General features: G+C 42.4%; 2 protein-coding genes across 7 annotated transcripts; both read right to left on the minus strand.

Annotated features, from left to right (window-relative positions):
* Positions 1-5,598: 5,598 nt before the first annotated feature.
* Positions 5,599-39,589, minus strand: AP2M1 (adaptor related protein complex 2 subunit mu 1). Its single transcript, XM_060767360.2, has 11 exons — positions 39,488-39,589; positions 29,765-29,881; positions 20,795-21,060; positions 19,068-19,150; positions 14,609-14,744; positions 14,370-14,511; positions 11,817-11,936; positions 9,315-9,450; positions 9,076-9,173; positions 8,848-8,959; positions 5,599-6,709 (listed from the first exon to the last, which is right to left on the minus strand). The coding sequence occupies exons 2-11, from the start codon at positions 29,836-29,838 to the stop codon at positions 6,575-6,577; spliced, it is 1,302 nt and encodes a 433-aa protein (XP_060623343.1). The 5' UTR covers positions 29,839-29,881; positions 39,488-39,589; the 3' UTR covers positions 5,599-6,574.
* Positions 39,590-43,043: 3,454 nt separating this feature from the next.
* Positions 43,044-119,832, minus strand: DVL3 (dishevelled segment polarity protein 3). Of its 6 annotated transcripts, none has more exons than XM_060767357.2 (17): positions 119,507-119,832; positions 86,270-86,339; positions 79,133-79,254; positions 77,556-77,662; positions 74,838-74,973; positions 69,159-69,252; positions 68,950-69,019; positions 65,777-65,916; positions 62,838-62,914; positions 60,293-60,360; positions 58,811-58,861; positions 58,613-58,690; positions 56,668-56,799; positions 54,003-54,170; positions 51,485-51,697; positions 47,784-48,179; positions 43,044-47,336 (listed from the first exon to the last, which is right to left on the minus strand). In XM_060767357.2, exons 1-17 carry the CDS (start codon positions 119,719-119,721, stop codon positions 47,305-47,307), a joined length of 2,169 nt encoding a protein of 722 aa, XP_060623340.1. In that variant the 5' UTR covers positions 119,722-119,832; the 3' UTR covers positions 43,044-47,304. The 6 variants fall into 6 exon arrangements, with proteins under 6 accessions (XP_060623340.1, XP_060623337.1, XP_060623341.1 ...); XM_060767354.2 differs by having other exon boundaries at positions 58,541-58,690; XM_060767358.2 differs by lacking the exon at positions 58,811-58,861.
* Between the last annotated feature and the right edge of the window lie 11,616 nt (positions 119,833-131,448).

Genomic DNA, 131,448 nt, shown 5'->3' on the forward strand with positions numbered 1-131,448 from the left:
GTTCAGTAGAGGTGAAGCATGGGTCTGCCACAGTATCTGTGGGTTCAGGTGTGGCAAGATTCAAAGCTCTAGAGAGTCTTATGAAGAGGGCAGAAAATTTTTTAAACTCTTCTAAATTTTTTGGGGAAGGGTCAGAGTCTGGGATAGGATCATGGAGAAGCGGGGTGTCATCAGTGGATTCAAGCTCCACTGCTTCAGAGTCATGGTGAACTAGAGTGAGGGGGTCTTGAAAGGGTTGGGGAGGGTCCGGTTCCGTTTGATCTTCTGGAGGATGAGAGAGTGTAGCTGTTGGGGGTGCATGTGGAGGCTGTGGATAACTGAACTGCGGTGGATAATGGGCACTGTAGTCCTTGGGATGGTTAGGGGGGGGTGGATAGTAGAAGGGATATATTGGATAGGGAGGGGGAGGAGGGTAGAGATGGTAAGGGTAGTCCTGGGGACTATAAGGATGGTATTGTTGAGGAGGGTGAGATCTAGCCCTCTTGGGAGGGTGGGGGTTAGGAGAGGGCTGAGGGGAAGGAGAAGGAGAACGCTGGCGGCGGCGTGGGGCTTGCGCCGCAGAGGCTTGTTGTCCCGGGGGAGGAGTTTCCCTCGGAACCGGGGAATCTGGTGGGCTGAGGGAAGGAGGAGGTGAGGCTTGGGAGGGAGGGAGGGGCGGAGGAGAAAGCTCCGCTGTGGGCTGGGCTTGCAACTCGAGCTGAGGAGCCAGGAGCTCCAGGGGGGGAAGATAAGAAGGATCGTCCATGTGGAGCATGGCTGGGAGGGGCTCCTGGAGCTGGAGGACGGAACCGGGGAGATGAGGCATCGGTTCCAGCATAGGAGGACTCAAGGGCTGTTCGCCAGTGAGTTGCCGTCCCTTTTTCTGTTTGGTAGATTTTTCTTTCGTTTTTGCAGCCCTTGAGGCTTGCTTAGAGGGCTTGGATTTCTTTCTAGGCGGCTCCGCGGGGGAAGCGCTTGCCTGGCCCAAGTCCCGCCTGTCCCCAACGCGTGGGGAGGAAGGCTGGGGGGGCTCTTGAACTGGGGAGGAATGGGAGGGGGCGGGAAGAGCCTGGGGAGCCAAGGCACGCTCGTAAAGCAGAGCCTTCAATCTGGCGTCTCTGCCTTTGCGGGCTCTAGTGGTAAAACTCAAACATATCTCGCAAGTCTGGAGATTGTGAGCCTCCCCCAAACAAAGTAAGCATTTAGAATGCTTATCGGCCTCAGGGAGGGTAGCTCCGCAGGCCGAGCAATTTTTGAAATAGGGAGAAGACATCTAGCCTGATTAGAGAGTCGTCAGCCAGTCCGGGTCAGGAATGGAGAAGGTGGAAGCCAGAAAAACAGTCCAAAGGTCGATATAGCCAGTAGATACAGAGAGAACGTTCCGAGATGCTGCCGGATTAGCGCGGAAAAAGGAACTACTCCTCAGCCGCATGCAGCGGCATATATACCGAGGGGGCGGGGAGGGGGGCGGAGCCTCACAAATAATCATTTTTAATTTCATTAAACTTTAGAATGTTCCGGATTTCTGCGCATGCGCAAAGGAAAACCCATAGGTGTGGATTTCGCAGAGGACACGAAGAATAAGGACACTTACCTTTACATCTGGCCTTGACATCGGTTTTTAATTGCGTCGTGTTGTTATTGTTAATGTTATTGCTTGAGTTTTATTTACTGCTGTATTGTTGTTGTCTTGTTTATTGTTGTATTGAGTCTCAGCCTACTGTAAGCCGCACCGAGTCCTTCGGGAGATGGTAGCGGGGTACAAATAAAGGATTATTATTATTATTATTATTATTATTATTACCACCAAACAAGAATCATAGTATCACAGTTGGAAAGTACTGCAAAGGTCTATCTTGTCCAGCCCATGATGTGGGAATCCACAATGAAAGCTCTCCTAAAAGATGGCCAGCCAATCTCTAGGTAGAATCTCTTTTTAAAAGCTTGAATCCATTGACTCATTTCCTTTGTTTGTTGTTCATTTGTTCAGTCGTTTCCGACTCTTTGTGACCTCATGGACCAGCCCACACCAGAGCTCCCTGTCGGCCGTCGAAAAACTATGTCGAAAAATAGAGTGAAGTATGTACTTTCTGAAAATAAATAAATTGTGAAATAAACTTTCGTTGTGTACTTATGTTCCAACAGACCTTACTTTAAAAATTCCCCTCGTATATCCTTCTCTTGATACTCCTCCGCTACTATAAAAGCCTATTTGCACCCCCCCCCCCAATTCCTCACCATGAAAATGCGTCTTCCCCCAAATACCTTCCATCTTGACAAGCTCCACTGCTTGACAACAATGCACATTCCAAGTGTATTCTATGTTCTCAAACCCCACCAGAAAGGCCTGGTTTGTGCAATGGCAGCCTAGAATTGTAAAACTGGAAGAGAATGTGTAATGCTGTATAATGTAACCCCCTGCCACGCAAGAATGCAAAACTGCATTCTTGCGTTTGGAGCAAAATCTCAAGGAAGCAATGATCTCCCACTCCCTGAAAACCTTGCGCTTTGAACACAAGTACCACTGAAGGTTACCACTGAAGACAGGCAACCATTTTCTGAAAACAATCAGAGGCTTACAGTGAACAATGGCACATGGGAAGTTAGCCCTTCCCTTCAGTACTTGTATTGGAAAGATAAGAGTGTTCCTTGCTGGGTACAAAAGTAAAAAGGTCCTGTATATTCTTGCTGGTCATTAGAAACAATGTTTGGCAACTAAGGCCAACTACATGCTTTTTGGCTTGGGCTTTCATTTGTTTGCTGGCAAGGTCTCAACCTGTGCATTGCAACAGGATTCAATTCTTAGTACTGGAAAGCTTCTTTCCCTCATACAAAGTGAAGTTTAAAAACAACTAGCCCAAGACCAGGTTGATCCAAAGCAGTTAAATCTCCTGAGACATCACAGCATGTATGCAACATCTGTTAAGCCCTGTACAAGATTTCAGTCTTGAAGCCTGTAATTCAAGAGTCAACTCTTGAAGAGTCAACTGAAGATTGAAGCTTTAGTTTGCCCATCTGCCAATGTTGGTTTCGAGCTTTTCATAGAATCAGAGTTGGAAGAGACCTCATGGGCCATCCAGTCCAACCCCCTGCCAAGAAGCAGGAATATTGCATTCAAATCACCCTTGACAGATGGCCATCCAGCCTCTGTTTAAAAGCTTCCAAAGAAGGAGCCTTCACCACACTCCGGGGCAGAGAGTTCCACTGCTGAACAGCTCTCACAGTCAGGAAGTTCTTCCTCATGTTCAGATGGAATCTCCTCTCTTGTAGTTTGAAGCCATTGTTCCGCGTCCTAGTCTCCAAGGAAGCAGAAAACTAACTTGCTCCCTCCTTTTGCTTAAAAGCTGTGCAATGATGAACCAAGACTGCTAGAATCAGTGTGTGTTCAGATATCAAGAGAGCTTTCCAGCGAATCCATATAGATGCAGAACACTGAATGCCCCAAGTTACATGTGTCAAACTCATGGTGTGGAGCCCGAATGTGGCTCTCCGTGTGATATTATGTGGCCTTCCAGATGCTGGACTGCAGCTCCTGTATTCATCACTAGCCATACCCTGCCACACGTTGCTGTGGCCCACATGGGGGTTCTGTGTGGGAGGTTTGGCCCAATTCTATCATTGGTGGGGTTCAGAATGCTCTGAATGGCTACTAAGGCCAACTACATGCTTTTTGACTTGGGCTTTCATTTACTATAAATTCCTGCAACTACAACTCCCAAATGTCAAGATTCTATTTTCCTCAAACTCCACCAGTGTTCACATTTGGGCATATTGAGTATTCGTGTAGAGTTTGGTCCACATCCATCATTGTTTGAGTCCACAGTGATCTCTGGATGTAGGTGAACTACAACTCCAAAACCAAAGGACATTGCCCACCAAACCCTTCCAGTATGTTGTTGGTCATGGGAGAACTGTGTGCCAAGTTTGGTTCAATTCCATCGTTGGTGGGGTTCAGAATGCTCTTTGATTGTAGGTGAACTATAAATCCCAGCAACTACAACTCCCAAATGACAAAATCAATTTTTTTGAGTGAAGGACATACATTGGGTTGTTAGGTGTATCGTGTCCAAATTTGGTGCCAATTCATCCAGGGGTTTTTGAGTTCTGTGAATATCACAAACGAACATTACATTTTTATTTATATAGATTACTCATCATGACTAGAGATGATGGGAGTTGGGATACAATAACATCTGGGAGACTGCAGTGTGTTGTTTAGCCAGGAAAGTGGGGTTTGGATTTGGATACAAGCCTTATTTGGCTACAACCTCAGAGCCACAAGTGCTGTCATGTTGCAATTCCCATCATTCCCAGTCCACATGGCGTTAGGAATTGTGGGAGTTGAAGTCCCAAACACCTGGAGAGCTGAAGTTTGTCCATGCCTGCTCAAGAAACAAGGTTTGATATCCAGTATCTTGTTTATCAAACAAGATACTGGATATGAGAAAAGAGATGAAAGCTGAATACTACCTACTGGGTATACTGGACTTCGAAATCGAAAAGAATAAGGACAAGCTCTTCTTCCACGTGCCAATGGTGGCGAGAATTGTTTTAGCCAGGAAATAGAAAAATAAAGAGATACTAACGGTGGAAGAATGGATGCTCAAACTTTTAGACATAATGAACACGGATGTATTAACACAGTGTATGAAAAACAAACAGACGACCGATGTAAATAAAACGGATTGGTCCCCAGTCAAAAAATACTTCAATATCAACCAGACATAGACATGCGAGAGACAAGACCAGAAGACAATACTACCACTAATAATGCTATATGGGGTAAAATCAGTAATTAAGAGCACTAACTCTCCTCGCCCCACTTTTCAACCCCTGCACACTCCCTTCTTTTCCCCTCTTTTTTATTTTTATTAACCATACCCCCCCCTCCCAAAACCTTACCCAACCCACCCCTCTGGGCTCTTTTTTTAAAATTATAAGATATGTCGATGATTGACATCCCCTATCTAAAAACCTTTAATAAAAATCATATTTAAAAAAAAAGAAACATGGTTTGACTTTGGGATCCACGCCACTCTCTGGTTTGCACATGTTAGGCAAGTGGGGTGCTGCATTTTCAGCTTACAGACAAGGTGGCAGAAGTCAAGCAAGGCCTCCTTGCTTTCCATTAAGACCACCACTCACACTCTTGCTGGAACACCTCAGCAAGCGAGAGTCCAAAAGTGACAGGCTCAAACCCAGAACCTCAACCAATGGCTGATACCAAATAAGGGGCTCCCCCCTGGGCACACAGAAAACTGGGCGACTTGGAAGGCGCTGAACAGACTGCGCTCTGGCACCACGAGATGCAGAGCCAACCTTAAGAAATGGGGCCACAAAGTGGAATCCACGACATGCGAGTGTGGAGAAGAGCAAACCACAGACCACATGCTGCAATGTAACCTGAGCCTTGCCACATGCACAACGGAGGACCTTCTTGTGGCAACACCAGAGGCACTCCAAGTGGCCAGCTCCTGGTCAAAGGACATTTAATCAAATACCAAGCTTGCAAACTTTGTGTTTTGTCTGTTTGTTTGTTTTGTTCTGTTAGAAATGTAATACAATTGTCTGGTTGCCCCTGGCACAATAAATGAATAAATAAACCACTCACAAATCAGCTGGTTCTACATATTTTATTGGGTTTAGAACTGGACAAATCACAAGTGTACAAAATGGGAGACCACACTATCAGAAGCAAAAGATTGTGGGCTGCAGCAGCATTTCTATTGATCCAATCAAAAGCTTTTGGTAGAACAAAGCATTAAGTGTGACTGGGCAAAAGAAGAGGTTAAGAGGTGGAGAAAAGAATGCAGGAGAGGAATGATTTACTGGCCAAATGAGACAACAATTCCTGTGCAGTGCACTGACAAGGTCAATTTGCTTTCAAGTGGCTGTCACGTTTGGGTTTTCGTGGTTTGGGGTGGGCTGAAGATGGGAGGAAGGGGTTTTCTCAGTGCTCAAAGGACCATGCCCTCCAAGGCCGTGAAGTGTTGTGCTACCATCCCCGGACCAAGGAGGAGAAGCCAACACTTGGTCTTTTTGGTCACTAACCTTCCCAGAGTAGGGTTCCGTGTTAAGGAGGGGGAGAAAACCAAAGGAAATGGGGCTGTGGGAGAATGGTGAGCCTCACTCTTGCTGCATAGCAACAATCACAACAGCAACAGCATGTACAGGAGCCAGAATTAACTCAAGGTTTGTCCAGCCTATGGTTCTGAGGTCTATTCTACTAGTACATGTGCACAAGAACTTCCAGAAATACTAGGATATGATGCAAGTAGTGACAACAGAAGAGGTGGGGAGGGGGTTATCACAGGGTGGATGTTCCCTAGAATGACCACAAAGGGGAGTTGGTTAGGCGGGCCCTTTTATACCCGGGACAGAAGCAAGAGGCACCTGGCTTCAACTGCAACTCCAATAAGTAACTGAAACCAAAGCAGATGCCAGGGTCCTTTTTTCAGGGAGGAGCTGCAGGAGTCCAGCTTCCAGCCTCTGTACGGAGGAGGGGCCACGAAATGCTCTTCAGCTGTACTTTTGAGACCGAGGGAGGCTGGGAGGAGGAGGAGGTGGAGGGAGCCAACCAACCGGCTGCAGAGGGCTAGCACCTCGTCTCGTAGATCCCGCTCCTGCCAATATACCTCACCCATTTGATCACATCATGGTCACTATAGTTCAGCTTTGGCTCAAAGACTTTCAGGTAGCGAACCTTCAGCCCTGAGGGTGCAAATGGGACCTGCATCAAGAAAGAAGGAAAAAGAGGATGAGGATGGAAATTTTGCAAAGGGTCAATAGAAACAAAAGCTAACTAAAGTCTTCTTGGATAATCCCCTAACACCCAAACACCTCCTAAAGATCTTACTTTTGGGTTGTTGTAGGTTTTTTTGGGCTATACGGCCATGTTCTAGAGGCATTCTCTCCGGATGTTTCACCTGCATCTATGGCAAGCGTCCTGAGAGGTAGTGAGGTGGTGTATCTGTCCGAACGTATCTCCCTCTATGTCCCACCCCGGAATTTGAGATCATCTGGGGGGGCCCTGCTCTCGACCCCACCGCTATCCCAAGTGAGGCTGGTGGGGACGAGGAGCAGGGCCTTCTCAGTGGTGGCCCCTCACCTGTGGAACTCACTCCCAGGGGAAATTAGGGCATCAACATCCCTCCTCTCCTTCAGGAGGAAGGTAAAGACGTGGTTGTGGGACCAGGCCTTCGGGCAATCTGCTAACTAGATAAGGACAACCAGACGAATAGGACTGACAATTGTGGAATTGGAATTTGAACTATGAGATAGCGAACGCTGAACGGTAATAAGGAGTAATTGGTTTGTATGGATTTTTTATTGGTCTTATTGGTTTTATCGCTTTATAGATGTAATGTAGAATTGTGGTTTAATTGCTAATTTATGCTATTTTGTTTTATTACTGTTGTGTGATACGGGCATCGAATTGTGCCTTGTTTTTGTAAGCCGCCCTGAGTCCCCTTCGGGGTGAGAAGGGCAGGGTAGAAGTAAACCAAATAAATAAATAAATAAATAGATGCAGGCAAAACATCAGGAGAGAATGCCTCTAGAACATGGCCATATAGCCCGAAAAAAACCTACAACAACCCAGTGATTCTGGCCATGAAAGCCTTCGACAATATATTGATCTTACTTTTGATAACCTTGGAATCATAGAGTTGGAAGAGACCTCGTGGGCCATCCAGTCCAACCCCCTGCCAAAAAGCAGGAAAACCACATTCAAAGCCCCTCTTCTAGATGGCCATGCAGCTTCTGTTTAAGTTTTATTTATTTCTAAATCTATCGGCTGACTTTGGTTAATTCCAGGGAAGCTTTTACAACTGTTATGGAGAAGCAGATGATGGGGGGAAGGCTCAGAACATTATTTGCAGTTCTGGTGTCCTTCCTAAAATAATTCTGATGAACTTTCCCACAAGAAGATGTGTGAAACAGTTGACCATCATGAAAAGCAAGATTCTCTTAATGCAAATACTTTCGATTTCCAAAGCCTCCTCAATCTCCCTGCTGCCTTAACTCCAGCATTAACTTGAAAATTTATTTATTTTTAATTTATTTATGACATTTATATGCCGCCCTTCTCACCCCGAGGGGGACTCAGAGCGGCTTACAAGTAATATACAACACAATAAATAAAATAAATAGAATATCTTCCTGGACCCCTCCTTACTCTGGTCTCAGAGTAGCAGTTGGTGTTGGGGGAAGGGGCTCCCAACTGATGACACTGAAGACAAGGTGGTGTAATCTTCAGTATACATCAGCACGCCAATGCCTTAAATCAAGAAACAGTTTCCAAAGACCTACAGAGATACTCGCAGAAACACCTCAGCAAGCGAGAGTCCAAAAGTGGCAGGCTGAAACCAGGGACCTCAATCCATGGCTGATATCGAATGAGAAACTCCATCCTAGACACACAGAAGACTAGGCGACCTGGAAGGCACTGAACACCACGAGATGCAGGGCCAACCTTAAGAAATGGGCCCAAAAAGTGGTCCATGACATGCGAATGTAGAGAAGACCAAACCACATACCACCTATTAAAATGCAGTCTGAGCCCTGCCACATGCACAGTGGAGGCTGGAGAGACTTCCAAATAAGAAGCAAGATATGGGGTAGAGCAGGATAGTGAAGGGAGAGAGATGCAAATATGGTAGTAGCAATACAAGCTTCAGACTCATCTCCTGAACTTTTTTTAAAAAAATGCATAAATCAACCTTCTATGCCTTGCCCTTTCATTTCTACAGCAACTGTCTAAATTCATGTCTCCTGCCCTTACTGAAGATAGGACTAGGCAATCCCCTAAATAGCAGTAACTCATTTCCTCAACTAGATATCCAGAGGAGGACAATGTCTGTCTCCTACCTCAAAGTTCATGGAGATCGGTGGCCGAGCCCATTTTTTCTTGTCATTGGTTGGAAGCAGTTCAATTTCAGCGCTGATCTGAGACTCCTTCATTCCAGCCATGCGTTTAATTCTAAGCATCAAGGAGAAAGGGAAATGGTCTCTAAAGCCTGTCACCAGACCCACCAGAAGGAAGGCACAAGACGAGCACTAAGCTGCTGAAGAAATGTGCCAGGCCTTCCCACTTACTTCCAGACAATGGCGTTCTCACTGGCCTTGTATTTCGCCTTCCCTTTCATGCAGATGACTTGCACTCCACTGGTGTTCAGGGGGGTTGGGATTCGCACCTGGAAGAGAAAAGGTCATGGAATCTCATCTGGCTGTTTGTCAGCAAAATGAAGTGCCTACACAGCCAAGAGTTTCTCACACATATTCCTGCAGCCATCCTGCCCACTCTGGAATGTACTCCATGTCTATGCCAGTCTTACCTCTATCTTCTGAGCCAAGAGCGAAGGCTTGAAGTTGGACTTGATCACCACTTTCACCTCCAGCTTGGTGCGGCCCACCTCCCGTACCAGGGGGATCACTCGGAAGGGCAGGATAATGTCCTTAGTGGTTCGGTACCTGAGGGACAGGAATGAATACCTTTTATAAGGATGGAGGGGGAATATACCAGTAGTACAACAGTAAGTAATGGAGGCATCCATTCCAACTGTAATACTGCCTGATTTTTACAGATGCAATGCTATTGAGTGGTACATTTAATGTAGTTTAACAATTTTCTTATGCTTTATGTAGATGATAAGCAGGTGTTTACTCTGTACATTTTAAGCATTCATAATTTGGGACATTACCATTCACATAAATACCAGCTATTTCTATCACAATGTTTTGGTCTTGCACTTACTTGAAAGGATAAAGCTGTGTCTATTTGTAGTCATAACAATAAATATTAATCAATGTTAGACATCCCACATATCAAATTTATTTATTTTATTTATTTATTAACTTTATTTATACCCCGCTAACATCTCCCAAAGGACTTGGTGCGGCTTCCAAGAGGCCAAGACTTGGGTGTGACCCTGGACTCATCGCTGAGCCTGGATCCCCAGGTTTCAGCGGTGACCAGGGGAGCATTTGCACAGCTTCGGCTCGTGCGCCAGCTGCGCCCGTATCTTGGGAAGTCTGACTTGGCCACGGTGGTACACGCTTTGGTCACATCCCGCCTCGACTACTGCAACGCTCTCTACGTGGGGCTGCCCTTGAAGACGGCCCGGAAGCTCCAGCTAGTCCAGCGCGCGGCAGCCATGTTGTTAACCGGAGCGGGACGCAGGGAGCACACAACGCCCTTGCTGTCCCAGCTCCACTGGCTGCCGATCAGCTTCCGGGCCCAATTCAAGGTGCTGGTGCTAACCTACAAAGCCCTAAACGGTTCCGGCCCAAAATACCTTGAGTACCGCATCTCGGCCTACGAGCCCACGAGGACCTTGAGATCATCCGGGGAGGCCCTTCTCTCGGTCCCGCCTGCCTCACGGGCACACTTGGCGGGGACTAGAGAGCGGGCCTTCTCGGTGGTGGCCCCCCGGCTGTGGAACTCCCTCCCTGCTGAAATTAGACAGGCGCCCTCCCTCTTGGCCTTCCGCAAGGGCCTGAAAACCTGGCTCTTCGAAAAGGCCTTCAATTAAGTGCTATGTTTTGGAATGACCACCGGAATGGACTATGACGATGAGATTGATTATGACTCAAACAAGACGAAGCGGATTTTTAGTTTAAGTAGCTGTGTGTTAGTAAGATGTGTGTTATGGCCCTGAAATTACTGTAACTGTTGTCTTTATGTTCTATGTTCTGTACACCGCCACGAGTCGCCTCCGGGCTGAGAGTGGCGGTTAACAAATGCAAATAATAAATAATAAATAAATAAGACCAACACATCAATAAAACAACAGTATAACAAATACAACAATAAATAAACTCATATAGGAAGTGAGATGGATACCATCACGTCAATTATAGGAAGTAAGATGGATACCATCATGTCAAATCAGCTATGTGGGAGGGATAAAATGATTCAATATTCTGAAGCTGTGTTTTGGCCTTAACTTTAAACATTTGCCACTTTGATCACTTCACCTGTCAACATCTTTCAACAGCACGTTGGTTTCCACAACTCCTTACTTTGATTTTGACAAATAACATTCTTCTTATTTTACATTACAAATTGTTCAATGTTTTTTTAGAAATGGAACAGTTCCCTCAAAAAGAACCATTTCTATAGTGTTCAATGATCTGAAAAGACGTTTTGGGAAGATGCATCCACCCACCATCTTCTTGATCATTATATGCATAACTGAGATGGGATTGTTTCGAACATCTGGAGTAAAAACAATGACAATTTGTCTTGCCTACTCCTAAGTGTTCAAGTGAACAGGTACAAAACTCTTTGCATGGCACGGAAAGCCTGTTACCACAGTCAAGAGCTACTGGCATCCAAGTCCCATACAATATAATATAAATGGGTTCCTGAATAACAAGTGTGAAGACTTAACAAATTTCTTTGAGTACATTTTAGTATAAGATGTTCTATATGTATGCAACTGGAGCAAAATATTGATTTATACATTAATTTCAGTCCACCAGAAGAAGGCCTGAAGTAAGGCCGAAACCGGTCGTAGACGGCTGATCTATAAGCTTCTCAACATGAGAAGATACGACATTGATATTATTCTAAAGAGACTGTACCTAAATTTACATAATAGTGTTTGACATCACTATGAAATTGAACAGTACAATATGTCTATATAACTGCTTGTTGAATTTCATTATTGTTTTGATATTATTCTAAAGAGACTGTACCAAAATTTACACTATATTGTTTGACATCACTGTGAAATTGAACAGTACAACATGTCTATATAACTGCTTGTTGAATTCTATTATGGTTTACTCTCTATATAAGTGGTATTTTTGTTGTATGTATCCAAGTCCCATACCTCATTAGTTCGAACTCTCCATCGGGAGGTATGAAGCTAATACTCCGCTCCGAGTCAAACTTGCTGAGCCTCACACACTGATGGAAGGTGCAGTCATCAATAGCAATTGACTGTTTCCCACTATGGAACAAAAACAGAAGGAGAACCATGACCAGGAGTTGATGCCAGGGTGCCCTTGGGAGAAGGGGTGGGCAAGTGCAGCAGTGTTCAGGCTCCCTGTTGCAACAACTAGTCTGCTGACAGCGCTCTGCCATCATAGACCCAGACGTGAAGCAACAGAGGCAGGGAGGGAGAGCAAGCCAGAGACCTGCCACCACTACGGGACTCAATCCATCTCCTCCAGCCCACAAGGCTGCTTGCCCCCCAAGACACAAGAGACAGATGTATTTGCTGTTGTCCACTGGGGAGGACTGCACACAGGCTCACTTCTGTTCTGCCTACAGCAGGACACGATATCCCTGCTCAAGACCTTTCCTTTTCCAAGGGTATTCAGGGAGGGATATAGGGAAACTTTCTGTTCAGAAATGTACGCAACACAAATCAGAGGCACTCTTCAGCTTCTTCCTTCTGCAGTTAGATGTAGCTGCAATGACTTTGAGAAGCAGAAGATATCCCCTTCTCAGAGATGGCAATATTTAGCCCCTGAAATTTATGGGCACTTATTACGCACCCAGTTTGGTCATTTATCTCAGCATTTGCGCTAAATGGCAGGAAGATCCCTCTCCTTGCAAAGAGAAAAGTTCAGAAATAACACAGTATCAGCAACATCTTACTTTTCCTCTTTTGCTAAGGGCATGGCAGCAAGTAAAGGACTCAGACACTGAAGTACAGCAGAGTGGCTGAGTTTTACAGGGCATTGAAGTGAGACCCAAGATACAGAATGAGCAAAAGAAGCAACTTCCTTTGTGCGCATGTTGATCACCCTGTTTCAAGGGGATGCTGGATGGATACTCAGACCTCTACTTCTGGCTGAAAATGAAGGCTTGACTTGGACGGCATGTCTATGAATTTACCCCCCCCCCCAAAGGTGAAGTGAATGGCCAAAATATCCTAATGGCACCAGATCCCAGAAGCTAAGCAGAGCCAGAACTGGTTATGACTTGAATGGGACACTAATGTCTCCCAGATGCTGTAGGCTATATTTCAAAGAAAAGAACTGGTAAAACCAAGTCTGAGTATTCTTTGTCTAAGAAAACTCTGTGGAAGTCATGGGTCATAAGAAATCTGAAGGGACATACACAGCATTTATATTCTACTCTTCTATTTGAAAATTAAGCCATCTCACAAAGGTATTGAAATTGCTGCTTTAGCAAGGGAGCCTAGAGCACAATACAGATCTATCATTTCAAGGGGACAAGAAGGAAAAGTTTCATCAATTAATAACCTGGTCAGTTTGAATGACTGGTGGCTCTGACCCAAGGAAACCTGAGTTCTCATAACAGATTTTGAAGAGAGGCCTCACCACAAGAGACTACTTTTACCCCCTTTTATGTTAGGCTCTCTTATGAGGTTCCTCTTTTGCTTTTGCACCCTGAAAGGAGCAAGGGGTTCCTGTACTATCTCACTACTGAACTAACACAAGAAGCCAACTGCAGCCTTTACGAGATATAGCCATCCCTACAATGAAGCCTGAAGAACCTCACCCAGCTGACTCAGGTCTGCTCCTGTGCTAGCTGGATGGGAATGCAACACTCCAAACAGGTTTCGTTCCCAGGAAAAAGCAAGTGGCAGCTCAGCCTTCAATCACAGGCGTGACCTGTGTGGAAGTGTCTAAAGATGGTGGCACATGCACAAGTCACACCAAGCAAATTAGATGGGGAAGGGGGAAAGAGTGCGTGCATACAGCAGTAAGCAAATTATCTACCTTCCTGTTTCACTGGAGTCAGCAGAACACAAAAGAAAAAAAAAAGAATTCAGTAAAAAAAAGATGGTTAGGAGGGAGTAAGGAGGGCCTTAGAGATACCTACACAAACTCAGGTGATCCGTTTCAAATAGAGCCCCACATACTACTATACTGTGGTTGAATTTGGCACATGAAAGGGGAGTAGACAAATGTTGAATGCAGTACCATTCCCCATCACCCCAATCTCTAGCCCCACAAATGGCTATTATGCAACATATGATTCTCTAACATAGTTTAGGGGCAGGGGAGAGAGGAAGAAATTTAATGGCTCTTTTGCTTTCCAGACTCATGACATAGATGAAGATCTAGAAAAGAATAGCCCATTCACCAATCAAACTAACATGGGAATAACGAACCGAACTACAATGAAGCTTTGTTGGTAACTGGAGTTGAAATAAATGATTTCTACTCTTCATTTCCATCCTTCAGAAACTTTGAGGTGGCGGTAGCAGCAAGGCTAGATAATCAATCTCGCAAGAGAAGAGCTGTCTATCTAAGCAGGATAACAAAACAACATTTCCATAGGAAAGCAAGAGCATCTTCCCATATTTTGTGGAGGAGGCTGGAACAAGGCAGAGATGTTACTGATATTTACATATAATCTTGCCATATCAACTGAAACCTGAAGTCATAGCCCCCCCCCCCCTTACCTTTTCCCTGTTTCATCTGCAGTCCCTTTGCCTTGTTTCTCAATGACAATTTTGTCATTCATGCCAAACTTGCACTCTGGCATCCCACTGAGATAGCTCTTCATCACTACCCTGCCAGAGACATGGGCACTCAATACCTGACCTGGAAGAAAAGAAGAACAAATGGTGTAAGTGGAAGGGAAGGTGTCTTGAATCATCTCTAAATTTAGTGATGTGGGAAGGCACTCTGCCCCGCTTACCTTGTGGTGACATTAGCAAGTTCACACTTTCGAGGACATCCAGGAAGAGTTCATTGCGGCGGTATTTTATGCCTTCACGCCTCCAACCGATCTGACCAGTCACTTGGCTAGTAATCTGAGACTGTTCTTCCTTAGTCTGAATGAGAGGGGGGGTGGTGGTCCATTCTTAGGTCAGGAGCAACTTCACAAACTTTCAAATACCGCTCCCACCAAGTATATGCAACAGTACGCCATTTATGTCACAAATCCCACAGTAGGTAATATATTACCAGTGTGAAGTACATCACCCTCTACTAGTTAGGGTAATTAATTTGTATGACAAAAATACAGAGGGCTTCAGATTTCAACATTTCCAAGCTCACCAGGTTAGGAAACATGTTTGCTATAATTAAATGGAAGTTCTACCCTCCCAAATGCCATGGATGCGGGCATAAACTGGGAGCAGCAGAAAGGAGGGGAAAGATTTGGAGATGTAGTAATGCCAGTACAATGATACTTGCTCCCACCTCCCAATTATTTGTTTCCCACCCACAACAGGTTATGCTATTCATGCACTAGGATAGTCAACTGGGTCCCAATCCAGAACTCTGTACAACATCAGTTTTCTTAAGAGATCACTAAGGGGTACTTGGGAAGCACAGCTTGTTCTCCTACCTGGTGCTATAGGCAGGTCCAGTCACGCGCAGAAAGCAGGAAAAACAGATGTATAGCGGCAAGCGCAGCAAACACACGGGGTTAGGAGGCAAGCAGGTCAGTAGAAGGGGAGGAGGAAGAAAGATGAGCATTAGGCTTGAGACAATCACAGGCACTACAAAGCTTTTCATCTGCTCTACTAACAAGGCTGAAGGAAAGGGTATTTTGCTGAATTCAACAAAAGTAAGACTCATCCGCAAGGAGGGGGAGTAATCTAAGTAGTACTACTAAGGCTCACTAAGCCTGGTAAACTACACCACGGCCTCTGTCTTATGCAAGCTCCTGCCATTTGAAGGAAGCACTTCAAATGGAAGATGAATGTGTTTTGATTACAATTTTATGACACTTAGGACCATGTGAACATTCACACAGGATTTGATTCTATAGCATGGAGGAAGTATGTTAATTCAAACCAGATAAGTTTATTAGTTGATTTGTCAGGCACTAAACTTCCAGTCAAACTTTCTTCTTGCTTTGGCCCACTCAGTAATAATATTGAACGATTATCAGCTTTTCAAATCACAAAGAACTATACAACTAATGTCTGACTACCAGAAGCTTTACTAGGTTACCATTACCTCAAGCCTCTACCCTCAAATGTCACATTTTCTGGAGGAAATCACACAACATGAGGAGGGGAAATCAATCCTCCAGGTTATAGTTCAATCCACTATTTAATATAACAAACATGCATGACGCCATAACTACTCTTTATACTGATTCCCTGCACCTGAGACTCCTTTATGTATCCTGAAGTGGAAGAGTAAAATAAAGGATTCTAGCCAACCATTATTCCAGTTCCTATGGGCAATTATTGTGACTAATTGCAATGTTCTCATACCCTAGGGATTACTCTCCTTCTGAGTCCAAGTTACACTAAAACACAAATAACAAAGCCACAATATTCCAGCTTGCAACAGCTTCTCTATTTGGATTTTTATCTATTTTGCATAGAACAGCACTATATTCATTTTAGTTCTCTTTATTAGATGTTATAAGAAACTAGGCAAAAAGCCAAATAGTCAAGCTTTTCTGAATTCTCCAGAAACACCAGGCCGCTACTATCTCTTGGAGTTCATCATAAATGTTGGGAGTACAGCTCCAAAGCATCTTGATATTAAACATAAAGGAAGGATATGAGATGTTTTAGAACACATTGAGATGTTAGAAATTTGAGTCAGTTACTTTTAAGGCTTGCTGGATCTACAATATCTTGGAGGTCTCCAACTCCGTTCTCCTTCCCCAAGTCTGCCATCTGAGTGACACAACGGACCACACTTTGGTGGAACTCTTGCACTCTGGATCTCTCTCAATTTTAACATGTGTTTTAATAATGGAGGACTAAGAGCATTTTGGTATTGCTTAAGTTTGTGACGTTCCATTTTGTTTGTATAAATATCTTTCTATCTATCTGTTTATTTCAAGCAGTTGAAAGGACTCTGTTGAAGGGTAGCTCTGTATTTCACAGCTGGAAGACAGCATCTTCCACTAGGCTACTGCTAACCCGCACTTAAATAGCAAGTTGTTCAGGCCCTAGCAACTGAATGAAGTTTAAAGGTTTTGCTGCTTAATAAGTGGCCCATGACCCCATGGAGGGAAGAGGAAGGGAAACGAAGTCAGGCCCCTGAGTGTATTACATTTAGAAATGGGAATTAACTCCAATGAAACAAACATTTTTTGTTCCTGAAGCTAGATTCCTCTAGCAATGTATAAATGACTAAAAGGCAATCTAAGCAGGAATGCAGGCTCAAGGAAATCCTTGAATCATTTCTCAAACTCAGCAACTTTAGCCTATTGTAAAGAGACAACACCCTTTTCCTGTTCAGTTACAAAACTGTAGAAAACAGCTATCACATCTGGCCCTATAAACTTCCTCAAAAAATAAACTTCAGTTCTATCGGGAAATGGGGCTGAAGGCCTCAAGACTAGCCCAAAAACATTTGATTGTGGGGAAATTTGTTGGATTCATGGCCTGTTGCATGACTTCTCTGTAAATTAAGCAGAAAGAAAAGTACTGACTGGTGGAAGCGCTGTACAAACTTTTCAGATTATGCCCATTTGTATTTCTTTCAATGGCATCTTGCACAATCAGTCCTACAGACTAGTCAGCAAAGATGCTCATGTAGAGTGATATATAGGCTGTTCTGTGTGGACTAAACAATCAACTCAACAGTCACATTTAGACAACTAAAAATAATATTTATCACCCCCCTAAAACCATGGAACGGAAACCATCAGTAGAAACAGGTTAGTAGCAATTTTTCCCAAATTATCTTCTACCAGAATCAAGTTGTGAAGAAACCTGTGGGTTTAGAAATGCTGATAATTTCAATATAGAACAGAGTGACACCTCTGGCAGGACCACTCAATCTACCCAGATTGAGTCAGCATATGATGAAGCATTCATTTCTCCCATGATCCTATGGTTGCATCTACACTCTCTCCATGTAAGATGATGCTCTGAAGGAAGAACAATTCACACTTGTGAACGATTAATTCAGACAGAGGTGCAAACTCTTGAAAGATGAGACTCTTTCATATGCTAACTTTGCTTCTGACTTAAATGAAAGGATATAATCCTGTAGAAAAGAGTCTAAACTGCACAAGCCTCCTCACAAATGAACAAGCAGCCTTCTATTTGTTGCTTGTCATCCTCTATCCTTAGCTAGCAGACCTACGTGAAAATGCTGGCAGACACATTTGCCTGATACACTAATAATTACTCCAGAACTCCTCTCTTCAGAACACATACTCTATATTGTTATTTCCAGCAGCTTCGGGTGATCTAGGAGCTGCTTCAAACTGCACTGAGAAAAGTACAGTTCCCAAGAGGATTAGTACAAGTTGTGCAGAATTTAAGTCAAGTCACTAAGTTAATTTAGCAGCCCGCAACATCGCTGTGCTCATCATATCTTATCTGTTTCAGATAAGCATGCCACAGCCAATCCCTGGCACGCCACACAAAAATAGCTTTTTGGAAGCACAATCCAGACTGCAATGCTAGACTTCTATTTCAGCTACTGCCAACATTTACCCATTACCAGCCTCAAAACTCTTATTTCCTTTCTATTTATGCTGTATAATGTCCTTCCACTGAAATGTTTCCCCCAAGTTTTCCAATAAGACAGGTCTAGAAGAGAGATGGCACAGTTTTTAGTTAGTGCCTCTGTTTATGTTGTTACAATAGCTAAAACCATTGAGATTTACCTAGAATGCAAAAGCTAACACTTCAACTATACCAGGCTCAAAGGTTGTCTGCCGACAAGCACACAAGCCGGTGATCTGGAACATGGGCAACATGGGCCTGGATGTAAGCATGCCTTTTTGGAACTATGAAAAAGGCAGCTAATATTCAAGCCAAGTGATTACATTGTGTTTTGAGAATCAACCCCAGTCACCTACCCACACAAAATATGTATGAGGAAAATGGAGAGTTTATTGAATTGTGATAATCTGATTATATGTATAGCAAGTGATGGAGTTGGGCTGGGGTACAGCCTCTGGGAGTTGCATGTGCAAGTTTCCTTTATGTACTATGCTATCAAATCAAATCATTTATTTCGGTCATTGAGCAGCACAGGAAATAGAGTCACATTTTCATACAAACTTGGTATGTTTGGTACATTAAAAATATAAATATACTGCTGAATAAATATACTATGTACTATGCTATGTTCTAACTTTTCAATATGAAGTTGTATCAATTAGCATTTCTCCTTAAGATGTTTAGAGCACAGTCAATGCACAAACTTTCCTTTGTCCTTACCTGGCTCTTGATTCCTTGCTGGGTGATGAATGTTTTCAGTGCTCCTGTCTCGGAATTTTGAGGGTAACCAAAGTCCAGGATTTCTACAGAAGGGTAAAAAGTTATCAGGGAAAGATGATCCCAGAATGGCTGGCTCAGGAACAGAAACCAATGTTCACACAACAACCATACCCACAATTTACTCAAAAGGTTCCAAACAATTAATTTTGTCACATTTGAGAGTGATCCCATCAGAGACTATTAGTGTGAAGATACCCTTTAATCAGCAGAAATTATGACAAGGAAAATGTTTAAGAGGATGGAATCCATGCATCCAGGGGAACCTGCTCTGAAGCAGGGCAATCCAACAGCAGCAGAATAATCTATCTTTGCAGCATTTTCTTTAGGTTTTGATTTTCGCATGAGGATGGCATAAAAATCAAAACCTAAAAAAACAACAGCAGAGTAGCAAGTGTCGCAGGGCAGAGAGGCCGATCAGCCAAGCTTGGGGAAAAGAAAACTGCCATTAGATGCCCACTCCAGGAGAGGGGAGAACTAGCCTCTCAGGATCCTGATCCAGACCTGCAACATTAAGACAGTGTGACGCTGCGCTTATGAATATGGTTTTTTTTAGCCTGCAGCAAGATGCAAATCAGTAACTTTCTTCTTCTCCTGAAACAGCTTTCCTTAAGAGCTGAAGGGATGCTTATGAATTCTGACACATTAAGATCGATAATTCCTGGAACCTTATTATAACATGTTCAAAATAACATGTTGGTAAGCAGTGATTAAATCGCAACTAAGATTGAGAACACTTCTAATTATCTAAAAACAGCATTAAGAATTAAAAGAGTGTTTGCACTAGACTAATCTCTTAGTTCACAAGCTTTTAAAAAATAGTAAATAAGAGCAAGGGGGAGGCTAATGTTGGATGGTTTAAAATCAACAGTATGTTCTGGGTCTATTAAGACAGTGTCACTAAAGAAGCTACTGTTAATCAGTAAAGTTACAGTCTAACAGTGGCTTTGAACTGAAACCTGCCCTCAGCATTGGGGCTCTTGTTAGAGCAAATATACTTAGATTGGTGAAAAAAATTCTGGTGCATAAAAGTAACAGGACTGGATAAGCATACTGGAATAAAGTATATATAGAACATCTAATAATAGAAAGATGCATCAGGTGAAAGTAGACTACAAAAAGTGTCTCCTAGTACAACCTTGACAAATTTGTTAATCATTGCCTTAGTGCATACTTCTAGCATTTTGTTCAGAAAGCAGAATTCAATATAACAGGGTTTTTTTTGCCATGGAGGCCCATCATAAAATTAACATTAGATTTTCAGTCTGCAACCCAGTTCTGCACATAATATGACTTACAGAACATTGAAATTTTGGCTGTAAATCTTCACATTTGACAGGCAGACATATGCACCTGTGGGAGATCAACGACAACTCCACACCTTTATTTTTTTGCAGAAGTACAAGAGGAGACTGTAGAGAAGGTTTGTACTTAGCTATTCTCTTCCCTTCACTTTGCTAGCTGCATCAGTTTATTTTAACTCCAGTACAAAATGAAAATAATTGTAAGGGTAACTATGTAGACACTGGAATATTTAAACCAACAGTATGTCCTGTGTCTACTAAGAATGCTTATGCATCTTATCCAGTACAGGAAACCACGTAACGTCATTTACGGACACCTTTTATTAACCAAATTCCCAAAATATAGTCAGAATCACTCATCCTCACCATCCAGAAGCTCGTAGATGAGCACAAAGTTGTTCTTGATGTTCTCTTCACTGATCTTTCCAAAATAGGCAGTCATCACATCACACATCTTGTAGAGGAACTCAAAAACCATGGCAGCGTTGACATTTTGCTTGGTGACAGCAGCCAGCCAGATATTGGAACGTTTGACATGGAAGAAACTGGTTCGGGCAATGTTGGTGACAGGTGAGCGCACCTGTTGCCGCGCATGGATGACATTGACTCGGAAGGCATCCACTGCATTCCGCCTGTAGGATTGACATATGATAGGGTAACAAAACTGAGAGGCCAAAAATACTAAGGAACAGTGAGTTATACACTACACTACCAAGTTGTCTACTGTAGTTCTGTAGAAGAAACAAAAACCTAGTTCACAGGCACTGGAATGTTCATTTCTTCCTTTGAATTGAGAAGATTTGCTCTGAGTCTGATTACATATATAGCCAACAGAATATCCTAAGCTGAGTATTAAACAGAAACTTACATCTACTCTTGCTGTAAACCAAGTTTTTTCCACGGATGGTACCTGTGGCACCTAACAACTCCCATAGTAAAAGGTGTATATTCCAAGCCTTCCCCCTGCCTCCCGGATATCTGAAACCTTGGGTAATAGTGAATCCTATATTTTTACTGTAAGTAGGTCAGGAACATAGCCTAGAATTGCACCTGAGGTCCTAGAGATGGCCACAAACACCTCAGGGGAGGGGAAACAATACTTTTGGAGTGTAGGTAAGTGAAGCTGTGGATATTGAGTATGTAGATAAGGGGGGATCATACTGTACAAGTAGAACAGCACTGCTATATGCAACACTATGATGGAATAGGGGACGGGGATTCAGAAATGGAACCAGGGCAAGGAATCTACTTCTTGAGGAGAACTTTGATCAGAAAGTTGAACGGATTATATCCTAAATGATACCATACATGGGGGTTTGCCCAGGTAATTTATTCGGTCCTTTTCAAGCTAGGATACCTAGTCGGACAAATGTAACTACTTGATTCTGAGAAAGCAGACTTGGAAAACAACAGCAATGTCTTCCATTTGCCATATAATGCTTTCATGTACTGAAATGTGCAATTTCTCGTAATGCATGCAACTGCCAGAGTATACTATTCAACATGTAGCAGCAAATATGACAGAACCAGTGGTAATAAAATACCTTTCATATCTAGAGAGTTTTGCTATGTAATGAATCTCTTAAACTACAATAATCTAAAGACAAAAGGGAAACGCTTAAGGGGTAATACCAGTTTCATTGTGATGACACTAACCTGAAGAAGTAACACAGTAGCTCTACATATTAATTGTTACAGTGCAATGCTGATGGGTTCATCTGTGACATGTATTAGGCTATTTGTATTCTTGTCCCAATGTTGCAGTAATGTTCTCTTTATGGTTAAACTTGACTCGTTACAATAGTTTCCCCATGCTGCAGTGCCCATTATGTCCTGCCATTAATCTCTTACCTATTGCTACAGCAGCCAATGAGATGGGATGAACAGAAATGGCGCCAGCGAAGAAAGGAGGAGTGACAGCAACAAGAGAAAGGTTAGAAAACACACATACACACAAAGCACAATGAATCCAAAATAAAAAGACAGACAACAGACAGCAACTATCGCCCATTAAAAAGATTCAGAGTGGCACTTAAGTACCTAGGCAGTGGCAGCAAAGAAGCTTCTAGAGAAGAGTTAAAGATACAAGGCTTAACAGTATTGATGGAGCAGCCAGGCTTGTCTTCACGGGGCAACTGCGCGGTATGCTTTACCAAAGGTGCCAAAGGAGTCATGGGTTGGATTAGCAATTGGTCAAACATCAAGAGAAGGATAGCTTACCTAAGAGAGGTTTTGCTTTAATTATTTTGAGACCTTATGGCAGAAATTTGAATGTCCTCAACTCATAAAGATACCAAGAAGCAAAAATGTCAAGGATTTTGGATTGTCAGTTTCTACATAAGAGTTTCTAGGAACTAACAATTACTATTCTCTTAGAAAGAAAGCCCATATGTTAAACAGCTTTGAAAAAAATCCCAAGGTATTGAACTGCCAATAAAAGTAATTTCTGTGTCTAAAGAGCGCACATTTTTTCTTGGTTACTGCTGCATGGTTTATGTCAGGGGTCCTCAAACTTTTTAAACAGAGGGCCAGGTCACAATCCATCAAACTGTTGGAGGGCCAGATTATAATTTGAAAAAAAAATGAAAGAATTCCTATGCACACTGCACATATCTGATTTGTAGTGCAAAAAAACACTTTAAAACAATACGATAATTAAAATGAAGAACAATTTTAACAAATATAAACTTATTAGTATTTCAGTGGGAAGTGTGGGCCTGCTTTTGGCTGATGAGATAGGTTTGTTGTTATTGTCGTGTGCTTTCAAGTAATTTCATACTTAAGTTGACCCTGAGTGAGGGCGGGATGAATGACCTTGGAGGGCCGTATCCGGGCCATGGGCCTTAGTTTGAGTACCCCTGGTTTATGTTCTAGAGAATGCTAAATTTAGCAGCTCAGCAGTGGAATGCTACAGTGTTGGAAGTGTTACACCATCTTAAAGCAAGAATATTCATGCCAACCAAAGGTAAAGCAATTCAAATTGGCTTCGACTGACTTGCTTAGTGTCAACCAGCGTCTGCAGTGCATCTCCAGCTCTGACAACAAAAACAACCTGAAGAACACACTGTTCTCTTCCTACAAAGGAATCTGTGGGTTCCACACCTGATGGAAATAAGATTAATGTTTCATTGAAGTCATTAGTAGTCTCATATGGAGATAACAATTTTATTATCTTGTTCCTGAAGGGACCAGGTAATTCAGGATGTGAGTCTAATAGTCTGCAGGTCATTCCTTTCATACCATATGTAGACAACTTGAAGTCTACGTAACTTTATACTTATTCTAGTTTTAAAATGATCAGTTCTGGAAACTTGGAAGTGGTGCTTTGACTGTGCCTAGAGGACTGGTTTGATTGGTCAATGCACTTTCGTCCCATCCACATCCCTGGCATGCTTTTAAGAAATAACTTTGCCTGACAAAGAAACTTAATTTTGAAAGCCTGTTAAGATTTGTACATTTCTGGATAGCTGTCTAAAGCGTACAGCGCAGACTTTGGAATCTGTCTTAGGGTCAACAAAGATACCTCCTCATTTGTATATTTCCCTCCTAGCTTGAATACACAACTAAGCAAACATTTGACAGGATTTTGCAAGTTCAATCAGATGTGGTTGCTTCCCAAATCTAAGTGCTCGTACTGAAACACAATCTACCTTGTCCTTGCCTCCAGGACTCAGTTTAAGTTGCTACATCAATTGTTGGCTCAATCATGAGTAAATAACACCCCCACCTCCCACCCAATCATTATGGCTGCACTGTGTTATTGTAACAGGGAACATTACTGTTTTTAAAGACTGCAAATAGCAGTCTAAGCTATAAATTCACAATTTATTTGATGTTAAACACAGCACCTTTCAATACACAAGAGTAAATTATTGTGTTCATTATTTCTGTAGTTACAAAAGCCAACTAGATGCAGGTCAAGGATGTAGTGGTCTGTGGTATCACTTATTCTTCTTTAAAATGAATTAGGCCCTGATTTGATACACCCTGGAGACTGGCTAGTCCATGCATTCAGTTACAACATTAGTGATGAAGTTGAGTCTAAAGGAGACAACTGGTAACAAAACTGGAAGTCATCCAAAACATAACACAGAGCGAAATGTTTGGAATAAGAGCCTAAAAACTACTGAAAGAGACATAGTCATGAAACAGTAGTAATTATTCTGTGTGTATGTGGATTCAAGTTGGCTGCAGACTTATGGAGACCTCATAAATTTCCTATAGTTTTCTGCATCTGGCCACAAATCTCATGTGGAAACAAATGACTGATGAACGTAACAGATCCTCACAGGAGCCTAAATAGAATTGACACCATTTCCATATCTATCTTTTAATAAAGACAATGGAAGAAATATATAGCCATTATGCTCCATAAATATATTTAAAACCATTCTTTGAAATGCAAACGTGACCACAGAGATCGGCCATGTGCAGGAATTTTATCCGCTTTTGTGAGTCACAGAAGCATATAACATCAATATTCAAAAACCAATATTCAAATTTAGGTACTAAATTTACCTATGAGATTAGGGATTTGAGGCCTACAATTAGTATGGTATAGTAAACTGAGCATTGGTGTTTGAATCTAAAAACCAGAATTGAACCTCAGCACAATCATGGAAACCTTGTAGGTGATTTTGGGCAAGTCACTTTTTTTTAAAGGAAGGCACATGGAAATTCCCTCTGAACAAAGAAAATCCTGTGATAAGTTTGCTTTAAGGTTGTCACAAATCAGAAATGACTTGAAAGCACAGAACAGAAGTTGAAGCATGTACAAGCTGTTATTTCACCTTTTACATAACTTAAAGCGACACAGCTAGTAGCAAGGGATTCCTGCTACTAGCAATGACTTTTTTTGTTATCCTATAGCTGTTTGTAAGAGCAACCCATCATGTTGGCCTGCTAATATACATGTAGAATGAAGCAATTGTGTCCTTTGGCTTGGAATTATGACCAGTGCTACATCAGTGAGACCTGGAATGTCATAAGAGAATTGCTGTTCAAAGTGATATGAGATAGAGACACAGTAATATTTATTTATTTATTTATTTGCAGTATTTATATGCCGTTTTTCTCACCCCTAGGGGGACTCATATAGATGGCAAAATTCAATGCCTTACATTGGACATTGACGCGATTCCTTAGAGAATCCTGCTCTCTGAAAAACACTGAGATTGTGTTGTTACGTTTCCATAATCAGGCCAAAGAAAGTTCTATCTGCTTGGAAGGATTTCATCAACAGCATTGCATTAATATATTAATATATTGCATTAACTCCCTGACCAAACATTGCACTAAATGTCCTTAGAAGCACTTTATTTATGGTTTGTGCAATTGAATCCTCCCTCATTCTTGGATCCTCATCCTGATAATTTACATTGTCCTATCTCCCAGTGTTTTTAAATTTTTAGCCTTGAATGTGGCCCTGCCCAGTGAAATCCTCTGTTTTTAATTGCTTGTTTTATATTGTTTGTGTTGTTTATTTTATTTCTTTGCATTTTATGTATTTTATTTTCGGGTATTGTTATGTTTTTGTATTACAATGTATGTACTGTACTGATGGGTGTGGCCTCGTGTAAGCTGCACTGAGTCCCCCCTGGGGGAGATGGAGCGGGGTATAAATAAAGTATTATTATTATTATTATTATTATTATTATTATTATTATTAACGCTATCATTTAACCCAAGACTAAGCTGGCAATTCTGCTAGGTTTTTACAACAGTAACAGTTTAAGAAATGCAATGCCTAAAGGCAAGGCTTAGTCATCATAGGATGTTCCTGGCATTTAATGATCTAATCAGGGATGCAGCCATCTTCAATTGACTGTATTAGCTCTATAGTGATATATAAGACCCCCTTAAGATTGGAATATATTACAATCCACTTTTCCATAGATGGTTTGGAGGAATAAAATGTTTTTCTATGCCTTCAAGCCAATGCCAATCTGTGGAAATCTATTCACGGGGCATTCTCATCAGAATTTATTCAGAGATTTGCCACTGTCATCGAAGGTTGAGACTGTGATCTACCCATTGACTTTCCATAGATATGCAGAAAATTGAACCCTGATCTCCTAGAATCCTAGTCCAGCATCCAAATCATTAGAAGATGCTGGCTCATGCAACATATACATAACTATAGAAGACAATGCTCAACTCTCAGGGCTGTGTTCAATTTTTACATGCTAGTCTGATATATGCCTACATATAGATATGCTGATCCTTCCCACCCCAACTGTCTGAAATCATGCAGTTCGCAGAGTCTTTGTTTTCTCTCCCCCCACCCCACCCCTCCATTTCAGGCAGACACATGCTTCTCTGTGAAAGCATTAGAAGCTGAGCATAAATGGTATGGGTTCTCAACTCTTATGCAACAAAGCAATTAAAAATAGAAATATCAAGATTGCTGAAAGCTATTTATTTATTCCCCTTCCGCAAAGCACCTCTGAAAAGAGAACTGATGTGTTGTGTAGTGATGGCAGCACAAAACAGCTGAAGAAGTTGTACTGAAACTCTATGCTCATGCAGGCAAGTAGGCATGCTATTGGCAGAAAGACAAAACACTCGTCGTCTTCCAGAATTCAGCTGTGAGCTACCCACAGCCCATATTAGTAAAGGTGGTACATGTCTAGGCACCAAGCAGTAAGTGCCACCTGAATTTCTCTTCTGTGAACTCAGAGGGGTACATACTGCATCCATAAAGAGCCACCAAGGATAAAGTAAATCAGGGAAATTTTCATTTTCCTGATGAAAAACATAACTGGAACCAGCATAAAATATTTTACCAAGTTTACCAACCCATCAAGCCAAAACTCAATTGTGTCACTCCTTTGTGCTCAACAAAATTTGTTAAGGATTCTGATCCTTCTGATCACCTGGAATATTAATTAACTTTCAGCAGTGATGGGGAAAAAGCTATTAATAAACTTGAACTAAATGTTAACTTCCAGCAACCTACTCAAAATGTGCAAAGACAACATTAATTCCTATTTTGAAGACATATTTAGCTTTTAGTTGCCAAGTTCTTATATTTAAAGCAAAGTCTCCAAAGCTATAAAGCAAGATTAGGGTGTTTTCACACAACCCAGTAAAAGGCATAGTAAACAATATATTTCAAAGCTGGACATGCCTCATAAGCTGACTCCAGAAAAGATACCTAAGGCCAAATCAAAGGTTTAGCCTCAAGAAGTTACTTTCATTATGCTTACAGAAGAGATTGGTTATAAACACTTTAAATCCTCCCACAAATCATATAACACTGCCTTTTTCAGGGAATGAAGTGATACTTCCAAGAAATAAGACTTAAATTGAGATTATCGTGCTTATAGATGTTATATTATCTAACAAGATTTACTGGAAAAGGATCTACATGAAGACACGTTAGAAAATGACTGAACAGCAATTTGTTCCTGGATATTTATAAGAAAGCAAGACAAAAATGATCTAAGAAGCTATGTTTTCCTATGTTAGTAGTAGGAAAAATATGTCAACGTTGAAATGATGTGATTGAAAACTCCAGTGTGTGTTGCAATAGTATTTCACAACTTTTAGGAGTCTGACCAGTCACTTAAAGGTTCAAAGCTCATCCACCCTAACATACAGCAGATAAGGCTAAAGGCTAAACACAGAAGAGCCTAAATATGGACCACAAGAAAGACTAATGATGAATCAATGTTTTGCAATTGAGAAACAGGAAACTTAGTTAAATGAACAGAAGACTGCTGTATAGGGAAAAATTTCCTATGTGACATTTGAGTGATAACTCAATTTGTCAAAAGACTAGACAATAAAAGAAGAGAGGAACTGGGCCAGCTGTTCCTCGAAAAAAGAACTGAAGAGCTAGCTAAATATTTGTGATTATACAAGGTTAATTCTTGCAGTTTGCTCATTCATCCAGTCTTCTGGTTAAACAGTTATTCCAAAATATAATGTAAATACCCACTACTGTAGCCATACACATAAATAACTCAACACTCCATATTTTAATACTGCAACAGAAAGGCTTCATGTTGCTTTATCTCATGGTTAGTACATAACTAGGACAGCAGAAACATGGAAGGCACAAGAGGCTTGGCAGGAGGAACAATGAGTATGCTACCACCCTTCAGCAATGAAGACTGATAACAAGGCAAGGGCAACATGCAGCTATGGGCCTGCATATATCCACCAAGTCTATTTTCCCAGTTTTTCATCCTTTCAGTGTTTCCCTTCTTCTGTTTAGATGATGGGCTGCCTCATGTTAAACTTTCAGGAGATGCCATTCACCTTTTAAATAGGCTTCAGGGCTCTCTTGCACAATTTAACATGAAAAATATCTCTTTGCAAGATCAGTAATCAACCTCTGACCATTTTTAATGTTTGACTTCTGAAAAACTGGACCCAGCATCTGCTATATTTCCTTAGCTGCTGCTTACAAGATAACTCATTAGGTATAATCCTGGAATTTTATGATGCAGGTACCAGTTAATCACCTTAAGCTAGAGGAAAGAACACAAGGAATCACTGGTTTCCGAGTCTTTTCCAGAAGTTGCTATTTCTAGGGAATTATAACATTCTCTGCCTCAGAAGATAAGCACTCAAAAATGGGAACAAAAATATTCCTAGATGTCACATTAAAGCCAAATCTGGTGATTATAAAAATACAATTATCCTGTAGATTTATTGAACATCCTGGTTTCTAGAGTAATGCCAAACCTGCAGGTACGTCCCCTTTTCAGTATCAAAGAAATTCCTTCATTTTTCTTTCCTACAATTTTAGATACAACCCAAACAAGCAATATCTGTCTACAGTATTATCCTTTAAGAGAAAAGATAACACCCATCTTAACAATGAAGTCATTAAGACAGATCTGTATTTGTAGACTTAGCTTGCCTTGTATGTGCTATCTTTTCCAGAGCAGACATGAATGTAACACTGCTGTTAACTACACTTAAAATAATTAAACTGCTGCAAAGTCTCAAAATGGGAAACAAAAACTTGAAATGTCAAAGCCCAACCAAGAAACAGAGGGTAGAAGAATTTACTACCATTTGAACTCGAAGTTTTACTATTCGGTTTCTATGCAATTTCATAATCTTTCTGAAGAACTTTCCCAAGTAGAATCCAGACAGCATGTAAGAAAAGCTGATTTCACCAATGCTGCCTTCACAGCCACTGCCAGGGAATGACACAGACAATACATATCAGGAGATGTAGCGGTATAGACACAGCCTGGATGCAATGGCTAGCAAACAGTCTTTACATGCACAAACAATTAAAGCTGCAGCTCACAAATTACAAGACGTAGGGTTTGAGTGCAGAATGAAAGCAGGATGAAGATGTGGTCAATTACTTACCCAATGTCATCTCTGTAGACTCGAGAGATTAAAACCTCTCCCTTGTGGTTATAAATGAATAGGCCTCCAATCATGATGATATCTTACACTTCTTTTTTCATGGTGCTTGGGTCAAATCTACAGGGGAAAAAGGCAATGTCAGGTTTACAAAACATATTCAGGACAACAACAGTTGATCTAGCAAATTCTGTTTAAGGTAATCAAGAATATGGCTGTGTCCATTCATGGCCCACAATACTGGTTTGGAAGCTTCCGTATAGAGCCTTCTGGCACTGCAATATTTTATAAGGTGGTTCAGTAAAGCCTTTTATTATGAGCTCAGGTCAACGATAACATCCGATGGAGGAAGAACATTCCTGGTCTCTACATAACAAGCTCTTTTTTACACAAAAGATTGATTTAGTAGTTACCCATATACAAATACATGGGTGTATGTCAATCCAACTCAGAGTTCACAAAACACAAAATTCTGCAATATGGAATAGTGGTCTATACTTCAATATTTTCTACTATATCAGGTCATCTTTACATCTAGGGGTAGCTAGTAGATGTCTCCCAACTAAGTCTCACTGCTCAGTAGGGAGCGTTTCCGAAATAGGGAATCTTTAAATTTTCTCCCTGAAAACCAGTGAATCTTATAGTATAATCTCCATTTGGACAATGGGCTGAGAAATATGGTGAATACACACAATACTACTTATAACAGAACATTTTTGTATTGTTTTGGCTATGACTATATGGCCCCTACCACTCTCAACAGCTCTAAAAGGGGACAATCAGCTTGTACTTCTAGTTTATCTTAGGAGTAAACACATGAATTAAGACAGTTAAAAAGCAGATAATGAATTTAATGTATGCATTATGAGCTTAATTTAAAAACAAAAGGGAAGAACTCACTTTTCCTCGATATCTTGGAAGTAAACAGATCTTCACCTCTTTACCCCTGCCTGCACAAACCACTGCTTTTTCAGATAAACGCCTACTGATGCCTGTCTCCAGCCAGAGACTTAAATTCAATTAGTGCCCAAACCAAGAGACTCAATGCATTAACTGTTCAATGGTATGTCAGCAACAATGTAAAACCCACTGATTCAACTGGCCTTTTCTAGTTGAAATTTGCATTTGGATTGGGGTCATGCACAGCACAGGGAGAAATAAGTATGCTTTTAGTTAAATATTCAAAGATGATGCACTCTATTTGCAGAAGCAGCACCAGTTTTCAAAAATCCATTCCATCTCTGATCTTGACAAGCAAGAGGAATGCTAACTTTGATTATGAAAAATGAGACTGTGTTATGCTGGTATACAGCAAAAAAAGGTATTAATTGGGGGGGGGGGGGGAGACTAGCAGGAAACAAACTCTTACGGGGAAGTATGGTACTTGATCTACAACCCTTCCCCTTAATTATTCTATGAGAAGGACATGCTGTTGCATGTCCTTCCCAGTACGACTCCCCTATACCCATGGGGCATACATTCCATGAACCTGTATGGATGCCTGAAACCATGGATAATAGCAAACCTTGTATTCTGATAATATCTGGGTCAGAAACGTATCACACAATTGCACTGGAGGAGTTAAGAACCTCATGAACACTTCCAAGGGGGATGGGATGTGGATAAAGTGAAACATGGATATCGAGTCTCTCCAGATAAGGGGGGCATAATTTATTTTTGTTGACCAGTAGAAGTTATTATAGGTTTATGGTACTTGACATAATGTGTGAAGCCATTGGGAAGCACGGTCATACCACTTGGTGTTATGTAATACATTAGGCTACGTAGGCCAATGGATTTTCCTAGAAGAGAAAGTCACTAAGATATAGCACTGAGAAGCTCATTCAATAAGTAAAAATAAATATTAAATACATAAAGGCAACTCAATATACACAATAAGTTTGCGCGGTTCACATCAGAAGACATGTTACATTAGATCAGGCATGGGCAAACTTCAGCCCTCCATGTGTTTTACTCAACTCAGAGAAATTCCAGCCAGCTTACCAGCTGTTAAGAACTGTAGGATTTGAAGTCCAAAACAACTGGAGGGCCGAAGTCTGCCCATGTCTGCATTAGATACATCAGCAGAATGATGCATGAAATCTGCTTGCCAAGATTTGACTCATGCAAGGATGAGTCACATTTCCAAGTAACTGTTCTTATTGTTTGGAAGGAAGCTTTGTTTTAGGAGTTCTCCTCAGAATAATGTGTGGTAATACTGAAGTTTATTTAAGTAAATCAAAATAGAGCCTATAGACTAGGGTAGAGGTGGTCAATTAAACTATAATATCCCCATTTCAATGAGGCTGTGGAAATTTGCAACACTGAATTATGGAATCAGATGCAATTCTGTATGGAAATCTTCCATTACTGAGTCAATTTCTGCTAAAGCAATAGATTTCTACAGCTGGTAGGATACCCTTGCATTTACTATTGTATTTACTTGAATCTAATGCGCTATCCAATATAATGCGAACCTCCATTTTCAAAACCTTGAAACTTAAAGAATTTGCTGGCAAACGTAATGCACAGCTGCAAAAAGTTCACTCTTTGTAATTTGACCAAAAAGGCATGTGTTACAGCTACTGTGTGCTTAGAACGCCTTTGAAAACAACAATATTAGAAGACATAAAATTTCATCATGCATACTCCAGTTTTCTCTAGCAGTGGTTCTCAACCTGTGGGTCCCCAGGTGTTTTGGCCTACAACTCCCAGAAATCCCAACCAGTTTACCAGCTGTTAGGATTTCTGAGAGTTGAAGGCCAAAACATCTGGGGACCCACAGGTTGAGAACCACTGCTCTAGCACTTCTTGGAGCTAAAGTGACTAATTTCTTGGCTCAACAGATTCTACACAAACTAAATACCTGAAATTAGTTCTGAGGTAAAAAAAAATATTATAGTTGTTTACTTAATTTCTACCTTGCCTTTCTCCCCATAGGGACTCAAGGCAGTCATCCAATACATTTTAAAAGACTGATACAATTAAAGTTGCATTTTAAAAATATCCTCCCCAACACCCCCAGCACTGTGCCCCTCATTCTCTATCAAATACCTGCTGGCACCTCAAGGTATTGACCTGCCTGCGGAAGGGGTCATCTTGGTCTCTCCATTTGTAGTGGGAGTTCCAAAGTCTGGGAATAGCCAGCAGAAATGCCCTCTCCCTTGTTCCCACCAAATGCACTTGAGCAGGTAGTGGGACAAAGAGAAGGCCCTCACCAGAGATTCGTAGATTTCTAACACTTCCATAGAGAGAGATATGGTCCTTCAAGCAACTTGGATCTAAGTCATACGGGGCTTTATAAGTCAAAACCAGCACTCTGAATTGTGCCCAGAAACAGGTTAGCAATCAATGGAGCTATTGCAATAAGAGGGTTGTACATTCCCTGTAGCCAGACCCAGTTAATAACCTGGCTGCTGCTCTTTGGACCAAATGAAGTTTTTGAGCACTTCTCAAAGGCAGCCCCACATTGAGCTCATTACAGTAGTCTAGACAGGACCTAACCAAGGCATGCAACACTGTGGCCAGAGCTGACTTTTCCAGGAACAGGTGCAGTTGGCACATTAATGGTGTAAAAGCACTCCTGCCCACTGCTGATACCTGGGACTCTAGGATCAGAGCCAAATCTCTGATGAACCCCAAACTGCAAACCTGTGTTTTCAGGGGGAGTATGAACCGATCTAACACGGGCCAAACATTATTTTCAGATCTCTTTCAACTGACCAAGCACCCTTCCTGGTTTATGATCCCGAGTTTTCTGTTTATACCAGATTATCTGGCAGTGGGGACTCGTATAATCCGGTTTAAAGCAGAAAAACTGGGATCAGCTCCTGGGATACAGGGTCTGTCTGGAAAAGCCCCAAGAGCACCTCTTTCCTGTCTGGATTAAGCTTTAATTTGTTTACCCTCATCCAGTCTATTACAGCTGACAGACACTGGTTTAGCACAGGAATTAGGTGGAAAGTAGTAACAGAGTTAGGTGTCATCTGCATATAGATGACCTCTACCACCGGTTTCAAACCTTTTATCTGAACCTTCATACAATGCTGCAGAAGAGAGGTTGCATACAATATCCTTGCTCATTGCCCATAATTCACCTGAAATATTGCCCTGGATACACAATATTGTTGTTACAGTTAAAGCCACACACATTTTGTTCCCTAGCTCACTAAATGAAACAAACAGAACCAGTATGCATGTCAACCAAATTTAATGGGAATCAAGTAAAGCTCGAGGTTTTGTAGAACACACCGCATGTTCATTCACATTTGTCAGCAAGCCTTCTGTACAGCCCAAGGGTATTTCAAGCCAGTAATTGTTCAATGTGATCAAGCGGGAAGATCAAGCGGTAATTTCAAGCCAGTAATTGTTCAATGTGATCAAGCTGGAAGATCAAGCGGGATTTTACACCTTTCCAGGAAAAACAAATGTCTTTCCTGAAGCTTTGTGACTGTTCCAATATGGGTAAGATAATGGATGATGTCCTCAAATGCAGTGACATGGTCTCAGTATTTACTTCTATATAAAGTATGGTAAAGTCCTAGCAGTTTGAAGTAAAATGTAATGGAAATACTTCTTACATGACTTACGTCAGAAACGGTAATCCAGAGAGGTTCTTTGAAAACATAATTAAGGCTATGAGGGATGTAGTGCAAGGTGAAATCTTTGCTATATTTAGCTTTTCAAAAGGAACAGTCTGAACAATGGTTCATTACTACAGCAGAGTAGCAGAACTGGAGAAGCTAAAGCTAATAACATAGGAATAGCTTTGCAGGCACACACAGCAAAGCTGAACAAGAACAGCCCTGTACAAAGTAACACAAGAGATATGCCGGATATTCAAAGTTGTGGAATTATATTGGGAATAATATCATTCCTGTATCAGCAACAACTATCATTTTATGACATTTACGGAAGTTAACTCATACCTCTTATTTCAACTTCCCTTCCCCATCCAACCTACCAGCAAAGTTATCTGATAATACTATGTAACACGATTGGTATTCCTGGGTTATAAATGTCCTTTTCTAATTGGTTCTATCATAAGAACATGGAAAAGGTTTATTAAACTGCAAAAACTTTGTTTTTGCAGGACATCCTGCAACACATTTTACTATAGTTTTACAATGAATATCTCCTAGAATCTCAACCAATTCAAGAAAGTTTGTGTCAGCCACAAAAACGAAGTTTCTGGAGTATAACAACTACTTTTAAAGTAATTTCGCAAAGTTAAACATGAAATAGCACTTTCAAATCAGGAAGAGATTTTTTTTCAAATTTTGTTACATAGTGCACTTTTTCTGTGTATGGAATCTAATACATGAAATGTAAACTTTGGCATAGGTGTCCTGTCAAGCCAGACATTCCTTCAATGAAAATATAAACTATCTATGTCTTTGGAGCACTTCTGCATATTCTGAATAGAATGCTAGAATCTGTGTTACAAAACTATCAGGAGGAGCTCTGAAGAAAAAGCAAGACACACAAAAATGTATTGATCATGCAATCACTGGTCCTTCAGGGTCTATAGCTTCCAAGGGTTAGGAACATTTAACCCTAACGTAGGAGCACCCAATTACAGGCACCGAATACAGGCACATCCACCTCTAGAGCTATTACTGGAGATCAGTCTTCCACAATCTGAACTAACCAAGTTATCATTAAACTGCTCAGCAAATGTTGCTTGTAACAGAATGAAGAGTAAATTTAAATCTTGCTAATCATGGCCATGAATTTGATAGGTGCCTGCCCTATGTCTCCAGCAAAGGATCACCGCCTTGTCGGGGCGCTGGAGCTTGAGCACCTCAATGATGTCATGAGCGAAACCGTGAAGGGACACCCAAGACGGGACGGTTGTGGCAGAGAGGTCAGACCAAGCGTGATCCCTGGGGAAGGCAATGGCAAACCACTCCAGTATACTTGCCAAGAAAACTAAATGGACCAGTACAAACAGAGATATGTCGGTATGCCATTGGAAGATGGGACTCCCAGGTCGGAAGATGGCCAAAATGCTACTGGGGAGGAGCAGAGGATAAGTTCAACTAGCCCCAGATGTGATGACGCAGCTAGCTCAAAGCCGAAAGGAAGGCTAGCGGCCGACGGTACTGGAGGTGAAAGACGAATCCGATGCTCTAAAGATCAACACACCATAGGAACCTGGAATGTAAGATCTATGAGCCAGGGCAAATTGGATGTTGTTATTGGTGAGATGTCAAGACTAAAGATAGACATTCTGGGGGTCAGCGAACTGAGATGGACTGGAATGGGCCACTTCACATCAGATGACCACCAGATCTACTATTGCGGACAAGAGGAACATCGAAGAAATGGAGTAGCCTTCATAATTAATAAGAAATTCGCTAAAGCAGTGCTTGGATACAACCCAAAAAATGACAGAATGATCTCAATTCGAGTGCAAGGAAAGCCTTTCAACATTACAGTGATCCAAATATACGCCCCAACCACAGCTGCTGAAGAAGCAGAAGTAGATCAGTTCTATGAGGATCTGCAGGACCTACTGGATAATACACCAAAAAGAGACATTATTTTCATTACAGGAGACTGGAATGCCAAGGTGGGAAGTCAAATGACAACAGGGATCACAGGCAAGTATGGTCTGGGAGAACAAAACGAAGCGGGACGCAGGCTGATAGAATTTTGCCAGGAAAACTCGCTGTGTATAACGAATACTCTCTTCCAACAACCTAAAAGGCGGCTTTACACATGGACCTCACCAGACGGTCAACACAGAAATCAGATTGACTACATCCTTTGCAGCCAAAGGTGGCGGACATCCATCCAGTCGGTGAAAACAAGACCTGGGGCTGACTGTAGCTCAGATCACGAACTTCTTATTGCCCAATCTATCTATCTATCTATATATATAATAAAGAAGAGTGTTTGTTTGTATAGGAATTGTGGAGGGCGGTGTATGTGCCAGCGTTCTGATTGGCTGCCGCTGTGGTGCTATTTGCATATGGTCTCTGATTGGCCAGCTTCAATAGGACCCCCTGGTGGAGAAGAGGGTTCATGGCAGAAACGGGGCATGACAGAAGGAAATTTGCATATGCTCTCTGATTGGCCAGCCTCAAATCCAACATTCTGAGATGAGAAAGAGAGGAAAGGAAAGGCCAAAGGGGGCTGGGTCAGAACACTCCCAATACAGACCGAAATAGGCACACAAAGCCCCCATCACCCACTCTACATCCTACTGCAGTTTGGAGGAGGATGAACCATGGATGATGGGACTTGCAGTACCACCACTCACATTCTGAGACCACTGTTAACCTTATCCAATGACTGATCAGGACCAAACTTCGCACAGAGACCTCTCATGACCCACTGTACGTCCTGGTGTGGTTTGGCCGGGGATGGACCATGGATTATGGGACTTGCAGTACCATTGCTCAATTCTTCATACCACTGCAACCCTCATCCAATTACCAATAAATACCAAACTTGGCACACTGAGTCTCCATGGTGCACTCTACATCCAGGTGCAGTTTGAAGGAGGATGCACCATGGGCGATGGGACTTGCAATACCTGCACTCCCTTCCTAAGACCATTATAACTGCCAACAATGATGGATCAGGACCACAATTTACACAGAGAGCCTGCATAACTCACTCTACATCCTGGTGCGGTTTGGAAGAATTTGACAATGGATGATGGGACTTGCAGTCACCTCACTCACTTCCTGAGACCACCGAGACCCTCGCCAATGACTCATCAAGACTAAACTTGGCACATGGAGCTTCAATGACCCACTCTACATCCTGGAGCAGTTTGGAGGACGACAGACCATGGATGATGGGACTTCAAGTACCTCCACTACCCAAGACTGCTGCAAAACTCATCTAATGACCAATCAAGACCAACGTTGGCACACAGAGCCCCCATGACCCACTCTACATCCTGCTGCAGTTTTGGAGAAGGGTGGACCATGGATGATGGAACTTCCAATACCTTCACTCACATTCTGAGACCTCTGCAAACCTCTTCCAATGACGGATCAAGACCAAACTTGGTACATAGACCTCTCATGACCTACTTTACGACCTGGTGTTCTTTGGAAAAATTTGGGGATGGATGATGGGACTTGCAGTACCTTTGCTCACTTCCTGAGACCACTGAGACCCTCGCCAATGACTAATCAAGACTAAATTTGGCACATGGAGCTCCAATGACCCACTCTACATCCTGCTGCAGTTTGGAGGAGGACAGACCATGGATGATGGGACTTCAAGTACCTCCACTCCCTTCCAAAGATTGCTGCAACCCTCTTCTAATGACCAATCAAGACCACACTTGGCACACAGAGCCCCCATGATCCACTCTACATCCTGCTGCAGTTTGAAAGGGGATGGACTTTGGATGATGGGACTTGCAGTACCTTCACTCACTTACTGACACCACTGCCACCCTCATCTAATGACTGATAAAGACCAAACTTGGCACACAGAGCCCCCATGACCCACTCTATATCCTGCTGCTGTTTGTAGGAGGATGGCCCATGGATGATGGGACTTTGAAGTACCTTCACTCACTTCCTGAAAATAATGCTGCCATTATCCAAAGACCAATAAAGACCAAACTTGGCATACAGAACCGCCATTACCCACTTTCTCTAATAACCCGGGCAACGCCGGGTCCCCAAGCTAGTATATATATATAGAGAGAGAGAGAGAGAGTAATATAAATATATAAAATAATACATGAGTTTGTTAATTTGTCCTATGCATTGAGACTTTTAGGGACACCCTTGAAAGTGTGTATGTAAGTGTGTGTGTGTGTGTGTGTATGTCTGTGTGTATATATATATACATATATGTGCTGTAATATAAATATATAAAATAATACATGACTTTGTTAATTTGTACTATGCATTGAGACTTTTAGGGACACCCTTGAAAGTGTGTATGTGTGTGTGTTTGTTTGTGTGTGTATATTTATGTGTGTGTGTGTGTGTGTGTGTGTGTATATATATATATATATACACACACACACACACACACACACACACACACATACACACATTGTAATATAAATATATAAAATAATACATGACTTTGTTAGTTTGTCCTATGCATGGAGACTTTTAGGGACACCCTTGAAAGTGTGTATGTGTGTGTGTGTGTATATATGTATGTATATCTGTGTGTATATACACACATACACACACACTGAAATATAAATATATAAAATAATACACGAGTTTGTTAATTTGTCCTATGCATTGAGACTTTTAGGGACACCCTTGAAAATGTGTATGTGTGTGTGTTTGTGTGTATATTTATGTATGTACACACACACATACACAAACACTGAAATATAAATATATAATAATACATGAGTTTGTTAATTTGTCCTATGCTTTGAGTCTTTTAGGGACACCCTTGAAAGTGTGTGTGTGTGTATGTATGTATGTATGTATATGTGTGTGTATACACACACACACACTGTAATATAAATATATAAAATAATACATGACTTTGTTAATTTGTCCTATGCATTGAGACTTTTAGGGACACCCTTGAAAGTGTGTATGTGTGTGTGTGTGTTTGTGTGTGCATATGTATATGTGTGTGTGTGTTGGGGATGGGCCTCAGTCTGGGCTTGGCCTCAGGAAGAGGCGCTATTCAACAAGCCCTTTGCTCCCCGAGTTGGGGGAGGCCTCTAAAGGCGCAGGAGAAACAGAGAAAGGGTTAGAGTAAGAGAGGGCTCACCTGCTTCGGCCTCCCGCCTCTCCTTCTCCTCCTTCTTCTTCTTCACCAACGGCTAAAATGGCGGCCTCTCCCCCCTCCGCTATAACTGCAGCGGCGCCGCCAGTACGCATGCGCTGCCCGAGAGAGCGAGAGAAGCCTGCGAAAAGGGCAGAGACTTCTTGACCCGGCATGCAACGCGGCAGAGGGAGGAATCACTCGCAAGCTTGAGCTTCGCGCGGTGGCCGACGGGGCGCGTAGTTTTTTTGGTCTTTTGCAGTTCTATCTTATCATAAGGCTCTCCTTTGGCCCAGCTTTTCCCGTTTGAACTGGGAATCCTGGGATGTGTAAACTTGGAGAGAGCAGAGATGTCCCCTTTGGATCCTCAGTGCCTCACACTAAATTGCCATGGGTAGCTTGCAATATAGTTTATACAACTTATAATATAGTACAATATATTATATAATACCAATAGTATTGATATAATGTATTATATATGTATATTGTGGTATAATAATACAGTACAATATAATAATATATAATATAATAATAATATATAATAATATAATAATTGTATATTATATATTACATGTAATATTAGTAATAATATTGCCTTATAGTGCTATAGTACAATATCGTGATATCATATATATATATATATATATATGTATATGTATATGTATATATGGTATAATAATACAGTACAATATAATAATATATGATATAATAATTGTATATTATATATTGCATGTAATATTACTAATAATATTGCTGTATTGTGGTGTAGTACAATATAGTAATTCAATATATATAATATTATATAGTTGTTGTTGTTCATTCATTCAGTCGTCTCCGACTCTTCGTGACCTCATGGACCAGCCCACGCCAGAGCTCCCTGTCAGCCGTCACCACCCCAAGCTCCTTCAAGGTCAGTCCAGTCACTTCAAGGATGCCATCCATCCATCTTGCCCTTGGTCGGCCCCTCTTCCTTTTGCCTTCCACTTTCCCCAGCATAATTGTCTTCTCTAGGCTTTGCTGTCTCCTCATGATGTGGCCAAAGGACTTCCACTTTGTCTCTAGTATCTTTCCCTCCAGTGAGCAGCCGGGCTTTATTTCCTGGAGGATGGACTGGTTGGATCTTCTCGCAGTCCAAGGCACTCTCAGAACTTTCCTCCAACACCACAGCTCAAAAGCATCTCTCTTCCTTCGCTCAGCCTTCTCTAAGGTCCAGCTCTCACATCCGTAGGCGACTACAGGGAATACCATGGCTTTGACTAGGCAATGGATCTTTGTTGCCAGTGTGATGTCTCTACTCTTTACTATTTTATCAAGATTGGACATTGCTCTCCTCCCAAGAAGGAAGCGTCTTCTGATTTCCTGGCCAGTCTGCATCTGCAGTAATCTTTGCCCCTAGAAATACAAAGTCTGTCACGGCCTCCACATTTTATTTTCCAGTTGTCAATCATTCTTGTTGCCATAATCTTGGTTTTTTTATGTTTAGCTGCAACCCGGCTTTTGCGCTTTCTTCTTTCACCTTGATTAGAAGGCTCCTCAGCTCCTCCTCGCTTTCGGCCATCAGAGTGGTGTCATCTGCATATCTGAGGTTGTTAATGTTTCTTCCAGCAATTTTCACCCCAGCTTTGCATTCCTCAAGCCCCACACATCTTCGCATGATGTGTTCTGCATGCAAGTTAAAAAGGTTGGGTGAGAGGATGCAGCCTTGCCGTACGCCTTTCCCAATCTTGAACCAGTCTGTTGTTCCGTGGTCAGTTCTGACTGTTGCTCCTTGGTCCTTGTACAGATTCCTCAGGAGAGAGGGAAGGTGCCTTGGGATGCCCATCCCACCAAGAACTTGCCACAATTTATTATGATCCACACAGTCAAAGGCTTTAGAATAGTCAATGAAGCAGAAATAGATGTTTTTCTGAAACTCCCTGCCTTTCTCCATTCTCCAGCATCCAGATATTGGCAATCTGGTCTCTTGTTCCTCTGCCTTTTCTAAACCCAGCTTGAACATCTGGCAACTCTCGCTCCATGTATTGCTGGAGTCTTCCTTGCAGGATCTTGAGCATTACCTTACTGGCATGAAAAATAAGGGCCACTGTACGGAAGTTTGAGCAGTCTTTCGCATTTCTCTTTTTTGGTATGGGGATATAAATTGCCAACTTTGTTTCTTATCATACCAATTTTTACCTGAAATTTACCTCCAATGTTTCTAATTTTCTGGAAGAGGTTTATATATATAATACATTACTTCAATATTATAGGGAGCATACAACACCCCTATTAAAACAGCCTCATTGGCTGCCAATAAGTTGCCGAGTCAAATTCAAGGTGCAGGTTATGACCTATAAAGCCCTAAACAGTTCGGGCCCCGCCTATCTACGCGATCGCATCTCCCTCTACAAACCAGCGCAAACTCAAAGATCCACAGGGGAGGTCCTTCTCTCGCTCCCACCACCATCATTAACACAGTTGGTGGGGACGAGAGAGAAGGCCTTCTCGGTGGTGGCCCCCCACCTCTGGAACCTCCTCCCCAGAGAAATAAGACAGGCCCCATCCCTCTCCTCTTTTTTTAAGAACTTGAGACTTGGTGGTTTCACCAGGCCTTTGAGAATTACTAGCATGAACTCCAGCCCCTGGCCACTAGCTAGAATATGCCCCTTCTCCTCACCTATTACCCCGGTCAGTTCTCCAATACGCTCAGGAAATGGCTCCACTATTACTGTTGCTGGGACAGGTTATTGCACTTTACCCATTCCCCTGGCCCCCTATATCTTGCACTAGCCTCGCCCGGCTATATGCTTAGGCCCTTTCTGAAATTCCGGCCCAAACAGCTAACCTTGGCATGAAGAATAAGGGGAACTGGTTTTATTGTATACTAGCTGCTCCTGCCACACGTTGCTGTGGCCCAGTCTGTGTATATGTGTTTTTTGTGTGTACATGTGTGTGTATATATTTGTGGTTTTGCCCATGCGTTGTAATATTTTTTATTTATTTATTGGTTTTTTAAGTTTCTTCAGCTGTTTTTCAGTTTTTTTATGAGTAATGGTCACTGGTTTTTAAACTTTAATTACATTTGGCCGCAGATTTTAAATGTGCACTGTACTTTGTTTAATGTGTATGCTATTTGTGTATGAAATTTATTTTAATTGCCTTGTATTGTGTCTGTTATTGCTTGTATTGATGTATTGCGGGCTCGGGCTCATGTAAGCCGCACCGAGTCCCATGGGGAGATGGTAGCAGGGTATAAATAAAGATTATTATTATTATTATTATTATTATTATTATTATTATTATTGGTCTGATAGTTGTATTGTGTCCAAATTTGGTGTCAATTCGTCAAGTGGTTTTTGAGTTATGTTAATCCCACAAACGAACATTACATTTTTATTTATATAGATAGATGTATTGTACTGATAATTTTACACTTATGTTTTGTTTACTCTGTATGTTTGTGTGTTTTTGTGATTGGAAACCGCACTGAATCCCCTAGGAGGGAGAGAGAGTGGTATATAAATAAAGTTTTATTATTATATATTATTATATAACGACTAAAATAAGCCACACCGAGACCACATGGAGTCCAATAAAACTATTTTTATAAATAAAAAAACACATAGGATGGTTTCAATTTATATAAAATTTGGAAGGGGGGAGAATATGTGTGACACAGGAAGATAGCACCAAAGGAGGAGGAAGGAAACGGAAGGAGGAACAGGGCAAAAGTGTAGTAGTACCTGGTCAAGAGAGAGGAGAAAACAATGTCGCATCCAGGAAAACATAACAGGGATGGCTAAAGTGGCAGCAAAACAGCCTCGTCTTTATATAGCAGGCATGAGCAAAGTCCTAGTCCGACATTCAAGCCAATCAAACGTGTTGAGAATTATATCGAGGGAAGATATCTCATTTCCTGCAAGGCTCCTGTTTGTGCTTGTGATTTCCACCTGGCAGCATGAATGCCAGAAAGCAATGTTTCTCCCAATCTGATGCCAGAATGTCTGTTCTATGGCAGGACTACAAGTGACAGAGTGTTCCCATAGAAACTGTTTCATCTTCCAGCAGAGCAGCCTGGACTGATCCATCTTTACATACATTTCCTTCAAGCCCTGAATGGGTTATTCTTTAATCCAGAAAAAACATGAGAAGACAACACTGGGAAAAGGGAGGGAAGCAAAGCAGATGCAAGGAGAAAAGAAATGGGAAGAGAGAGATTATCACCTGCGCCCATCCTGCTCTTTTCTCTGGTGTTCTGGGGCTCAGTCACACCTTGAGGACAGCAAGACTATAAGCTTAGTTCCCAAATATGTGGTTTTAAAAGCCTGCATATGATGGATATTCCAGGCCCCTTCCACACAGCTGTCTAAAATCCACATTGAACCGAATTATATGACAGTGTGGACTCTGATAAACCAGTTCAAAGCAGATATTGTGGATTATCTGCCTTGATATTCTGGATTATTTGGCTGTGTGGAAGGGCCCTCCATCAAAGCCCACTAAGCCTCCTATGGCAACTGGCACATATTTGTCTCTGAAGGTGGGATCAGCCTACTTTCAGGACAAACTTGGTCATACAAGCTCTATCTTAAGTGTATGTATTTCATTTATTATTTTTGTTTGTACCCCTTGTTTTCTCTCTAAAAGGTGAGAGAAGTCGCTCTATAAAGTCTCCCCAGTGATAGGAAAACAAAGTGAAATGATCTAAAATTCCCAAATATGTAAGTAAAAGGCGGAATTACACAAAGCACAGCGTAAGAGGTAAAGGTTTCCCCTGACATTAAGTGTAGTCGTGTCCAACCCTGGAACGAGGTGCTCATCTCCATTTCTAAGCCAAAGAGCTAGCGTTGTCCGTAGACACCGCCTAGGTCATGTGGCCAGCATGACTGCATGGAGTGCCATTACCAATAGGCAGTACCTATTGATCTACTCACATTTGAATGTTTTCGAACTGCTAAATTGGCAGAAGCTGGGCCTGACAGCAGGGGCTTACCCTGTTCTCAGGATTTGAACCGCTGACCTTCCGGTCAGCAAGTTCAGCAGTTTAACCAACTGTATCACCAAAAGGTGAGGCACAAGCATAGCCTACCAAAAGGGAAAAGTCTACCAAAAAGTAAAACAGAGGGCCACCTTCAGTAATCCTCCTCACTAGCAGCAGAGTTGTAATAAGGAAGTTTGGTACTGGAGTGAACTGGACACTATTCTAAATACTGAAAAACCATAGATGTATGCACTCCATGGTTATAATAATGGGATTCTGCAAAGGTAACTCCACTGTTTCATTCCGTAAAGCGTGTAGCTTCCACAGATCAAGACAACTTCCATGTTCTTCCTTGGATGCCTCAATCCATATTGTGCTTGACTATCGTTATGATAAAGTCAAGCGTCATCACTCACACAAAAAGGGCCTGGCATTTGCAGAGACTTCCCTGGGTCAAGAGTTCTGCTTTGTTTTGGTGTCAGGGGTGACCTGAGAAACTGCAAGAGAGTGGATGTTTTTAACTAAGAGATGTAAATAATTTATGTTTTATTGATCTTCTATGGTTTTATGTTATATGTTAATGTTTTAAAATGTTTTATGGTGTTGTTAGGCATTGAATTGTTGCCTTTGTAAACCACCCCAAGGGCTGAGAAGGGCGGTATACAAATATGTATAGTAAATAATAAATAAGTCGCTTCTGGAATATTGTGTCCAATTCTGGGCACCACAATTCAAGAGAGATATTGACAAGCTGGAATGTGTCCAGAGGAGGGCGACTCAAATGATCAAGGGTCTGGAGAACAAGCCCTATGAGGAGCGGCTTGAGGAGCTGGGCATGTTTAGCCTGAAGAAGAGAAGGCTGAGAGGAGATATGATAGCCATGTATAAATATGTGAGAGGAAGCCACAGGGAGGAGGGAGCAAGCTTGTTTTCTGCTTCCTTGGAGACTAGGACGCGGAACAATGGCTTCAAACTACAAGAGAGGAGATTCCATCTGAACATGAGGAAGAACTTCCTGACTGTGAGAGCCGTTCAGCAGTGGAACTCTCTGCCCCGGAGTGTGGTGGAGGCTCCTTCTTTGGAAGCTTTCAAACAGAGGCTGGATAGCCATCTGTCAGGGGTGATTTGAATGCAATATTCCTGCTTCTTGGCAGGGGGTTGGACTGGATGGCCCAGGAGGTCTCTTCCAACTCTTTGATTCTATGATTCTATGGTGAGAAAGAATTGGCTGTCTGCAAGGACATTGCCCAGGGCACGCCTGCATGTTTTACCATCCTATGGAAGGCTTTGCTCATGTCCCCACATGAGAAGCTGGAGCTGACAGACAGGAGCTCACCCTGCTTCCCGGATTCGAACCGCCGACCTTTTGGTCAGCAATCCTGCTGGCACAAGGGTTTAGCCCATTGTGCCACCAGGGGTCAACGGTCGGCACCTCTTTTCCTAAACTTGGATCTGGATCTCACCATTCTGTTCGATTTCTAGTGATACAACTGGCCTGGATACCTAGCATCGGCTCAAGTGTTGTCACTGTGTGAGCAATATCACACCTGAAACAGAGTTATGTGAAAGGAAGGGGTCAATGTTTTTGCAGAAAACTCAACTTACATGCAAATTTTTAGGAAAAACTGGAAAGGAAATAAGTGTTGCAAAACAGGCCAATAAGGAGTTCTTGACTGACTGAAATGCTAGGGTGAAATGCAGTGGAGTCATTTGGAAATTTCCCGGAATTGTCTGTATGTTGTCGAAGGCTACCGGCTGTTAGGAATTGTGGGAGTTGAAGTCCAAAACACCTGGAGGGCCCAAGTTTGCCCATGCCTGATCTAAGTAAATTGCTCTGTTCTAGAACAGCAGCAAAGAAGTGTAGAGGTGTTTAGAGGCCTCAAAATCTCCCTCTCGTTTGCTTTAAGTGTAGTATTTAGAGGTCACAAAAACCTCCCTCTCGTTTGCTTTAATGCACTTTTGGGGGTTATTAAAAAGTAGATGAAAGATCACAGGACACTTAAAAACAACGCCAGAAAGAAAACGAGGAAAGAAGAATTACAAGAAGAAAGTGGGGGGGGGGAGGGGGGACACAGCAAAGCAGTTGTCATAGGTATGCAGAAAGTCCAAGCAAAACAGCAAACGAAATTGGATATGGAAAACACATTTCGCAACTGATAAGCGGCACAAGGCGGCTAAACTAACAAAAGTGTGCACAGATATGATAGGGGGGAAAAAACCTATGACAGGACACCAGAAAGAGGAGGACACTGCAAGAAGACAATTCACTTTGAGCGCTGGCACAGGAAAATCCATTTTGGAGGGGAGAGGCGGGTGCAATTTCCAGAAGGAGGGAATGGCACTTGTACCTTTGGTAGTTTCAGGAACTTGGCGTAACAGAGAATACGATGGACTGGCACTCTCACTACTGGCCTCAGTCAAGACTTTGGGAGGCAGAAAATCATGGAGCAAGCTTCCCCAAAGGGTTTCTGACATTTCCCCAGGAGGCTCTTGTTGCAGTTTGGGAAGTAATTGATCATAGCAAGCTTCCCCGAAGGATTTGTGGCATTTCCCCAGTTTGGGAAGCAATCAGCCTTAGCAAGGGAGGTCTCTACTGCCTGGCCAAGTTGGAGTTTGTATTTCACCTCTGAAACTAGTATGAGTGAAGACACACCAAGCTGGAATTGAGCCCCATTCCCCCTCCCCAAGTTATGGAAAAGTTGAAGGTGTTTTCCACCTGTGGGAAAAGAGCCATCTTCAGCCCCCAGATTGGGCCCAAGGGCCTGCCTCTAGGGTTTTGAGTCTTCCTCTGTTGGATGGGGAGCCGGACCACCACCAGAACCGCCACAACGCGCCACGGCTCTCCCCACCGCGAGTGGCCGGCTCAAAGGAAGTCAAACACCCCGTAATTCTTGGCTGCTCGACAGAAAGGAACACAAAAAGGGGCGAGAAGAAAGAGGGCACGTGTTTAGGGCAGGAGCAGTGAGCCGGCACGGAAAACACAGGTGAGCGAGCGGCGGAGACCCCAGGCAAATGCAGATTAATGGGGTTAGAAAAAGGATTAGGGGACCGGTGCAAGCAAGGGCATTCACTTCGGCAATCAAGTCCGGGTGGGGGGGATTCGGGAGAGGCGGCCAGGTCCACTCGCAGGCAGGGATTAGAATCAAAACATTTTTAGTTCAGTTTATTTTTTGTTTTTTTCCCTTTTCGTAATTATCAAGACCAAATAAAATAATAAAAAAGGACATCCCACACAGGCTGAGGCTGGGCTGTTCCTAGAAGACAAACCGTTGCGGGCAGCAAACATTCAGGGACAGAGGCAGGGAGGGGCGGTGCTTCACATTACATCCACAAAGAACTCACTGGGGTTGCCCATGGCCATTCGGAAGGACTGTCTACTGGCCGTCAGTTCAGGGGGCACGGAGGCCAGGTCTCGGCCAGGGGGGGCCCCCGGGGGTCCCAGGGCGGAGGGCGGCGGAGGAGGCATCAGGAGCATGGGAGGGCTGTAGAGCGGCGGGAGGCCCGGCGGCCCGTAGGACTGCTGGCTGTGGTGGCTCCGGAGGCTGTGGGCCATCGAGTGGTGGCTGCGCTGGCTGGCCGGCACCGAGCGCTCGCTGGCCGCCCGCTCCCGGCGCATGCTGCTGCGACTAGTGTGGTCCGACTCGCTGCCACTGCCGCCTGACTTGGAATCTCCGGCCTTGGGCTCTCGTTCCTTCCTTCTCTCGCTGCCGCTGCGGTTTGAGCCGCTGCTCCGACTTCCTGCAAAGAGAATAAAAATTGGGAAGGGAAAGGGTTAGAGCAGGAATGGGCAAAGTTTGGCTCTCAAGGTGTTTTGGACTTCAACTCCCACAATTTCTAACAACTGAATTCCAACTTTTTCATGAAAACTAAACTTCCGTTCTGTGTCTAATTGTAATTTTGTGTATTTTAATTTTATCGAAATATGTTTTAATATTTATATTCTACTTGTTGCAATCCAGAGCAGAGAACGAGGCCTAAGACAACTATCCACCACACTTGGCTGTGAAAAACAATCCTTTTTTATTGAAGAAAAATGGTTACAAAATAAAGGAAAAATGCAAGTCAAAAGCCACAGCAAAATCAGCAAACATGAATTTAAATGGACAAAGCAAAACCAAAAGCCTCACTGGGAAAATACTGGAATCTGTTAGAAATCCACTAACCGTACTTGATATCCTAGAAATCTTCCCAAACTATGACCAGGGAACCGGGAGAACTGCCAAGGTCTTCATCAATTCTGAAACGATGCCTGAACTGAGGGAATCAGCCTGGCGTATTGCAATTAAAACTCAAGAATCGGTTCCGTGAACCGCCCTTCTGTTTTGAAGCCAATGTTTTTAATTCTTGAATTCGGGAGGATCGACGCAAACTGAGTGTTTTATTTGTCTTCCCAAATTTGGCTCCTTCTGTTGTCATTACAGTTAACAGGTGCAGAAGGGAGGGAAAGTTCAAGGTCTCCCTCTGCAACATTCTCATTAACACTGGTACTTTCATTAGCATCAGGAGGAGCAAACAGAGAATCAGGTTCAAGTTCAAACTCAGGCTGAACCCCAACACTACTGAGGGTTTTAAAATCATTGTGTGCTTTGATTATGTGTTTAAGCAATATTGTAACCCACTCTGGAGCCATGAGGAGAGGCAGGTAAGAAATAAAATTATTACTATTATTAGATGCACAACAGGATAAATACATAGCAAACAAGACCTCTGAGGATGCTTGCCATAGATGCAGGCGAAACGTCAGGAGAGAATGCATGGTTATATGGCCTCTAGACCATGGCCATATAGCCCGAAAAAACCTACAACAACCAAGATCACTATGCTGGCTTTTGTAGTCGATCACACATCGGACACTTCCCAAGTATCTAGAACTGTGTTATGTATCAGCGAATAATGTGTGCAGATCAAAGTAGGGTGGCCTTTTGCAGCTGACAGATGGTAATTTAATCGGTGCTGATTGTTTTTAAGTGCAGGCCAAGGTCTTTAGGCACTGTACCCAGTGTGCCGATCACCACTGGGACCACCTTTACTGGCTTGTGCCAGAGTCTTTGCAGGTCTATCATTATTTATTTATTTGTTTGTTTGTTTGTTTGTTTGTTTGTTTCGGGCTTTTATATCCGTCCTATCTCAACCTCCGCAGAGGGACTCAGGACGGCTTTAAATCCTCATATCTTGTAAGCATTTCCAGTTGCTTCTCATCAATTCTGTTGTCACCTGGGATTGCAACATCGACAATCCATACTTTATTTTTTCCCCCACAATTGTGAGGTCAGGAGTATGTGATCCAAAACTCTGTCAGTCTGAATTCAGAAGTCCCAGAGTAGTTTGACATGTTCATTTTGTGTAACTTTTTCAGGCTTGCAATCCCAACAGTTTTTTGTCACAGGCAGATGGTATTTGTGGCACAAGTTGTTGTTGTTATTATTATTAACTATTGGGAAGCTTTGGGTGATTGCACCAAGTGAACTAAGTGGTGAACAAAGGGGAAAATTGGGAGAGAGACACTGGGGCATTTCAAAAACACTTGAAAGGGGAGTATGACAGAACAGATTGGATGGCATGTCATCTGGAAGAAAACAAATATATCACGTGGGACTGGGCAATCTATGATTTCATTGTTACTACAGAAGAAGACCCGTTCTTTATTTATTTTACTAAGCCTTTCTGGTCCAGAGGCAATAGTTCTCAGGTCGAAACAGCCCCTGGATAAGCCACAAATGACTTATAATACGTGGCTTATCCAAGGGGCTTATAGCAGATTCTAAAATGTGGAGCATCACTTCCTAGGATCTGCTGATGAGAAACCGAAGGATGTTGTCAATTTGGAAAATGTGAATTAGAAGCGTACACAAGATCTTGACTAAGAAGGAGCAACTGCATGGGGGTTTGGGTCTATTTTTTTCTGCATAAGACCTCACAAATGCTGCACCACCACCCCACCCACATACATCAAGCTCCTTACAGATCCATTTTCCTCAGCAAGCCCTCTAAAAATTGCAATGACGTGATATCATTTCACATCCCGTTCCTACTTCGAGAGAGACTAAAGAGGAAAGCAGAGGTCTTTGGGTGACTGGCATAGGAGATTCAGGGATCACAAAAGTGGGATCTGGGAGCCGCATATGGACCATAGGCATACTTTGTTCACAGAATCACAGAATCAAAGAGTTGGAAGAGACCTCATGGGCCATCCAGTCCAACCCCATTCTGCCAAGAAGCAGGAATATTGCATTCAAATCACCCCTGACAGATGGCCATCCAGCCTCTGTTTAAAAGCTTCCAAAGAAGGAGCCTCCACCACACTCCGGGGTAGAGAGTTCCACTGCTGAACGGCTCTCACAGTAAGGAAGTTCTTTCTCATGTTCAGATGGAATCTCCTTTCTTGTCGTTTGAAACCATTGTTTCGCGTCCTAGTCTCCAGGGCAGCAAGCTTGCTCCCTCCTCCCTGTGGCTTCCTCTCACATATTTATACATAGCTATCATGTCTCCTCTCAGCCTTCTCTTCTTCAGGCTAAACATGCCCAGCTCCTTAAGCTGCTCCTCATAGGGCTTGTTCTCCAGACCCTTGATCATCCTAGTAGCCCTCCTCTGGACACATTCCAGCTTGTCAATATCTCTCTTGAATTGTGGTGCCCAGAATTGGACATAATATTCCAGATGTGGTCTAACCAAAGCAGAATAGAGGGGTAGCATGACTTCCCTAGATCTAGACACTATGCTCCTATTTGTGCAGGCCAAAATCCCATTGACTTTTTTTGCCGCCACATCACATTGTTGGCTCATGTTTAACTTGTTGTCCACGAGGACTCCAAGATCGTTTTCACACATACTGCTCTCGAGCCAGGCATTGTCACCACAGATAATCATGCTAACAGAACTCAGCAGGAAAAAAGTACTTAAAAGAAATGTAATCCGTTTCTTCCCAGGTGGAAAGCAAGATCCTTCTTTAGACTAAATGGAAATGTTCAAATTCAATAAACCAAATCAGCTGACACTGGATACAATAGCCCTTATGGTGTGAGAGACAGTTGGTAGACATTTACCTTCGCTGTGCTGGCTGCCTGCACTGCCCCCTCCGTAGCTGTAGCCTGGATCAGGAAACCCAGGATGGGGGTTGTATGGATGGGGTGGAGGGTACTGGTATGGGAAGGCCATGGGCCACGGCGCAGCTCCTGGATGGGGCAGCGGAGCCAATGTGTCTTGATCAGACGCACCGCTGGACCCATCGTGATCGTGCAAGGACAGGCTGGCCATGTCTGCAAAAGGGAAGCACAAGAGAACCAACATTACCCAGAACAGTAACCGTCATACAGTGCCACTAAAAACCATTATAGTCTTTTCCTGTATCTATAAAATAATAATAATAAGCTTTATTTATATCCTGTCACCATCTCCCAAAAGGGACCCGGAGCAGCTTACAAGGCACTAGAAATGCAGTATATAACATAAACGGTGCATGAGTATAAAAATATTACATAAAAGTTATAAAACAACCACTATTAACACATAAAATAAAATAAAAACGAAACACAGACCATCTGTAGTTAAAACTAGCTGCCTTCAATTGACATCTAAAGTGCCAAACTGTCAACCTCATATGGGCCCATTTCAGCCTACTCAAGGCCAAAAGTCTGCTTTAAAATCCATGTTTTTAGGCTGGACCAGAAGGATTCAAGGGTTGGGGCTAATCTAATCTCTTTTGGGAGGGTATTCTAGAGCCACCACCGAGAAGGCCCTCTCTCTTTCCCACCAACCACTCTTGAGATGGTAGTGGAACCGAGAGAAGGGTCTCCCCTGCCGCTCTCAAAACCCGCACCAGTTCATAGAAAGGAACATGGTTTCGAAGATAGGTTGGACCTGAAACATATAGGGCTCTGTAGGTAATAACCTGCACCTTGAGTTGAGCCTGGAAAATTGTCAGAAGCCAGTGGAGCTATTTGAGTAGGGGCATAGTATGTTGCCTATAGTTAGCTCCTGTTAGTAATCTGGCAGCTGATCTTTGTAGTAACTGCAGTTTCTGAACCGATCCAGTCCTGAACACAATTCAAAGCGCTGTTCTTGACCTATAAAACCCAATATGGTTCCAGCCCGGTGTACCTGTCCGAACATATCTCCCTCTATGTTCCACCTCAAAATTTAAGATCTTCTGGGGAGGCCCTGCTCTCAGTCCCGCCTCTGTCGCAAACACACCTGGCAGGGACGAGGGAAAGGGCCTTCTCAGTGGTGGACCCCCGCCTGTGGAATTTACTCCCCTGGGAAATTAGGTCATCTTCATCCCTCCTCTCCTTCAAAAAAAAAGCTGAAAACTTGGATATGGGACCAGGCCTTCGGGTGACTATGCTGACAAGGATAATGACAATGACGAGAAATTGCTATGGCAATGGACTATGGATAAGCTTGATGGAGTCTCCGATCTCAGAATCTCGGCTAGATAAGGCCATATGGCTATTATATTTAAGCATATTTTAATTGAATGGATTTAATGCTTTAATTGTATGCAATTACTGGCTTTATTATGTATTGCTATGTACTCATGTAGGAGCCCCCGATGGCGCAGTGGGTTAAACCCCTGTGCCGGCAGGACTGAAGACCGACAGGTGGCAGGTTCAAATCTGGGTAGAAGCGGATGAGCTCCCTCTATCAGCTCCAGCTCCTCATGCGGTGACATGAGAGAAACCTCCCACAAGGATGATTAAAACATCAAATCATCCGGGCATCCCCTGGGCAACGTCCTTGCAGACGGCCAATTCTCTAACACCAGAGGCGACTTGCAGTTTCTCAAGTCACTCCTGACACGACAAAAGAAATTAGTTGTTGTAGGTTTTTCCGGGCTATATGGCCATGTTCTAGAGGCATTTTCTCCTCTATGAATCACAGCAACTACAACTCTCAAATGACAGCTGTCATTTGGGAGTTGTAGTTGCTGAGATTCATAGAGGAGAAAATGCCTCTAGAACATGGCCATATAGCCCGGAAAAACCTACAACAACCCAGTGAGTCCGGCCATGAAAGCCTTCGACAAGACAAAAGAAATGTAGGCATCGAATCATGCAGGCTGGAAGCCGCCCTGAGTCGTGTCCGTCCCATCCCCCCGGTAGAAATATCTGAAATAAATAAATAAATAAACCGTCTTCAAAGGCAGCCCCAAGTGGGAGGCATTACAGTAGTCCATTCTGGATGTAACTAAGGCATGGACCACCATGGCCAAGTCAGGCTTTTCGAGGTAAAGTCGCAGCTAGTGCACAAGTTTTAACTGTGCGAAGGTCCTCCCAGCCACCACAGACACCATAATTCTTGCTGAACTAATAAAAGCAGGGCAGGGGGTGTGGATGCTTAATTCTTCAATAGTGATTATGAAAGTTAAAACTCCCCAAGGAGAGAGGACTAGGCAGGGAAAGGATGACTTTAGGACTAAGGGATCTATGTGGATTCGCTTTGTGTGCCTCTCTGCTCCCAAACCCCCAAGAAACCAGTTGCCCCATGAGAGACTGCGAGAAGCAGCCTCTTCAGTGTTTTCGGCTCTCCCATTCCCCAACCCCAGAGTCAAAACAGGAGCCGTACTGCCGCAGAGGTCGCCAAAGATGTAATAGCACTGCTCCGAGAAGGTGATCTTGTTGACAGTGTGCCGGATGTAGCCAGCCTTCAGCAGGTTGCTGGCATACTTGCGGGATTCTCGCCGGTCTGTGAAGCCTTCCACGTGGTGGTAGAGCCAATCCACCACGTCAGAGCCTGTCAACAGAGAGAAGCAATGGGGACTCAACAAGGAGACTGAGTGAGGGAAGGAAATAGGAGATGAGAACCTTCTTCAGCTAACCCCCAAGTCACAGAAAACTCAATCTGCATCTCCAGTCTGTTCGGTAGGACTTGTTCCCAGATAACAGTGCACAGCAAAAGGATATTATAAAATTGAATTATTTTTAACACTTGTGAATATCAATATGGATTGGCATTATGGAATATATGAAATCTGCATTAAATATCCTTATTCCTAAATCATTTTTTCTCTATGATAGCTAGGGAACAGAAATATGTCAGGTATGGATGGATGGGTTTATTTATTAAAACATTTCTATTCCTTCCTACAGCCAATCTATATAAATAAAAATGTAATGTTCGTTTGTGGGATTAACAGAACTCAAAAACCACTGGGCGAATTGACACCAAATTTGGACACAAGACACCTAACAACCCAATGTATGTCCTTCACTAAAAAAAAACAAAACTGATTTTGTCATTTGAGAGTTGTAGTTGCTGGGATTTATAGTTCACCTACAATCAAAGAGCATTCTGAACCCCACCAACGATGGAATTGAACCAGTCTTGGCACACAGTTCTCCCATGACCAACAAAAAATACTGGAAGGGTTTGGTGGGCGGTGTCCTTTGGTTTTGGAGTTGTAGTTCACCTACATCCAGAGATCACTGTGGACTCAAACAACGATGGAACTGGACCAAATATTCCATATGCCCAAATATTCCATATGCCCAAATATGAATACAGATGGAGTTTGGGGGAAGTAGACCTTGACATTTGGGAGTTGTAGTTACTGGGATTTATAGTTCACCTACAATCAAAGAGTATTCTGAACCCCACCAACAACAGGATGGGGGCAAACTTCCCACACAGAACCCCCATGAGCAACAGAAAATACTTAAGTCCATCCAGTCCAACTCCCTTCACCAGGACAAGAAAACGTAATCAAAGCCCTCCTGACAGAGAGCCATCCAGCCATAGATATAGAGAGAGATATACGATTCACACACACACAGATATAGTATCGTAGATTTGAAAGAGACCCCTAACGAAGGACAATAATATGTTGCATGTTCCAGAGCAGGCAAACCAGACCATCTCCACATCAACACTGACAAAGGAACAGCAAGAAATACTGTTTACCCAAAAGCAGAAAAACATTACATATATTAGAAACCAACACTTTCTCATTACTTTTCCAGATCACCAGACTGAGCCACAGCAAGGCATGGCAGGGGACGGCTAGTAAATAAATAAATCCAAACCTTTTAAAAAAAGTATTACAATAAAAATAAACTGCATTCTAAAAACACATTGAACTACATAAAGCTTGAAACAAGTTAAAACTGTTGGGATTCAACTCCACACAGTCCAAGTTTCAAGTCCTCTGTCGGTTTGGTGAGTTGAGTGAGTGTTTGTGTTATGGAAACCTTGTTCTTGTTAATAGTGCAACCATATTATTTTACTACAAAGAAAAGCCTCCTATGGAAGAGATAACATTAGTCTGTGTGTTTTCTTTTTACTACTTTTGGCTACTGGTGCTGGGTCACACTGCTGCTAAAAAGTTACTCTGCTATATACTTATGAGGAGGGTCTTTTGTTAGTAAGCCCACTCGCCCAATGTTGCAACTCAGGGTAGTTTTCACCTTGCTCCCAGACACCACCACACCAAAGCTGTAGGTTTTGTAGTTTATTGAGAAAAAGACAAAATCAAAACAAAGTATAAGAAATGCAAAAGTTCCATAGGCAGGACAAAGGCTTAAATGCAAAGACAAAGATCCCAAGATCCAAAGGCAAAAACATGAAGCATAATCTTTTAGCAATGGTCAAACAAGAGTCCATGGAAAACAGTTGAAAACAAGGCCCAAATCCCAAACTCAGGAAGCCAGAAGCGTGCTGCTAAAAGCCAAAGTTAATCCACAGAAGTTTGCATGGGAAGAGCTACGTTGGACTGACAGCCCCTGCTTGTCAGCTACAAGGATAAATACCCTTTGCAGACATGAACGCATTGCGTTGACCTTTGGCACCCTTGGCTTCTCGCTTGCTAGCCAAGCGAGTGCTTCTCCGGAGCCTTAATTGCAGACAATCTTGCCTGCTCATTAATTCATTATCTTCAAGGCTATGTAACCCCTTCTCTTGGTCCAGCTGGACCGGATCATGGTGGAGAGGAAAAGATGTCTCCACCTGGCCGTGTGGGAATTCACTCTCGTTATCAGTCACACTAACATTCCTTTCCCCTGGGAACTGACTTGACTCCTTCAGCAGCCCCACCATCAGCCCTGTCTGAAGCATGTACAGAAATCTGTAACCCATCATCCTCATCCTGTAGGAATTCTGGCTCAGAAGGCCCAAAGAGCTCAGTTTCAGACTCAGAGTCAAGCTGAGTCACAACACTCAACAACTTCATCTGCATAAAGCGTTTTGAATATTCTAATACTCTTGCCTCTAATAATGGTTATAGTAATGCACTTACCAATAAAAGCATTGGGGATGGTGATCTTCAGCCACATACGGTCGCGTACCTCTAAGCCTGACTCAGGCGAGGCCATGGCTTTGACAATGGTGGCCATATCACTGTGGATGGACAGGTGAAAATCATCGAGGCCTGTGGGTTGGACGGAGGGAAGGGAGGCAGAGATGAGAGGGGACGGAAAGGCCGAGGAGAGCACATGGAGGTGCTACACACAGAGGGAATGGGGGCCAGGGACCAATACATCACAGGCACACCTTAGGAGCCATTCGTTTCTACAGTCCCTCTCTGAGCTAGGCAGCAACCAGCCTCAAAAAGCTGCAGCATCTCCTGCTGAGTGAGAAGGTTCAGAGCTCTGATTTGCCTTTTTCCCATGGATTGTCATCAGCTCCAGTCTTACAACAATTTTCACTGATAACTACAATATCTATAGACATCAACCCTACGTATGTTTCTACTTGCCTGGAGAAAATTCCAGGTAGTTAGTCTAGGCCTTTCAATGGCCATCCTGCCAGGCAATACTACAGCATGAGCTATCCACAGACATCTCACTATGTATAGCAGGGGTTCTCAAACTATGGCCCGGGGGCCGGATGCGGCCCTTCAAGGTCATTTACCCGGCCCTCGCTCAGGGTCAACCTAAGTCTGAAATGGCTTGAAAGCACACAACAACAACAACAACAACAACAACAATCCTATCTCATCAGCCAAAAGCAGGCCCACACTTCCCATTGAAATACTAATAAGTTTATATTTGTTAAAATTGTTCAATTTAATTATTGTATTGTTTTTAAGTGGGTTTTTTGTGCTACAAATAAGATATGTGTAGTGTGCATAGGAATTCATTCATTATTTTTTTCAGATTATAATCCGGCCCTCCAACAGTCTGAGGGACTGTGACCTGGCCCTCTGTTTAAAAAGTTTGAGGACCCCTGATGTATAATATCCAGTCAAAATCACACCAGAGGTCACCTCAGGAAGACATCTGCCTCCAGTTCAGTTGGATGTCTGCATTATTTCTTTACTGCAAATTCACATGATTTCCAACTAACACTCTGCCCTTTCTTTATTCCTGAGCTACACTTTGGAAAAGAAATGCACTTTTCTGTGTTGTGTATCACATCTGCATCACATGGAAGGAAATCAGCATGGCATCCAATTCAACACTCTGACCAACCTGTGGGCTGTTCCAGAACTGTTCATCTCCTTCAGTAAGCAATTGTTTTAAATAAGGACTCCCTGTTCTTCAACCCCATAACACCCCATTATTTCAACCCACTTAATGACTGCAATGCTTCTCCAGGTTGGGCAGCACTCTATTCACTTCTGTATTGTGGTGATGACCAACCTGCTGGATGCTCATATAATAATGTGTCCAATTTTCAGGATTCTATTGCTCTTGGAAACCACCTGATTCTCCAACTAATCATGACAACACAACAGGAGTGCTCATTACTCCAGAAAAAGTAACAATCCAATGCTACAAACCAGGCATGGGCAAATTTTGGCCTTCCAGGTGTTTTGGACTTCAACTCCCACAATTCCTAATGGCCTATAGGCTGTTAGGAATTGTGAGAGTTGAAGTCCAAAACACTGGAAGGCCAAAATTTGCCCATGCCTGCTATAAAAAAAACTAGCAAACTACTTCCTATTTAGCCAAGCTTTTTGGGGATTCTTCCATGTCCTGTTTTCTCTTCTAGCTTTCCCTGTATCTCTCTTCTCGTTTTCCATTTTTAGTTTTAGCCAGTACAGAGGTCTGTCTTCCAACCCTCAAATTGGGTTTCTGCCCCTGTGCATGTATTGCTCCTATCAGGCATGGTGCGTGGGCGACTGGAAGCCAGGCAGGGGTGGGGAGCACACAGGCACAGAGACTTACGCTCGGTTTCTGGGATGGAGCTGGTGATGGAGGAGCTGGTGGAAGTGATTGTACTCATGGATGGGCTCATACCGTACGCTGGGTAGGTGCCAGTCATCGCCGCAGTGTGGGAAACCCAGGCAGCTGGGTCAATGGGTCGTATGGGCTCACCTAGAGGGAAGACATGGCGGCGTGTGAGGAAGTCCCCTCCTCGAGAGTGAGGAAGCCCCCCACATCGAAGCCAACGCCTCTGGGCAGCCCTGTCCTCCCCCAGCATCAACCGGGACTCACCCGGATCGGAGCATGGAGAGTCTGGCCCAGCCCAGATCCGCTGGGGAGCAACTGGGGGAGAAAGAAGAGAGGAAGGATCAGCAAGAGGAAGAGAATAGTAGGAGGAGAAGCTGTCCTGGCATGGATGAGAGAGCAAAAAAGCTTCAGCTGGGTCTTGTTCTCATTAGTCATGTGCATTCGGGCCAAAAGGCATACCTTTTTCAGGTCCGTTTTCATCTGACCCTCATTTTGTTTACCAGAAAGTTACCCGAACGGGGAGTGGTGTTTTCTGTTTAATTCGGCAGAGATTCAGCCCATTGGCTACAATGGGAAACTTTAAAAGTTCAATCCTCAGCCATTTTAAGGCCTATCTGCATGAAACCCACCTCAGCTGTAGACCTGTCAAGCTTCAAAACAATTCACAAAATTCTTGATGTTTTAGAATTATTTTAAGTTTTAAACATAACATTTTTTAAAAGTAAGACAAACTCCAAGAGAGGGTTCTGGGAATTGTAGTCGCCAGTTGTGTCCATTCTCAGCCAATCAGAACATGGACACCACCAGGCTTTTTATTGGCTGAAAGACACACAGAGAGAAAAACTTCAACTCCCATCATGCTCCGAGAGGAACTTTCAATGGCCACCCTATGCTAGTGCCACTGGGAAAGCGAGTTCTTTCTGGAGGAGGAGGGAATTTTCGAAGAAAAAAATGGGGGAGTCTTCTTCTGCCGGGGAGAGAAAAAGACACCACAGATCCACCTGCCTCGGGTACTTTGTGGACTTAACTTTTTCCAAAAATATCATCTCTATGAATTTGTTTCACTGGTCTTTTCGTCTCTCTCTTCCCCTTACAGTTTTTGGAAATTACACGAAAATGGCCCTCCGAAAACTACACATTTTTGCATTAACAATGATTTGGGCCCAAGTCTAGTTCCTATATAGCAGTGGTTCTCAGCCTGGGGTCCCCAGATGTTTTGGGCCTAGAACTCCCAGAAATCCCAGCCAGTTTACCAGCTGTTAGGATTTCTGGGAGTTGTAGGCCAAAAACATCTGGGGACCCCAGGTTGAGAACCACTGCTATATAGAAGAGTGGCTTGTCAGTCTGGTGACTTATTGCAAGCAGTGACGTGGAATGAGAGGATTGATTAGACAAGAGGCAGCAGAAAGTGGCAGGGTGAAAAGCCGAAAGAAATAGATGGAAGCGGAGAGGGTCAGAGAAAGAAGGGGTCAGAACTTCTGTGACTGTCTCACCTTTTAAGGAGTAAAGCTTTTCCAGGACTGAACCCCTTCAGGCTGCAGGTGAGGGATTGCACCTAAAAGTCACTCTGCATGTTGAAAGCCTTCTCCTGAACACACTAGTTTCATAGGCACAAGGTATCAATACTCTTCCCTTGTGTAGGAGCATTCCAAACCTAACCCCCACACCTGCATCCTTCTTTGGTACAATCCAGGAAAACGCTGCACACACTGTGCAAAGAAGCCAAGCCAAAGTAAAACCACTTACTCCTAGGCAACGAGAAGCATCCCCTGGGGCTAGGATCCCAACACTTGGCAACTGTCAACGTGATGGGTCTGAAACAGAAACAGAAAGACTCTTGCTGCTACCAGGTCCATTTCATGACACTGCGTTGCATTTAAAAAGTACCAGAGGGAAAAATAACATGGAGAGAATAATAAGAGTTGGGTTCTTACACTACAGAAAAATGGTACAACATATTTCAAGAAACTTTTTTATTCAAAACTAAAAATAACATGCAAATGTGAAATGAGTCCTAGTCCAGTGTTCATATCTGTACACGATATTTGGTCCTTCACAATGTCTTATTTGGGTATAAATAATTATTTAACTGCACTCTGTTTTTCAAAAACTTTTAACCCGCCTTGGAAAACGGCTCGGAAGCTTCAAATAGTCCAATGAGAGGCACCGCCAGGCTAATAACCGGGGCAGCATACAGGGAGCATACAACTCGCATGTTACTGTCAGGTTTTACAATGTATTGTAATGTAATATAGCTGAGTCATGCACTGCTAATAGGCTTCTATTGGAAATGTTGAGTCATGCATTAACTGTATATAGGGAATCATTTGGGGAATGTGTTCTGGCCTAGTCCAGGTGATTGTGAATGATGTAATTCTGGGTCTGAGCTAAGTTAATGAGTTGGGAACCAATCAGAGATTGCTATGTGTAATTGTATAGAATTGTATATAAGGAAGTCATGTAGAGTGTATACTCTCTCCTTGTGCTGTGATGCTGTTTGCCGAAGGCTCTGTGTAATTTATTAAAGGAATCTGTCTGCTTAGACAAGATATAACCGTGTGCTGTGGTAAGTTTGTAATGTCATCTAGACTGGGGGAAAGACAATGGTAAAACTGACAATGGCCAGGCATGTGCTCAAGTGTCTGTAAAAGAGTTCCAGAGTGACTGCAGTTTGTGGGAGCAGTTGACTGAAAATACTGTGCAGGAAGAAGCCACTGGAAAGCGCTGAAGTTGTGCAACTGATCTGCTGCTGAATTGTGAAATTAATCTCAACAGTTACGCCAGCTCCAAGGGCTGCCAGTTTGCTACTGGGCACAATTCAAAGTGCTGGCTTTGGCTTAAAAAGCTCTAAACGGCCCCGGCCCAAATTACCTGTCCGAACGCATCTCTCCCTATGAACCATCGCGGAGATTAAGATCCTCCGGGGAGGCCCTGCTTTCCATCCTGCCATTGTCACAGGCACGATTGGTGGGGACGAGAGACAGGGCCTTCTCGGTGATTGCTCCCCAGCTATGGAACTCCCTTCCTGGTGAGATCAGATCGGCCCTCTCTCTCCTGTCCTTTAGAAGGATGGTAAAAACTTGGCTGTGGGACCAAGCTTTCAGGACAGGGCAATAAAGCAGCAATAGGAAAGATGACCAGGCCAATTAGATTTAATGAGGATGACTAGGATGGTTTTAAATGGTGTATTTTAATATTTTGATAATTTTTTTAATGTTTATATATTATTTGTGGATCTGTGTCCCGGCATTGAATGTTTGCCGTGTATATGCTGTGCTCCACTCTGAGTCCCCTTCGGGGTGAGAAGGACAGAATATAAATGTTTTAAATCTATGTATATAATAAAAGTCAGTGTTTGTACGCGGCGGACAGAAGTGCGGCAAACGGAAGTGCGGCGGATTGGCTGCCACTGTGGTACTATTTGCATATGGTCTCTGATTGGCCAGCCTGAAAGTTCCAAGATTCTGAGGTGACAAGAGAGCAGAGAAAAAGGCCTTAGGCTGTGTCAGAAAATTACCAATACAGACCAAACTTGGCACACAGAGCCCGCAAGACCCACTCTACATCCTGGTGCTGTTTGGAGGAGGATGGACCATGGATGATGGGACTTGCAGTACCTTCACTCACTTACTGAAACCACTGCCACCCTCATCCAATGACTGATAAAGACCAAACTTGGCACACAGAACCCCCATGACCCACTCTATATCCTGCTGCTGTTTGGAGGAGGGTGGACCATGGATGATGGGACTTCAAGTACCTTCACTCACTTCCTGAAAACAATGCAACCGTCATCCAATGACCAATAAAGACCAAACTTGGCATACAGAACCGCCATTACCCACTTTCTCTAATAACCCGAGCAGCACCGGGTCCCCAAACTAGTAAATAAATAAAAAGGAAGGCCACTAAATGAATACATAATCTGTAAGTATGTGTGTTTTTAACTCCAGGGAACCTTTCGTAGTCAACCTGAAACGTTAACTCTATTGTCTGTTCTGTAGTGCAACCAGAAGAAATTATGGCTGGTGCCATTCTCCTTGCCCTTTGCTCTTACCAGAACTATGCAGCATTGGGCTGTTCTTCTAGAATTCTATTTCTGAATCTCTGGTGCTGAAACGCACCATCTGCACTCCAAGCTACTCTCAGAATTCACAAAGGGGAGATGATTTAAATGATGCGGATTTCTATTATCACCAGATGGTCCATAGCATTTGAGCCTGCACAACGAGGTGTCTCAAAAAAGAAGAGACAGCAAAGTACGACATGGGGAAAAAGGAAAATGCCTTACCCAGGCTTGTGTACAATTTCCCTCAGCACTCTCACAGCATCGTCATTGCTCATGTTCTCAAAGTTGATATCGTTCACCTGCAGAGAGATAATATGTGTAAGCTCCACATAAAAGTGTGGTTCACAAAGAAACACTGGAAGCTGCCATTAATTTGTCTATCCAAATAATAGCTATCATGACTGGAAAAGGCTCTCTGAGACTTCACAAAGAAGTCATCTGCAGCCTTATTGATCCAGGAGATGCAAGAAAATGAGCTTGACAGCAGTGGATGCAAATGATGCGCTCTAACATTCAGCTATAGCAGTGGTTCCCAAAATTTGGGCCTCCGGGTGTTTTGGACTTCAGCTCCCACAATTCCTAACAGCTGGTAAGATGGCTGGGATGTCTGGGAGTTGAAGTCCAAAACACCTGGAGGCCCAAAGGTTGGGAACCACTGAGCAACAGCCTCTCTCTTCAAGCAGCACTCTTTCTTGATGCTTATCATTAGATAAATTACAAGCTTCTGGACTCTTTACAAAATAAAAATTCAGAAGTTTTCATTGGGACAAAGACAATACAACTTAAGCATCTCTTGTCTGGATTACCAAGATACTCCAAAACCCAAAAATTGTCCATGTGAGTGGCTTCGATAGCAAAACAGTTGCTTTTTTACGCTTCATATAGTGTATATAGACTTTATTTTTTTCACAAAAGTATTGACAATATTGTGTATAAAATTATCTTCAGATTATGTGTATAAAGTGTATGTGAAACCTAGCTGATTTTTGTGTTTAGACTTAAGTCCCATCTCCAAGATATCTCATATTGGACACATATGCAAATAAAACATTCCAGAATATTTTAAAAATCCAAAATATACTTCGTTCCAGGCATTTCAGACAAGGAATATTCAACCTATACCGTCTGTGGTGGGTGGTTGTGGTAAAGTACAACTTGAAAGTGCTTGCACTCAACCCACAATGCCACTGTGGGCTGCACTGCATGTTCCCACAACAGAATTTTTAAAAAACCACACACTTACAAATTTGCGTAGGAATTGATCTTTATGACTAAAGTAAGATGCATGGGGACCACGTACCTTCTACTAAAAAAAGAACTACACTTCCACATACAGATATAAATACATCACTGTAATCCAGCAATGCAGAAGCAAAAGAAGAGCAAACCACTGACCACCTGCTGCAATGCAACCTGAGCCCCGCCACATGCACAATGGAGGACTTTCTTGCAGCAACACCAGAGGCACTCCAAGTGGCCTGATACTGGTCAAAGGACATTTAATCAACTACCAAGCTTGCAAACTCTGTTTTGTCTGTTTGTTAAATTTTTGTTTAAAATGTAATACAATTTTCAGGTAGATACTGACACAATAAATAAAAAGCAGCAAAAGATACTGCAATTTAATTTTTGGCACCACTATCAAATTACAAAGGAGGTTATTGGGAACTGTGTATTGTCCTTTCTGGTTTACAGATTCACAGCAGTATTTAAGCCACTGTGATTATCTTGGTCACCACTCAAGCAGGGAGCTTTGAAATGGTTGAACAGAAGCTCTCCAAAGCTTTAGGTGCTCTTACCGCTTATTACAGGGGAAACCAGCTGATTCCTAATCCATCTAAAACACAGACGTGTGCTTTTCACCTTAAGAATAGACAAGCACCTCGAGCTCTGAGCATCACCTGGGAAAGAACCCCACTGGAGCATTGCAGCACACTAAAATACCTGGGAATCATTCTAGGCTGTGTTCTGACTTACAAGAAGCACTGCTTGAGTATCAAACAAAAAGTGGGTGCTTTATTGTACAAAAGCTGACTGGCACAACCTGGGGATCACAATCAGACACAATGAAGACATCTGCCCTTGCACTTTGCCACTCTGCTGCTGAATATGTATGGCCAGTGTGGAAAACATCTCACCAAGTGGATGTGGCTCTTAATGAGAGATGCCACATTATCACAGGATGTCCAAGCCCTACACCATTGGAGAAATCACACTGTTTAGCCCAGGGGTCCTCAAGCTTTTTAAGCAGAGGGCCAGGTCACAGTCCCTCAAACTGCTGGAGGGATGGATTATAATTTGAAAAAAAACATGAATGAATTCCTATACACACTGCACATATCTTATTTGTAGTTCAAAAAACACTTAAAACAATACAATAATTAAAATGAAGAACAATTTTGACAAATATAAACATATTAGTATTTCAATGGGAAGCGTGGGCCTGCTGTTGGCTGATGAGATAGGATTGTTGTTGTTGTTGTTGTGTGCTTTCAAGACTTAGGTTGCCCCTGAGCGAGGGCCGGGTAAATGACCTTGGAGGGTCGTATCTGGCTGAGACTAGGTGAGAAACTCTCTCCTAGGCACACAGAAGAAGACAGTGACTGCACTCTGGCACCAGGAGATGCAGAGCCAACCTTAAGAAATGGGGCTACAAAGGGGAGTCCATGACATGCTAGTGTGGAAAAGAGCAAACCACAGACCATTTACTCCAATGCACAAAGGAAGGCCTTCTTACCGCGACACCAAAGGCACTCCAAGTGGCCAGCTTCTAGTCAAAGGAAATTTAGTACATTGCCAAACTTTTAACTTCATTTGTGGTTTTTCTATACATTATTGCTGCATTCTCCATTTGCATCTGACATGATAAATAAAAATCTTGGTGACTCAGTGCTCCCTGTCATTCTCTATAGAACTGCCAATGTCACCCTTGCAAGACATCCACAAACTCTGGCTTTCTCCCTCTCATTTATACTGTAGGGAGAGGCAACATGCATGTCTTTGCCAAGGGCTACTGATAATCTTTCCATTCATCTCCTAATTATCCCTTCAATTTGAGCTCAGATAACAACAGTATCTGGTGATACGAAGACAGGTGTTTCCTTTAAAAGCAAAACTCTAGAAAACCTGTCTTCTTTTGTACTTTGTTTTTAGGAAGGTACCTGTAGCAGCATATCTCCTGGCTCAATTCTTCCATCTGCTGCCACAGCACCTCCTTTCATGATGGAACCGATGTAGATGCCACCATCACCACGCTCATTGCTCTGTCCAACAATGGAAATACCCAGGAAATTGTATTTCTCTGCAGAAAAGAGGAGTGAGCAGTTTAGAATAGCATCCAACCTAGTTCAATCAAGACAAGTGAAAAAATGGAAAAGCTATTAAGCCACAGCTTATTAAACTGTGGATATCGATACCAAATGGGGTCCCCTTGGCTCAGTGTTGGGATCACAAAAAAATTGGGAACAATAAAAGGAAGCTGACTAACTAGCTATTTTAGACATTATTTTTGTACCCCCGCCTCCATCTCCCCGAAGGGACTCGGGGCATCTTACATATGGCACAAGGTGCCTAAAACAACGCATAAAATGAACACACAGCACAATACAAAAAAGTAAAACCAGAACAATGCACAATAAGCTATGGAACCAACAATGTTCAGTGTTTACAATGAATTCTGCAGAAAATACTTTAGTTGTTCTTCATAAAAAGGAAAATCAGCCTATTTAGAAAGTCTAGGAAATACGATAGAATAACTTCATTGACATTGTACATTACAATGAAATTAAATTCACCCATGCTGGTTTATTATGAGCAAATGTTTTATTTTTCTACCTATATGCCAGGGTCACCAAAATATATTGAACAGAAAGGGATAGTAAGTGATTTTTTAAAAGCAGCAATGTACTGCTTACAGTATTTTCAAATGGCAAAAAATGGAACCATGAAAACATGAAAAAATGGATGATCAGTCTAAATTATAATTCTCTATCAGTACATTATATTGGTAAATTATAAAAATAAAACCTGATAAATGTCAGACATTGCCAGAAAAAATGTAAAGGACCCTTGTATATTATAGAATAGTTTTTGTGAGAGAAGAAACTGAAGTGGCTTGCCCTTTTTAAAGTCAGAACTTAATCATGAAGCTGTGTACATAACATTGTAAGGAGGATAAACACAATTAAGTGTAGAAGTATCAGGCCTTTGGAGGAGATGGGGGTGGCAAAATGCAGACGGACAATTCTCTAACACCAGAAGTGACTTGCAGTTTCCTCAAGTCGCTTCTGACACAATTAAAAAATGTGACATTAAAACAACCATCAAGATATTCATTATTAAAAGAGTTCTTGAAAGAAAGCACTGATGTTTAAAACTGTGGAATACAAAATGAAGAAACATGGGATTTGGAAATAGTTATAATATATTTCTGGTGTTTTCCTAGTAATGCAAAAGGACTTATAAAGCAGGCAGTTTTTTATAGAACGAATGTATTTTTATTTAACCACTAGCTGTACCCAGCACGCTTTGCTGTGGCCAACCTTCCCTCCCTCTTTCTCTCCTTTCTTTCTCTTCTTCCCTTCCTCCCTCCCCCTTTTTTTCCTTCCTTCTCTCCTTCCCCTTTTTCTTTCTCTTCTTTCTTTTTTCTTTCTTTCTTCTCTACCTATTTTCTACCTATTCTTCCTTCTTTCCCCTCCCTTCTTCTTTCTCTTCTTTCTTTCTTCTCTATCTATTCTCTACCTATTCTTCCTTCTTTCCCCTCCCTTTTTCTTTCTCTTCTTTCTTTCTTCTCTACCTATTCCCTACCTATTCTTCCTTCCTTCCCCTCCCTTTTTCTTTCTCTTCTTTCTTTCTTTCTTCTCTATTCTCTACCTATTCTTCCTTCCTTCCCCTCCTTTTTTCTTTCTCTTCTTTCTTTTTTCTCTACCTATTCTTTCTTCTCTACCTATTCTTGGACTGTAACTCCCAGCAGTCTTCCTGATTGAGCTATCTACCTACTATCTATCTTCATCAAATCTATCTATCTTATCTATTTGGAGGATTGCTGGGAGTTGCAGCCCAGGAATAGGAAATAGGAAATATGTATGGATTGGGATGCTCTTAAAGAAATCCAAGAAGAAGCAAGCTTGCAGCTTGGAAGCAGTGCATTTAGAGCATCTTCCTCCCCTAGAGGATGCTGGGAACTGTCATTTCAACACATGTGCTGTATCATCATCTAGCGTTTTTGGGTTTTCAAGTCCTTTCCTCTATATTTTGGGAGGGGTTAATGAGTGATGGTCACTCAATGGTCTGTTAGGGGTGTAGTGTCCAAATTTCCTGTCAATTTGTCCAGTGGTTTTTGAGTTATGTTAATCCCACAAACAAACATTACATTTTTATTTATATAGATTTTATTCTGCCTTTCCTTTGTTCATGGAAGCTTACAGTAAGGCAAGACTAAATATTTGGTTTAATTTAATCCAATATTCCTTTTCTACTTTTTTAAAAGCACACCCATTTGATTACATGGATCATTTGGCCACATCAAGCTCAAAAGAGAACAGCACAAATGCCTTCCTAATTCTAAGTTTTCCTAGTTTCTTTTATCCAGCAGTCAGATCAAAGGGCCAATTGAGGGCGAAGACACTTCAACCAACGACATGGAGAGATGGAGACACTTTGACAATGTTTTTAAAAGCTATGTATGATTTTTTATGTTTTTATTTTGCCGTTAGTATTTTAAAGTATTTATGATTGTTTTAATTTGTTGTGACTGCACCGGCATCGACTTAAATCAAGACATAGTTTTCTAAGATCTACAGAGACACTCGCTGGAACAACTCAGCAAGCGAGAGTCCAAAAGTGGCAGGCTCAAACCCAAAACCTCAATCAGTCACTGATACCAAATGAGAGACTCCCCCCTGGACACACAGAAAACTGGGCGACTTGGAAGGTGCTGAACAGACTGCGCTCTGGCACCACGAGATGCAGAGCCAACCTCAAGAAATGGGGCTACAAAGAAGAATCCATGACATGCGAGTGTGGAGAAGAGCAAACCACAGACCACCTGCTGCAATGCACCCTGAGCCCTGCTACATGCACAATGGAGGACCTTCTTGTAGCAACACCAGAGGCACTCCAAGTGGCCAGATACTGGTCAAAGGACATTTAATCAACTACCAAACTCGCAAATTCTGTATTTTGTCTGTTTGTTTGTTTTATTCTGTTAGAAATGTAATATAATTGACTGGTTGCCCTGACATGACAAATAAATAAACTGCTCCAAGTCACCCTTGGACTGAGAGGAGCAGTATATAAATGTAGTAAAATAATGAATAAATAAATAAATACTCACCCATGTTTAGGGTGACTGTGATAATATTCAGCGACATGGTGGAATCAGTGATGCTGCTGAAGGACGAGGACTAAAACAGAAGGAACAAGAATGTGATCAAGGAAACAACTGGATTTTAACCCACTGATAGGGAGTTGGGCTCAGCTCCAAAATTTGTGAGGTAATGTCTGGCATCATCACCACCCAAAGACGTTCCCCAGACTTCTCACCCGCTCAATACGTGGTACTTTCTGTTTCCGCCGACGTCGCTTGTGCCTTCTCATCAGGCGGGAGGCACTGCTCTGTTCTGTGGAGCTGCTAAGCCTACAATGCAAAGAGGCACAGGTTTACTAACAGGAAAAGCACAACACTGGAAAGCAATGAAACATATCAATGTCAGAGCCCAGGAACAAGGTTAGAAATGGCCAGAGGGCCTCAGCAAGACAGAGCTACCCCATTCAATAGGTACCAAATCATCCCTTACAACAGGCATCGGCAAACTTTGGCTCTCCAAGCGATTTGGATTTCAACTCCCACAATTCCTAACAACTAATAGAGAAGCAGAGTAGACTCAAAAATTCCAGAAGAAATGTACCAACTGAGGTAGGAAGGTGAAGGTAATTTTGTTCTTTGAGAATTAGGGGGTTTGTTTGGGAGGGGGGGGTGTTGTGACTCAGCTGGCACCACAGACACAGATTGGTAGTGTTGTGACTCAGATGGGGTATCAGAGTGACTCTGACGAGGATGATGGGATTCAGGTTCACAATCAGGTTCAAAATGTTCCCGTTGTAGACAATGAGGAACAGGGTGTGCAAGTTCAGTTTCCCACAGCGGGGAGTGATGTTTTCGATACTGAAACTGGCCAGGTGCAAATTGACTCAGAAAAGGAGGACAGTTCTCAGCCTGATAATAGGCAGGATAGGCAGGAAGGCAACCAGGCTGACACTAACGAGCAACCTGACCTTGATGAAACGGGAATCTTAGATCGGGCTGACCGTTTGGAACTCAAAGTACGAAGGAGTGTGAGAATAGCCAACAAGAAGGAGGCCAGAGGCCAAAGAAATGCTTTCATGTATTGCAAAGGGTATTAAGCAGCGTGCTTGAAAATAAACCTTTGTCAGAGCAACTTCTCGTTCAACCAAGCAGCTTGTGCTCATTTTCCTGTGTCCATGGTCTTGGGATTTTGTCATGTTCTCATGGGACTTTGTTTCGTTGGTGCCATTTGGAATTCTGCTTTACAGTGCTATGCTTTTATTGATCTCTGGAACATTATTTGCTTTTTAAACTTTTCATCTTTACTTTTTAATAAACTACAAAAACTTCAGTCTGTGTGCAGTTCTGGTGATTTCAGCAAGGTGAATCTATTCTGAGGTGCAACCGGGGGGGGGGGGGGGGAGTTTTGTATACTGTGCTGGTCTTTTATTTATTGTTGCCAGTTTTTAATTAATTATATTTCAAATGGTCTAAATGATTAATTTGTGTATGCTGAAAACTTACACAAATTTAAAAAAATTAGACCATTTAAAATATAATTCATTTGTCTATGCTGCAAATGAGCCCCCAGTGGTGGAGCAGGTTAAAGCGCTGAGCTCCTGAACTTGCTGAACAGAAGGTCAGCAGTTCAAATCCAAGAAGCCGGGTGAGTTCCCTCAGTGAGCCCCCGCTTCTGCCAATCAATCCGTTCAAAAACATGCAAATGTGAGTAGATCAATAGGTACTGCTTCGGCAGGAAAAGGCAAACAGATGCTCCATGCAGTCATGCTGGCCACACGACCAGGAGGTGTCTACGGACAACGCATGCTCCTTGGCTTGGAAACAGAGAAGAGCACCTCCCCCAGAGCTAGAGATGAGCAACACCTCCAGAGCTGGAAATGAAAGGAGAAGCTTTTGCCTCTGTTTGTGTATTTGTCTCTCATTGTATTTCATTGCAACAAGGGCACTGAATGTTTGCAATTGTAAACATAAAGAGCAGCATTGGCCCATCGACCCGTCAGATTTTTGAACTTACACTCTCAGAAGTACCAGCCAGTATGACCAATGATCAGAGATTATGCGAATTGAAGAAAGAATGCCTTGATGACACAGGTTCAGAAGAATCACTGCACATACTTGGGTCATAATCTGCTTGATAAAAATTTCGGGATCTGCCTATCTTCATCTTCTTGTACGAACCTTCCTTATTACAACTCAGCTGCCAGTGAGGAGGATTACTGAAGATGGCCCTCAGTTTTACTTTTCCCTTTTGGTAGACTATACCCCTGGTGGTACAACGGGTTAAACCACTGAGCTGCTGAACTTGCTGACCGAAAGGTTGGTGGTTCGAATCTGGGGAGCAGGGTGAGCTCACGATGTTAGTCCCAGCTCCTGCCAACCTAGCAGTTCGAAAACATGCAAATGTGAGGTACTGTTTCGGTGGGAAGGTAACAGCGCTCTCTGCATCAATGAAATACATTTTTCAGAATTTGACATGTAATCTTACCTAATGTTCACAGAACTGCATTGGGGGGAATCTACTTCTAAAGAAACTCTGACAGCCCAGTTTTGTTTAAAAAACTTCATCCCAATCCACACCCTTCGAAAGTAGCCCATTCTACTATCATGAAACTTGTAGTCAGGAGGCTCTTCTTAATGTTTAGTTGGAATGTCCTTCCCTGCAATTTGAATTCATTTGTTGAAATCCTAACCTTTTGGAAAACAAAACAGCAACCTTGCACCATCTTCATTCTATTACCCCTTTAGCTATGAAGATAGCCATCATATCACCTCTCAACAGTCTCCAAGAGAGGCATATCCAACTTCTTCAGTTGTTCTGCATAGGATTTCGCTCACATTCAGATTACAACATAGGCGACAAACATTTATGTTGCCTTCCCCTAAACTCAGTTCAGCTTGACAATATTCTTGTTGAGGTGGGGTCCAAAACTGAAGGAATTTTCTCCAAAACCAAAGACAAATAAAGTGATATTCAAGATACTCCAGATGTTTGCAGAAAAGAGGGCAACATCTGTCTCCCTCCAGTCTGGAGACGCTTCACCTGTCTTCCAAGAATTCTCAAACATATTAAAGGCTGTGAGATTACATCTGCAATCTCATTTAATATTCTTGGATGGAGTTCATCCAACCCTGGAGGCCTGAATGTATTTAAGACAGCTAAATGTTTTTGCACCAACTCTGTATCTATCTTGGGCTGCATCTCCCTTAGTGCATATTTTATTTTCATCAGGATGAGCACTGTTTTTCTTTTGGGAGATGACAGAGGTGATGTGGCTGTGGAGTGGTTCTGCTTCCTCCCTGCCATACATTACTATTTTACTACCTTCTCCACAGAGTGGTATTGTCACCTCATAGTAGCCATTTGTAAAAAGAAAAGTCTACAATACATTGGTTAGTGATTTGCCAAAAAGGGGGAAATGTGGAGGGCTCCATGTTCATATTACAAAATACCTTGTCTCTAGCTACTGCTGCTCATGGATATGAGAGGACATGGTACAGAAAGGCAAACAAAATCTTCCACAAACCTATTTAGCACTGTCAGATATAACAACTTCAACCAACTTTATCAGACTTCAGAGAAGGGGTTCGAAGAAATGATTTGTGAAACTCCCTCTAGCTCTATGAATCTAGTTCTCATGTTATGATTACTCTAGGCTTGTAGTTCTCAACCTGAGGGTTGGGATCCCTGGGAGGGTCAAGAGGGGGTGTCAGAGGGGTCGCCAAAGACCATCAGAAAACACAGTATTTTCTGTTGGTCATGGAGATTCTGTGTGGGTAGTCTGACCCAATTCTATCATTGGTGGGGTTCATAATGTGCTTTGATTGTAGGTGAAGTAAAAATCCCAGCAACTTCACCTCCCAAATGTCAAGGTCTATTTTCTCCAATGTAGTATTTTGGCCACATCATGAGAAGACAGGAAAGCTTAGAGAAGAGAATGATGCTGGGGAAAATGGAAGGAAAAAGGAAGAGGGGCTGACTAAGGGCAAGATGGATGGATGGGATCCTTGAAGTGACTGGCTTGACCTTGAAGGAGCTGGAGGGTGGTGACGGCCGACAGGGAGCTTCTGGCGTGGGGTGGTCCATGAGGTCACAAAGAGTCGGAAGCGACTGAACGAATGAACAACATGAACATTTTCTCCAAACTCCACCAGTGTTCTCATTTGGGCATATTGAGTATTTGTGCCAAGTTTGGTCCAGATCTATCATTGTTTGAATCCACAGTGTTCTCTGGATGTAGATGAACTACAACTCCAAAACTCAAGGTCAATGCCTACCAAACTCTTCCAGTACTTTCTGTTGGTCATGGGAGTTCTGTGTGCCAAGTTTGGTTAAATTCCATCATTGGTGGAATGCTCTTTAATTGTAGGTTAACTATAAAGCCCAGTATAACGAAAATTAAAAGAATATCTGAGGCAGGGTGGACAACGAATCCCACCGCTGCCTCCAATATAATGGAATTAAAGGAATATCTGGGCAGGGTGGACACACAACGATCACACCTCTGCCCTTCAATGTAGCGATGATCAAAGGCTGACCCTATGTTGTATATGCAAGTGACCGAATGATCTTGGTAGTATTTGCCGCCGCCGCCACCTCAGAAATTACTGGCCTGAGGAACCAAAAGGGTGTGAATGTATTTAGGTAAAGGGTGTTTGAGCTCTTGGTCTTCTATGGCTTCCTCCACTAGCTGACTGGACTTTAAAAATGAGTTGACTGAATAAGTTTCTGAGAGAACAGATGGATTGAGGCATACAACAGTTGAAAATTAACTAAGAAAGAGTTTATTTTAACTTTAGAATAACAACAACTCGTTGGAAATGAGTGGTACAGAATCTTGATGCGATTGCAATAACTTGGTTGCTTGAACAAACAGTTCCCCTGCCAGAATAGCTTTATCAGCTGTGAGTCCCTTTAACAAACTGTTCTACTTTTAGACACAGTTTCACTGGAGCACAGACTCCAGTCTGCCTCACTCACTGGGCTATAAGGTATCTTTAAACCTCTCTTAAGTTTAATAAGACATAGCTCTCTTTTACTAGTCCTCTCACCGAAGTAAAACTCTAGCCTAATGTCTTCACCTTATTCCCAAACCTAGAGACTCACTAAAAGCTCTTCTTCTCCTGTCAGATCTCTGCTGTAACTTCCTCTCTAAAAATCCACACCCTCCTCTGTCTCTATCTAAGCCCCTTCTCCCTTTTCTGTCAAAACAGGCAGCTTCTTTCCCTCTCTCTAAACTGACTCCTCCCCTACTGGCTATACTCAATCAGGAGTCAGCTTGACTCCTCCTCCTGCTCTGCTTGACTACCAAGATGCCAGCCACTGCCATGCAGGCTTCGGCCTAGCCGACTGAAAGGTAGATCTATTACACCCAGCAACTACAACTCCCAAATGACAAAATCAATCCCCCCACCAACCCCATCAGTATTCAAATTTGGGCATATCGGGTATTTGTGCCAAATTTGGTCCAGTGAACAAAAATACATCCTGCATTGCAGATATTTACATTATAAATCATAACAATAGCAAAATAACAGTTATGAAGTAGCAACGAAAATACTTTTATGGCTGGGGGTCACCACAACATGAGGAACTGTGTTGTGGTGTTGTGGCATTAGGAAGGTTGAGAACTATTGCTCTAGGCGCATACTACAAAATCACCTAAGTGTGTCAGATGCAGATGAGACAAACAATTTTGCACATGTGCTATATGTGCCTTCCTAGAACCAGAAGTATTACAGGCTACTCTTGCAAACATCACATTATGAACACAATATGAGAAAAGGCTGCCTATCCTGAACCTATTAGGCATCAGAAAGGAAAACGGAGGATAAGGGGCTATTTTTCTGGCATACTTTCATTAGTCTCCAAGTCAAGTAAGCCCATTCCCTCAAACCATACCTCTCCTTTTGCTTACCTGCTGGTGGAATCATCCTCATCTGAATCAAAGAAGCTGGTGGTCTCCAGTTCACTGCTCATGAGAGTGGAGGAGCTTTCATAGCCACCGAGTTCCCGCCGACGTTCCCCTTTGGCCATCCCGTTCACCCTGGGTGCTGAAATCATGAGAGGCCAAGAACAACAGTAGGAGGGTTCAGTACAAAAGCAATAATCTCCCAAAAGCCAGCAACATGCATCCCGTGGAAAGGGATCACAAGGAGACTGTGGAGTTGTGATAAATTTAGGAACCTGAAGCATTGTACTTAGTGTCATCATTGGATGCTATGAAAATTGGAATAGTCATAAATTGTACTTAAAAATAGTAATATAAATGTTAATAACAGAAACTTGCTTATTTGATTTATCAAAAATCAAATAAATTCTTTTGTCCACATGTACTGGCTTTTTCAGAAGACTCTCCTCTACAGTTCTACTTTGGCGGGAAGCCTTAGCATTGAACGATTGTGTTGTTAAAGTGCAAAGTATGGAACCCTGCGCAGACGGTCGGTCAATGCAACTTAAGCAATGTGCAGTCATTGAATTCTTGACAACAGAAGGTGTCACCTCAACATCTTTAAACTTACTCGCCTAACAATGCACAATATTCACATCAACACAATCACCATAAACAGGTTGCAATCCCTGATGAATCTCCTTTGGGGTGACACCTTCTGCTGTCAAGAATTCAATGACTGCACGTTGCTTAAGTCGCATTGACCAACCGTCTGCGCAGGGTTCCATACTTCGCAATTTAACAACACAACCGTTCAATGCTAAGGCTTCCCATCAAAATGGAACTGTTGAGGAGAGTCTACTGAACAAGCCAGTATCTGCCGTACACCAGTACTGCCATCTGTTGAGGAGTTACGAAGGTGAAGGCATTACTTTTCATTCAACCCTCATAAATATTTTCATAGCTCCCCATATTTGCTTTTCGAACATGGCCATACAGCCTGGAAAACTCACAACAGTGCCCCCATATTTGTAGACAATTCACTCTAGCAGAAACTACTGGTATCTGATGTTGGACAGTCTCCTGGAAACTGGACTAAATGTTCTCCTCTCTTTCAAAAGAAAAGGTCAGTTTGCCCATTTTTAACATAGTTGTGTAAAGAAGTAAGAAGTGAGCAAAATTTAGGATTTGGAGGGTAGAAGTAGGGGCAATATACCTAGATCTCTAAAGCCCTAAACAGTTCCGGCCCAGCTTAGTGATCTGAACATATCTCCCCTTATAAACCACCTCAGAGATTAAGATAATCTGGGGAGGCCGTGCTCTCGATCCTGCCTTCCCCGCAAGCGTGACTGGTGAGGACAAGAGACAGGGCTTTCTCAGTGGTGGCTCCTTGGCTATGGAACTCCCTCCCCAGCGATATTAGATCAGCCCCCTCCCTCCTAGCCTTCAGAAGGAAAATAAAAACTTGGCTCTGGGATCAGACTTTTGGAGAATAGTACAGTGCAATAACAAATTTGAAATATGTGCAATGACTATGGAACCGCTTGGACTACGATTATGGATGGCATGATTTCAGTATAGAATGAAATGTTTTTAAATGCTTAATATGTATTAATTTTCATTTAAATATTTAAAATTAAATGCTTAATATGTATTAATTTTCATTTAATTCAATTTAATCTTAATGCTATTGAAATTGTATGTGTTTTAAGGCATTGAATAATTACCTATACGTAAGCCGCCTTGAGTCCCCTTCAGGGTAGAGAAAGGCGGGATATAAATAGGGTAAATAAATAAATCTCGTAAGGATCCTTTTGCATGGAAAATAATCATGCCCTGATATGTCTGAGTGAATACATAGCATTAAAGTCCAGAGTACACAGCTGCACAGCAGTGTTGTTTGCTAGGCAGGAACTTCATTGCTACTGTGCTGGTACGGCTGTACCAGGAACTCCAACTTTATTTTCTTTCTGTTATCTGTTTGCAGTCATAGGGCAGGCCTCCTGTCCATCATAATTAAGCTTTGGTTCTGCCCCTTGTTCAGGGCTCTGGTAGGGAAAGGAGCCATTTTTGGGGCAGTCTCTCATAAGGAAGCTAAACTATAGGACGTAGACTAGCTCGTCCCGCAGAAAAGCTTCTTTTCTCAAGAACATCCGGGGAAACCGAAACAGAAATTCCAGGGGAAAGGTCCCAAGGCTCTGGCTGAGAGCTCACAGCCTCTCAGCCTCTCAGCCTCACAGCAAACAGAGGGAAAACAGTCCTGAAGTTCTCAAATAATTCTCTGAGGGAGGACAGCACTACAGATCCACGGAACTCCGTCTGAAATATCTACAAGCCTCGGCTGGTAGGTCTACTCGATACCCAGACGCATTTGGAATCGGTAGTAGGACCCACACCGAGGCAGGTAGTAAACAGCCTGGGAGAGGTTAAAAGGGTTTTTTTTTTCTACAGAGAAAGTACAGTTAATCAAAGTCAGGTACCAGTCCACTGAGGACTAGACTAAGAAAGCCTTGAGGTGTTGTTTGAACCATTGAAGATTTCTTGTTTGTTCCATAATAAAGACTTTGTTGTATCATTAAAGACTCTAAAGACCATCACTTCAGAAAAGTCCTTGAGAACCTCTCTTTGAGGCGCCCTGGCTTCCCGCTGGGCTTAAAGTATATGTCCTAAAGAAAAGACAGCTGTTACAGGCCCAGCACACGACAGAATATTCAGTGAACTCCAGGTAAGAAGAGGGGGACGTACCATGTTCAGGTCCCTCTTTTCTGCGGGGTCGTTCTCTCTGTATCGACACCACGGAGTCAGTTTCTGTCTCATTATCCAGGTTCTCTCGGCTTCCTCCGGTGTTGGGGCTGCAAAGTAAAGCACATACTGTATATAAATCCAGAAATCTGCATGTCAGTGCACAAACAAAAAATCTCTACAAAGAAATTGCTCAAAGAAAGTTGAGGTTTAAAAGAGAGGATGGAGATCAACTCAAAGCTGTAGAAGCACGTCCTGCATTTTTCTTGGACCAAGTCCCACTTCAGGGGCAGCACGTTTGGCTCTCCCTCCATGTTTAAAGAAACAAAAACAAAACCCAAATTCCCTGTATGTGGAAAAAACACCGCACCAGATCATAGAGAAAGCTATCCAAGCAATTCTTACAGTGAGGTTTTAACTTGGCAGAATATTTTTTAACAACAATACAGTGTTTTCTTTAAAAAAAGAAACTTGAGAAAACCTTCAAAATATATGACTCTCCCTGTCTCTCAAAGAGTCTTAGATGGGTGGTACAACATACAATTACATTCATTTAAATCGACTAGGAGTTAGTGCTGGTGGCCAGCCAGGGATGTCTTGGCCTTGCCAAGTTGCACCTATATGCATCATCCAATTGCACCTATTAATATTATGTAATGCTGCCAAGTGTTCCAGGTCTACCTACCCACTTCCACCACATCACAGAAACTGCAAAAAGGCAGATGTAAGAAGAATTCCCTAACTTTCCCACTTCAGCCACTCTCCCATTCATAATAGTTATCCCTTAGATGTGGGAAAGCACTTTGTGGTATCTCTCCAATTTCTCCAGAGTAGGCCAGAAGCCTATTGGGTCAAAACTCTTTATTGTGATTGGCAGCTACTCTTCAAGCTTTAGGGGGAAACTGTTCACTAATCCTGCTATGGTCTACGGCCTCCCCATTCCTACACCACTGCCTCAAAACCATGTGGCAACTAGAGCAACTGGTCTTGCGAAACCCTTTTATAGTGCCGAGGCAAGGGGGATGTCAGTAAGGAAGAGGCTGACTACCCACGAATGATTACTACTACCATATCAGCTCTAGATTGTTAAATATGGTTTTCTGTGGGCAAGCAGATGGTGACTACTGGATGGCATATGTTTTGTATCAGAAACTAGAGTTGACGTGGTCTATTCAATGCAATTTTTTGAATTAGTACCCCAAATAACAAAACCAAATCTAAAGTTGACCAAAAACTGATTGGCACTAATGTTGGAAAGTGGTCCCTGGTCAAAGTGGTCCCTAGTTAAAAAAAAAAAGTTGGGAACCACTAGTCTACATTGTGTGCTTTTCTACTCATAGCAGGACTTAAAGTTAGTGTAGTATCCCTTAAAATGTTGGACTAGACTAAAATTTCAATTTACAGCTTCATTTGCTAATTGATTACGGCATTTCAGACCTCAGAAATAATTCTTCCCTATATTACTTAGGACTAATTCCGAGGCAAAGGCCTGAAGTTATCAAGATCTCAAGGATACCTCCTTCAGCATATCTGATCATTTGCCTCCCAAATCAAACTTCCTGCACCTTCATTTAACTTACTGAAAAGAAGGCGGCCTGGAGTCTCCTATACCTCCTGTTCGCTCAATGGAGGGCGGTAGCTCTGGCTGATTGTCGGCACAAACAGATCCAGCATCCGAATGAGAGCCTTCAGCTGATACAAGCTGGAAAGAGAAAGGACACAGCTGATAAAGCAAGCTTGATCCAAAAGAAAATCAATTTTGTAGAGCAGAGGAAATTCTACCAAATATTTAGGATATCCAATAGTCCTGTATCATATTTATTTATTTATATTTATAGTCTATATTCCGCCCTTCTCACCTTGAAGGGGACACAGAGCGGATCACACATGTACAGCAAATATTCAATGCCGTTGTACAATGACAAGACAGACAACAGATAGGGGTAGATGTAGGTTTTCCCATCTTTCGGCATCTTTGAAGGGGTGCTGTCGCTCCATCTTCTCGGCCAAAGAGCTTTTTTGTTCATAAACTTCCTCCTTTTTGAGCTGGGCTGAAAGTAATGAACTTACCCTGATTCAGGCTTCGAATTGTCAACCTTTCAGTTGGTAAGATTTACTGCAGTTGGGTGATTAACCTGCTGTGCTACAGCCCGGCCCTTTATGGCAGCTTAAAGGGAGATCACGCTGGGGAACTTTTTCTTAAACACATAAACTTTGAACTTTGAGGTTCTGAAGGATTATATCTTATCTCTCTTGCTGTTGAACATCAACAGGAAACAACTGAATTAAGATACCCAGGGACTTGAAGTTCAGTGCCATGCATAATATGCCTCTCTCCTTCACCAACTTACTAGATCCAAGTGAGACAATTGTTGGGCCTCAGCCAGTGTTTGAGCCTGAATCTTTGATTGTGTTTCCACCTCCTAATGCTTCTGATGTTTCTGGTTCTGATTTGGATAGTCAGTCTGATGTGCAAAATGGAGACACTTTGGACAATAAGGTTACTGCAGACACTGATCGAGAGGGTTCAGGGGAAAGGCCAAATTCCCATGAGAAAGTTTCTTTCAGAGCAGGGGAAGAAAGTTTACTCCCTTCTCCAGGCTCGAGTTTGCAAGATAGCTTGACACCTGGTAGAGTTAATGAGGAGATAGAGAGAAGACCAGTCGTGGTCTGGAAATTAGCCAGAACCGTCGAGAGGCCCAATGTTTACGCAGATCAGAAAGAACTCGGCAGTTAAGGCCAAAAACTGGGGGGAGTAGGAACCAGTTTTTGGGATTTATAGAGGGCCCTTAGAGAATCTTCTTCAGATATGGCATCGTTTGGAATCAAGCTCAAGTCTCATGGAAACTCCTGTTTCAAGTGGTCTCGTCTCCAAGGATAAATCTTGCTTTTCAAGTGGATTAGCAGGGGCTAGTCAGGTTCATGGTCCTATTGAAGAATTTTGGACATTCATTGCATTGGATAATTTGTGCAAGTTTTTTGGACATTGCTATTATTCCTATGTTTGGACACTGCTTATTTTGCTGCTTTATTTGGCTTGTTTGCTTTTTGGACTTTTACCTATTTTATACCCACGATTGTGAGGTCAGGAGTATTGTGCTCCAAAATCTGTTAGTCTGAATTTGGAAGTCCCAGAGTAGTTTGACGTGTTCATTTTCAGCAACTTTTCAGGCTTGCGTTCCCACTAGTTTTTTTGTCGCAGGCAGATTATATTTGTGGTACAAGATGCAATGGATCATCTGCCTCTGTATATAGTCTGTCTGCATGATCTTCTTGCAGCAGCTGTGTATGCGATCCATCACTTCGTCTGCTTCCTTGCAGAGTCTACACTTGGAATATGTCATCGACTTTTATTATCATCATCATCATCATTATTATTATTATTATTATCATCATCAACACAATTTGAGACAAAAATCTTATCTGTAACAGAATAAACACCTTTTATCAGATTTATCAGGATAAAGACAGTCTGGTCTCAGTGATCCATACTTTCAGGTTGTTGTTGTTCATTCGTTCAGTCGTCTCCGACTCTTCGTGACCTCATGGACCAGCCCACGCCAGAGCTCCCTGTCTGCCGTCACCACCCCCAGCTCCTTCAAGGTCAGTCCAGTCATTTCAAGGATGCCATCCATCCATCTTGCCCTTGGTCGGCCCCTCTTCCTTTTACCTTCCACTTTCCCCAGCATCATTGTCTTCTCTAGGCTTTGCTGTCTCCTCATGATGTGGCCAAAGTACTTCAACTTTGTCTCTAGTATCCTTCCCTCCAGTGACTTTTTATAGGTAGTAACTTTCAGGTTACTACCTATAAAACCCTATATGCTTGGGGTCTAACCTATCTCCACGACCGCGTTTCCTTCTATAAACTAGCACGGGTTTAAGATCTACTGGGGAGGCCCTCCTCTCCATCCCACCTCAGTCTCAAGTGCAATTGATAGGGATGAGAGAGAGGGCCTTCTCGGTGGTGGCTCCCTGGCTTTGGAATGCCCTCCCAAGGGAGATCAGGCTAGCTCCTACCCTCCAAACTTTCTGCACACAATTAAAGACCTGGCTTTTCTGACAAGTCTTCGACCAATAATATAAAAGGTAAAGGTAAAGGTTTTCCCTTGACATTAAGTCCAGTTGTATTTGACTGTGAGGGTTGCTGCTCATCTCCATTTCTAAGCCGAAGAGCTGGCGTTGTCCATAGACACCTCCAAGGTCATGTGGCAAGTAGGACCACAGGGAAATTTATTTATTTATTTATTAGTTACAATATTTCTATCCCCCCTTTCTCGAACCCGAAGGTGACTCAACTATATATGAGGACCTTTAGATTCTTTATTAGCACTTTATGCTTCTGAGGTCGAATACTGCTGTTTTAGCTACAGCAATGGCTGTATCGAGTGAGCCAACACCCTGAGATATGGATGGAGGATGATGAGCAACGATTTTAGTGTGACGACTGACCATTATAGTTATTGATTGTAACTGCTGTTTTAATGTTTTACTGTAATATGTATTATGATGTTTTATTGATTGTATGTGATATTATGGTTGGAAACCAGTCTGAGTCCCTCAAGAGAGGGTATACAAAACTTTTAAATAAATAAATAATAAATAAATAATATTTTATTGTTTTTACCGGGAGTGCTATGAATTTATGATGTTGTGTTGATTGTTTATTGTCTACTTGTACGTTTTGTTTTGCACTTATTGTATTTTGCATGTCACACACCTTGAGTGTTTTGTGACCCACCCCAAGTCCCTCTAGAAGATAATAAGTGTATTACTTACTATTATTATTATTATTATTATTATTAATATTATTATTATTATTATTATACTTGATAACTTCCTAGTCAGATAACCGCAGTACATCACATATGATACTGCCCTTGAAACACTAATACAAGTTATTGACTGGAAGGTGGAACACAACTGACATATAATTGCATCTTCATTGATTCCCAATTTGTTTCTGGGCCCAAATTCAAAATGCTCATGTTGACCTATAAAAGACTTCACAGTCTGAAGGAGCACCTCTTCTCCTATGCAAATGCAGGATGCATTCACCTCAGACTCTGCTCACCAACAAGCCTGGATTTCTCAGCGGAAGAGTCCTGCTAATCCCTAGCCTCTTGAACTGTCTGGACAGACTTTGGCTGAACTGCCCACGCCCACTAAGCTTCCTAAAATTAGAGCTGCGTTATTGAAATAGCTGCTTGCAGTCTGGTCCCCGTGGAGCACACAATTCCCAGACTGATGGGGGGGGGGGGTGTCGGAGCAGGAGGCCACAGGCACAATGCACAAAGGAAGGGGCCCACTCCTTGCCTCAAAGGTCCAGCTGTCCTGCTAGAAACAGATGGCGTAGCTGTCGAGGATTCTGTGCAGAGAAAGCTCAGAAGTCTCAGCATTCTGCAACTGAGTAAACTAGACCAGATAGAGATCCAAATGCATTTCAGTCTTTCATTCTAATCTTGAAATTTGCAGGACGCATGTGTTGTATGAGATCTTTTCGAATAAGACTTTAGAAGGGAACTGTGCACAAGATCTCTGGAGTATTAAAATGAAGTACTGGGGAAGTATGTCAGCCAATGAAACTATTTTCCAACCAGCTACACAAAAGCTTTAGCAAGACTCCTTCTAGCTATAAACAAATATCGACACCTGTCTATGCTACAACTCATGTAAGTTGTATTAAAATATATTCATGCTTTGTATTTTTTAAAAAATACAAAGCATGAATATATGGTCCACGCTCTTGTTACATCCCGAATAGATTACTGCAACGCACTCTACGTGGGGTTGCCTTTGAAGACTGTTCGGAAACTTCAATTAGTCCAACGGGCGGCAGCCAGATTACTCACCGGAGCGTCATACAGGGAACATGCTACCTTTCTGTTATGTCAGCTCCACTGGCTGCCAATCCAGTTCCAAGCACAATTCAAAGTGCTGGTTTTGACCTACAAAACTCTATACAGCTCCGGCCCAGCGTCCCTGTCCGAACGCATCTCCTTCTACGTCGCGCCGCGGAGTTTAAGATCTTCTGGGGAGGCCCTGCTCTCGACCCCACCTCTATCACAAGTGAGGTTGGTGGGGATGAGAAGCAGGGCCTTCTCGGTGGTGGCCCCTCGCCTGTGGAATTCGCTTCCCAGCGAAATTAGGTCATCGACATCCCTCCTCTCTTTTAGAAGGAAACTAAAAACATGGATATGGGACCAGGCCTTTGGGTAATCTGGCAGACAGACAAAGGACAATGACGACTAGAATTAGATAGGATGATGACAAAGCAGAATGAACTTACGGATTTTGAGCTTGGTGAACGTTGATCACTAGATTGGTTTTATTAGTTGTATTGTATAACTGGATTGTTTTAATTGTTTTATAATTGTTGCTGCTATGTATTTTATCTTACTATGTGTATTGCTGGCATCGAATTGTGCCTTTTGTAAGCCGACCTGAGTCCCCCTTCGGGGTTTGAGAAGGGCGGGGTAGAAATGCTCGAAATAAATAAATATTATAACCTTACGTTTCGGATAACCCTCGTACCTGCAAAAATGGTTGTTCAGATGGGACGCTGCACTGGAGTTTACAGAACAATGCAGTCAAGAAAGCAAGAGGTTGTACAATGTATTGTCGAAGGCTTTCATGGCCGGAATCACTGGGTTGTTGTAGGTTTTTTCGGGCTATATGGCCATGTTCTAGAGGCATTCTCTCCTGACATTTCACCTGCATCTATGTTTCAATTTGCCACCTTTTGGGAATCTTTTGTTGAGAGGTGATTAGTTGTCCCTGATTGTTTCCTCTCTGTTGTTTTGCTGTTGTAATTTAAGAGTTTTTTTTTAACTCTAAAATTACAACATTTGTGTTGTGACTCAGCTTGACTCTGAGTCTGAAGTTGAGCTCTGTGGGCCTTCCGAGCCAGAATTCCTACAGGATAAGGAGGCTGATGGGTTACAGATTTCTGTACATGCTTCAGACAGGGCTGATGGTGGGGTTGCTGAAGGAGAAACAGCAAGTCAGTTCCCAGGGGAAAGGAATGTTAGTAAGACTGATAACGAGAGTGAATTCCCACACGGCCAGGTGGAGACGTCTTTGCCTTTCCACAGTGATCCAGTCCAGCTGGGCCAAGATAAGGGGTTACGTAGTCTTGAAGATAATGAATTAATGAGCAGACAAGATCATCTGCAATTAAGGCTCCGGAGAAGCACTCGCTTGGCTAGTAAGTGAGAAGCCAAGGGTGCCAAAGGTCAACACAATGCGCTCATATCTGCAAAGGGTATTTAGCCTTGTAGTTGACAAGCAGGGGTTGTCAGTCCAACGTAGCTCTTTCCATGCAATTTTCTGTGGATTAACTTTGGCTTTTAGCAGCACGCTTCCAGCTTCCTGAGTCTGGGATTTGGGCCTTGTTTTCAACTATTTACCATGGACTCTTGTTTGACCATTGCTAAAGGATTATGCTTCATGTTTTTTTGCCTTTGGATCTTGGGAACTTTGTCTTTGCATTTAAGCCTTTGTCCTGCCTATGGAACTTTTGCATTTCTTATACTTTGTTTTGATTTTGCCTTTTTCTCAGTAAACTACAAAACCTACAGCTTTGGTGTGGTGGTGTCTGGAGCAAGATGAAAGCTACCCTGAGTTGCAACAATTTGTGTAGCCTGACATGGTGGTTGTGAGAGTGGTCCAGCCATTGAAATCCATAAGCATGTGGACAATTTCAACAGAAAGGAGGAAACCATGAAAATGAACAAAATCTGGCTACCAGTATTAAAAAAACTCTAAAATTACAACAGTAAAACAACAGAGAGGAAACAATCAGGGACAGCTAATCACCTCTCAACAAAAGATTCCCACAGGCACTAACAAGCCACACCAAAAAATACCAGGCCATCAAATGCCAATCAAGGTGGTCAGTTGAAACATAGATGCAGGCGAAACGTCAGGAGAGAATGCCTCTAGAACATGGTCATATAGCCCGAAAAAACCTACAACAACCCAAGAGGTTGTCACTTGCCAGTAATTACATAATTACATCTAATAAAAGCCTGTAACACTGAAAGGCTTGCCAAACCAGGTTTCACAGAAGCGTTTTGAACATCACTTCCTATCGCCCCCAGCCAAGTTGTAAAAATTGTTCAAAGCTGCTTTATATAATGTTATTGATAGGTATGTAGAGGAACAGAAAGAGATAGGATTTAGTTCAGTCCTAATAAATGAAGTTCACCCACTTACTATTTAATCTCTTACAATTATGTTTCCTCCAAGACTGGAGTCTTGGTATGTTCATCTGGGAATTCGCTGAACTTCAAGAGACTTACAGTACAACGGATGGTTTTATGGTTCAATAATCTTACTCTGAAATCTCTTCCTTGTAATTTAAATTCCAGGGAAGAAACCAAAAACCAGAATAAGTGAACCTGAACATGGAATGAAATTCAGTATGGGTCTCTTTACTCCGCAGAGGCCCACTTGCTTTCTGCACCACCCAAACCTCTGAGTCATTCACTATCAAAGAAAGACCCTGCACCAAATGAAAACCTTCTGGCTGATAGTGAAGCGAAGCCTAGGTCCTCTGATACCACAATGCCTGCAAGATGGGGGAAAACTGGTGAACTGCCTCAGCTCAGGATTACATGGACAGTTCACTGCTCCACTCTTTCCAATATGACATTTTCTGTTAATTCAGCCCCTTTTACAACAATCTGCAAAAGAAACTAGTCCAGAGTCTTGCTTACCCATGATACCACTCGGCCATTGAAACAGGGAAGCCTTGCATTGTCATCGGAGATTTCTTCCTTCACAACCCTGAAAAAAGGAGAAAGAGAGATGTCAACGTTAAAACGAACCAAAGGGGAAAAGGTAACAGAGCAGGACAATTGATATTAGGTAAAGGTTTCCCCGCAACATTAAGTCCAGTCGTGTCCAACTCTGGGGGTTGGAGCTCATCTCCATTTCTAAGCCAAAGAACCGGTGTTGTCCGTAGACACCTCCAAGGTCATGTGGCCAGCATGACTGCATGGAGAGCCATTGATACTGGGACTTGGCTTATGCTGACTTTACTGTCATTATAAAAAATTCCTAAAGAGATTTATTATGAGGTAAGTAGAGGGGGCAAGAAGCCCAACAGGGCCTCTCCAATCCATCTCCTTCAGAGCAGGAACACTGGGTCATTCGGATTCAAAGATCCAAGATCCTATCACTGGAATAAATTATACTACAAATATAATATTACAGATAGACTGCACATATTACAAATTTAGTTTTGGGGAGCTTTTTAGGAAATACTCGAGACCAACAGATATTTATAATCACAATGCAACAACAGAACACAGAAGAAGAGAAGGTTATCTACTGTCCTTCATATTGAAACTCCCACTTCCGTCTCACAACCACAATAACTTAGCATGTCCAGATTCTGAACAAAAAACTAAGAAGCTGTTTCAAGTCCCTTTGAAATTGATAGGGCTGTCAACTAGGAAACTCTGGAGTCTTCAATTCCACTTTCAAAAAGCAGTACAGTGGGCCCTTGGTATCTCCTGGGATTTGTCTCCAGGATCCCCCAGGGATACTAACATTTCTGGATAATCAAATCCCATTATATACAGTGGCGTTGCAAAATCAAGTCCCTTATATAAAATGACAAAATCAAAGTTTACTTTTTGGATTATTTAAAAAAAAAAAAAACAGTATTTTCAGTCCCTGGGTGATTGGACATGAAGGACCAACTGTAACCTAATAATTTACAGAATAATCCACAACCATTTCCCCTCCACTGCTATTTTTGCAGGCAATCCAATACTTGCTCTCCTCTCTTTTCTGCAGCTTCAAAATCCATACCTGGTAACTGAGCTTACATACAGGATCACTTTCTCCCATATCTTATTGTATGCATTTTAATAGTGTTTACTCTTTTGTTTTAATGATGTTGTATCTCGCCTCAAGTCACACTGAAAGGCAGGTAATACATTTATCATCATCATCATTATCACCACCATCATCATCAAACTAAATATCCTTGCAGACAATCTATTTACTTATAGTATTCTATCCTGTTGGCAACTTGTACATTTTGTCAACTTGCACTTACACCAAGTAGGGAAGCCCAAATCAAGTCCTCTCCAGTTTTGACATATTTACAACAACCTTATCTCATCAGCCAAAAGCAGGCCCACACTTCCCATTGAAATACGAATAACTTAATATTTGTTAAAATTATTCTTCATTTTAATTATCGTATTGTTTTTAAGTGTTTTTTGCACTATAAATAAGATATGTGCAGTGTGCATAGGAATTCATTCATGTTTTTTCAAATTATAATCCGGCCTTCCAACAGTTTGAAGGACTGTGACCTGGCCCTCTGTTTAAAAAGTTTGAGGACCCCTGGCTAAATGTATATCTTACTCATTTGGTTTTTGAGCCTTAGTCCCAAATGAGGTGGAGTACTAAGCTGAAACCATGCCAATAGTTTCAGTTAAATCATGAAAGATATGTGTACCTCCCACAGAAGAGGTGCCAGCACCAAACCTGGACAGCCACCAAAAGGCAGTGACCCCTGGTGACCACCTTCTGGACATCTTGAAGAACTAGAAGGAGGAGGATTTCAGGAGGTTTAAGAGGAAACTCAATGAATTCCCAGTCAGGAAAGGCTATAACAACATCCCCAAAGGGCGGCTGGGGAAGGCAGACACGCTGGAACTGATCGCTCTCATGTGCACATACTACACTGAGAATTACACTATAGAGGTGGCAGCCAGGGTGCTGGAGAAGATTAACATCAAAGAGCAGGCAAAGAATTTATGGAAATTCACTGAGATGCCCCCACATCTGCCCAAGGACACCTAGCCAGTGTATAATATTACAGTATAATGTTATAGTACAATATAATATATAGTATTAATATCGTGCTATGATAATATTATAATATATTGTATTTACTTTTTACTTGTAAGCCACTCTGAGTCCCCTCCAGGGTGAGAAGGGCGGCATATAAATGCCGTAAATAAATAAATGTGTACCAAGTTTGGTCCAGACCCATCAAATCATGTAGGAACCTTTGCAGAACATGTGCACACATATATTATTATTATTATTATTATTATTATTATTATTATTACCCCGCCACCATCCCCCCAGAGGGGACTCAGGCAGCCTTAAATGAGGCCAAGTTCGGTATATGTGTAACTCTGTGTTACTGGGGTGGGGTGGGGATATTTCCCCCCAAAACTATGAAGGCTGAACTGGAACCCTTTCTCAAAAAATAAAAGAGATTGGAAGAGAGGTGAAATTGGGCCCATTTGGCTATCCCAAGAAGTTGTTCCCTTTACAATGCTGCATCATGGAAAACTTTATGATCTCATCAGGATCCTATGTTTACTTGGCAAAGTTGTGTTCAGATGGAGAAACTGATTTCCTTTTTATTGCTGGCTGGTGAATTGCACATCTGCAATTCCCCCTACCACCACCCATCCTATTAATGCATGGAACACATGTTTTGAAGGAACATATCTGGAAGGCAGCAGTCACAGCTGTGTATACAAAGCTCCGATGGGGAATGGAGGCATGCAAGAAAGAAAAAGAATACAAGTCTGCATGAGGAAAAAGGATGTTTTTAGAATTAATTTGCATTGTACAGACCCCTTCAAGGTGATGTTTACAGGTTTAAGCAGGAGCTGCACTCCTTAGTACAGCTCTACAAGAACCAGAAACGACAGAGTGGAGATTCTGGGCCTGAGTTCAAACGCTTCAAATCCTGAAGCTGTGACTGTGGGTGCTCAAAGCTTCAAGTTGTTGTTCATTCGTTCAGTTGTCTCCGACCTTTTGTGACCTCATGGACCAACCCACGCCAGAGCTCCCTGTCGGCCGTCACCACCCCCAGCTCCTTCAAGGTCAGTCCAGTCACTTCAAGGATGCCATCCATCCATCTTGCCCTTGGTCGGCCCCTCTTACTTTTGCCTTCCACTTTCCCCAGCATCATTGTCTTCTCTAGGCTTTGCCGTCTCCTCATGATGTGGCCAAAGTACTTCAGCTTTGTCTCTAATATCCTTCCCTCCAATGAGCAGTAGGGCTTTATTTCCTGGAGGATGGACTGGTTGGATCTTCTCGCAGTCCAAAGCACTCTCAGAACTTTCCTCCAACACCACAGTTCAAAAGCAACTCTCTTCCTTCACTCAGCCTTCCCTAAGGTCCAGCTCTCACATCGGTAGGTTACTACAGGGAATACCATGGCTTTGACTATGCGGATCTTGGTTGCCAGTGTGATGTCTCTACTCTTTACTATTTTATCGAGATTGGACGTTGCTCTCCTCCCAAAGCTTTGAGTACAGAATGAAAAGGGGCTGCCCACTTCTTGGCTCTGTAGCAACTCTAAGCAGTAAAAAGGACTCAGTTGGTCAAGCCAGTACAAGAGACTTAGACAAATGTCCTTATCTGGTAAAAAAGCAGGACTGTTTTGCCTCTTCCACTCCAGTTCCCAGCTTAAGCCATTAGCTCCAGCAACTGCTTTAATGCCTTTGGCTGAGGAACACAGGCCTGCAACCCTCGGTTTGGAAATGGCTGTTCCAACCTTCCCTTGGCACAGAGCGACAGTTATTTGACAAAGGGCTTTTAAAAGCTCTTCACAGCTCATCCCGGTTTAACTGCTTTAACTTATTTTCTTCCCAGAAAATAACAAAGGCACCATGACAGGACACTCTGTAGTACAAGGCAAAACACAAAAACTGTGTTTTCCTTTCAACCTATAGAGTGCTACCTCAATAAAACCAGTTGTGAAAAGAATGCCTAAGATCTTGTCCTGTCTGTGCCAAATCCACCCACACGCACACACTTTTCCAAAAAGCCAAATGCTCCTGCCAGAACTAGATAGGCTTTGAAGTATCCTCACTGGATGGAGCCATATAAGAAAGAAGCACATTTGTATTGTCGAAGGCTTTCATGGCCAGAATCACTGAGTTGTTGTAGGTTTTTTTTCGGGCTATATGGCCATGTTCTAGAGGCATTTTCTCCTGACGTTTCGCCTGCATCTATGGCATGCATCCTCAGAGGTAGGGAGGCACATCTGTTTGGGTCAATGCCTCATTGAGGTAGAGCAGGGAATTGTATTAGGAATTTCATTAATGTAACATCAAAGGCTGATTTCTTATATTTAAAAACTTTTTATCAAGCAGAATATGACCCAAGTGTGTGCAGTGATTGTTCTGAACCTGTGTCATCAAGGTTTTTTTCTATAACTTGCATAATCCCTGATCATTAGTCATACTGGTTGGTACTTCTGAGAGTCTACAAAACATCTGAAGGGTCAAAGGGCCAATGCTGCTCTATATGTTTACAACTGCAAACATAATAATAATAATAATAATAATAATAATAATAATAATAATAAATTTATATACCGCTCCATCTCCCCGAGGGGACTCAGAACGGTTCCCAAGTAACATCACAAAACATACAGAGTAAAAACAATATAACCATAGGATTGACAAACAAAATATAAGCATAAAAATTGCCGCCATAACACACATATATTAAAGGCAATCCTGCCTTTTCAAGGCAATTAAAAATTTAAAAGGCCGGGTCAAGATTTGTGCAAGCCCAAATCTTTCAATTCCTTGTTACAATAAAATACAATGAGAGACAAATACACAAACAAAGGCAAAGGCTTCTCCTTCCATTTCCGGCTCTGGAGGTGGTGCTCATCTCTGGCTCTGGGGGAGGTGCTCTTCTCCGTTTCCAAGCCAAGGAGCCTGTGTTGTCCATAGACACCTCCTGGTCATGTGGCCAGCATGACTGCATGGAGTGTCTTTTTGCCTTTTCCCGCCAAAGTGGTACCTATTTATCTAGTCAAATTTAGATGTTTTCGAACTGCTAGATTGGCAGGAGCTAGGGCTAACAGCGGGAGCTCACCCCTCTCGTGGATTCAAACTACCAACCTTCAGGTCACCACCCGCAGTCACTCTATTTTTGTTAAATTGTGTTTAACAAAAATAGAGTGACTGCGGGTGGTGACCTGAAGGTTGGTAGTTTGTGTTGGTAAACACAATTTAACAAAAATAGAGTGTTCTCTACTAGTTTTTGGAAACCAATTGCCCAAATTCTTCTTTTTTCTGCCTGGCAGTCTCATCTACACACAGAGATATACCTCTGTTATCAATACACAAACAACATTAGGATGATTCAGTGGTGCAAATGCTGGGCTAGATAACCTAGACTTAAATCTCACTTACTTTATATTATAGGTTTGAGACTTTTAAAATACTTTAATAAGGTTTATGTTTCTGAAAAACAAAGTACACGATTACTATATTGTTCTCTTGCAGAGCAGTTCTGTTTCATGTTCTGTTATTTGCTGAAAAGGGGATCTTTTAAGAAAGATAAAGTGGGATATGAATAAAGATATTAATAAACTATTATAAATTATAATCATTGTCATTATTATTGCTAGTTCATCAGACCTGAGTCTTCCAAAATGTATGTTTGAGGGGGGATGGGGGGGTTGTAATATTTACTTTATTTACAAATGTAAAATGAGAGTACAGGTATACCTCAATGAACAAGATGTATGTTGAGACATCATAAGATGAAATGACTCAATGGAAAAGACAATAATACTTAGCCAAGTTGAAGTAGAAGAAGAAGATTTAATTACAAGTGTGTTGATTGAATCAAGGACGTTCTGGTTCTGAGTTCGTAGCAGGATTGTTAAGACCCTGCCCATCATTATTAACAGTCCTGTCTCGGCAGTCTCTAACTCAAGAGTCACCATAAATTAAACCTGACTGGACAGCAATTATCAGCACTTTTAATGTATAATAATTACAATACTTAAAAACTTGGGACTAGACTGATTATATTGTGGTTGCAATAATATTTTCAATCCTCCTATGCATTATGCTCCACAGCATGATGAATAGCTGCTATTCGTCAAATGAATTCTCACTCAGTTTATGCAGTTTTACAGGTTGACAAAACGCTCCAAAATTACGTGTTATAATCCCATCTGTGAAGCTAAGGAGGCTTGCAGCTAGCCAATATGACTCCGGGAGATGATCTACGACCCTTACTCACACGTGATATGGGAATTCCTAAGGATAAGGGGCAACACTCAACTGTAATACAGCTTTTTTCTAATATAATAATAATAATGTTTTACACACTCAGCCTCCAAGAGTGTAGTGAAGAGAAGAGTCACCTTTCCGCATACAAATCTGACCAGGCAGTACCCCTAAAGAAAGTTTATTGCTCACTGAAGGTTGAGGCCTTCACAAGGGTCAAAGCAGAACTACCAAGTAAGGAGACACAAAGAAAAAGGTGTCAATGGCTACTCTGGATCCTTGTTAACCCAGTCCTTCCAAGTGGTTTGTCAAATTGGTCCTGGCTCTAGTTGAATGGCAGGCAAACAGTACTCTAGAAAGCAGCTGGGACTGTGGAATGTGCTTTGCCAGCAGAACAGCTCATTCCTGGAAAGGCCTCAACTGAGTAGGAGGCCAGGAACGGACTAAAGAAGAGAAAAGCTCCTTGGTCTCTGTATACCTCAGAAAGAGAAAATGACCACAAAACAGATGCCTGGCTGTCATCCTTGAAGCACTAAAGACACAAAAGTTTGGGTTATTGGAAAACTATTAACAGAAAAGCAGTGGTGCTTCCTGGGACTGCACTGGAATGGCTTAAAGACGGTGAGCGATGGCTAAGGTGGAGTACAACATCTCTCCATCGACAAGAACCACAATTACAGCAACACCCATGGCAGCAGTGTGTCTGGGTGCCCAGAATACTGGGAGACCTCAAGTTTCAACATATGAGATCATCAAATTATTTTCAGCAGCTGGTAACCCTCATATTCCCACTACATCAGTGGTTCTCAACCTTCTTAATGTCACAACCCCTTAATACAGTTCCTCATGTTGTGGTGATCCACAACTATAAAATTATTGTTGTTGCCACTTCATAACTGTAACTTTGCTACTGTTACAATGTGAATATCTGATATGCAGGATGTATTTTCCTTTACTGGACCAAATTTGACACAAATACTCGATATGCCCAAATGTGAATACTAGTGGGGTTGGGGGGATTGATTTTGTAATTTGGGAGTTGTACTTGCTGGGATTTATAGTTAATCTACAATCAAAGAGCATTCTGAACTCCACCAACGATTGAATTGAACCAAACTTGGCACACAGAACTTCCATGACGAACAGAAAATACTGGAGAGGTTTGTGGGCATTGACCTTAAGTTTTGGAGTTGTAGTTTACCTACATCCAGAGAGCACTGTGGACTCAAACAATGATGGATCTGGACCAAACTTGGAATGAATAGTCAATATGCCAAATTTGAACACTGGGGGACTTTGGGGAAAATAGACCTTGACATTTGGAAATTGTACTTGCTGGGATTTATAGTTCACCTACAACCAAAGAGCATTCTGAACTCCACCAACGATTGAATTGAAGCAAACATGACACACAGAACTTCCATGACCAACAGAAAATACTGGAAGGGTTTGTAGGCATTGACCTAAAATTTAGGAGTTGTAGTTTACCTACATCCAGAGAGCACTGTGGACTCAAACAATGATGGATCTGGACCAAACTTGGCATGAATAGTCAATATGCCAAATTTGAACACTGGGGAACTTTGGGGAAAATAGACCTTGACATTTGGGAATTGTAGTTGCTGGGATTTATAGTTTACCTACAACCAAAGAGCATTCTGAACCCTATCAAGGATAGAACTGGGCCAAACTTCCCAGACAGAACCCCCATGACCAACAGAAAATACTGTGTTTTCTGATGGTCTTTGGCAACCCCTCTGACACCCCCTCGCGACTCTCCCAGGGGTCCCGACCCCCAGGTTGAGAAATATGCCAAATTTGAACACTGGGGGACTTTGGGGAAAATAGACCTTGACATTTGGGAATTGTAGTTGCTGGGATTTATAGTTTACCTACACCCAAAGAGCATTCTGAACCCTATCAAGGATAGAACTGGGCCAAACTTCCCAGACAGAACCCCCATGACCAACAGAAAATACTGTGTTTTCTGATGGTCTTTGGCGACCCCTCTGACACCCCCTCGCGACTCTCCCAGGGGTCCCGACCCCCAGGTTGAGAAACACTACATGACATCTTTGTCTCACAAGTAGGCCACAGTACAAAAAAGCCCATGCATGATACTGCATATTGGTCACAGCACACCAGTGGACCATAATCACATGTTAACACATATGCAGCTCACAAACACTTAACATACTCTAAAGCACAAGAGATCACTATGCAGAGTCTTCAATGATACGTATCTCGATGTCCACCGCAGTACCTACCTCATTTCCACTGAATCTGATGGGTTGGTCTGATATCGTTGAAGCTACACATCCCTGTCCAGGCCAATTTGTAACAAAACACAATTAGGTGCTTATCTACCTGGCAACTTCAAGTAGAGCTGACAGAGATTCCTATCATAAACCCTACAGAGTCTCTATCAGTCAGTGTTGACAACACTGAACCACATGGGTCAATGGCCTGATTCTATGAGACAGATTTGCATCTTAGTCACCTGAGCTAGTTTATGATGATTTTTAATCATTTTGGTATTGTTGACATGTAAGCATAATAGATGCATGTGTGCACATATGTTTCTCCAAGTAGCTTGTCAAATTATGCTCACCCCATGAATTTTATAGCTTTCTTAGGCAAGGAATACTAAAGAGATAGCTATGCCATACCTTCTTCTGAAATATAGCCTACAGCACCTGGTATACATTCCTAGATCAGACAAGATTTGGGGCCTTTAAGTATTTAGGCTCACTGATATACTGTATAATTAAGCAGTTTTAAAACAAAAGTAACAGTCTTATTGTGCTATGTATGTTTACAAGCTCATGGTTATCAACAGTGAAGGTAGAATGGCTCGTAGGCAAAACTGTGCTCCAACTGCAGGTGATATCTTGGCATCTGTTTTGAAACCAGGGACATGTAAATCAACAAGAGAGATACGACTCCTAATCCCAATTGCTCACTCTACTCCCAAACCACTATCAGTTTGTCAAATTGCATCTCCGTGTATAGAACATCACGTGCACTGTGGTCTACAGAGAAGGCCCTCCTTTCAGTCCCACCCCGTCACAAACTTGGTTGGTGGGAACAAGAGAGGGGGCCTTCTCTGTGATTGCCCCCAAGCTCTGGAACTCCCTCCCCAAAGAAATAAAAATGGCCTCCACCCTCCTCTCCTTTAAGAAACTTCTAAAAACATACCTATGCACTTAAGCATATGGAAGGGAGGTGGATTAGGCTGGCTAATCTACATGTATTAGATGGCTGTAATGATACGTCTTAAATGTAACACTATTGTCAGCCATGTTTAATGTAATTTCTCATAATTTGTTTTTAGGGTGTACATTAATATTTATTTATGTTTTAGTTTTTATGTCTAAATTGATTGTTCTTGTTTTTATTTTATTTTGATGCTTCATTTCTTGTTGTAATTTTTCTGTAGTTAGTCTTTAAGTTTTTGTATTATTTGATGTGTTTCCACCTATTCTGAGGCATTGAATGTTTGCCTTTTTACATGTAAACCCTAAGTTCCTCAAAGCAGACAGCAATCTCCCTAAGTGGACAAGAGGAAAGCAGGCAGCAATCTTCCAAACCAGAAAAGGGTAGAAGGTGCAGAGGCACAAGGCACAGAGGCTGCTCCCTTGAAGCCCTGTACTCTGACACTAGAGTGCCCTCTGGCTGCTCAGATGTTAAAACACTGCTCATATGTGAAAACCAAACCATGGTCGAACAACAATTCGTAACTCGAAAAGCTCGTAAGTAGGGACGCTCGTATGTTGAGGTTCTACTGTATTTGTTACTGTGTGCCTCAAAGTCATTTCAGACTTATGGCAGCCCTATAATGAATCTGTCTCGGGGTTTTCATAGCAAGATTTGTTCAGGGACTATTTGACATGGCCTTCTTTTAGGCTGAGAGTGTGTCCAACGTGTCCTGATTTCCATGGCCAAGCCAGGATTTGAGCCCTGGTTCCCCAAAGTCCTAATATAGCGCTCAAACCGCTACACCATGCTGGTTCAAGAAATAGGGCATCTTTTTCCGGAATACTGAAACAGCAAGGGATTTCAACCAAATGTGTTCTGACTTGCTTTATATATATAAAAGTACACTGATGAAAGCAGTGAGTGTATGGCTTCAGCTTGGATTCTTTCCTGCCTATAAAAGTTTTTCAGTACCCTGCCTGGCCACATTTCAGTTTTCAATGACTGAGTTTTCCTTCCAAAATCAATAAAACCTGAGCCAGACTGCATGATCCCGAGCTCTGAAGACAGGATAGTGCCAAATCAACAATGTGAAACGAATTTGTAGAAGCCTCAAAATAGTAATGGCCACTTGTATGCAAAAGCTGGCAAGCTATGAGAGAATACCATTTTGCCAAATGTGTATACCCTGGCATGGTACCTTGTTTGGGGCCTTGCCACTCCAAACATAGGCCCCACATGCACACGTTGTTCAGCTTTTGCTAGAGAACACAGCATGAATGGAACTGGTGTGCAAATTAGGTAAAACCACTCCAGCAGTCAGTTTTTGCCCATGTTACTTCTGATAAGACTCTGTCCCTGAACTGTGATCTCAGTGTCCTACAATGGAGGAAGGAGAGCATGGGAGGCTTCCTGTATTCTCCTTGCAAGCAACAGGGACAGCGTAGGGGGAAGATGGGCAGTAATGCTTTCTCCCATGTGATGGGGAAAGTGGTGTTACAGGAGCTGCAGGGTGTGGGACAACAAATTCCCCTGCTGCCCCATGGATTTGCTGTGATGGGAACCACAGAAATAAAGACTGGGATAAATGGGAGATATATGCTCTGATAAACCCTAGGGTGACATACAAACCGTGGAAAACTATTTCACTGGGCTGTGATTGGGAAGAGTGCCTAAGGACAACTGACAAATACTCTTAAGGTCTAAAGTCATGCTTCGTTCGGTTGCCAAATTGATGGTTGCTTGCTAGCAGTAAATAGAATTTTCTACAACGTGCTACAACCCCCAAATACATCTGGCTTTAGCTGAGCAAATGTTCTCCTCCCTTAATGCAAAGATAAGACATTGTTTTCTGTTTAAATGACATTATATTACATGCAACTAGGAGCCCCCAGTGGCGCAGTGGGTTAAACCCTTGTGCTGGCAGGACTGAAGACTGACAGGTCATAGGTTTGAATCCGGGGAGAGCGTGGATGAGCTCCCTCTATCAGCTCCAGCTTCTCATGTGGGGACATGAGAGACGCCAACCACAAGGATGGTAACACATCAAAACATCCAGGTGTCCCCTGGGCAATGTCCTTGCAGACAGCCAATTCTCTCACACCAGAAGTGACTTGCAGTTTCTCCTGACACAACCATCTATCTATCTATCTATCTATCTATCTATCTATCTATCTATCTATCTATCTAAAATCTTGCAAATAATATAATATAAGCTCTCTTACAGCTTTCCTTTGCTCAGACTCACATCTACCCAGTAGACAAAATCAATTCTACCAGGATGCATGATAGTGGAGGAGGCACACAGCTTTCTTCCACTTCCTTTTACTTATGTGACCCCTCAACTGGGCAAATTTCAGCCCTACCGACTGTCCGGAATTGTGGGAGTTGAAGTTCAAAACACCTAAAGGGTCGAAGTTTGCCCATGCCTGATCTAGATGTACAACTGCATGGAACTAACATCCTAGAACATTACAGGCATTGAAGAAAGCAGCTGGGTATGTTCCAAAGAAGGGGTCTAAAACAATTATTTGATCTGAAGAGAAAGAAAGGAATGTATTTTATTTTATGGTTCGTGCAATTAATTCCTTCCTCAATCCGGATCTCCCTCCCCAACAATTTCCATTGACCAATCTCCCAGTGTTTTAAAATTTTAAATTTTTATCCTTAAATTTGGCCTTGCCCTGTACAATTTTTTGTGTGTTTACTGTCCGATTTTATACTGCTATCTCGCTTATTATTTTGGTTTTGCATTTTATGTTTTTTAGTTCTGTTACTCTTTGTGTTATATTGTGTTATGCTTTTGTGTAATATTGTGTTTACTGTATTGATGGGCATGGCCTCATGTAAGCTGCCCCGAGTCCCCCTGGGGGAGATGGAGTGGGGTATAAATAAAGTGGTGTTGTTGTTGTTGTTATTATTATTATTATTATTATGGGTTGTTGTAGGTTTTTCTGGGCTATATGGCCATGTTCTGGAGGCATTTTCTCCTGACGTTTTGCCTGCATCTATGGCAAGCATCCTCAGAGGTAGTGAGGTCTGTTGGAAGTAGGAAAATGGGTTTATATATCTGTGGAAAGACCAGAGTGGGACAAAGGACTTTTGTCTGCTGGAGCTAGGTGTGAATGTTTCAACTGACCACCTTGATTAGCATTTAATGGCTTGGAAGTGCCTGGGGGGAATCTTTTGTTGAGAGTGATTTGATGTGCCTGACTGTTTACTCTCTGTTTGCTGTTTTTTAATACTGGTAGCCAGATTATTATTATGTATTCCACTTCGTTCATTTTGGTTCCTGAAAATGGATGGTGATGATCCAGTCTTTGCGTGGTCTATCCAACCATTACCTTTTAGAGTCCCCCAAATTAAGAGAGCGAAATCAGTCCTGAAAAACTAGGTTCTCGTGGACTTTTTCGGGCTATAGGGCCATGTTTCAGAGGCATTTCTTCTGACGTTTCGCCTGCATCTATGGCAAGCATCCTCACTACCTCTGAGGATGCTTGCCATAGATGCAGGCGAAACGTCAGGAGAAATGCCTCTGGAACATGGCCCTATGGCCCGAAAAAGCCCACGAGAACCTAGTGATTTCAGCCATGAAAGCCTTTGACAATACATAGTCCTGAAAAACGTTCAGCAGCCTTGAGATCATCATTCAGCACCCTTGAAAAGAGCAGGAAGTGCATACATAGGCCAAAACGTGTTCTGCTTTCCTACAAATAACCAGACTACCCTTTGAGCATTGTGAGGCTTGTTTCTTTTTCATTTTTCTGTGGGATTCTCTGGATACTCAGCAGTTTCTGCTTCTTTGGCTGCAAGGGCTTCTACCATGAGAGGCAAGCAATCAACGGGATGAGTCAGTCAACTGACATGCAATGACAAATACTCCATTCAGCACATCCCCCTCCCCCATCAAACCAATGAGTTCACCAAGCACAAAGGAAACCCCATGTGCTGCCTTGTTTTGCACATTGTCAGCTATTTCCTTAATTACCAGAGAATTATGCCATGGACTGTTTGGAAACTGCCTTGAATCACAGGGCCCTTTGTGCAGAAGATTCACACTGCTGCTCAGTGGGATACTGAAGGGGACAATAATACAAGTGGCTGAGGGGCGGAGGATTTGGTTCGGTCCAGCTTTAGACTTTGGTCTGGAATTACCTAGGAACTGGGAATAACTTAAAGAGCAAACACCAAGACATATATGATTTTAAAACATCAAAGAAGGCTTTCTGAGCCGAGCCATGGTTTGAGCTTTCAAAGATATAGTCTTATATCTTTGAACTGAGTATAGTCTTATACTTTAGAACTGCGTCTTTGTTTTGTTTATCTATTTAACACTCCAATCTTCAAGTCTCCTGACCTCCAATGCAAAAATAATGCTTATCAGTTTGTTCCGTCATATTCTTATAAATTCAGTCGTGAAACATTGCAACAAACCAAGGTTAGCACAAACCACAGTTTCTGGCATTTATATGCCACTCTTCTCACCCCGAAGGGGACTCAGAGTAGCTTACGATATATATATATATATATATATATATATATATACACACACACACACACACACACACACACACACACAATATATTATATTATTAGCATAGTACAATATCAGTATTAAATATTACTATATTGTACTATACCATTGTATTGTAATATTATTAGTAACATCACATGTAATATAAATATACAATTATAATATCATGTTATTATTAGTATTATATTGCAGTTGGTCCTGGGGGATGGGTCCCCAACTGATGACATATGAAAGGTTGCCAGTTTGAAGCCTGGGGCCAGCGTGAACACCCAACTGTCCGCCAAGCTCATGGTTTACCTAAGCAGTTCAAAAACAACTTGAGCTGTAAGTAATTAGGTACTGCTAAAACAAGCGGAGAAGGTATTTTATAACACCATAAAGAAAAAGATCGGAAAATGCCCGTTGAACAAAAGGAAGAAGGAAGCCCTGATGTCTCTTCATCATAGAGCAGGGGTCCTCAAACTAAGGACCGAGGACCGGATACGGCTCTCCAAGTTCATTTATCCAGTCCTCGCTCTGGGCCAACCTAAGTCTGAAATTACTTGAAAGCACACACAACAACAGCAACAACAACAATCCTATATCATCAGTCAAAAGCAGGCCCACACTTCCCACTGAAATACTAATAAGTTTATATTTGTTAAAATTGTTCTTCATTTTAATTATTCTATTGTTTTAAGTGTTTTTGCACTACAAATTAGATATGTGCAGAGTTCATAAGAATTCATTTTTTTCTTTTTTCTAGTTATAATCCGGCCCTTCAACAGTTTGAGGGACTCTGACCTGGCCCTCTGTTTAAAAAGTCTGAGGACCCCTGTCATAGAGCATGGAGCGACAGCACCCCCCTGTTGCTGAATTCGAGCACAACCTCCAAGGCACCAAAAAGCTGGACCTCCTTTCTGTTCTGTGTGTCTCTGTCCTGTCTGTCCAAAATGGCACTGAATGTTTGCCGTGTATGTGTACTGTGATCCACCCTGAGTCCCCTTGGGGAGATAGGGCGGAATATAAATAAAGCTTTATATTATTATTCATTTACAAATTATCTAAACTGGGCCTTAATATGATTCAATCACAAAGCATCTCTATAAGACTTCAAGCCAACACTTCCATACAATGCCACAGGTAAAGAAACCCTTTTGGTAAGAATGACAAGAGTCCTGCCTCGTGGACAGCAAGTTAAACATGAGCCAACAATGTCATGTGGCAGCAAAAAAAGCCAATGGGATTTTGGCCTGCATCAATAGGAGCATAGTGTCTAGACCTAGAGAAGTAATGCTACCCCTCTATTCCGCCTTGGTTAGACCACACCTGGAATATTGCGTCCAATTCTGGGTACCACAATTCAAGAGAGATATTGACAAGCTGGAATGTGTCCAGAGGAGGGCGACTAAAATGATCAAGGGTCTGGAGAACAAGCCCTATGAAGAGCGGCTTAAAGAGCTGGGCATGTTTAGCCTGGAGAAGAGAAGGCTGAGAGGAGATATGATAGCCATGTATAAATATGTAAGAGGAAGTCACAAGGAGGAGGGAGCAAGCTTGTTTTCTGCTTCCCTGGAGACTAGGACGCGGAACAATGGCTTCAAACTACAAGAGAGGAGATTCCATCTGAACATGAGGAAGAACTTCCTGACTGTGAGAGCTGTTCAGCAGTGGAACTCTCCGCCCCAGAGTGTGATGGAGGCTCCTTTTTTGGAGGTTTTTAAACAGAGGCTAGATGGCCATTTGTCAGGGGTGATTTGAATGCAATATTCCTGCTTCTTGGCAGGGGGTTGGACTAGATGGCCCATGAAGTCTCTTCCAACTCTTTGATTCTATGAAACAGCTGAAATTTGGTCTGCAATGATCTTCAAGATCTGAAGAGTTAAAAAACTGACAGATCATACAATTGCTGTAATAGCTTCATTGTTAGTTTGAGAACGGAACAAGAGCATTCAGGCTAAACCAGAAAGCCTAAGTATCCCCCACTCCTCGCTTGCCACAGGGAGAAGATGACTCACTGATTCAACAAGGCCTGAGCCAGCACTGAGTCTATTGGCAATCCTTTGCAGGTCAGAAGCTGCCAACAGCGCAGAAGTGGTCTGGATGGACCCCTCAAAAACCACCAAAATGTACAGAATCTGAAGCCATTCTTTTCAGAACTGGAAAATACCTAGCGTCAGTAATACACAGAACAGCACTGTATTCCCAGGATGAAATCTGAATGCCTGTTTTTCAGAGACCAGCTTTGGCAAGGAGGTGACACTCCATCATTTTATTTCGTTGCAGAAGAGAGCTTCAAGCAATCAAGAGACGTATCTCCAGTAGAAGCCTTTCATGTGTAACCTGATACGACATGAACTCTAGCAAAATTAAAATAGAAAATCTGCCACGAGCAATCATTTTTCATATGGAAAAGTACTTTTATAGCTCATACTTTTTTCAAAGGAATCATCATAATCACTTCCAGATTTATTTTTTTGCTTGTCTCTACAAACCATTCTTGGATATCAAACTTTTTTCTTCTATTGTTGCAGAAGCAGAAAGATCATTCATAAATAAGCAAATAAATCGTGTAGCAGTAAGATTCTAGATCTGTTTGCCCTGTCTCGCGATAAACTGAAATGGAAACTTGAGAAACGTTGTTCCACATAACCACTCAAAACATTTCTTAGCAAGACTGTCATCACTCACACACAACTAGAGATTTCTTTTCCCTTAAAATGCATTAGTTCTTCAGATATTCCTTGTGATAAAGCTGCAAGGGGGGGGGGGGATTTATTTATGGAGCACCCAGTAGAGAAAGAATCAATAGACCTAATATGCATGTGTGTATGTAGCTGGGGTGCCCATTTCCACAAACAGGCTCCCGCTTCCACAAACAGCTTGAACCCACAGTGCTGAAGAGCCACCAAAAGTCCTCCCTCCAAGGATAAGTATTTCAGGTTATAGCCATCTCCGTTTTTTGGTCAAAATATATTTAGCCGTCTGCATACCTTCTATTTTATCAGTTTTATACTAATTTATGCAATGCTTTTGATATGAAATAAATAAATAAATAGCGATCTCCATGAATATGTCTTTTCTTAGGCGATCCCTTGTTGTCCGAGTAGGAGAGTCCTCCAAAATCAGTGTACTGGTGGGTCCAGAGGAGACTATGGAGCCCTGTTCTTGATCTGCATCTTCTCCCACAGTGAGGACATTGGTTTCCAGGTGAAAGGCGGTCTGGGTCAGGGTTGGCGTGATGCGCCTTCCTTTTGGCACATTTCTTTTGCCCTCCATTCGTACCTCTTCAAATTCTACAGCAGTGCTGGTCACAGCTGACCTCCAGCTGGAGCACTCAAGGGCCAGGGATTCCCAATTCTCAGTGTCTATGCCAGAGTTTTTAAGGTTAGCTTTGAGCCCATCTTTAAATCTCTTTTTCTGCCCGCTAACATTCCGTTTTCTGTTCTTGAGTTCAGAGTAGAGCAATTGCTTTGGGAGATGGTGGTCGGGCATCCGGACAATGTGGACGGTCCAGCAGAGTTGATAGTGGAGGACCATTGCTTCAATGCTGGTGGTCTTTGCTTCTTGCAGCGCACTGACATTTGTCCATTTGTCTTCCCAAGATATTTCCAGGATTTTCCAGAGGCAGCGCTGATGGAATCGTTCCAACAGTTGCATGTGATATCTGTAGACAGTCCACGTCTTGCAGGCGTATAGCAGGGTTGGGAGGACAATAGCTTTATAAACAAGTACCTTGGTATCCCTATGGATGTCCCAGTGCTCTGGTATCCCTATGGATGTCCCAGGCCTCAAACACTCTCTTCTTCATTCGGAAAAAAGCTGCACTCGCAGAACTCACGACGGTGTTGTATTTCAGTGTCAATTGACATGAATATGTAGCCCAAACCCCTGCCAATGTCACCCCCAAAAACCATACTGCGCACCACCCAAGGAACGCTTTCATTCGGGGACAATTCCATTGTACGTGTTTCCTCCACCACAGACATCCCAGTGTTTCTTACTCTCTTCATTGGTGTGGAATTTGCATGACTCCGCCCACTCCCTTGACCCTTTCCTACTCTTTTCAACTCTGCCTGCACAACAAACAGAGCAGAACTAATCAGCAGCTAAACATACTGGAGGAGTTTGGGGGGCTGAGTCCACATGATGGCAATGTAGTTCACCCTGCATCAAGTCAGACCACAGTCACCTCCACTGACAGTGGACCTGGACCACATTTGGCACACAGAACCCCATGATCAAAGAAAAATACTAGAGAGGCTTGGGGAACTTCACCTTGATTTTTAGCAGCTGTAGGTACTGGAATGCCTGAAGAACAAGACAAAATGATACTCCTTTCTATTCCATAAATATTACATGTTCTATTCCATGTACAGCTGGACTGGCTGTTGAATCATTCTTCAACCATGAAAATCTACAGTTGTCACCAATATCCCCTTCCACACTCTGCTTAGTGGTAAGTTCAGCTCTGGTCACATCACATTGCTCCAGTCAATCAATATCAGGCCAAGAACACACGGTACGCACAAAAGCAATTCAAGGACAAAATATTCCCAGCCCTTTTAAAGAGCCAGACAATGAAAGACAAGTGGAGGCAGAAACAAAGCGGTCCTGCCACTTAACCAGAGAAGCAACAAGGGAGAAGTAGATAAACAAACAAAGTGTACACCACATCTGACAACACTGTTGTCACATTCTCTGAACTCTTCACATTACCATTCCCGAGTGCCAGGGGGTGATACATCCCTTGCCAAAAATTTGTTGCGATCAAGGACAATTCTAAACAGTCATTGGAATTTTTTAAAATGTCAATTTGCCATCCAAATGGCTGGCAGGCCTCAAGACAGGAGAAGATAGTAGCCACTAGCCCATTGGTTCACAACCTGGGGGTTGAGACCCCGGGGGGGGGGGCGGTCATGAGGGGATGTCAAGAGGGGTCGCCAAAGACCATCAGAAAACACCATGTTTTCTGTTGGTCATGGGGGTTCTGTGCAAGAAGTTTGACCCAATTCTCTCGTTGGTGGGGTTCAGAATGCTCTTTGATTTTAGGTGAATTATAAATCCCATCAACTACAATTCCCAAATGTCAAGATATATTTTGCCCAAACTGCACCAGTGTTCACATTTAGGCATATTGTATATCCATGCCAAGTTTGTTCTAGATCTCTCTTTGTTTTGAGTCCACAGTGCTCTCTGGATGTAGGTGAACTACAACTCCCAAACTCAATGTTGATGCCCACCAAACCCTTCCAGTATTTTCTGTTGGTCATGGGAGTTCTGTGTGCCAAGATTGGTTCAATTCCATTGTTGGTGGAGTTCAGAATGCTCTTTGATTGTAGATTAACTACAAATCACAGCAACTACAACTCCCAAATGACAAATCAATCCCCCCCCCCCCCAATCTCACCAGTATTCAAATTTGGGCGTGTCAGGTATTTGTGCCAAATTTAGTCCAGGGAATGAACATACATCCTGCAAATCAGATATTTACATTACGATTTATAACAGTAACAATAGTACAAAAATAATTTTATGATTGGGGGTCACCACAATATGAGGAACTGTATTAAAGGGTCGCGGCATTAGGAAGGTTGAGAACCACTGCACTAGTCAATTAGTAAGACCGCAGCCAATTAGGAAAAGGATCATCTCTCCATTTGGAAAATGTCTCTGCTTGGGGGACAGAGACTCCTGACATTGATTTCAAACAAGCCATACAATAAAATAAATCAGTCGACTGTTCTGCCCACGTCAACACATTCCCCCCACCCCTTACATGTGTGCAAGAGCAGGCTGCCAAATACCAGCAGCATCTGGCCAACACATTGGGAATTCCAGCAGTGCTTGCTTTGTTCTCTTCTCTTTGGAGTCCTGCAATGCTCAGCCTTAAACCTACCCAGTGAAACTGGGAGATAATTAAGCAACCCTGGCTTAATCATCAGACAGAAAATTACACGGGAGAGTCATTTTCACCCAGCAGCTGAGACCAGGAGATCGTTTGGAACTTAAAATTGGAAACACCAGCTGCCAACATGAAGGGAAGCACCAGAATATTAAACACTGTGCCTAAAAAGGTATTTAGCCATGCCTCCTAACAGAAGGATGCTCTGTTTATGTTTTAATTAAGAAGAATCTCTGGCCCAAAAGTGCAATGTTTACTTTGCAGGAAAGGCAACCTTCAAATCACAACCAGAACTCATCCAAGGAAAGGGACAGGCATAGCCAATCTAAGCTCAAGATGGTTGCAACAGAAGGCACTTGATACTCTAATGCTGGAGTCAAAAGACCAGCAGACACAATGTGGTACTCTACCAAATACAAAAAGAGGCTGAAGGCCAGACTTCTAGAATTTAAAATAAGCCTAGACACCCAGGGTAGTGTTTCTCAACCTTCCTAATGCCATGACCACTTAAAACAGTTCCTCATGTCATGGTGACCCTCAACCATAACATTGTTTTCGTTGCTACTTCATAACTGTAATTTTGCTACTGTTATGAATTGTAATGTGAATATCTGATATGCAGGATGTATTTTCATTCACTGGACCAAATTTGGCACAAATAACCAATATGCCCAAATGTGAATACTCGTGGGGTTGAGGTGGATCAATTTTGACATTTGGGAATTGTAGTTGCTGGGATTTATAATTCACATACAATCAAAGAGCATTCTGAACTCCACTAATGATGGAATTGAACCAAACTTGGCACACAGAAGTCCCATGACCAACAGAAAATACTAGAAGGGTTTGGTGGGCATTGACCTTGAGTTTTGGAGTTGTGGACTCAAACAATGATAGATATGGACCAAACTTGACTCAAATAAACAATATGCCCAAATGTGAACACTGGTGGAATTTGGAGAAAATAATACTTGACATTTGGGTGTTGTAGTTGGTGGGATTTATAGTTCACCTAAAATCAAAGAGCACTCTGAACCCCACCAATGATAGAATTGGGCAAAACTTCCCACACAGAACCCCCACGACCAACAGAAAATACTGTTGGAACATGAAAGGCACTGCAGGCTACTTCAACCAGAGAAATCAGCCATAGCAGAGCACCTGATGAACCAACCTGGACACAGCATTTTATTTGAGAACACAGAAATGCTGGACCACCCTCACAACCACCATGTCAGGCTACACAGAGAAGCCATTGAAATACACAAGCACGTGGACAATTTCAACAGAAAGGAGGAAACCATGAAAATGAACAAAATCTGGCTACCAGTATTTAAAAATTCTAAAATTGCAACAGCGCAACAACAGAGAGGAAGCTGGCAGGGACATCTAATTACCTCTCAATAAAAGTTTGCCCCAGGCACAGTCAGGCCATTGTATGCTAATCAAGGTGGTCAGTTGAAACATTCACACCTAGCCCCAGCAGAGAAGAGTCCTTTGTCTCACCCTGGTCATTCCACAGATATATAAACCCTTTTGCCTAGTTCCAACAGACCTCACTACCTCTGAGGATGCTTGCCATAGATGCAGGCGAAACGTCAGGAGAGAATGCCTCTAGACCATGGCTACATAGCCCAAAAAACCTACAACAACCCAGAAAATACTGGGTTGTTGTAGGTTTTTTCGGGCTATATATGTTCTAGAGGCATTTTCTCCTGATGTTTCGCCTGCATCTATGGCAAGCATCCTCAGAGGTAGTGAGGATGCTTACAACAACCATCAACAACCCAGTGATTCCGGCCATGAAAAACTTCGACAATACAGAAAATACTGTGTTTTCTGATGGTCTTTCATGACCCCTCTGGCACCTGTTTACAACCCCACCTCTGGGGGCCCGACCCCCAGGTTGAGAAATGCTGACCTAGGGGCTTCATATTGCCTGCTAGCTGCAGGAAACTGATATTTTTTAAATTTTATTAATAGTCACAAAAATAAAGCAAGCACAAAATAATATTCCAGTTATTCTGCTGCACTGTTTCTTAAACTATGGGTCCCAACTCCAAATTGGGTCCCCTTATGTCAATGTTGGGATCACAAATTTGGCAACAGTGAAAAGTTCCTGAACACCACCCATTCACAGAAATCTGTCAGCAACAACGTCCGGTGTTTACAGTGGACCCTCTGCAGAGAACGCAGATGAGCTCCCTCTATCAGCTCCAGCACCCCATGTGGGGACATGAGAGAAGCCTCCCAGAAGGATGATAAATCATCAAAACATCTGGGTGTCTCCTGGGCAACGTCCTTGCAGACGGCCAATTCTCTCACACCACAAGTGACTTGCAGTTTCTCAAGTTGCTCCTGACACAAAAAAGTGGACTCTGCAGAAAATGCTTTAGATGTATCCCACAAAAAGAGAAATCAGTCTGTTTATTATCAACAAATGTTTGTTTTTTATACCTCTTTTATATACATAACCTGGTGACACATAAAAATTTCACAGGCCAAGAGGGGTCGCAAATGGAAAAAGTTTAAGAACTCCTGTTCTACTGCATGTTTTGATCCCTCCTTTCCTACAATGAGTTCAGGATGGCATGCACTGCCTCATTTTATCCCCTAATAATACTCAGAGATCTAATCTAGCAGGACTAAAATCCATTTGTTTTGCAAGATCTACACTGCACGCTTGCTTACACTGGAGCTGAGGAGAGGCAAATCTGAGCTCATTTTATACATTCTACTAATCTACTCACCAGTTCTTCACTAGAAAAAAAATTACTTCTGTGAGCAATTATCTTACTTCCCATCAAAACGATTTTCCAGTCATGAACCACCCTGCTGTGGTCAAGAAGCTGAATAGGCAAGGAAAGCCAATCCTAGCAAATGTATGGTGAAAGGAAGCTAACATCACAATTTTGGGGTTTTTAAAGTGCTAATCTACTATTGCAATTATTTGTCAGCAGACGAGACTGGAATCCAGGCATTCAGGGATTTAAAGAAAGAAGCCTTTTCAGGCATCATTCCAAGTTGTTGCTATTTTCTGTAAGGAGTATGACGTCAGACGTCATCTGCATATCTTGAATTGTTGGTGTTCCTCCTCTGATTTTCACACCTTCTTCCTCTGGGTCTAATCCTACTTTATGTTTGATATGTTCAGCATACAAGTTATAAAATGCAGCTTTGCCTGAGCCCCTTACGAACAGGAAACCATTCGGTTTCTCCATATTCTTTCAGAACATTGGCCTCTTGTCTGGAATACAAATTACACATCAGGACTATAAAATGGTGGGGCACCCTCATTTGTTTAATAACAATCCATAGCTTTTTATGATTACAGAAAGGCTTTCTGTAATTTCACTATTTTTTCCTGAAATTCTTGAGTGCGCTCCATTATTGAACATATGTTTACAATATGATCCCTAGTGTCTCTTCCTTCCCTGAACCGAGGTTAGTACTGGTAAATCTTTGTGGTAGAATTTTGAGCACCACTTTATTTTGATTGGTGATTAATGCAATGGTCTTGTGATTACTGTGATCCCCATGTACCCATCAGTATAAAAATCAATATAGAAATAGATAAATGTTACAAATCCTCTGGACCATAAAACAAAATAGTGCAGAATTTCAATCCAAGCCTTCACTGGCAATAAAAGAAGGAAAAACCAAGAAACTCAATTATTAACCTTGGGCAAACCACTGTCTCCCAGCTTCAGAAAAAGGAAAACTCGCCTCTAAACAAATTTTGCCAAGAAAACCTGTTATAGGTTCAGCTTAAGGTCACCCTAAGTCAGAAATGACTTGGAGGCACACAACAACAATGAATTATAAATCAATTTGGACTTACAGACCCTTAGAGCTGGAACACTGAACAGATTCTAGGCTTTATGTGATCAGTTTTGGCTTAGAAGGTACCTAGTCCTGTCAAATGAGTCAAAACCTTTTGGTCTATGCCCATGGCATAAGATATTTAATCACAGCTGCTGTTTTAGAAAGAATAACTTCAGGGAGAGAACTTGCTAAACATCACAGTATGCATTCTGAAAGAGGTTTCACCCCATTAATTCTTTGGTTTGAGTCTGAATCCTCCCCACAAAAAGATTTGCCAACACCAGATGTTATAAACACTCCAAAAATGTAAAATCACCAAATTTGCCTATTCACGATCATATATGCTGGCTAGGGCTCCTGGAAGTTGCCAGAGTCTGGAGGGCTACATGACTCCCATCTTTGATTTGGAACATTTGTTTTGAAAGCAGTTTTCTCCCCATCAACAGAAAAATCACAGTAAGTACAATACTCCTTTGTTGCAAGGTGGGCTTTTTAGATGCAAGACACTACGGACAGACGCGTACATATATGGTATATGCGCACACTCCGTTCCACTATGAAGTGATAAAAGTGCCAAGAAAATGAATTCATTTACTTTTCCCAAACTTGAAATTCAGCTCTTGTAACAAGAGATCAAAGAAGAACGTTGCCTGCGGTACGTGGTGTGCGGCCACAAACGGGCTGCCTCTGTTGGGCTATAGAAAGTGCTAGCCAACTCACTGCACACTTCCAATAAAGAAGCCCTAACACGAGCTATACGTCCTAGAAAGCAAGGGGACACATCTTTATTCCTGTCACAAAAATTGTGCCTAAGAGAAAGTAAGATGGCAGTTATGTTTTTGCTCCAAAAGACATCAAAGAGATTTTAAAAGATCATACGAAAGGGAAGAAGAGGAGAACAAGAGTGTGTTGAGGAAATCAAACAAAGGAGCATTAAAAAAAGAGGAGTGTCCTTGTGTTTTGTGTTTCACTACGCATAATCGATGTCTGGAAAATTACTAGGCCTAGAGACTAACAAGAGTGTCAGAAGGATGCACAAATGCAAGGCAGAACACACCCAGATGAGGTGAGAGTCCTCTAGATATTGAGAGAGAGACCTTGGAAAAGATTTCTTTTGGGATTAGAATTCCCAGAAATCCACAGCCAGGATAGTCAATGATCACACAGCTAATTACAAACTCTGGGAAATTGCATTTTGCTCAGCAAAAGAGCACCTCAAAACATTAGTAGGGTAGACTGTCATGAAGTTCAACAGGGACTCCACTTAGGCAGAAAAAACGAAATGCAAAGATACAGAATGGGGGACGCCTGGCTCAAGATCTTGAAGTCCTCGTGGATAAGTTAAACATGAGCCAACAATGTGATGCGGCAGCAAAAAAAGCCAATGGGATTTTGGCCTGCATCAATAGGAGCATAGTGTCTAGATCTAGGGAAGTCATGCCACCCCTCTATTCCACCTTGGTTAGACCACACCTGGAATATTGTGTCCAATTCTGGGCACCACAATTAAAGGGAGATGTTGACAAGCTGGAATGTGTCCAGCGGAGGGTGACTAAAATGATCAGGGGTCTGGAGAACAAGCCCTATGAGGAGCGGCTTAAGGAGCTGGGCACGTTTAGCCTGAAGAAGAGAAGTCTGAGAGGAGATATGATAGCCATGTATAAATATGTGAGAGAAATTCATAAGGAGGAGGGAGCAAGCATGTTTTCTGCTGCCCTGGAGACTAGGACGCAATGGAACAATGGCTTCAAACTACAAGAAAGGAGATTCCATCTGAACATGAGGAAGAACTTCCATTCAGCAGTGGAACTCTCTGCCTTGGAGTGTGGTGGAGGTTCCCTCTTTGGAAGCTTTTAAACAGAGACTGGATGGCCATCTGTCAAGGGTGCTTTGAATGCAATATTCCTGCTTCTTGGCAGAATGGGGTTGGACTGGACGGCCCATGAGGTCTCTTCCAACTCTATGATTCTATGGATGACCTACTGGAGGGTGACAGGACTTAAATGCTCAAGGTTTTAGAAAGAGCAGAAACAGGACTGAAAGCATTTTTGTCAATTTTTACAATGGGAAGGGGATCTCGTGATACAACAAGAGCATCCGACAGAGAGGCTGCTGCAAATCAGTACGACCTAAAGTGGTGGTCCATGGATTGGTGCCAGTCTGCTGGAAGTTTCCAGGAAAGAATCAGCTTTAGTCACTTGGTACGAATACTGCACTGGCTCCTGACATATTAGGGGGAAATCCCAGTCTCCCATATCAGATAGTCTAAGGCTGGATATACACTGCCATATGATCCGGTTTTACAATGCAGATTGAACTGCATTATATGAGTCTCCACTATCATATTCTCAAATTCAGTGCAATCAATCTGCATTTAGAAACTGGATTATATGACAGTGTACATGGGGCCTTAGCAGCACAGATCCCTAATCCATGTAAAACACAGACATGTGCCTTTCACCTTAAGAACAGACAAGCACCTCGAGCTCTGAGGATGATCTGGGAAGGAATCCCACTGGAGCATTGCAGCGCACCCAAATACCTGGGAGTCACTGTGGACTGTGCTCTGACTTACAAGAAGCACTGCCTGAATATCAAGCAAAAAGTGGGCGCTAAAAACAATATCATACAAAAGCTGACTGGCACAACCTGGGGATCACAATCAGACACAATGAAGACATCTGCCCCCTGCGCTTGGCTACTCTACTGCTGAGTATGCATGCCCAGTGTGGAACACATCTCACCGCACTAAAACAGTGAATGTGGCTCTTAATGAAACATGCCGCATTATCACTGGATGTCTTTGCCCTACACCACTGGAGAAACTACACTGTCTAGCCGGTATTGCAGCACCCGACATCCGCCGGGAAGTAGCAGCCAATAGTGAAAGAAACAAGGCAGTGACATCTCCAGCTCATCCCTTGTTTGGGTATCAGCCATCACATCAATGACTTAAATCAATAAATAGTTTTCTTAAATCTACAGAGTCACACACTGGAACACCCCAGCAAGCAAGAGTCCAAAAGTGGCAGGCTCAAACCCAGAACCTCAATCCATGGCTGATACCAAATGAGAGACTCCCCCCTGGGCACACAGAAAACTGGGCGACTTGGAAGGCGCTGAACAGACTGCGCTCTGGCACCACGAGATGCGGAGCCAACTTAAGAAATGGGGTTACAAAGTGGAATCCACGACATGCGAGTGTGGGGAAGAGCAAACCACTGACCACCTACTGCAATGCAACCTGAGCCCTACCACATGCACAATGGAGGACCTTCTTGCGGCAACACCAGAGGCACTGCAAGTGGCCAGATACTGGTCAAAGGACATTTAATCAACTACCAAACTTGCAAACTTTGTGTTTTGTTTGTTTTGTTAAAAATGTAATACAACTGTCTGGTTGCTCCTGACATGATAAATAAAATAAATAAAGCAGCACAGATGTAGTAAATCCTGAAGGGGACATCTCTGAGGATTGCATGCTAACAACCAGCACCTCTGAAGTACTGTCATTGTGGGAAGACTCATCAAATCCCATGAATCCAATGTGGGCTGCAACCCAACATCAGAAGGCCACGAGTTTCCAATTCTTGGACTTCCCTGGCTGACAACAGTTCTCTTTCTATTGCTGAGCCTGGGATCTTTTGCATACAAAAGTCAACTGGCTTTGGAGGATACAGATAGGAAAGCTTTGAAAGAGAGGGGGGAAATAAGGTTTAACTGCAAAGAAATAAAAAAAGGAAAGGAGCCTTGCTGGAAGGGCTATGCTGGGATGTACAGACAAGGTAGATGATTGGCACAGAGTCAGTATTCTTTAGCGCAGGCATCCTCAAACCACGGTCCTCCAGCTGTTTGGGCCCCCAACTCCCAGAAGCCCTAGCCAGCTTGCTCAATGTGTGGGAATTCTGGGGGTTGGAGACCAAAACAGCTGGAGGGCTGCAGTTTGAGGGTGCCTGCTTCGACTGAAATGCTTGGAACCAGAAGTGTTTTGGATTTTTTTTCCTCCAGAGTTTGTATTATTTGCATATACATAATGGGGAACAGCCCAAGTCTAAACACGAAACTCAATTATGTTTCACAAACACCTTATACACACAGCCTCGGGTATTTTTATGTCCAATGTTTTTAATCATTTTGTGTGGGAGACAAAGTTTGTGTGAACTGAACCATCAGATAGCAAAGGTGTCACTATTTCATCTGTTCATGTGGACAATTTTGGATTTCCAGATAAGGGGTATTCAACCTGCATCAAGGGATAAGTGGGTGGTATCTTATACTATTGAACTGACTTGATTGGCTTTCGAAATCTCTTCCTACTCAACAGGATCTTTTAAGACTCCTTTCATATTTAGAACATTTGGAGGTGGAGACAAAGCTTTGCCTGGATGTTGTCTTACTCCCCCACCTCATAAAAAAAGAATTTATTTATTTATTATTTGAACTTATATGCCGCCACTTCCCTGGGGCTCGGAGCAGCTTACAAGACTAGCTAAAATCTAACAAAATTTAAAAGCAATTTAAAACAATTTAAAAACAACACTATCAAACATTAAAAGCCTGTCAAAACAGGTATGTCTTACATGCCCTGCGGAAAGCTGGTAAGTCCCGCAAGGCACGGACTTCAGGTGGCAGAGTATTCCAGAGTGATGGTGCCACTGCTGTAAAGGCTCTGCATCTGGTTGCTGTTAGACGCAAGGTCTTGACACTGGGGACTTCCATTAGATCTTGGTCCTCACAACGGAGGGATCTCTGGGATTGGTAGGGGGTGAGGCGGTCCTTCAGATACATCGGCCCCAGACCATGCAAGGCCTTAAAGGTGAGTACTTTGAAAGTGATCTGGTGCTCAACTGGTAACCAATGCAGCTGCAGTAAGATTGGTGTTATGTGGCATTTCATCAGAATTCCCGCAAGAAGCCGAGCAGCTGCATTTTGTACCAACTTGAGCTTCCGGATCACCGACAGAGGAAGGCCAATGTAGAGGGCGTTACAGTAGTCCAGTCTTGAGACGACCGTGGCCTGGATCACCGTAGCTAGGTCATCCCTGGACAGGGAGGGGGCCAGCCGTCTAGCTTGCCGCAGATGAAAGAAGGCAGTTCTGCTAACGGCGGAGACCTGGGCCTCCATCGTCAGCAGAGGGTCCGAAAGGACTCCCACTCTTTACCAGTGATGACGGGCATAGTGCCTCGCCATCCAGGGTAGGCAGCTGGACGGGCAATTAACTTAATTGGATGGGCAATTGACTTAATTGGGGTGTTGTAGGTTTTTTCGGGCTATATGGCCATGTTCTAGAGGCATTCTCTCCTGACGTTTCACCTTCATCTATGGCAAGCATCCTTGCTACCTCTGAGGATGGTTGCCATAGATGCAAGCGAAACGTCAGGAGAGAATGCCTCTAAAACATGGCCATACAGCCCGAAAAAAATCTACAACAACCCAGTGATTCCAGCCATGAAAGCCTTCGACAATACAATTAACTTAATTACTTCTCTTTAGAGATACAGTCAGCCATTTGTATCCACAGATTCTGAATAAATAAATTCCACCATGGATGGTTTGAAAATAATATTTTGGTTTTTTTTAAAACCCAAAAGAAAACCTTGATTTTGGCATTGGATATAAGGGCCACCATTTTATTATACCGTTGTGTAGGACTTGAACATCCATGGATTAAGGTGTCCACTGCAGCTTCTGCAACCAAAGCCCAGCAGATACCACACATTTGATTTAGATACACATTTGTTTGTAATGAGACTGAGGACATACTTCACTACTTTTTGTGAAGTATTACAGCGATCAGCAGATGAGGCCCTGCTCTCGGTCCCACCCCCATCTTAAGTATGGCTGGTGGGAATGAGGAAGAGGGCCTTCTCCGTGATTGCCCCCCACCTCTGGAATTCCCCCCTTAAAGAAATAAAGATGGCCCTTCCATTATCTCCTTCAAAAAACAACGGAAGACTAATTTCTGCTCACTAGCATACAGAAAGGAGGAAGGCTAGATAATGAAAGACCACTATCTGACCCCTGGTCAAGAATTATCACTGGATTTGAGCTTTGTCATTCGATGTCAGCCCAGCTACCTTCATTGGCCACATAATCAACCCATATAATTTTGTGAACGTTAGCTGGCCCCTGTAAATCTATTGTGGTTGTTTTATGTTAGATTTTACGTGTGAGTGTATAGTTTGATTACGTTCTTGTTTAATTTTTGATGTTGGGTTCTAATGTTGTTTGCATATGTAGAATTATTTTGGATTATTATGTCAGCATTTTCAATGTGAATGATTTTCAAACATCAATATGAACTAGGTTCTTGTGGGTTTTTTCGGGCTATATGGCCATGTTCTCCTGACGTTTCGCCTGCATCTATGGCAAGCATCCTCACTACCTTTATTCATATGCGTATGTGTGTACAAATATATATGTGTACATATAATGTCCCTGTATGTATATTTGAATAATAATAATAATAATCTTTATTTCTATCCTGCCACCATCTCCCAGAGGAACTTGGGGCGCCTAGACATATGTACATGCCTCTTTTTGATCCAGAGGGCAAATAAAAGAGTTTCAAATTCCTTCAATGCTCTTTTGTTTATTATCATAGCATTCTCTACCTATCTCACCCATGACTGTTATCAAATCCTATACATTTTTATCCATGGGCCTCGCTCTCTTTGTCTAAGTCTATTACCATTTTATTATTTGTTTTTATTAGGATTTTGTTATTTTCATTTCATTACTATGTTTTTATTAAGTATTTTATTTGATGTTATTGTTTTGTTTATATGTATTTTTGCTTTATTGTAATTTGTTTGGGCTTGGCCTCATGTTAGCCGCCCCGAAGTCCCTTCGGGGAGATGATGGTGGGATATAAATAAAGTTTCTTATTATTATTTATTTCCTCCTGCAGTCAATGGAGGTCAGGCATGGGCAATGTTTATGCCAGGCATGGGCAAACTTGGGCCCTCCAGATGTTTTGGACTTCAACTCCCACATTTCCTAGCAGGCACAGGCCCTTTCATTCCCCCCCCCCCTCAGGGGTCTGAGACTGCTAGGAATTGTGGGAGTTGAAGTCCAAAATACCTGGAGGGCCCAAGTTTGCCCATGCCTGGTTTAGGCCTTTATTTATTTATGACATTTATATGTCGCCCTTCTCACCCCGAAGGGGACACAGAGTGGCTTACAAGATATATATACATACAATATATTATTAGCATAGTTGAATATCAGTATTATATACTGTACTATACCATTATATTGTAATATTACATGTCATATGAAATATATAATTATAATATCATTATTAGTAGTAGAACTAGCCATCCCCTGCTACACGTTGCTGTGGCCCAGTCTGTGTATATGTGTTTTGTGTGTGTATATATGTGTTTATGTGTGTGTGTGTGTATTTGTGTGTTCATATATATAAGTATATTCATATATATATATATGTGTGTGTGTGTGTGTGTGTATATGTCTGTATATATTTATATGTGTTTATGTGTATATTTATGTGTTCATATATATATATGTATATTCATATATATATGTGTGTGTGTATATGTGTCTGTATATATTTGTGTATTTGTGTGTTTATATGTGTACATGCACATTGTGTATATGTGTGTGCTTGTCTATAAGCATAATTGTGTGTATGCGTATGTATATGTATGTGTGTATATGTGTATATTTGTGTGTGTTTGTGCATATATATACGTGTGTGTATATGAATGTGTGCATATGTGTATGTATATGAGTGTATGTGTATATGTATATATTGAGTATTTTGGGGGGTTTTAAGTCTGTTCTGCTGGGATTTTGTGTGTGAGTGTGTGTGTGTGTATTTTTAGGGGTGATGGACACTCGTTGGACTGTTAGATGTATTGTATCCAAATTTCGTGTCAATTCGTCCAGTGGTTTTTGAATTATGTTAATTATATGTATCTACAATATATTATATTATATGTATATACAATATATTATATTACATTGGTTTATATGCATATACAATATATGATATTACATTATATGATATGTGTAAACAATATATTATATTACATTATATTATTTTTATATTATATTATATGTACATACAATATATTATATTATATGTATATACAATTTATTATATTACATTATATGTGTATACAATACATGTATATGTATATTTTATTGTATATGTGTATACAATAAAAATAATATTACATATTATATTATATGTATATACAATATAATACATTACATTATATTATTTTATATTATATTATATGTAGATACAATATATTATAATACATTATATTACTTTATATTATATTATATGTATATACCATTTATTATATTACATTATATTACTTTATATTATATTATATGTATATACAATTTATTATATTTATTTTATTATTATATTTTTTGTTACATTATATTCTTTTTATATTATATTATGTACATACAATATATTATATTATATGTATATACAATATATTATACTACATTATATTATTTTATGTTATATTATATGTATATACAATGTATTATATTACATTATATTATTTTATATTATATTATATGTATATACAATTTATTAAATCACATGATATTATTTTTATATTATATTACATGTATATACAATATATATTATATTATATTATGTGTATACAATATATTACATTACATTACATTATTTTTATATTATATTATATGTATATTCAATATATATTACATTATATTACTTTATATTATATGTATATACAATTTATTATATCACATTATATTATTTTTATATTATATTATATGTATATACAACATATATTATATTCTATTATGTGTATACAATATATTATATTACATTATATTCTTTTTATATTATATTATATGTATATTCAATATATGATATTACATTATATTACTTTATATTATATGTATATACAATTTATTATATCACATTATATTATTTTTATATTATATTATACGTATATACAACATATATTATATTCTATTATGTGTATACAATATATTATATTACATTATATTCTTTTTATATTATATATATGTATATACAATATATTATATTACATTATATTATATGTATATACCATTTATATCACATTATATTATATTATGTGTATACAATATATTATATTATATTCTTTTTATATCATATTATATGTATATACAATTTATTACATCAATAATATTATTATATTCTTTTTATATTACATTATGTACATAAAATATATTATATTACATTCTATTATATGTGTATACAATTTATCATATTACATTATATTCTTTTTATATTATATTACATATATATATAATATATAGTATTACATTCTACTATTTCTTTGGCGTAGGTCCATTGTCCTCTTGAGGGAGGACATCTCCGTCTACACTGCCATATAACCCAGATTATCTCCTTGCGGGAGACAGACAGACACAACACAAAAGCCAATGGACAGGAGGAGGAAGCGGGCCTGCCTGGGCGCCTCACCCGAAGTCGTCGTCCATGGACTTGAAGTAGAACTTGTAGCTGGGCCGGTTGAGGAGGGCCTTGAAGTCTCCCAGCGTGACCCGCTCGGCCGGGATGGCCACCTTCACCAGGTACGGCGTCTCCTGCTCGTCCAGGTGGTAGATGATCTTCGTCTCCGCCATCGCTGACGAGGAGGAGGAGGCTCCTACTGCTGCTGCGGCTGGAGGCGCCGCCATGGCTGCTCTCTCCCTCGGGGGGCTCGCTCACGCCAGCCCGGGGCTCCGGCAGCGCCTGCAGGCCCAAAAAGCAGCAGCAGCACAAGCAGCAGCACAAGCAACACAAGCCCCGCCCCCACCTCGCGCGGCTCCGCCCCTTCCGCTTCCGGCCTCCTCAGAGTGGGTGTTGCTCCAAGGAAGGCGCTTTCCACAACACTCCGAGGCAGAGAGTTCCACTGCTGAACAGCTCTCCCAGTCAAGTTCTTCCTCATGTTCAAGTGGAAGATCCTTTCGTATCCTTTGAGCCCAGGCTTCTCCCTCATCCAGGCTCGGCTTCAAAGCCTCCAAAGGAGGCTCTACCACACTCCATGGCAGAGAGTTCCACTGCTGAACAGCTCTCCCAGTCAGGAAGTTCTTCCTCATGTTCAGGTGGAAGATCCCATCGTATCCTTTGAGCCCAGGCTTCTCCCTCATCCAGGCTCTGCTTCAAAGCCTCCAAAGGAGGCTCCACCACACTCCATGGCAGAGAGTTCCACTGCTGAACAGCTCTCCCAGTCAAGTTCTTCCTCATGTTCAAGTGGAAGATCCTTTCGTACCCTTTGAGCCCAGGCTTCTCCCTCATCCAGGCTCTGCTTCAAAGCCTCCAAAGGAGGCTCCACCACACTCCAGTGCAGAGAGTTCCACTGCTGAACAGCTCTCCCAGTCAGGAAGTTCTTCCTCATGTTCAGGTGGAAGATCCTTTCGTATCCTTTGAGCCCAGGCTTCTCCCTCATCCAGGCTCTGCTTCAAAGCCTCCAAAGGAGGCTCCACCACACTCCATGGCAGAGAGTTCCACTGCTGAACAGCTCTCCCAGTCAGGAACTTCTACCTAATGTTCAGGGGGAAGATCATTTCGTATCCTTCTCCCTCATCCTTATGACAACCTCGACAGATGGCCATCCAGCCTCTATTTCAAAGCCTCCAAAGAAGGAGCCTCCACCACACTCCAGGGCAGAGAGTTCCACTGCTGAACAGCTCTCCCAGGCAGGAAGTTCTTCCTCATGTTCAGGGGGAAGATCCTTTCGTATCCTTTGGGCCCAGGCTTCTCCCTCTCCCTTATGACAACCTCTGCTTGAAAGGCTCCAAAGAAGGAGCCTCCGCCACACTCCAGGGCAGAGAGTTCCACTGCTGAACACCTCTCCCAGTCAGGAAGTTCTTCCTCATATTTAGGTGGAATCTCCTTTCCTGTAGAATCCTAGAGTTGGAAGAGACCTCATGGGCCATCCAGTCCAACCCCATTCTGCCAGGAAGCAGGAATATTGCATTCAAATCACCCCTGACAGATGGCCATCCAGCCTCTGTTTAAAAGCTTCCAAAGAAGAAGCCCCCACCACACTCCAGAACAGAGAGTTCCACTGTTGAACAGCTCTCACAGTCAGGAAGTTCTTCCTCATGTTCAGTGTAGAATCCTAGAGTTGGAAGAGACCTCATGGGCCATCCAGTCCAACCCCATTTTGCCAAGAAGCAGGAATATTACATTCAAATCACCCCTGACAGATGGCCACCCAGCCTCTGCTTGAAAGCCTCCAAAGAAGAAGCCCCCACCACATTCCAGAACAGAGAGTTCCACTGCTGAACGGCTCTCCCAGTCAGGAAGTTCTTCCTCATGTTCAGATGGAATCTCCTCTCTTGTAGTTTGAAGCCATTGTTCCGCGTCCTAGTCTCCAAGGAAGCAGAAAACAAGCTTGCTCCCTCCTCCCTGTGGCTTCCTCTCACATATTTATACATGGCTATCATGTCTCCTCTCAGCCTTCTCTTCTTCAGGCTAAAGATGCCCAGCTCCTTAAGCCGCTCCTCATAGGGCTTGTTCTCCAGACCCTTGATCATTTTAGTTGCCCTCCTCAGGACACATTCCAGCTTGTCAATATCTCCCTTCAATTGTGGTGCCCAGAATTGGACACAATATTCCAGGTGTGGTCTAACCAAAGCGGAATAGAGCATGGGGAGCATGACTTCCCTAGATCTAGACACTATGCTCCTCTTGATGCAGGCCAAAATCCCATTGGCTTTTTTTGCCGCCACATCACATTGTTGGCTCATGTTTAACTTGTTGTCCACGAGGACTCCAAGATCTTTTTCACACGTACTGCTCTCGAGCCAGGCCTCGTCCCCCATTCTGTATCTTTGCATTTCGTTTTTCCTGCCTAAGTGGAGTCTCTTGCATTTGTCCCTGTTGAACTTCATTACGTTAGTTTTGGCCCATCTCTCTAATCTGTCAAGATCGTTTTGAATCCTGCTTCTGTCCTCTGGACTATTGGCTATCCCTCCCAATTTGGTGTTGTCTGCAAACTTGATGATCATGCCTTCTAGCCCTTCATCCAAGTCATTAATAAAGATGTTGAACAGGACCGGGCCCAGGACAATACAACAACAATAGGTTGTTGTAGATTTTTTTCAGGCTATAGAGCCATGTTCTAGAGGCATTCTCTCCTGACGTTTCGCCTGCATCTATGGCAAGCATCCTCAGAGGCAGTAAGGTCTGTTGGAACTAGGAAAATGGGTTTGTATATCTGTGGGACAAAGAACTCTTGTCTGTTGGAGCTAGGTGTGAATGTTTCAACTGGCCACCTTGATTAGCATTTGATGGCCTGGCAGTTGTTTGGTGTGGCTTGTTAGTGCCTGGAGCAATCTTTTGTTGAGAGGTGATTAGCTGTCCCTGATTGTTTCCTCTCTGTTGTTTTGCTGTTGTAATTTTAGAGGCTTTTTTTTAATACTGGTAGCCAGATTTTGTTCATTTTCATGGTCTCCTCCTTTCTGTTGAAATTGTCCACATGCTTGTGGATTTCAATAGCTTCTCTGTGTAGTCTGACATGGTGGTTGTGAGAGTGGTCCAGCATTTCTGTGTTCTCAAATATTATGCTGTGTCCAGGTTGGTTCATCAGGTGCTCTGCTATGGCTGACTTCTCTGGTTGAAGTAGTCTGCAGTGCCTTTCATGTTCCTTGAGTCGTGTCTGGGCAATGCTGCTGCGTTTGGTGGTCCCTATGTAACTTGTCCACAGCTCCATGGTATACACCAAGCAGTAACAAGCCACGCCGAACAACTGCCAGGCCATCAAATGCTAATCAAGGTGGTCAGTTGAAACGTTCACACCTAGCTCCAACAGACAAGAGTCCTTTGTCCCACCCTGGTCATTCCACAGAGATATAAACCCAATTTTCCTAGTTCCAACAGATGATGAAGAAGAACTTTATTTTTCTACCCCGCCTCCATCTCCCCAAGGGGACTCAGGCGGCTCACATGGGGCCAAGCCCAGGCAACATACAATTAAAAGCAAAGCAACAACAAGTTACAAATTAAAATGACACAAAACAGCATAACAGTAATAAACAAGCATCAAGCAACAGCAACCCAAATTTTGGAGGGGGAAGGAGGCCAACATACAAATTGATTAAAAAGTAAATCTATATATATATAAATGCTCTGTGCATAATGAGTAGCTTAAAAACAAAAGAACCAATGAACGAAATCACACCAAATTTGGCAACAAAACATCTCACTACACAAGGAGTGACCATCACTCAAAACATTATGATTTTTCACTTGGGAGTTGTAGTTGCTGGGATTTATAATTCACCTGCTATCAAAGAGCATTCTGAATTCCACCAATGATAGAAACGAACCAAACTTGGCACACAGAACTCCCATGACCAACAGAAAATACTGGAAAGGTTTGGTGGGCATTGACCTTGAGTTTGGGAGTTGTAGTTCACCTACATCCAGAGAGCACTTTGGACTCAAACAATGATGGGCCTGGACCAAATTTGGCACAAATACTCACTATGCCCAAATGTCAACACTGGTGTTGTTTGGGGAAAATAGACCTTGACGTTTGGGAGTTGTAGTTACTGGGATTTATAGTTCACCTACAATCAAAGAGCATTCTGAACTCTATCAATGATGGAATTAAACCAAACTTGGCACACAGAACTCCCATGACCAACAGAAAATACTGGAAAGGTTTGGTGGGCATAGACCTTGAGTTTGCGAGTTGTAGTTCACCTACATCCAGAGAGCACTGTGGACTCAAACAATGATGGATCTGGACCACACTTGGCACGAATACTCAATACGCCCAAATATGAACACAGATGGAGTTTGGGGAACATAGACCTTGACATTTGGGAGTTGTAGTTACTGGGATTTATAGTTCCCCTACAATCGAGCATTCTGAACCCCACCAATGATAGAATTGGGGCAAACTTCCCACACAGAACCCTCATGACCAACAGAAAATACTGTGTTTTCTGGTGGTCTTTGGCGACCCTTCTGACACCTCTCTGGTGACCCCCCCCCCCCGAGTCTTGACTTCCCAGGTTGAGAAATGCTGCCTTAAGGCCATCCAGTCCAACTCCCTTCACCAGGGCAAGAAAACATAATCAAAGCTCTCCTGACAAAGGACCATCCAGCCATTCACACACAAACACACATATGTATATGACAGATGCAGTATCATAGATTTGAAAGGGACCCCTAAAGAAGGACAAAGATATGTTGCATGTTCCAGAGTAGGCAAACCAGACACTCTCCACATCAACACTGACCAAGAAACAGCAAGAAATACTGTTTACCCACAAGCATTAAGACATTACATATATTAGAAACCCACACTTTCTCATTACTTTATTTTCCAGATCACCAGACTGGGCCACAGCAACGCGTGGCAGGGGACCGCTAGTAGTTCAATAAAGTGGATAGGAACATAAATGGCACAGGAGATATCATGGAAACAGAGCAATTAAACAGGAACAGGATCATCTCAGTTTAACATTCATATATGAATAATGATGTCATAGAAGAATTCAGGTTAAATAGTGAAAATAGATCACAGTACAATCGTTTGTCATAGGGGTCATCAGTCGAAGGCACAACAAAACATCCACGTCTTTAATTCCTTGCGGAAAGTGGCTAGGGAGGGTGCCTACCTAATCTCCCGAGGGAGGGAGTTCCAGAGACATGGGGGCCACCACTGAGAATGCCCTCTCCCTCGTCCCCACCACCAATCGTGCCTGAGACGAGGGCGGAAGCGAGAGAAGGGCATCCACGGATTATCTTAAGGACTGTGTGGGCTCATAGGGAAGGAGGCGGTCGTGCAAATAGGCAGGTATATATTGTTGTTGTTCATTCATTCAGTCGTCTCCGACTCTTCGTGACCTCATGGACCAACCCACGCCAGAGCTCCCTGTCGGCCGTCACCACCCCCAGCTCCTTCAAGGTCAATCCAGTCACTTCAAGGATGCCATCCATCCATCTTGCCCTTGGTCGGCCCCTCTTCCTTTTACCTTCCACGTTCCCCAGCATCATTGTCTTCTCTAGGCTTTGCTGTCTCCTCATGATGTGGCCAAAGGACTTCAACTTTGTCTCTAGTCTCCTTCCCTCCAGTGAGCAGTCGGGCTTTATTTCCTGGAGGATGGACTGGTTGGATCTTCTCGCAGTCCAAGTATAAAAGTCTAATAATGGAATACTAGAGTTGGAAGAGACCTTGTGGGCCATCCAGTCCAACCCCATTCTGCTAAGTAGCAGGAAAATTGCATTCAAAGCACCCATTTCAGATGGCCATACAGCCTCTGCTTAAAAGCTTCCAAAGAAGGAGCCTCCACCACACTCCAGGGCAGAGAGTTCCACTGCTGAACAGCTCTCCCAGTCAGGAAGTTCTTCCTCATGTTCAGGTGGAATCTCCTTTCTTTCCTGTAGTTTGAAGTCATTCTTCCGTGCAGTCCTGTAGCGGGGGGGGGGGGGGGGTAGGGGTTCAACCCCCCCCCCCCCAAATGTTTCAGATTTTTTTAAAAAAAACCCAGTTTACTCATGAATTTTAACTGGTTAACCAAATCCCCATGCTAAGTCTATGAGATGCAAAAAATTAAGAGTGCCTCCAGAACTACAAGCACTATCTCAAGCAAATATTTATTTATTTATGTATTTATTATTCGAACTTATCTGCCGCCACTCCCCTGGGGCTTACAAGAACAGGCTAAAATCGAACACAATTCAAAAATAATTTAAAACAATTTAAAAACAGCAATATCAGAGATCAAAAGCCAGTCAAAACAGATATGTCTTCCATGCCCTGTGGAAAGCTGATAAGTCCCGCAAGGCACGGACTTCAGGTGGCAGAGTGTTCCAGAGTGATGGTGCCACTGCTGTGAAGGCTCTGCATCTGGTTGCTGTTAGACGCAAGGTCTTGACACTGGGAATTTCCAATAGATCTTGTTCCTCAGAACGGAGGGGTTGGTAGGGGGTGAGGCGGTCCCTCAGGTACATCGGCCCCAGACCATGCAAGGCCTTAAATATTGACAATTTATTCACACTGTCATTATTTGCAGCAATAGTAGTGAAGCAACCAAGTTGTGTGTATGTGTGTTGAATGCTCTCATTAAGGAGGCCAGACTTGGTGGAGGTGGTTGACAGGGGCGGAGCTGCAGGCTATGGAAGGCTGCTCTGCTCCCTGCTGTGCTCTTTGCTTCAGCGTGAGCTAGGAGGCAGGTTTCAACCCCCCCCCCCCGCAAAATTTTCAACCCCCCCCCCCCCTGAAAATTTCAACCCCTCCCGAAATTTTTTTCTGGCTACGGCCCTGCTTCCGCGTCCTAGTCTCCAGGGCAGCAGGAAACCATATGTATACCTGGCTTTCATGTCTCCTCTCAAAACACCTGGAGGGGCTAAGTTTGCCTATACCTGGTCTGCACATTAATAAACCGCTGCTGCTAGCAATGATAGTCATTACAATCCTATGTGGAAGGTTAGAATGAGAGAGGCACTCCTTCAAAGTCACCTTAGGAGCTTTGTAGCTGAATAGACATGAATCTATCTTCACTCCTTAATTACATTCACACTCTCTTCTCTTTTTTTCATTTTAGTTTACATAGCGGTGCTTTTCTTCACTTTGCCAACAGCCCAATGAAGTAGATGAGATGGAATGTGACTATGGATGTGAGAGCTGTTCCATGAGGAAAGCTGAGTGAAAGAAGATTGATGCTTTTGAACTGTGATGTTGGAGGAAAGTTCTGAGAGTGCCTTGGACCGCAAGAAGATCCAACCAGTACATATTCCAGGAAATAATACCCAGCTGCTCACTGGCGGGAAGGATATTAGAGGCAAAGATGAAGTACTTTGGCCACATAATAAAAAGACAGGAAAGCTTGGAGAAGACAATGATGCTGGGCAAAATGGAAGGAAAAAGGAAGAGGAGCCGACCAAGGGCAAGATGGTTGGAGGGTATCCTTGAAGTGACTGGCTTGAGCTTGAAGGAGCTGGGGGTGGCCACGGCCGACAGGGAGCTCTGGTGTGGGCAGGTCCAGGAGGTCACCAAGAGTTAGAAGCAACTAAACAAATAAACAACAACATTCAATGTACCTACTAGGGATGTGCGATACATTAAAAATTGTTCAAAAGTCATTACAAAACTGGAGGGTGCTTCGTTTCTAAAGTGTTTCTAAAGTAAAAGGTAAAGGTAGTCCCCTGACATTAAGTCCAGTCATTTCTGACTCTGGGGGGTGGTGCTCATCTCCATTTCTAAGCCAAAGAGCCAGCGTTGTCCGTAGACACCTCCAAGGTCATGTGGCCGGCATGACTGCATGGAGCGCCGTTACCTTCCCGCCGGAGCGGTACCTATTGATCTACTCACATTTGCATGTTTTCGAACTGTTAGGTTGGCAGAAGCTAGGGGTGACAGCGGAAGCTCACGCCGCTCCCCGGAATCAAACCTGCGACCTTTCAATCAACAAGCTCAGCAGCTCAGTGCTTTAAACCACTACTTAGTGAAAATTTCATTATTATAATGAGATTAACGAAATTTTGTTCCTATTTCGTAACAGTAATTGCCCATGATTAAATTACTATAATTGGGGAAACTTCAGGGGCTCCTATTGCCCACATTTTTAAATTTATTGGGGTGAAACTTGCTATAATGCTAGAACACATTTACCACTCTTTACTCATCAAGTTTCAGAACATTTCACTCATCCATGGATTTTTGGCAATTTTTCAAAGTTTTTATAAACGTTTTTTTAAAATAATAAATAAAATCCTCGTTTCAAAGTGTTATTTCCTGTTTAATTGTGTAGTTCTTACTTTGAAAGTAGTTCTACTCCAGAAACTTTGCTTTTGTGGCAGAAACGTTGCTAAATTGGCGGAGAATCAATAAAGCAAAATGTGCTATATATGGGATGATGTCCCTTGCACAAAGTTTTTGCAGTGTAATAAATGTTTGCTATGTTTTTATGACATAACCTATTAGGAAATGACATTTATAACCCAGGAACAGAAATAATAGTGTAGAATATTAACAAATGTATTGGAACTCTGGTTGCCTATAGACCAGTGTTTCTCAACCTTCCTAATGCTGCAACCCCTTAATACAGTTCCTGATGTTGTGGTGACCCCCAACCACAAAATTATTTTGTCATTTGGGAGTTTGTCATTTGGGAGTTGTAGTTGCTGGGATTTATAGTTAACCTACAATCAAAGAGCATTCTGAACCCCACCAGCGATAGAATTGAACTAAACTTGGAACGCAGGACTTCCAAGACCTACAGAAAATACTGGAAGGGCTTGATGGGAATTGGCCTTGAGTTTGGGAGCTGTAGATCACCTATATCCAGAGAGAACAGTGGACCTAAAGAGTGATAGATCTATTGTCGAAGGCTATTGTCAAGGTGGTCAGTTGAAACATTCACACCTAGCTCCAACAGACAAGAGTTCTTTGTCCCACCCTGGTCATTCCACAGATATATAAACCCATTTTCCTAGTTCCAACAGACCTCACTACCTCTGAGGATGCTTGCCACAGATGCAGGCAAAATGTCAGGAGAGAATGCCTCTAGAATATGGCCATATAGCCCGGAAAAACCTACAACTACCCAGTGATAGATCTGTGCCAAACTTGGCATGAATACTGAATATGCCCAAAGGTGAACGCTGGTGGAGTTTGGGGAAATCAGACTTTGACATTTGGGAGTTGTAGACGCTGGGATTTATAGTTCACCTACAATCAAAGACCATTCTGAACCCCACCAACTATAGCATTGGGCCAAACTTTCCACACAGTATCCCTATGACCAACAGAAAATACTGTGTTTTCTGATGGTCTGTGGCGACCCCTCTGACACCTCCTCATGACCCCCCCCCCCGGGGTCCCGACCCCCAAGTTGAGAAACACTGCTATAGACCTTTTATCCTAATTGGGGCTTTCTGATGTTAATGCATACTGGTAAATATAGTTTAGGGCAGAGCATTTGAATTCTTCAGCATAGGGCTCCTCCCCTTCCGATTTTCTTCCGATTTCCGAGTCTTCCAAATTTTTTTTGCACATGCCTAGTACCTACACATCAGCATTCACAGCAAAATTGTTTAATTTTGGAAATCCCCCCCCCCCCCCGAAATATTTTTGAGCTGTGGCTGATTTAACCAATGAGTGCAGAAGTAATTAAAAACAGAGAGAGCTGATAGTATTCATTGGAAATAAACATATCTTTTTATCATTGAAAAACAAAGGAACCGATTTCCCATCCTTCGTAATGAATATAACTACATAGTTATTTATTATTTATTTACAGTATTTATATTCTGCGCTTCTCACCCCGCAGGGGACTCAGGGTGGATTATAATGCACATATACATGGCAAACATTCAGTGCCATTAGACATACAACATATATAGACAGACGCAGAGGCAATTTAACATTCCAGCTTTTCTGGCTTCATGAGGGTATGCTCAATTCCGGCCACAGGGGGAGCTGCTGCTTCACCATCCACTTGTGACACCGAGTCCTTGATGGAGTACTTCCTCATTCTTACACACGCTGCTGGAAGATTTTATGCTGTTGTAAACTGCTGAGAGTGCCTTGGACTGCGAGAAGATCCAACCAGTCCATCCTCCAGGAAATAAAGCCTGACTGCTCATTGGAGGGAAGGATACTAGAGACAAAGTTGAAGTACTTTGGCCACATCATGAGGAGACAGCAAAGCCTGGAGAAGACAATTATGCTGGGGAAAGTGGAAGGTAAAAGGAAGAGGGGCTGACCAAGGGCAAGATGGATGGATGGCATCCTTGAAGTGACTGGACTGACCTTGAAGGAGCTGAAGGTGGTGACGGCCGACAGGGAGCTCTGGCGTGGGCTGGTCCATGAGGTCACGAAGAGTCGGAGACGACTGAACGAATGAACAACAAAATTGGGTAAATTAGCCTCCCCTCATAAAGCGGTACCTAAATTTCCTACTTGACAGATGCAACTGTCTTTTGGGCTGTATAGGTTGACAGCAAGCTGGACTATCAATGGTCGGGAGCTCAGTCCGACCCAGGCTGAGAACTCATGACCTCTCGGTCAGTAGTGATTTAATGCAGCTGGCTACTCACTAGCTGCGTCACAGCCCGGTCCAGTTATATTCGTTCTGATGCATAGAGCCTTGCTCAGTCTTGAAAAATAACCACCTGACCAATTTGTTCCATCACTAGCTTCCTTGCAGCAGAAAAGAGGCAAAGAAAAACCATGCAGTTATTCCCAATAGCTTGTCTTAATTTGTGGGTTGTTGTAGGTTTTTCTGGGCTATATGGCCATGTTCTAGAGGCATTTTCTCCTGACGTTTCGCCTGCATCTATGGCAAGCATCCTCAGAGGTAGTAAGGTCTGTTGGAACTAGGAAAAAGGGTTTATATATCTGTGGAATGACCAAGGTGGGACAAAGGACTCTTGTCTGCTGGAGCTAGGTGTGAATGTTTTTCCTAGTTCCAACAGACCTCACTACCTCTGAGGATGCTTGCCATAGATGCAGGCGAAATGTCAGGAGAAAATGCCTGTAGAACATGGCCATATAGCTTGGAAAAACCTACAACAACCCAGTGATTCCGGCCATGAAAGCCTTCGACAATACATTGTCTTAATTTGTTGCATCTGTCTAAACATTATGGACCTAACCTAATTTCCTCTCCTCAGAGGTCAGTTTCATTCCTCCTTTCCCCAATGGTCAGAGCCTTGCGTGCCCTTTTCCTGAGCCATAGGGGCTTCTATTTACAGAATTAGTTCACAGATTCTGTTGACAGGTATTCCTTGACAGGTATTCCTTGATAAGCCTAAATATGACTCAAACATGAGTCGTATTTAGAGAAGTTAATGAAGACTAAACCCCATTGCTCCTCCTTCTCGGGCTCCTCCTTTACAAATACACTTTTTCTATTTCCTATCTCATCCAGGGTTTTAATGTTTGTATCATTTTATCTTGCACATTTGGTCCACCCCATGTGATTGATTTTATGGTGTTATATTGCCCTGTCTATTTTGTTTTGTTACATTATGTATTTTGTTGTGTTTAATTTTCTGTTGTTTTGTATCTCATTGTGTTGTATTATTTCTGGGCTTGGCCTCATGTTAGCCGCCCTGAGTCCCCATTGGGGTGATGGTGGCAGGGTTTACATAAAGATTACATAAAGGGACAGGGCCTTCTCGGTGGTGGCCCCACGACTCTGGAACTCTCTTCCTCTGGAGGCCAGAACCGCCCCATCCATCCTAACATTTAGGAAACGGGTGAAGACGTGGCTGTGGAGTCAGGCCTTCGAGGAATGAGACAACACCATAGGACTCTGGATGGAAGTGGATATAGATCCATCTTATTAGGACGACTGACCACTGTAGTTTTATATTTAGTGTTTTTAAAGTTGTTTTTGTAATTGTGATATATGATATTTTAATGAATGTATATGTTTTTATGGCTGGAAACCAGG

This window comes from Anolis sagrei, chromosome 3 (genome assembly GCF_037176765.1).
Source record: "Anolis sagrei isolate rAnoSag1 chromosome 3, rAnoSag1.mat, whole genome shotgun sequence".
NCBI classification, from domain to species: Eukaryota; Metazoa; Chordata; class Lepidosauria; order Squamata; family Dactyloidae; genus Anolis; species Anolis sagrei.

What these genes read in the sequence shown, in the direction of transcription:
- AP2M1 (XM_060767360.2), bottom strand. Translation starts at nt 29,838, where the DNA reads ATGATTGGAGGCCTATTCATTTATAACCACAAGGGAGAGGTTTTAATC. An exon ending in CATCTACGAGCTTCTGGATG is followed by an intron (nt 19,151 to 20,794) that starts GTGAGGATGAGT and finishes ACCCTTCTGTAG; the next exon opens with AAATCCTGGACTTTGGTTAC. An exon ending in CTTGCTAATGTCACCACAAG is followed by an intron (nt 14,512 to 14,608) that starts GTAAGCGGGGCA and finishes CTTTTCTTCCAG; the next exon opens with GTCAGGTATTGAGTGCCCAT.
- DVL3 (XM_060767354.2), bottom strand. Translation starts at nt 119,721, where the DNA reads ATGGCGGCGCCTCCAGCCGCAGCAGCAGTAGGAGCCTCCTCCTCCTCG. An exon ending in AAGTACCACGTATTGAGCGG is followed by an intron (nt 69,020 to 69,158) that starts GTGAGAAGTCTG and finishes CTTCTGTTTTAG; the next exon opens with TCCTCGTCCTTCAGCAGCAT. An exon ending in AATGGCCATGGGCAACCCCA is followed by an intron (nt 47,337 to 47,783) that starts GTGAGTTCTTTG and finishes TCTGTCGAGCAG; the next exon opens with CCAAGAATTACGGGGTGTTT.